This window comes from Centroberyx affinis, unplaced genomic scaffold, assembly GCF_046629955.1.
Source record: "Centroberyx affinis isolate AG114_WGS23_722 - 3 ecotype Tasmania unplaced genomic scaffold, CSIRO-AGI_Caff_v1 ptg003428l_1, whole genome shotgun sequence".
In the NCBI taxonomy this organism is placed as follows: Eukaryota; Metazoa; Chordata; class Actinopteri; order Beryciformes; family Berycidae; genus Centroberyx; species Centroberyx affinis.
Genome location: NW_027281401.1, coordinates 143,660 through 284,917, shown reverse-complemented (window position 1 = coordinate 284,917; position 141,258 = coordinate 143,660). Strand labels below are relative to the sequence as shown.

Here is a 141,258-nt window from a genome sequence, read left to right as displayed (position 1 = left end):
AATAAGTTACCCAGAATTCCCCTCATTAGCCAGTATTACACCCACATCACTTCGCCTAACAAAATCCAAAAATGGTCCCCAAAACTTTTCGAAAGTATTGTGTTTACCCTTCAGCATATAAGTTATCTTTTCCATTGCAAGACAAGACGACATTTCCCTGAGCCATTGGCCAATGCTAGGCCTGTTCACGCTTTTCCAGGCGAGAGCTATCAGGCGCTTTGCTTGCAATAAGCACATATCTATAAGTGCCTGTACATTGTTCTTTAGGCAAGGAATGGATGGATATAACCCCAGGATATACACTTTGGGATGGAGAGGTAGATTTACTGACACTATTTGGGATATCATATGGGATACCTCCTTCCAGAAGTCTTTAATTTTTTCACAGTCCCACAGACAATGAAACAGAGTCCCTTTAGAGTGATTGCACTTATAGCACATATCTGAATTCATACTATTAAACTTATTTAACTTAACAGGGGTTACATATGTTCGCATTAGCCGAGTGTTCACAGTCTGTGTCTGAGCTTTGGTGCAAATGCTACTCCACTCGTCCAGTGGTATATCCTCCTGGGTATCTTCCCTCCAAGAATTCAGTTTGTACACAGATGATTCAGTTGAGGCAGACACTAGCATATTGTAAAGAGCTGAAATTCTGCCCTTATCATTACAATGGGTTGAGATCTTATTTTCTAAAGTAGACAGAGGAGGTTCTAACAGATTTTGGTTATGAGCAGCTGTGAGGAAGCTCCTTAGCTGTAAATATTTAAAAAAATGATTTTTAGGAATATCACAAAAATCACAAATTGCTTCATTATAAAGCTACTTAAGTCTTGCTTGCCTGGGTGCGTGGCTCTCCAATACAGTCCTTTAGGGCCAAGGGACTCTATTTTAATCTCTTTTTCAATATATTGACACTTACTCTGTAATGAGATGTATGTATTTGTTTTCCAGTTTTTCCATGACCTGACAACTTTCACTATTTTGCACTACTGCACTATGTAGACAGGCAGCTGCAGCCGGCCGGCAAATTGTATATTATGAAGTGCTAAAGCATTGATCAAGGTAGCATTGAAACTGTATGAGGAAGGCATGACTTTAGATAAGTTACAGAGCAAGCAATTATGATGACATTTTTGTCAGCATCGATCGGCACGATGGAAAAAGATGGGGAAAAAAAGGGTTCAGGCCGTTCTTATTCTTGAATTCTCTCAACTATATTTAGGGAACGCAGAAGACAGAAAAGGGGGAGTGTGTGCCTCGGAGGATGGCTGTCAGGCTTTTCTACACAATGTGTTTAATGGCCTGGGAGGCCACACTAACTATGTTAGAAAACAGCTACTCCACCGATGCAGCAGACCATTAGCGAGCCATTTCCCCTTTCCAAACGGCACTTCCTGTTGACTTTGAGACATCAAAGTGCACTAAGGCAGGAGGATTTCTGCCTGAACAAACTCTGAGCACATCCTCTCTCTCTCTCTCTCTCTCTCTCTCTCTCAGTTCTACAGGTGTTTCCTGATTCTGTTCCACTGTAATCAGCGGCCGCTTGAGAACGGCCACTCCTCCATGCCCTCCAAGACCACGGTAATCCAGCTGAACCGCAGAGTCTACAGCAACACGGTGGCCTGCACCGCCCAGATCTCCACCAGCGCCCTCAACAAGTACAGCAGCACCCCAACCACCGAGCGCACCAACCCTCCTGAGGTCAACTCCTGAGCACAGAGAGCCTCGACAGGAAAAACATGACCGCGGCCGGAACGAAGTACACATGGCGCAGCTCGCTAGATACTTTACTTGTTACTCAATTATGCTCCACATGGCAATGTTCAACATGTCTGACAAACTGATGCCCTCCCTCCCTCAGTCTGTGACTGTGTGAGCAATATTGAGGAAAAATGTGAAATGAAGCATGATGCATTTAGAAAGCATTTGTGTCCTGTATGTGTGAAATGGTGTTTGTATGAAAAAAGACAGTGTTCTCCATTTCTGTGTGCTTCTTAATTTTTTTCCTGGATTTGGATTTTTATATTTGTTCAGTGTTTTTACACTTCCAAGACACAAAACGATACAAAATGCCTGTAAAATACATATTGTCTTAGTATATCTATGTGTACAGGGAGGTATGATATGCTTATCTTTCAATATTTGTTGTTTGGTCAATTATTTATTGATGATTGTGATAACTGATATCTTGTGGCTTGTACTGCTGACAATTATTTTTATGAACTTGCCTGTGAATTCTATTATCTAGGTAACCAAGCCCACCAGCAACAGCTGTACCATCTCTCATAATTACATTGCAATCAGAACAAATGAGAGGAAATGATGGACAGTGGGATGAAAATGTTTGGGGAAAAAAAAACTCACACCTAAGCACACATAAGCACAACTTCCCATACCCAGGCCAGCTTACTGTCCACATTGGCTATAAGGTTTAAATTCGTTTTTTTTTTTTAAATGTTAACATTTATTTGTTATGATTATGTGACCAATCACTAAAATACTGAATATTTTAAGAACGCCAGTACCTTTCAGTTTTATATTTTGTGTTTGAATTCTATTTTTAAACCTAGATACTATTTTTGCCCTTAGCGTGTGCATGTGTGTGTGTGTGCATGTTTAAGCTCAGATTTCCCACTTCTCCAGTGCCTGTTCTCTGTTGCTGCTCAGCCTGCTTGTCATTGTGTTGCTGTAAATACCGTGGCTAGCAACTCACAGACTCGGTGCTTCTCCACTCAGTGTCCAAGTGGACTGACGTGTTCATCTATCAACTTTTCCCCTTCACCGACCCCAGCCTCTGTCCTGGTCTGACTGAACATGGGAATGGTCTAGTGGACTAATGTCCAATGAGCTCTGAAAACACAGAGAAGTCTGAGTGACTCGGAGAACAAAGGCAATTTTCTAAGGATGATGTGAGGCTCTGATGTTGTGCCACAGTACTGTCGATGGATTTTGGGCTAAGGTCCGTTTCTAATGCTCAACTGCATGAACACTGCTTGCCTGCCTCTCAATGACTATAAATGGACTGGCGGGTGTGATAGTATTTTGCGAATGAAATTTGTACCTATGAATTCATGTGATGTTTGAAAACCTTCCCTCTCCTGCCATCCCACATGCAAAGAAAGTGCTATGAAGCCGTGTGCGTCTGTGTCCGTTGTGTTCATATTGAAATGGCTGCATTGCAACGACGATGAGTGAATTACTACACCTGCGAAGCAGGACTCATTTTCTGAATACAGCACGTCAACATAAACTGCACAGCTACATTAACTGACCACAACAGACTTGAAATTGAGGTTTCAGTCTGCAAGTAACAAGATCATGATGAGTCTTGGCCGACAAGATAAAGCTCAAGTTGTGACAACACCACATTATGCCTTGTTCTCTAACTCTATGTTTCAATCTAATCTAATATTTCAACACCTACACCAGCTACAGTACAAATCCTGATCAAATATTACATATATGATTCAGGCATTCTGAAATCCCAACCAAGAGCTGGACAGCAGCATTGCTTTACCTCACTGCCTTTATCTATATAGCTTAAACTTTGCTTGTGCCAAGCAAGCTATAATTCTTCATTATCACAACACTAAAAATGACCATCTGATACGTGAGGGGGGAGGTTTTTATTCAGCAGCACAGTAACCTCAGTCCAACACTGCAGTCGCTGAAGAGGTGTGTGTAGCTCCCCAGATAAACACTACCTTCTACTCCCTTCTGGACGGGTTCCAGCGTGGGAGACGGAGACAGAGGAGAATGTGTCAACTTCCCGTGGCTTGAAATCCCACCATAGCATCCACATTAATAGCACACGGCGCCTCTCCTTCCCTCCCTCCCGTGGTCATAATGGCTATATTTATTCAAAAGGACAGAAAATTGCACAGCAGGGGCCGGTGCTTGCACCACTACCATTTGCCACGTAGCCATGGCAACTGGCCCTAGACATACATAAGTGAGGTGTAATGACAGCAGATGATGTAACAACAAGCTATGAATGAGAACATGTTGATATACCGGAAGATTTCCAATAAAGACAAGAGGCTCAAATAGTGATCGTGAACAACAGCCAGGAGAGTTGTGTGTGTAAATGAAGGCCGGTCCCCAATAACAGCCAGGTGAACGAAATATGGCAGAATTATCAAAAAGGAGTCAAAAATATCATTATATTACCAAAAATTTACTTTGCATATAGTGGAACACGCTGACATGTGTATCATGTTGCCATGGATACAGATAGTTGTGCGAAAGCCTTGAAATTTATTAAGCCACTGGTTATCAATCCTGGTCCTTAGGATCCAGAAACCTGCTGGTTTTCATTGTAGCATCTAATCAGGTACTGACTCACACCTGGGACATGAGGTAAAGGCAATTATCTAGCTGGTAGGATAGAAAAGCAGACCAGGATTGAAAACCACTGCATGGGCAAACATAACTCTGCTGCTTGGGTCAGTATGCAGCAGTGCTCCTGTTTGTTAGTCAATACCTGACAGAGAGCTTGTTTTAATTCACAATTATTAATTAATAAATATAATAAAATTACATTTTTTTTATAAAGTAGTTACTTGTTCTGATGTTGTTGTTGTAGTAGTTATAGTTGTAGTAGTAGTAGTAGTAGTAGTAGTAGTATCTGACATCAGTTATCTATACCAGTAATATTTTTAGGCTATAGACCTGAACAGGTATAGTTGTATAAATTTGAGCAGCACCGTTCTTTAAAGAATATGGTAAATTCCATCACATGTTCGTATACCAGTACTGTGGACCTGCCAAAAGAAATAATGACTTGTCTCTAATAATAGCCTGTCTCTAATAAAAGGTTCTTTTGTTGAGGTAAAAAAAGGCCCCAGCCATTATTGTCAGTTTTATGGTGTGCAGCTGTGTGAGGGCACACATTGTGACTTCTGAGCATCGCAGTGGAAGAGACAAACATGCGAGGTGGACACTGACATGCTGGACAGGCTGAGAGACGGGGCTACAGCGGCCACATGTCCGCATGTCCACCACCCCATGTGCAGATCCGCTGCTTTGGAATGCATTGCAGAGTCAAGCTGCCTGCTGACAATATCACAATGCACACAGCATCAGAGGAAGACCAAGACAATTTCATCATCTCTGTCAGTACACAAGGGTGTGTGTGTGTGTGTGTGTGTGTGTGTGTGTGTGTGTGTGTGTCTGCCTGTTCCAGAAGGCATAAGCAAGCAAAACAAAGATATAAAAGTACATCAGAGACTGAAGGAGAACAGACATGTATTGCATGTACAGCGCGTGTGTTTGTGTGTGTGTGTGTGTGTGTGTGTATTCACCTATGAAGCCAGATGAGGGTGGATTGGGCTGGATGGTCTCCTGAGTGTTGCCCTGAATCACATCCCAGAGTTGCCACACATAGCTGGGGTGAAGGACGTAGAAGGGCTGGGCGGGATGGAGCCTCCGGCGCTCCATATACGGACCAAACAGGTTATAGTCTGGACTAGCATACCACTGAGGAAGAATGAGGAAGGGGGGGGGGGCAACAAAAACAAGACATTACAGTTCAGTCCACTCAGAAGAATGGACACATTTTGCCATGAGCAGAATGTCTCGACTTTCCACTGACTCCCATCTGTCCACGCTTTGTTTCACTCTACACACTCATCCCCCCATTTTTTTGGGCAATAAACATGTTTCCTATTGTTTTATAGGACAGATGGTAGTGCAGGGTAAGCTGTCGTGATCAGGTAGATGAGACAAAGAGACTCTGAGGCAGGTGAGAGCTGCAGGATAAGGCTTCTCACTGGTATTTGTTGAGAAATAGCTCTATAAAGGAAAAACATATGCAGAGTTGCAAGATGTATACAAGCCATTATGTCCTTTATGGAAAATCTCCTTTTCCCTTGTCTTGTTTCTTTCCCTTTCTCATTTTCTCCTATGCTGTTCATTCTTGTGCCTTTTCTCCAATTCATCTGTCTCCGTCATGTCTTCCTTCACAGGAAGATTGAAAAGGCTGAAAGAAGACTGATGCTGTGTAACAGAAAAGGCTGAGGTGTGACTGCCTGCTCAGATATTATCAAATACAGACGATGAATGGAATACTTATTTTCAGCTACTTTCTCCTTTTTGACTCAACCCTGAGGAAAAACTAGCACCATACACACGTATTATCACCCGATGTCGCATGCACTCAATCTTACTTCTTAAGGATAGGACTGAGACAACATATACACATATATGCATGGATTTGGTACATGTATGTAATATGAGGTTAAAAGGTTACAGTAACAGCAAAGCTTAATTGCTTGAAGTTGCCCCTTCATGTAGTCTGTTCAGTGGCACTAAATTGGGTTTGTAATGAACAAGAGACAAGCAGGTTGGACGCATACATTAACAGTCTTATGCTGGCCATTTGCTGGCTATATTTCAACTCATGTTTTTCTTGAAAGGCCAATTTAATCTGCTGAAATACATAATAAAAAACATAAGCTTACTGTTGATTGTTGATTTAATAACTAATCAACCCCTTTTCTGATAATCTTCGTTTAAATGAGCCGTTTTACATTATGTGTCTACAGGGCTTCAATTCCCAACTGGCAGCGTTACGACTTGGAGGAAGCCTGGAAAATGCCAGAGTTCACAGCGATGACCTCGCTCCTACAGAAAACAAAAGGTTAAGCACACTCAGACCTGACTTGGCTGGCTTTGGAAGGACGAGTGGTTTTGTTATTGGCCACTAAGCACTCAGACAGGAAAATAGACAATTTATAGGGACAGAGAAAGTCATAATAATAATAATTAATATTGCCAGATAACAACACAAATTGAGTAAATAATTGAAATCATTAAAAGAGCAGGGAAACTGAGAAGTGCAATCCAATTTCAATTGCCAAGTGCGATTCCCTGGGAATTAACCCGATGGCTTCAGCCCAGTCGGCGGTCTGTTCCCTCACTGATTGTGATAACAGACCATTATCTGAATATGAATAATTGGGTACAAAGAAGAGTCAAAAACAAATGGAGAAGAGGGAAAAGGGAAGAGAATGGAGGAGGTAGAGAAGTGGGAAGTTGATCTCGCTGGTCCTTGGATGACGCAGAAGTCAGAAAATAAGGGGCTGCAGGCTTCAGTGGAGGGAATTTATCGGGAAACTGACAGATATAAACAGCAATGGGATCCCAACTAATCACCATGAACACATACATGGTCAGTACGTGTGGACACAAGCGTGGTGTACATTTGTGGTAAAGCGAAGGGTGAAATCAGATTGCTATTTCAAGGACAGGTGGAGGCCGGGTCTAGGGGGCAGAGATGGATAAGAGTAGAAGGAAAGTAAAAAGAATAATAACTGAGGATACGAGGGAGAGGGAGGAGGGGAATAAAGTCAAGGTGTGATGAGCAGTGATGATGTGTTTGTGTGTATGACATGGCCCGCTATATGGGTCACTATCTTACAATGACAAACTAGTGTAACCTTTCCATGCACGGCCTCGCCTACATGCAACTCATTAGAATTGCAAACAGCCCGATTTCTATTCATTCACCATGACCTTGGTGTCAGGATCCCACAACCCACGATCTTTAGATGATGCCATTTAAACGCTTTCATTGTCTTTCAAAGTCAACTAGGGTGGAGTGCTGTGCTAGATTTAGCATAATGGGCTCTCTGAGACTCCTATGGTTCTGTGTGTGTGTGTGTGTGTGTGTGTGTGTGTGTGTGTGTGTGTGTGTGTGTGTATGTGTGTGTGTGAGTGAGTAAAACAAAATGATAACAAAAACATACCTTGTGTAAGTTGACAGCGTAAGGTGCAGGGTCCCAGGCCACCAGAGTCACATTTTTGTAGAGGGAGCTTGTGTTGAATCGATGCTTAGGATTGGCCAAAATCTACAAGACGGAAATGCAGTTTAAATGTAAAGCAAAATGTACACACTCCAGTATTTTCTATGTAGTAGCTTTTTCAACAAAAGCACCTTGCGGTTGTTTGCGTTCATACATAGGTGCTTCCATCAGGACCAGGGCTTGACATTAACTTTTTTGCTCACCAGCCACCGTAGCTAGTGGTTTTCCAAAGTTACTAGCCACTCAGCATTTTCACTAGCCACAATTTTGTTGTTGGAAAATTACATTTTATTTGATTAAAGCTGACTATGGTGTGTGGGCATCATACTCAGTGTTTCCCACACATAGACTTTACTTGGGCGGGCCGCCCAGGTATATTAACGGCCGCCAAAGTATATTTGGCGACCCATTTTAGCATTTTTTTATGTTTATATCCGTCCAAGAGAACGACACCATCCACGATCGATTAACTAGTGGACGATCTCCCCTCACTCTAAGTTACCCCTCCCGTACCTGTTCGTTCTACCAGGGTCTACCACGGTTTCCCACACATAGAAAACTTTGTGGCGGCCCGCCACAATATCAGCACTGACCGCCACAATATATTATTTTTCCACTATTTAATTGTAGAACTGCGTGTAGCGCATTGATTCGCTCAGCCCCTAATTGCTCTTGCATTAAGAAATATATTTCTTAATGCAAGAAATATATTTCTTCAGATAAGAATTTACTTTTTTTTAATGAAGAAATAATTTCTTGAGTGAAGAATAATATGGCTCCGTTTGTCTGTTAGAATTTTCAAGAAAGTCCATTCTTAACCTACTCATTTTCATATGAAGAATTTTTTTCTTCATACAAGATTTTTTTTCTTACTTTAAGAATTGCTTTTTTGTAATGAGAATTCAGTTTTTAGAATTTTCAAGAAAGTCCATTCTTAACCTACTCATTTTCATATGAAGAATGGCATTTCTTCATACAAGATTTTTATGCCTCTGTGCCGCGGACAGCCGTGACCGGAGGCATTATGTTTTCGTGTTGTCCGTCCGTCCGTCCGTCCGATTCTCGTGAACGCGATATTTCAGGAACTCAAGGTCAAGGATGAACTAATTAGATTTTGGTGGTCAAAGGTCAAAGGTCAAGGTCACTGTAACCTCACAAAAGACGTTTTTGGCCATAACTCAAGAATTCATACGCTAATTATGACAAAATTTCACACAAATGTCTAATAGGATAAAATGATGAAGTGATGACATTTTATATCCAAAAGTTCAAAGGTCAACTTCACTGTGACATCATAATGTTTTGCTTACCACTGTAGCTGAGAAAACGATCTTGGGTCATTCTACAAAAACGGTGGAAGTGCTGTCACTTACTTTTGCAGACACCAAAATCCTTTAAGTTGACCTAATAATCACATTAATTATCTATGTTCAATAATCAATCAATTGCAACTGTCCTTGCAATGATAAAACAAAGTTTATTGGCGGAGGCATACAACCGCAAGGCGGTTATTTCTAGTTTTTCTTACTTTAAGAATTGCTTTTTTTGTAATGAGAATTCAGTTTTCAGTGTGAGAATATACTGTATCTTCTCCATATAAGAATTCAGTTTCTTAATGCAAGAATATCTTTCTCTATGAATTTATTTTCTCAATCTAAGAACTATTTTTCAATGTAAAAATTAATTTTCTCTACATAAGAATACTGTTTCTAAACACAAGAGTTTTTTCCTTATATATAGGAAGTTAGTTTTTCCAATGTGAAAATGTATTTCTTCACATAAGAATTCAATTTTTTAATGAGAGAATTAATTTTCTCCATATAGGAATGGAGTTTATCAATGCAAGAATTCGTATTCTCTACATAAGAATACTGTTTCCAATGTGAGAATTCATCTTCTCCATATAAGAATTCAATTTCTTAAAATAAGAACACCTTTCTCCATGAAGAAATACATTTTCTCGATCTAAGAACTATTTTTCGCAATATAAGAATTAATTTTCTCAATTTAAGAATTTGTTTTCTTGGTATGAGAACTGGTCTTCTTGGATGAAGAAATGGATGTCTTCACAGGAGAATTGCTTCCCAAAAAAAGGATTCTTGATGGAAGAATATATTTCTTGCATTAAGAAATATATTTTTTGAGTGAAGAAAAATGTGGCTCCTTCAGCCTAGAAAAGGGATTCTTGTTATAAGAATATGGTTGTTAGAATTTTCAAAAAAGTCAATTCTTAACCTACTCATTTTCATATGAAGATTTTTTTTTCTTCATACAATTTTTTTTTCTTATTTTAAGAATTTAATTTTTGGAGTGTGGCCTTGGTTGTTCTGTGACTTTATAAACCAATTTGATTTGACAGCAGTGGGATACTTCAGCTTTAGGCAGGCAGATCAGGCTCTTTGATAGTTTTGCTTGTTGCCAGAATAGAAGAGCATTCACAGTCCTGAGGCTGGAGAGATGGGAGTGGGAGTGAAACACTGAGAGCAGATGTTCTCTGCACATCACACTGAGGTTGGGCACTTTGCCTCCTCGCCCATTAAAGGCTTTCTTCAAAGGGATCACTCAGCACCCCAACATGGAGGAGGTCAGCTGCACCATAAGGCAACCAGCCCTCGCCCTTGTGTGTGTGTGTGTGTGTGTGTGTGTGTGTGTGTGTGTGTGTGTGTGTGTGTGCAAGTCATCATTGATTCATATTCAAATCACTGTTTATGTGCCAGCCAGGCCATATGAGTTATGCATGTTTTAGTGAGTCAGAGCCAATCAGAGCCACATACATTAATCATTCATCATACAAAGCTGTACATGAACTCACCTGTGAGTTGATGATGCGAATAGTGGTTTTGTTCCCCACGTCTTTCTCATATCCCTCTGTAGGAGCAGCATTGAACCGCAAAACTGCATCATGGGTATCTGAAGGGCACATCAAAGAGCACATCACCTGAAGCTGTTAATGAACTGTACGTTAAGCATAGACAATGTTATAATAAGACAATCTGAAAATATCAAATTGACTTAGTTTACACAGTTAGTTTGCATTCACCACTATCTTTGAGAACTACCAACTATGTTTTAAGCATTTTTGCTGTTAAAAATTGAAGGCAACTTCAAAAGCTAAAAAACATAAATAATTGAAATGTGAAAGGGCACAGTGGTAAAACACCCTGATCGCTGAAACCAACATTATGACTGAAACATGTACAAGGCATGTAGTCTGGTACATGAACTGTCATTTGCATATGAACTGACTCACACACACACACACACACACACTTAGAAACCCTCTCTGTTGAATGACTTGGATCCCCCTCTATGTTTTTGTAGATATTCTGATGGTGACAATGTACTGGTCTAAGTGCTTGTGGCAGAAGTGACCGGTCACTATGACAACACTATGACCACGATGACCATTCAACAGCGATAAGTGGCAGTCTCATAGGAACAGCCAGGCTGCTGTTAACGCAGGTAATTGAAGAGGCACCACTAACAAGAGCCATACTGTAACTTGCAAATGCTACTGTTTTACCAAGAATCATGGTAATGCATGTCAACAGGTCCACAGAGGAGCTGTATTCTTCTCATAATGTCCTTCACACACAAACATGACAACCTCTCTTTGATGGATGGTTATAGTAATAATTACAAACTTGTGATCTGTGCCTGTCCAGTGATCGATCACTCTCCTCCACTTCATCAGCAGTATGAAACATGAAGGAACGATCCTCCTGGGTTGATCTGACACTAGAATGGATGATCTCCCAGCTTTGGGTCTGATCCCCCTTCATCACTGCCACCAGTCAACTGCTAGAACACAGATTGGCATTCAGCATGACACCTCCTCTCCAAATACCCGGGGAATACATGTTCACTGGCTTGACATTGACAGCGTACATTCCCATCGTCTAATAATACTCTCTCATATAGACATGTCTGTTCCCTGCAGGGCTACGCTGGACCGGTGGATTCTCTCAGCACCGCTTTCGCAAAGCAGCCGCTTTTCTAAATCTAGATCCTGCGAAAGAAGACAACATATTGCTGATAAAGCCAAAATTAAATAGCCTGTGTTCTCTTTTGAGGAAAATACTCTGAGGCTGATTTTGGAAGGAGGGCGGCTACGACTACAGAGTGCCTACTCTTTGGATTTCCCTCCTGAGGAAATAAGGCGGGCAGGACCAGTGTTGTCTTTTTAAATCACAGGCTTTCACAGTATTTAATAATATTTGTCTTTCCACTATATTGGTTTGTTGGTTTAACCTTACCCTAACCAGTACCACCCTCATGGCCATGTCTCCTTCCTCTCCTCTGACTCTGTACTCTACTGTAACTACTTCTTTCTGTGTCTGTTGTTTGTCTTGATAGAGAAGCACTTACTGTAGTCAGTCTTGTTCTTTAATCGTTAATTAAATTATGTTGGCACAGAAGTACATAAAAAGCTACTGCCTTAGAATGATCTATATTCATGTATTAATATTATGCAGTAATGATGCCATCATTCACAAGTGGGTGGGGCTTGACCATTTTGAGAGAGGTGTGTGTATGTGTGTGTGTGTGTGTGTGTGTGGTGTGTGTGTGTGTGTGTGTGTGTGTGTGTGTGTGTGTGTGTGTGTGTGTGTGTGTGTGAATTGAGAGCAGGGCAAATAAAATAAGGGACAAGGAGAAGGTGTGTGTGCTGAACCGTGCAACTCACAGGGTCTGTGTTTATTTTTGTTTTGATGACAGTTGATATGTAAAAAAATAAAAAATAAAAAGCTAAAAGGGTCAGCTCTATAATCCCCTACTTATTGACTGATCAATCCTTGCAATTTAAAATGATGACTAATTTTGGCTACGTTTTAAATGTTACCTATGTTTCCAAGACAGTGTTTTCTGATCTCATTGGTCAGCTACTGGCTCCCCAAGCTCAAAGCTTCCAAGCAATGGACTGGCAGCGCCCTCTACTGACGGATCATGGCTGAGCAGAGGAAGTGCTGGTGCTTATGGGCAGACACCTAACAATACATGAATATCAAGCAACTAATAAGGTGCAGAGTCACCCTTTGCCTTGAGAACATCTTCAGCCCTCACTGTACTGCTCTCATATGAGTCCCTAACCCTGTGTAGTTCTTTAAGAAGGAAAGCCTTCGGTTCTTTGAGGGATGAAGGAGGTGGAAAACTATTTCACGCTCTGCGCTCCCATAAAGGTTCAGTGATGTTTAGATCTGGTGACTGAGGCCATGGAAGGTGTTGGACTTCATCCTGGTACTTATCAAACCACTCTGCAGTGTTTATGGGGGCAATATCATCTTGGAACATGGGAAAATCATGAGGGAACAGTGTTTTACTCCACAGGGTCACCTGGTCCTGGAAAATGGTTTCATATTCCTTGACTGTTATATATCATAACAGATCCACCACCATGTTTAACAGCTGGCAGTAGACATTGTGGGCTAAGGAAGGCTGTAGGAAAATGGGTGAAAGGTGACTCATCAGACCATATTTCTTCCAGGTTCTGTGCTCCTTACACCAGTAATGTGTCTGTTTGCATTGGCCTTGGATATAAGTGGTTTCTGAATGCCAGCACTGCCATAAATAACCAAGTTTATGAAGCTCACAACACAACATATAGTTTTGCTGAGAGTGAATCCTGTCTTGCATCTACTGTTCCTCTTTGCTGATGCAGTTTGACCATGTTTGTCACATGTTGTCATGATTTGTGAGACTGTTCCTCTTGCCACATTAAATACTAGTACAGTTTTTGTGGCCGATGGTCCTGCAATTCAAGCGGCAACAGCTTGGCCTCTTTGGAACTCTGTTAGTTGCCTCATGGTACTTTGGAAACATACAGAAGTGGTGATTGTCAGACTTAGGGTTAGGGTTAGGGTTAGCTGACACATACTGCTGATTGGCATTCAACTTAATATGCCTCGCCTGCAAAATAAAATCTGAGAGAGGCAGAGTTATTAGTTCTGGATATCAAGACAAGGTGATGATCAGTGTTGGGAATAACATGTTACTTTGTAACTTTGAACTTTTACTTTGTACAATTACTGAAATTTAAATGGGCTCGTTACTCGTTACTTTACGTGAAAATAGCGGACAACTTCAGAGGATTATCCGGTTTATGATCATCTGACTTTACGGTGGCGCAAGTGAATCAAAAGACTACCGGTCTGGTGACTTGGCCCACACAATGGCCGACAGTTCAGGCGCAAGCTTACTGTCCTGGAAAAACGGACATTATTTTTCCCTCCTCGAGATAAAGGACAAAGATATAGTGGTGAGCTGTAGTCTATGTGCAGGTGTGAAAACTTTATTCACATTTAGTCTTTTTTCATTCACAAAGACTAGCAATTCTAATCTTCTGAAGCACCTAGCAAAACAACACAACAAATGTCAGAGAAACAGTTGTTATTTCATTTTACACTGCCAAAAGAGTGTACTAATGCTTGATTTGAAGGCCTGTCGAGGCTACAATAAATACGCCTATCAAAACATATCTATTGTGTTTTATTGTTCCACTACTTAATTTTCATCATAGTGATAATGGGTACAATGATAGATAAAATTTGACAGTTGTCTTGTCCCACACTGTGCCACAGCAACATTAAAATAATATAGCTATGTTTGCATTAATAAGAGAATTGAAGCAGACATTTAAAAGTAACGCAAAAGTTACTTTCCCTAGTAACTAATTACTTTTATTATGCAGTAATTGGTAAAGTAATTCAATTACTTTTTGAGAGAAGTAACTAGTAACTGTAACTAATTACGAATTTTCAGTAACTTGCCCAACACTGGTGATGATACCGTAGATCTGGTAAAGTGCTCCTACGCTCATCCTTCTTTTGACATTATAATACTGCTGTGATATAACACATTGAGCCAGTATTATTGAAGCTATTTTTTGTTTTGTTTGTTTGTTCATTCAGAGAGTATGGAGAGTACAGGAGGGCAGCTAGAGAACACACTGGACACATACTGGTGATGCTAATGCAGTTGGGGATGCTGTTTAGTCCATTCGCCACATGATGGCAGCCACACATCACGCTGCATGTGTCTCGACTGAAACCACAGACATAAAGCTCTCATCTGATTAACACAGTGCAGCAGCCACTGAGAAACCTGACAATCTAACAAAACTGCGGGCGGCATAAAAAATGGTTTTGATCTTCACATGCATCATAAACTTATTCAGAATCAGGTAGCCTTCCCTTCCTGGATGCAGCCATCCAGGAAGGGAAGGCACAAGGGTAAGATCAAGTAGACAGAGAGGGATCAATGCAGTTTGATTTCCTGCTGAAGCTAATCTGGAGAATGAATGTAACAAAGTTAGGCTTGCCTAACATTGTGAGGCAGTTCAATAATTAATGAGCTTATGACATTTATCGCATTCATCAAGTCACTAAGTCTGCTGTCAGGAAAAAATATTTTTTTCTGAGATATTTAATACCATGATGATGAGACGGTGAACCAATACTCTGCTGCTGTTTGACATAAGGATGTATGTGATAAACTCAGAGTGGGATCTACTGTAGGCTGCAAAACCTAGTATAACATCATCATCTAGCTGTACCCATGGGCATCAATGAGGTTTCATATTATTAGTATTATTAGAATTATTAGTATTATTAGTATCATCATCATCTCCACACACCCTGGCCCCATCACTTGGAGTTTTTTTTATGCATTTGATTTCATTAGCCTTCATTTTATCATCTCTTGTTTTTAGTCTGGATTTCTGTTGTGTTTTCTGTAAAGCGACTTTGTGGCAAACCTGTTTGCAAAAACAGCTTTATAAATAAACCTGACCTGACAATGCTCAGATTTCAGATTTATCTTGCAGCAGGGGAAGTTTCCAGCAGTGGGGGAGGCATCGCTGTTGGAAGACTGTAGGTAGGTGCAACACTGGTGTTTTTCACTGACACAATTGTAAGCACTACTGTAAAACCAACTGTGGGCATTGGGTCAAGTGCAGATATAGGTTTCTATCGCTTGTGTGCATCAGATTACCAGCAAACACTGTCTGGTCTGCTGGTCTTTCGATAAGCAGAGCAGTCCAAGACAGCAGGAGCCTATATAGGCCTGTACAGTACAGAGAAAGAATGTTATAAAGCCCTAGGCCTCCATATCAAGGCCAGAGCTTGCTCTAGGCAGCCGAGCTCACGAGGAAATGCAATTTCTGAAGATGAAGCTATATGTGATGTGAAGGAGCCTGATTGGTTACCAGAGGGGGTTCTTCGTTTTTTCAAGTGAGCCATCTGTCCCCGAGTTCACACTCTCCCCACTCCCCTACGAGCTGCCAAAGTCTCTGAACGAAGAGCACACACATATTCACGCTAAGACATATAGCTTATGAGGCACACGCTCAGCACGGCTCAAAATCAGCTTGACATGTGAATTAGGCGACATCGTGCAAAAACCTGGGCACAAAAAAAATATTCACTGAGATTTAACACTTCACCTATATACACTACTGCTGCACCATCCCACAGTGTTACATTTACAAGTGCTCAAGCAAAATGATGATGTTGAGGGCGATGGTTTAGCTGCTGGCCTACATGATAAATTGAGTTTTAGATCAATGCTCTGCATGTTACACCATAACAAACCCATCATTCTGCCTTCACAGTCCTTGCCAGAGATCAAGAGACGTCACAAAGGCTCCCAAGGATCAATGCTGTATTTCACACTGACAGCACACAAGCCCAGCAACCACCTAAACCTGCCTTTCCCTCCCCCAAGAAATATTACCTTGTAAGAAATTCAATGCAATTCATGTAGATGGGCAAGGAACATTAAAGGACACACAGTTAGGCTGTCCATTTACCACATCACATGAGAGGTACAGACTTTCTTGATTACATTCATCTTCTAGTCCAAGACACTTTTTAGAAAATCATGTGTCTAAACACAAATAACATGTTCGAGAATGCTGACTCAACTTCTACAATGTGTCTCCCCTCAGTTCTGCCTTTTCTTCTGCCATCTGCCTTCTTCCTCTGGTTCTCACCATTTCCCGTATTTAGAAACCTCTGTCCTCTCTACTCACCGATCTCTTTGCCCAGTCCCGAGTGCAGGATGGCCCCAGCTGAGGTCACCACAGCACAAGTCTTGAAGGCGCTCTGGTCTTGCCGCCTGTAGAGTTGGTCCAGGGGGAGGGGCGGCACCAGACGGGCCCAGCCCAGCGAGGAGAAGGGCTGTTCTGATCCATCCACTGTCCTCAACCTGGCCTGCGCCTTCAGTTGACACAGCAGCTCCTTGGCGCTCTGGGCGGCCCTGCGGTGGCCCTTGTAGGCCACGTGATGCTTGTTGGCGCTCAAGTAGTCCTTCATGGCACGCTGCAGCCGAGGACTCAGCATACCGGCAGACACGCGGCCCCGCCACAGGCGCTGCACCACAGAGGCCGACTTGGAGAAGTAATACTCCTCCAGATCGGAGGAGTCACCGCCAGCTCTCCCGCCCGCTGTGGTCCTCCTACTGTTCCCCGTTTCTCCTTCTTCCTCTTCCTCCTCATCGTCCTCTTCCTCCCCGCCGCGGCGGCGTGCGGATCGGTTCTGGTACTCCACGGTCTGGAGCGTTCTCTCTCGACTCTGGGTCACAGGGTCCGAGTGAGAACCCACGTTCTCTGTGCCGAAGGAGGACCAGGCAGCCAGGCTCTGGGGGTCCAGGTAGTCCTGGCGGCTGGCCTCCTGGCTGCCGTAGACGGCGTAGGGAGCGCTGTTGGGGCTCCGGCTCACCTCCAGGCTGGACTCTGGGGTGGTGGAACTGACGGAAGGCTCCGGCTCCGCTCCGGGGTAGGTGGTGGTGGTTAAGGCGGAGGCCAGTTCGGGTCGCGAACCCATGATGGCACGCTGCTGATGGGAGGCCTGGATAGAGGCCAGGCGTCGCGTGTCTGGGTGCTGGGAGAGCGAGGAGCCAGCGGAGGTCAGGGGCTCATCCACACGAGCATCCAGGAAGTAAGAAAGGAGGGCCAGAAAGAGCAGAACCCAGGCCAGCATTCCCACCAGCACCAGCCTCCGCCACTGCCTCATACTGGACTTCATTACCTCTCACTCACATACACGCCTGTTCGACTGGCCCGCCAACAACACAGCTCCACGGCCAGAGGTCAGCTGGAGGGCCTGGAGAGAGAGCAGAGGTCAGAAATAAAACTCATGAAACTGCATGGGGGAGCAAGCACAAAGAAGGAGAAAGTAGATATTTCAAGACAAGACTCACCTCAACTGATGATTCTATTTGTTCACGTCCATGTGCCTTCCAGGATATAACAGCACCCTGAGAAGAGAAGTGGGACAAATTAGTAGATGCACATAAGTACATGTGAGCCCACTGTATGTGTGAACGCACAGACACACAGACACACACAACTCACACACACACACACACCATACTGTAGGAAAACACCTCCTGCAGGGGCAGAACTTGGCTGCTTTCCACTCACAATAAATAAGTGGAAAAGAATTTTTAAACCATTTAGAAAGTAGTCCTACTTCTACAGCCAACCATTGGGATGATCACACCAAAAACGACTAAAAAAATGAACTACTGCCTTTACTGGAACAATGAATACAAGTTGGCCTATTGTCTTTCAGAAAGGTGAGGTTGAAACAGAGAAGCTTCCTTCCTCACTGTGAAATGCTCTCTGAATTAGGATGCTACTCCAAAAACTCACTGAAATAATCCCTAGTCTCATTAAATGAGCAAAAGAAAAGATAAAGCTATGGATTTACAGTATGTGCAGTTTTTGTCTATTTCGTCATCCTCAGTGTTCCTTCTTCCTGTTGTACTTTTTGGTTCCTATTTCATTTGGATTCATTATAGATTCACATTTACATACCATTTTTGTAATTATTACCATATTACCATTTTGCTATTAGCAATATCACAATTATTAATAATTTAGATTATTATTGCTACAGCTTCATGGTAATACTCTGCTACATGTTAAATTTACTGATAGCTTACTGAGAGACGGAGACAGAAAAAGTAATGAAGGTGAACAAATGAACCATTAAATTGCTCGACACCAGAGGACTACAACCCTCTCTGCCATGCATTTTGGTCTCTTAATGTCGGAGCGTGTCTCTCGAGAGTGGCGAGGTACGGCAGGAGTAGAAAGCTCCCGAGTGTTAAGCCTCCTCTAGTCCTAATTACAGCTTCCTGTCTCTGTGGTCGCCCGGCCCAGCAGCGCAGCGCCGAGTCTGGCAGGAGTGATCTCTGGGGCCCCTGCGGTCCTCCATACATCCAGGCCTCCCAGCCCGGGCCACACAAGGAGGCCAGAGCTCATCCACTGACCCTGGGCGAGCCCGAGCAAAACAGCAGGGAGCAACGGGGCCAGAGGGAGCGCAAACAGCAAGGGGGCGAAAACAAGCGAACAGCAACTGAAGCATGTAAGCACACACGGAGCAATCCGATACCAGGCTTTCTCAAAAGCTTCAGCATGTTCTGCGTTACCAGCCTTAAAGGCCCTAGGCAGGAGAGACGAGCGTTAGGCTGTAAACCTCTGTAGCAGTTTGGACATGTCCACACCACTGGGGTCAAAGGTCACTCAGTGGAAAATGTGCCATTTAACACCTGGAAGTAACAACAACAGGCCCAACGCATTAAAACAAAGAAACACAAGTGAGCAAACACACAAAGCAGCGCCATGACAGTGTTATCAACAAGTAAATGCCATCTATACGCACCACTGCTCCACTGAAGCCCACTGCGTGCGTGTCTGTGTGTATGTGTGTGTGTGGTGGTGTGCCTCACCTGGCAGCAATCAGGATGTGTGCTTCAGTAACTGTGGTAAAACAACATAAATGCGTGGCGCAGATGGAGAGGCGGGGGTGGAGAACAGAGCTAGTCTTGTGAGAGCTAGACAAAGAAATAGAACAAAATGAGAGACATGGAAACGAGATACAGCCAGACAGCAAAGGATGATTAAATGAGTTAAGGGAGCAGGAGACGGTGATGAACAAATGGATTAAATGTAAAAAGAAAAACAAAAATCCAAGGTAAATGGTGTGTGTGTGTGTAGGGGGGGGCAGTCTTTTGTAAAAGAAAAGGGGAAAGAGGAGATTGGTTAAATGTTAGCAGGCCCTTTGCCCCGAGGAGGATAATTATGTGGTCTATGATTTGCATGGGAGAAAAATGAGAGTGAGTGAGTGGGTGAAGAGAGAGAAACCATGGATGCAGAGAGAAACAGATGCTTTATTAGCAGATACATCAGCTAATACTATTCTCTCACCACCAAGCTTATTTATCTTTGGAGAAATAAGTCTCTCCAAAATGGGTATTTATTGTTGGAGCACAACGGTAACACTTTAAATGATCAACTTCAATCATATTCTCTGAAAGAATGAATTCTAGCAGTGATATTATGCAAGAAATTACAGATAGCAATTGGGTTGGATGGTTTCAGTACTCTTCCACTCTTTGAAAATTATTTGATAAAATGGCCTGCTACGTGAATGCAATGTGAATTTCTGTATGTCTAGGAGTCAATAATAATCCCATTTTCCAGCAGAAGTAAAGATAGAAAATTGAGGCAGAGAAACTGTCAGAAACAGGGAAGTAGCCTATTGGAGAAGTGAAAGCCTGGTGCTAAAACTATGTAATAAACTGCAGTCATTCCATAATTCATCAGCTTTAGAAAGCAACTGTCTACTTCTCTCTCCCTCACACACACACACACACACATAAATAGACAGATACACTCACTCTCTGCATCTCTACTGAACTCTGACCTGGAAATTTCACCTTATTATCTAATAGTCAACACACTCCTGCCCCCACTCACCGTCTACAGTGAAACATTTCGCTCCCCCCCCCCCCAATTTTAAGATTTCTTGATTTTAGTTTTTTCCTTTTAACACATTTGCTCTTAATCATGCATATAATCGCATATTGTAACTATAATATGTCTTTCCTTACAGTATGTACATATTTACAGTGATATTGTGTAGTTTGGAGTGCGTATTTTTTGTGAGCTACCTCCTTAATCCTATTAGGCTTTTTAGGCAGCCAACCCCTGCAAAAAAAGACAACGGACCCAGATGAGAGTAAAAACACGTGTAGCAAGTACTGAGCAGGCTTTAATGTTTAATGTCTTGTTCAATCCAAAACAAGGCCAAAGCATTAAGCTATCTGAAAGGCCATTAAGCATTTTACACAAAACCTTTTTAGAGCTGTAATGGAATAGTTTTAATTCACGCAGGATGATCCGACCCATTCTTTAATTAAATGATGTGCAAAAGAAAAAAAAGTTTATGTAACCACATTCCTTGAGTCCCAACATGCCCTCCCTGACTTCTGCAATATTCTCAGTGTGTCTACAGTACAGGCATTGCCAGAGGTGAGTGTACTGAACCCCAGCCACTATTTGACTGCCAGGTAAGTGCTTAGGCTGCCCTTGAGGGAATATGGCAGTACAGCATCGCACTGAAATTGTTCAGTCCACTTTAATACGCCCTGCTGAGGAACCAGGGTGGAGAGACCATGCTATGAATGCATCAATCGCAGCCAGCTAGGAAAATATCTTAAATCAGCTAGCAGAGTCTTCTGTAGGAAGGGGAAGTTGTGGCATTGGTGGAAAAAATATCTAGGCGAGACTAACTTTGCAGAAAATAGAGTCTACGGTAAAAGCTGCGTTGGGCTGATAGAAACATCCTCTAACAACCAATATTCCCTCTACACCCGACTAGCAGTCTGCCTTGCTGTGTTTAAGGGGAAAATACATGTTGATTAACAGTGAGTGGGTAGAGTCTAATAAGGCTAATAAGGATTAATCTATGTTGTTTAAATCTGGCATCGAAAGACAGACAAGAGACAATAAAGATAACAAAAAGAGTTTTACAAAGAATGCAGCGGGATGACTGCTGTATTTAGGCCGGATAAATCCATTACGGAACATGCTGTCCTTTTCTATTGTGCTCACTGCATGGCAATGGGATTTAAACTGTGCGCATTCTCTCAAATAAAGCACAGGCCAACTGGTTTGTTCCTCATAAAATATTGAGCCCTCAAGAGTGGAGGTGTTCTCTGTCTAAAAAAAAAAAAAGCCATTTTCCTTTAATATTCACCTCTCAGCAGTTCATGTCAGTACACAGTTGCAGCCCCTGCACTACAAACAATTCCCTTCGACGGCAAGCGGCTACAAACCAATACATCACCGAGAAAAACAAAAAACAAAAAACAAGACTAGCTCTGTTGAGTGTTTGTGGGTCCAAAGCCCCAAGGTTTGGATGTGAACCACTGTATATGGTAAAGGACAGACAAAGGAGGATGGGCAAAAGAGGTGTGGTCATATACGAACTGAATGGTGACTTTGTCTGAAATTTCCAGCCTGGTCTTTGGGAATTTCATGAAGTGAGCATATCCTTGAAATGCAAATACATGCTCCATGCCAGAAAAGTTACCCCATCATGAATGGATTGCATGAATGAGACAAAACAAGCAGTAGTTTGACACTGAAATAATGCGGTGGATAGGCGGATTTATTTACCTTCACCTGCAACGACCTGGGTTTGATTCCCAGCTCAAGCCAAGAAGTTTTCTGGTGTGACTTTTAGTGAAAGTTTTTCCAATTTCACCATGATTAAAATCTCACCCTAACCTTAACCATTTTTACTTGCCTAAACAGGTACAAAAGCACTGAAGGTAGTGAAGGTGAAAATGGCCAATGTGTCCAATTTGTGCTATGGTCACATAATCACATAGTCCACAACATGCACTCTGCATTTCAGAGTTTGTGCTCCATTCACAACAGTTAATGAGATTGTATTGTAAAGTCCAACTCAGTTAGGCAACTTCAAATTTACTTAACTGAATTTGAATATATTCACCTGGTTGGTAAGTTGTCCCTCGACAAGGCGTCAAAGTTTAACATTGTGCAGCAGCTAAGGCAGGGCCTTGTGCAATCTCACCACTGGAACTGCTAAGCATGAGAGAGAGGATCACACTGATGGATGATAAGCACCTGATCAACACACTCACACTCTCTTTGTATCTGGAAAGTCCCTATCAAATGAATGAAAAGCTCATCGTAGGAAAGAGTTCATATAGAAACAGTTTGACACCGTCTATCCTCACACCAGAGGCATTTATACAGCTGTTGATCTTGTACCATGTTTATGACTGCTGTAACTGCTGAGCCATTCAAACACAGCAAATATAGCATAGTATCTCAATGTACAACACACACTCCTGTACCTTTGTTTATCATCTGGAGAGGGAAAGTTGTATGGTTGTGGACAGATTTGTGCAGACAAGAGAAAATGAGATGCTGAAAATGAGGACAGAGGAAGTGGTGCACCAAAGAACACAGACACCAAAAGTCACTTTAGTCCTATACTGAAGTGAGAAAATTAAACTCAAGGAAACAGCATATTCACCCAGGCTAAATGAAGCATGGCTCTCTCTCCTCACTTAATGAACCTCCTTCTACAGGTTCACCCTGCTTTAGCCTCCGGGGGCAATGAGGTTATTACTGCCTAGGACATCAGACATCGGCTTCTGTAATTATCCTGCCACTGTCTGAGTTCTCTAAAGGGTCCACTGGACTCATATCACTGTTTTTTTGCAGTGGAACCACAAAGTGCAGCTGTGAAGAATAGCTGGTACACTAAATGGCTGGCTACCTAAGCCGCTATAGATGCGTGACTAATGACAACTTAAGACTGGACTGTGTCAAAGCAGCTTCATCCAACATTCTCTTTGTCCTTCTGTCTGCCACTGCCCAATACTTCTGTAGCATAGTTTCTAGGCCAGTGTATCTGTGAGTAGGAGAGAATGTGTGCAGGATGGTAATGAGTGGGAGAGAGAGAGGAAGAGAGAGAGGAAAAGAGGAGGAAGATGAAGGCAGAGGGCTGATGATGGGAGAGAGCCAGGAAAGAGATGCAGCGGCACCGTCTCCGTGATGGATGGAGGGATTATCTCTCCTTACTTCTCAGCCAAAGAGCTCAACATTCAGGGGTTAAACCCTTCCCACATATCCTGCCAAGCCCTAATCCCGCCGCAGCTCCAACAGTAATATTATGTCATAATCAAAACCTTCCTACCTTCCCTTCCACTTCCACGCTCACCTTCTTTTCCTTCCTCCCACATCTGCCTCTCACTGTGACCTACATTCAACTGTGGTACTGTACATGCAGATGTAAGTGCAGACACCGCTCTGTTAAACGCGCGTGTGTGTGTGTGTGTTCATTTTCGGGTTATGCTGTACCCACGCAAAGAAGCTAATCAACATTACATCTACAATTACATCTGTGTGTGTGCATGCAGTTACTGAACTCGGCCTCTGCCTGCCAGGCTGTGTGTTGACATGTGACTTCCTACCAGCAGTAGATCAACTATCTCCTCACCACTGGCACCTAGCATGTGGAGCTGAGAACACACTGCAGGCGATACAGCTCATTCCAGCCATCCGACTGCCTGCCAATCAAACACACTAGCGCGTGCATACGCATGGCTGCACACACAAGTGCACACGCACACACACCCACACACACTGCTAAGCATAGACCAGCACTGAAGCACAAAGCAGCAGAACACAAACCGTAGCACACAAATACAATGGAACACAAATTCTGTCTCTCTTCCTTATAAATATACAGTAGTTTAGAGTGCATGAAGACAAATATAGAGTAGGCGACATATTTAATAAAAAAAACCCTCTCCAATTCTCTGCTCTCATCTATTGCACACATATACACACACGCAAACAAGGAAAGAGGGGAAGGTGTTCATCTTAATCTCATCAAAATGATCAAAAGACAGAGAAGTAAGTAAGTCTTTCATCATGATGCAACGTTACTCTCTTGGTGGGAGCAGATTAGGCTAATGAAGGTGGGCTGTAATGCAGGGTCTAGCAAGGTCAGACCAGAAAATACTAACTCCATAAAGACTGATCCTGTTGAGCAGATTAGGTCCTTCTAGTCCCCTGCTATCCCTCTTCAGCCACAGCTCCGATTATATCAGCAGAGCAAAAATGTCTATTTTCAAAGACACGCTTATAAACTCATTAGTCTTGCTCTAAAATAGAGACTATTCCCAATAACAGCCAGGAGGCGTAGGGAGGCGGAAGTCTATCTCACACACACACCTGCGCTCCTGTCAGCGTCCATCTGCTCTACAAGATTCACACCTGATCCACAGCGCAGAGCCGAGACGACAGCGCTCAGGCCTACAGGCTCCATAATGCACTACCTGTGTACATGAATGCACACGCACGTGCACACACATATTTCACTCTCCGCCTGTACAGACAGTTACTCCACCCACCCATAATACCCGGTTGACACCTGGACACACACATACACAAACATACACACCTGGACAAGGGCATTACAGTACCAATTTCGCCCCCCCTCTTCCCATCGGAGCACCATGTGAAGTGTGCATGTGCCTTGTAATTATGAGAGCAGTGGACATGTTTCATTTAAAGCCAGCACAACCAACACAGCCCCTCTGAGAGAAAACAAGCCACTGAGTCAGAGTGAGTAACGGGCTGGAGAAAGTAAGTGAGGAGAAATATAAGAGAGGAGATTGAGGGGAAAACAAAGAACAAAAAGGAACCCAAGGTAAAAAAAAAAAAAAAAAAAAACCTCAAGGACAAGAGAAAGAAGAGGACAGACGGATGAGAAATCCTTGACTTATGCATTGGGCATCTGCACTGTAAGCGGCATGCAGCCTGTGAAACGCTGGTGACCGTAGGTCAGATAGTGAAGGGCCAGGCAAAGTGCTGACCACTGCCGTCCATCCTGTATCATATAAAACGCTGCATGGATGTAGAAGGACTGACTGAGAATGAATCATTTTTAAATCAACCAAGCCTTTCCCAACAGCCGTTTTTCACTTGAGTGATAACACAGACCAACTTCTACACTTTTATAGGATTTTTTTTTTTTTTTAAAAAGGAGAGGGCAGTCCTCTCACCTTTACTATTTTTTTATTCATTCATACAGTTGAAAGCAAAGAGGTAGATAGAGTATGATAGGCACTGGAGAGAACATTACTTCTGTAGGTGTTAAGACAGTACAGTACACCCTTCACTTTAGAGCCCACTGTCACAGCGGCACGCTTAGATGAAAACATTGTTCAAGATTGAATGCAAGTCTACATCTCCATCTGGTAAGAAAGTGACGGCATCAGTCATCCGGTGGCTGCCCAATGTGTAAACAGGAGGCAGACTTTAAAGTTTAATCTAACAACAGTGTGCAAAAAAACACCTTACGAGTCACAGTCACAAAAAAATAAAAATAAATGGCAGTAATGTCTAATGTGAAAACTAACCACTACTTTCAGAGACAGGAAAGCTGACGGAAACTCTTGGCTGGGTAGAGTTGAATCATCCTGACCTTCTAAGCACATCCCACTCTGATAAATCACACAGGGCAGTGGTTCTTAATGACAGCCTTTCACGGTGCACAGAGCACTCTCGAATACACCCTGCCAACAGCAAGGTCCTATGAAGGAAATGCAGTTCTACATCTCACATTATGGCCCATAAATACAACTGGGAGTGCTGATGCCCCACGGCGGAGTGGCACTTCATGTGAGAAAGTAGACAGAGTCCACTTAAAGGACACTTGGCTGCCCATTCCCCCTCCTTGTAGAGGTAGTTTGAAGATGATGACAGCATGATTGTACAATCAGATTTTATGACCAGTCTGTCTCTCACAACGACAGTGATCTCACTCCATCGGTCTCTGGATCCAGAATAAATACAGATTCCCAGAATTAGAAGTGCTTGCTTACACATGACTATGAATACTTTTTTTTCCCATTGTGTGGGATGGAGGAAATGGGTCAGAATCTTAAGGCAATGTCAAAGAGTAAAGGTTTAAGAAGCCACTGATACTCTAAAAGCTAAGAACAACACTTTCTCTGGGGTAGACCTAAAATAAATGCAAATGTTCAGCCATACAGCCACACAGGTTAACACATATGCCAAATTATAACACCTAATGTTTCAAAAAAGATGTTAATATCACAGGATTGAATGCACCGTCCATAACAGATTATTGTGTTTGTAAAAGCATCATGTTTGTCTGTCTGCCCAGACAACAGGACCTCTAATCTAAGCTCTACAGCCATTTTCAGACGGCTTAACCTCTCTATAATCTGTCTGAACTCTTGACACTTACTTCTAAACATGGGCTGAGATTTGAAGCCTATCAGAAACATATAGTACTACAACAAAAGCTACACCACTTAAGGCTGCTCAAACATCCCACGTCCCGTTTCAAAGGCCCAGCATAAGAAGCATGGCGCCTTAAATCAACACAACAGCATCCCACACTCCAGTGCCTGAGCGGCATTTCTCAGGAAGTTTATAACCTGGCGAAACAGGCTAATTACCTCCGACGTCCATGTGTTTCTCATGAAGCGTCCTGTCCTCCGAGCGCTCGCGCACACAGCCAGGAGTGAGGGGCACAGCTGGTCCTGATGACTCCAGCGCTCCTCCTTTTGAAGGCTGAGCTCATATAACTGCCGCTCTGCTCGGTTAGCCCACATCTGAAATTACACCTCCACCTTCCCAGAGTGCCCTGCCCATGCGATTCTCCGCTCCTCTCTATCTGGACATACAGTCTGGAACAGATAAAAATGAAACTCTATCTCCAGCCGCAACCGACAGTAAATTTATATGGGCATTTTAGGATTAACTAAAAAGGAGCTAAAGTATCGACTCAAAAGTTCAGCCTTGCCATTTCATGAAGGTTATGTCTGGGAAGACTGCAGCTCTGAGATATTGAGCAGAACATTGTCAAAGATTTGACATCCCATCTGGCAAAACTCTTAGTTACTTTCTATCTTTTTATATATTTAAACCCCAAAAGTAACATTCAAAGATCATGAAGATGTGGATAACTTAATTTTGATTAAAAAGTCAGTTACTAATTCCAAGCTCACAATTTCTAGCCTCGTTCTAAAGATTGCCCAAGAATTCTTAAATTGAAATCAGCGTGACTGTGCAGAGACTTGTTATCGCTCAAAGGCAGTAGTGGCAGGATATTAAAAAGGTCCTGCACAATGCGCAACTTGACCATTACTTCACATCTGTCTTTCACAAGACATGAGCTCAGCATGACAGACACTTAACCCTGATATGCCAGTGCATCAGATTGAATCACAGTACCTGAGAATTTCCTTTGGTATATTGAGTGGTATTTAAGAACATAGTTATGAATTGTCACACAACCTTACTGGATTTTTTGTCAAACTCCCACAATCCTTCCTTGTATTCAACAAGATGATCATCTGATTGGCTAGCTCCCCTTCCTGCACACTCCCTACATTTATGTGCAGCCTTGCCTTCTCCCAGATTCCAGTTGGCAGTGTTGATGATGATGAGAGCAGTCAGTCTTTGACTAATTAGTTCAACAGTGTGATGAAGCGATCACCAATCTGATCACTTATTGAAATTACGCATTTTATGTGTCCCTCCTCACTGCTGGTCAGTGTTGGTTTGTCCCTTCATAGTTTGATCTGAGGTAAAACCAATCAGTGCTTTCTCACCTCATCCTGAGTGATACTCGCTCAATGCTGCTTCTGCAGTGGCTAAACATTTTTTTTTTATGCCGAATATTTAGTTACAATTAGATTGAGCTAGCAAAGGCGTTTTAAGTAACAGATATGGGATTTATTAAGTTTGGGAAATGCTAAAAACATTTTGGCCAACAGGCTAGTGTGATACTGAATGACATGATGTGGTTCTGATTATTCCAGGACTGTAGCAACTTCAAGTACAGCAACAGTTGATGCTGCACACCTAGCTAGGCGCCATGGGACTGGACAGCATCTGGACTTGTTTTCCATCGGTATGATGGAAAACAAGTATAGTGTATAGCTGATGAGATATATATTCATATATTCATATATATATATATATATATACTCATATATTCATTTGATGAGATTTTCGTCAGACTCCATCGGTATGATGGAGTCTGACGAAAATCTCATCAAATGAATCACTATACAGCTATTTACATCTCTAATACAGTCCTATAAGGCCAACCCAAAAGCACCCAAAGCATGTTGAGACATGCTTTGGGTGCTTGCTTGTTTTGTAATGAGACCAGCTGGTAAACAGATGTAAATGAAAATTGTCTTAAGTCATGCCCTCCTCGTATAGTTTTGATGCTACCTTGACATTGCTTTAGTAGTTCCTAGTTTACTCTTTGCTGGCCAGCTGTGGTGGCCGGTCTACATGCACCACTGTGTGTAAAGTAGTGCAAAATAAATGGTGAAAGTTGTCAGGTCATGGATTAACTGAAACTTAAATATATACATCATGTCTCATTACAGTGTGAGCATCACTATGTTGAAAAAGTCATGCTTTGCTTGCTTTGCTGTTGATTATTGGAGAGTCCATCGGCCCTATAGGAATGAACTGGAGAGCTGCACCCACACAAGCAAGACCCAAGTAGATCTATAGTGAAGCAATCGACGAGATTTTGGTCAGAATCGATTGGTATGATGGAAAATACGAGAAAATGATCTGAGTTATGCTTTAGAGTGGGGATTGGCCAAGGTAGGACTGACCGGGATACTGTGTGTGCATACAAAGAGAGCAGCTCTCCTGCACACCTGTGGGCTCTGCACACCCAGAGGGAGCGTGCCACATTCAAGCCAATAAATACCCAGCTGCAGAGACACAGAGGTGCCAGCCTGTGTGCAGAGGTAATTAGGTAAGAATACGTGTAAAAGCAATAATGCAGATGTTATATGAGGATCACAACCCTCCCATGGGCTGGCGGTGTGTGTATGTGTGTGTGTATGTGTGTGTGCATGTGTTTTGCCTGGGATCCATTAGCACATTGGTAATGTTTGTGTGGATAGCAACAACTACAGTTCACCTTCCATGGAAGAAATTTTCAAGGCAAAGAAAGGCAAACACAAATACAGACAAATAATTTACCTTTAGTTATTTATAAAATGTGCATGCACTATCTCCTTTTCAGCTATCCCCCAGCTCTACTGTATGATACATAGAACTATTACTGCGGCTCTGAACACTGTCCACTAAAAAGGCTTTTGTCCGTTTTCCACAATGCAAGAAAAATAGTCAAAAATATCTCTGTATCGGCTCAAAAATATGTACTACCCTCAACTTAGCTACATCCTTCAATTGAAAACCTCTTCAAAAGCTATAACACACTACCGTTGAAAACCAGACAGCACAGAAGCATTCGGCAGTTGCACACACCAATATATGCACACACACACACAGCAGCTAAACAACACTTTTCCAATATATTGCCATCATAACCTGGTGAGGAGCTTTGCATTTTTTCTTCCCTGTGCTGCATAAACATGCAAAAGAGCAGAGTGCCTTGTTTTGGCAAGCGGACTTTGATTCCAGTGGACTGACAATGAAGTGCGTGTGTACATGTATGTGTATACTTATTAATGAGTTTCAGTGTGTATCCCCCTCCAGCTCTATTCTTGAAGGTTTAAGTGATGTGAGCATGTGTTTTGGTGACAGCCTAATGAGTCTTGACTGCTCAGAGTGATAAATCCAGACTTGGGCCTGTCCATGATATCACACCACTCAGAAGACTTCAAAAGGCATGGCACCGCTTTGCCTTCCCCCCCAAAAGAAAAGAAAACACACACTTTATTTTCCTTGACACTTGTATCTTTTCCTTCGCTTTAAAATGCTTTCATCGGCCTCAATTGTGCAATGCAAAGGCGATTAGGACCATAACACTTCTGTGTTTAATTTAGGCACTTGTTCAGAACACTGTGACGGTATCTGATTGTTTCTAATTAAATGGCTCCAAACAAAAACTTGCTTCAGTTCTAAAAGCAAACAGTGCAATTGAGATATGAAAATGTGCCGATACATTTCTCCACAATATGCAGACTCTGTTTCAACACAGCTGCTGTAGGCTCCTTCCACATGAACTTTAGCAGGTCATTGCCATCACTGCTGGGTGACAACAGAGTACCACTGACCTCTCTATGGATTTGCCCTTATGAAAAATCACTATAATATTCCTATATGGATTTACAGTGCGTCTAAGGTACTCAATAGCAGGTCTATAGTGACCTTTCCATGCTTTATGGTATCACTATACTCCTATGGGGATTTATGGTTTTGTACCATTTGTACAGTTTTCCTCTAAAATGTATTACAGGATTACTGTAGGTCTTGTTTGTTAGGCTGAGCTTCGTAGTGAAACTCTTGCCTGTGATTGTGGTTTACAGTGTATCTGCATGGAGCTGAATGGGAAAACAGAACAATAGATCTTAATACATCTTCTCCCCAAGTTGTAGAGCTGCAGCGGAGGCCTGGCCTCATCATGCACTGGGAATGAACTGTTTGAATGGAAGACACTTCTGTGAGGAGAAAATACGCTGTTTTAACACACCGCAGGCTCTGAACGTAGGGGACCTGTGTGGCTTCACCCTACAGGAGGCGTCATTAACTGAGACGCTGCTAAACGGTAAACTCTGCTGAATGTGTTCCAATAGTCAAACACTCATCTTGTTTACTAAACGTGGTGGGTTGAGAATACCTTGAAGAGGCTCCGTAACAAGATGTGCTGCCGATGCTGAATGAGCTTTCTTTGATACTGATCCGCGACATGATGGAAAAGTCATGAAGAAACAGATTATTTTGCTAAACTATAGGCTACTTGCATTCACAGGTTTAAATCTATAATTCATTTGAATCCTATTCACAAAACACATCGTCGGCACGCCATGCCATACGCATCCTCTCCCTTCGCTCCATGTTCTGCACAAAGCGCTCTGAAGCGACAGGAGCGAATGCAGATCTGTATGGAAATCCTGCGGAAAGCGAACAAAGCCTTACCTAAAAGATGTGTCCGTCTTCACTTGATGCTATCCGGTAGTCCATTCTGCAGCGATTCGCCTTGTTGCACAGACGGCGTGCGGGCTTGGTTCGCACGCCTCAGTTTTCAGTTCAATGCGAGATCCACTACTACGCTGAGCGGCGGGGCTGTGTTGTCTGTCACATTGTTGCTGGCCTTTTCTTGCATCCACATCTGAGTTGAAGGGGCGGAGCCAGCGAGGGCTGTTTGTGCCAGTAAGACACCGAGGTGGCTTCTTGGGTTGGACTGAGAGTGATTGAAGGAAGGAAAAGGAAGGAAGGAAGGAAGCAATAAAGGAAGCAAGGAAGGAAGGACATACTGTATATTCACATTGATTTCAATACCTTTAAGGCAAGCCTGTCCATTTCAGATGGTGATGGTGGTGAAAAGTTAGTCACATGATGAGTTATAAGGTAAGAGTCTAAGAGTGTGTGTGTGTGTGTGTGTGTGTGAGTGTGTGAGAGAGAGAGAGAGAGAGAGAGAGAGAAAGAGAGAGAGTGGCAGTGGCGAGAAATGGCAGTAGACAGGTTAGCCACCCATCACTTTATGAATACTGTATATGTGAAGAGAGAACTATGCGTATTTGGTTCATAATGTGTGTATGTGTGAGTGTGTGTGAGAGAGAGAGAGAGAGAGAGAGAGAGGGAGGGAGAGAGAGATTGTGTTGCGCCTATTTGTTTTAGCTTACTAATATAAAACTGTTAGCCTCTGCTCTCCCTCCCGCATGTCTTATTTTGCCGTACAGGGATCAGTCAGTGCGATGCAGATTGTGTGTTTGTGTGCTGCTCTCTTAATTGCCTCATCAGTAAATGTCAAACGTTCAAATGGCTCTGCCATCCAGATTTATTTATTCATTTGTGCTCCATCAGATGCAGGCGCTGCTGCTGCATGGTGCAATTACAGCTGCACAGCCAAATATGCCAATGAATAATAAATCACGACACAAAGAGAGCTAACCGGCTGTCTGTGGGCCATAAGAACAACTGGAAGGTAAAGTTTACAGTAACAAAATCCACACTAACCTCTTCAACACTGAAGGGTGGTCAGATCGCCTCAAAGAGAGCAGTGGAACAACATTTACAGCGGTGGATTTTGCCATGAATGACTACACATACACACACACACACACACACACACATACACAGATGCTCACACATATGGATCAGGGGGTCAGCACAGACATACAGAGCCGAAGGTTGCCTCCAAACACTCTGACCAGAGGCGTTCACTCAGATGCACACATGCAGCGCTCTTCAGAGTGAGAGCTCTTGGAGGCAGATGACTCACACCAACTCACTGGTGGGCTCTCAGTGTGTGTGTGTGTGTGAATTCATTCCTTCCCAGATGATCGCGAGATGGAGAGTGTGAGTGGGCTGAGGGAAGTGGGTTTCTGGCCCACAGCAGTATGTTATGACTTCTGTAGTGAAGCGTCTCCTGCAGCCCTCCCTGCAGGTCAACGGCCGCTCGCTCAACTCCTGACACACAGGTGCTGCTTATCGTCTCATCCGGGGGAGCATCAGTCAGCGGCACTTCATACCGCCGCTGCCTTTGTACCGGCTCTGGATGAAAGTGTGACCGGGAAGGAATCTCACAATGAGGAGTGTGTGAGTGATTGTGAGAAAGTGCGTACAAGTGTGTTCTGTGCACGCGTGTGTATGCGAGAACAAGAGAGTACATGTGTGCCTGCTGTAAGTGTGTGTGTGTGTGTGTGTGTGTGTATGAAAGTGTATCTTAGCTACTCTATAAAGGTGAGCAATTTGCCTCCAGGTTTTCTTTTGCCTCTCCATGGTAAAAGTCAGTTTGATTCCACGCTGCTCCTCTCTCACCATCAAAGATATAATTCTCCACATTTTTCCTGCTGTGCACACTTTGCTGAATTCTCCACTCTGGAGTATAAACTTCTTCACTGTCAGTCTGGCAGGTTATGATATTTTGGCTAGCTGACTTTTGAAAATAGAGGGTCAAGCTAACATTGAGAGGCCTCCGCTGTTTTCAGTACACATATTTTTGATGTTTGTACTTAAAGAGTGAATCAGCACAAAATCACGTTTTTTGTGATGTAAACATGCTTATATGGCTTCTATAGAATGAATAACGTTAATCCTGTACTTGATTTTTACATTTTTAGAATTAAATCTTGAATCTGATTCTAGGGGCAGAAAGTCGTTGCACTGCTCTCTATGGGCTCTCTTCTGGCCACACCTGAAGGCAGGTATTTCGCCTGTGGCAGTGTCAAATGCTTGACAATCAGAAAATTGTTAACCATCCCCAAGTGGAGCCGGGTGATCCATTAACACAGACACACACCTCTATTCACTCTCGCTCCTGACCCCACTTTTTCACCTCTTTCAACATGTGCCAGATGGAGACTGGCTGAAATCAGTGTGGTTACACACTCTTTAACGTCAAGAAATTATCCTCTTCTATCCACCCCATGACCTGACCACCACCAGCACCACCCTCATCATTGCTACCTTCATAATCATCACTGTCTGTCGAGACTCGTAACTGTGTGATTGAGATGAATCAGGGGGGGCGTCAAAGCGCTCCACCGCAGTTAAAATGTTATCTGAACATCTGGCCGTCTCTCTGATCTACCCCGGTTTGCTGTTCCTCACGACTAATCGTGGCCATTAGAAACCCACAAGAGCGTGGCGGTTTCCATGGCGATACAGTGATCCACTCGGGCGTATCGAGCCTTAAATATCCTGGTCATTTCATCCCATCTGTTTCTGCTGATTACAATGCCTCAACTGATTGGAAATTATACGAGTCAACACATCATAAAAGCCCCGCTGACATAATGGCCTCGTTCAAGTTAGCAAAGCGCTGGTGAAGGTGTCTAATGAAAGACTGAGAGGAAGGATGATGCATGGGTAAACTCTGAAAGCAATTTATTAGGTTTATAATCCAGACCACGTACTTTGGAGAAAGATGAGTAAACAGTATTTGATGTATTGCAAGCGAGAAGATGGGATGTGGGAAACTTTCTGCAAGTATTGAGGTGGCAGTAAATGAGTTTTCACTGTGACCAAAGACAATTACATCCTGTGACTGTAGACTTGAAGCCATTTGGTGGGTCTGATTACTGTATATTTGTGCTGTTCTTACATTGGAAAGTAGAGGCAAATGATCTACTGGTAATGGCTATGAACTGTCTGAGGAAATATGATTAGCAAACTCTGTATCTCCTTTTGAGACACTGCTGAAAAGCTATTTTCACAAACTTGCATTTAACTGATAACCTTCCTCATTATGCGGTAGCATTATTGTTAATGTGTGCACTGGGAGTCTAATAAGGTTTCTGAATTTTGCTAAATTGGCTCTAATGATCTTTGGGATGTTTCTAATTATGAATGGAAGCACAGCTAATATCTATATCTTGGGAATAGGGAAATTTGCCTATGTGTGATGAAAGGGCAAGCTGCCACCTATATCAGAAGCGATGTAAAGTCAATTTGTTATGTGTCAATCGCCAATCAAATAATTGTTCTGTCCTTTGGCCTTTGATCTTACCAGGCCTTCAGTACAGTGTCAAGGCAATGTCCGAAAGACTTCTGTCAGGCTTCTGAAAGAAAAGGAGAGGCGACCTTCTCCTTTTCTTTCCGTCTCTATCCACTTCCATTTCTTTTCCTTTCTTCTTGCCCTGCTTTCTCACTCTGCATCGTTGTCACTATGTTGGTGTTTTTGCTCCACTGGTGTGGATCCTATGGGGTGTCTCCAGGATTTCTTCACACTCTACCTTGTCACTCTCTGGGAGATGGCAGTCCCACTTCTGCAATCCCACCATACTGCAGCGACAGCCTCTATCACTTCTCCTTTTGTCACTTTTCACTATCACAGAGCTCTCTCTCTCTCTCTCTCTCTCTCTCTCCTCCTATTCTATCCTGACACCTTGTTTATTTTCTCTTTACTTAAGCACATACAGTAGTTTCTCCTGCACAAACTTCACACTGGTCCAAACAGCAATTAGTCTCCTTTTTTTAAACGCCTGACAGTGTAAGGAAGCAATCGGTCCCCATCCTGATAAGATTTCAGTTCGGTAACACATGCCTTAGAAACTGCATGTGCTGTCATCCCATGACAACTATGCTAAGTCTCTCTGTATCCCTTTGATGTTCTGTCTTTAACAACAGCCTAGTAAGATCTCTCTCTCTCTCTCTCTCTCTACTCCTTTCTCTCTTTTTCTCCCGCTCGCCCTGTCTCTCTTATTCTCTCTGGCTTCTCGTAATCTGCTTGTTATCTGAGTGATGTAAGCTGGATGTAATACCTTTAATGATTACATATTGTTGATAAGATAAGCCTTGTTGAGCTCATTGAAACTCTTGTGTAAATCTCTCTAAACGGCTACAATGTGATCTCAGGGGAACCGGTGGAACGAGTAGTGTACATATAGCTTTTGCCTGGGCATTCATTTCCACAAAAACAACCACTCACAAGGTTCTGCGTGCTCATCACTGAAGCACACATCGGCCCCTCTGCTAGTCATGTGTCTTTGGGGTCGCTCAGTAGCCAGACATATGTCACATTCCCTCTTCCTCCCTCTCGTTTTGTCTAACTGGGAAAGACAGGGATGAGGGTGGGCGCTTTAAAAGCAACACATCCCCGGGCAGGCAGGGCTCTTTCTGGTCCTCCGTTAGCAGCAGCGCTGTACCCGCCCGGCGCTAGCTTGGAACTAGGTTGTTTCCATGGTGACCGAATATTTGATGGACAGGTCTGTGTATGATCACTGGCCCTCTGTGAGAACTGCCTCCCTCGCCTGTTATCCAAACGGGATGCCAAGCAATTAGCATCTCTGCCTCTCCAAGAAAGATGCATTCATATATATAGGTACATACATACAAACACAGACATACGTATATACAAAAATACACATATACACATATATACACACATGCATGCATGCTGCGGTGCTGTGTGCCTTGACACTTTTAGATGCCATATGCTGTCATAGGATATGATATGCATGCGCTGTGTTCCCAATCTGTGCTCTGCATGCTGTTCATGTGCATCCCAGGTGACTGCAGAGAGGAAACAATTCTATACACGCTGACAAAGCCTTCACACTCCACAGATAACACTGCTACGTTTGGGCACAACACAAGTTTATTTCAAGCACATGTGCACACCCGCATTCAAACAAAGGAATATGTTACTCTCACATATGAAATTAGCTTTGCATAGTAAATGTTTCATACTCTATTATGGGGCACAGAAAAAAGCAAACACCAAGCTTTCAGATTTACATATAATGAACTGTCATGCCTCTGAGTCTTCATGTAGTTTTGCAGTATGCTTATGCATCAAGTTGTAATTTGTGTGCAGTGGGACGTTATCACTGAGCAAGACCTAACACACTCCCCTCTGGCTATACCTGGATAGGGACAATCAGTAGTCTGATGTGTAGTAGTGATTAGGAGCAGGGAGAGCTGCAGCACAGCTTGCAGAGGATAATGTGTAAATAACTGGTCTACTGACATGGAGAAACTGAGAGATGCAAATGACCGCCATTGTTGTGTGACCAGTTTCTTTTTCATGCTGAAAATAGTGATTACAGTTGTAATCACGTTTTTATGATTTTGATATCAGCGAAATTCTTTTTGAATTCTCCATGCTGAAAAGGGTTGTGAAATAAGCTCAAATCTCTCTCTCTCTCTCTCTCTCTCTCTCTCTCTCTCTCTCTCTCTCTCTCTCTCTCTCCCTCTTTCTGGATCCCCTCAAAATCATTCTGTTTCATCCTTTTTTCCGGTCATTTTCAAAAGGATGTATCAAAGTGTTTGGCACTGAGAGGCAGCACAGCTCTCTTTAAAGGATTACTGTTTAAGTAAAATGAGATTTTTCAAGGCAAGGCAAACTTTATTTATATAGCACATTTCATACACAAGGCAAATACAATGTGCTTCACATAAAGCAGAAAAAAAAATACATAAAATGACATTAAAAACGAAAGAAAGAAAGATATTGAGCAGTCACTCTCACACTGGTGACACCTCTGGTCAGCCAGTATAACTTCTCTGACTCAACACTCAATGTTTCCTCTCAAAAGGAAATCAATTTAGGTGAGATCTTGAAGGATTCTTCGAAGGAGCCTAGAGTCTTTCCAGTGGTCTTACCCCACCCTATAGGCAGGCCCCACAGCCCCTATAGGACTTGTAAATGTTCCTGTAGAACAATACACAGATCATCTAAACGATTACAATTCTAAACTTCAAGAAATCCTTCAATTCTCAATACAGTTTTGAGGATCCCGTCAGACCAGATAAACTACTCACCAGAGTTCCTCTAGACTCCTGTTGGGATCCTGTTCGTGATGCCAATTGATGAATAATTTTGTATAAAATAGGTAAAACATAAATAAAAGAAATAAACAAAATAAATAAAGATAACACCTGTTACATCTATATACAGATGATTTAGCAGAAGGCCACAGAGAAAAGGAATGTTTTGAGCCGACTTTTAAAAGAGCTGACAGTGGGAGCATATCTCAGAATCTACAGGACCAAAGTCACTTGAAGAAAGAAATATATAGAGCTGAGTGTCATCTGCATAATTGTGGTAGTGAATGCTATTTTTCTGTATGATATGTCCTAGTGGAAGCATGTAGAATGGTGAAAAAGTTTGAAAATAGGTGATCACACGTTTAATCCTGTAGAATTAGTAGTTAACAGGAAATCCCACTCATAGTTTTGTGCATTGCAGCCGGAAAAACAGGAAAATATTGCCGAAAAATAGATAAGCAGGCAGGAGCAAAGCAGAGAGCGTCTGTAGTGTTGGAGAGCCCAATATCTTTCCTCTCTAGCTGCACAGCACACAAAGACCATCCATTACTTCACCTTCTGCTTAAGTTATTAAAGAATAGTTAATAACTATTCAACTTATTAAACAACAACAGCAGCAACAACAAAGACTATAACTACCCCATCACAATTATCCGGTGTCAGAGCCAATGTATGATTTGTGTGACAGTGGGATTCAGTCCCTGTTGGGCACTGTGCCACTCAGCATGCCTGCTCCTCAACACCTGCAGGTCACACACACCATATGCCTCGGATAGCAATACACAAGGAGAGCAGGACTCCCACACTCACACATAGATGAGAACTCAGGTTTAATGCCACATGATCACAATCACCTACTCCTACATACTTGTTAGATCCAAATTAAACATTTAAGATGAAATGCACCCAGTAATTTCTCCAGCACAACTTCCTCACCATCCTGAGGTCAAAGTATTCTTATCTTGGGCACACAAGGTGAAATACCTTTCTCCACAATGCACTTATGCAGTGGGTTGAACACCGTCTCATAGGCTTAGCCTTATTATAATACAGGTAGCCTACTCAGAATAATGTGGCTGTGTGCTGTAAGCCTAGGTGACAAAGAACCTGTCTAATCCAACGGGAGATTCAGGCAATGCGGATTTGCATGACAAAACAAATATTGTGAAATGCTATTAGGATGAAGTGGAGAGCTGAATGAAATTGCCTTGGCCCTCTGAATAATTTCACAGCATGAGATCATCTTGTTATACTGAAGTATGAAGGATACAGGTACAGCATGCAGACGTGTGCAAAATGATTGGTAGTCGAGGAGAATGCAGTATTGTTACTAATACATAATTCATTCTCAGTTATATGACTGATGCTAGCTGACTATTGCAAGCATTGTAATTCTTTTGCCTTCTGATAGCTTGTTCACTCACAAAATCAGCTAAGATTAATGCCATGCCCAACATTTACCTTTCACTTCCCGCTGGAAGAAGACATACTTCCGTTACATTGTGCATATAGATGTATGCAATGTATAAACACAAAACAGAGAAACGCACTCACACCACCAAAGCCACCATTGTTTACGAGAATGTGGTTTCGAACGCCACTGTGTAATTTCACTTTAGCTCTGAGGGCTTTAGATGGCTGCTTCCTTCTCCCCAACTGCCCGGCCTCTCCGTCAGACATAATGAGGGAACACAGCAGCCAAACTAGAGGTTTGAAATGGTAATGAGTAAGGCTCCCCTGTACTAAGAGGCAGAAGGACTGATTTAGCATAGCAGAATTAGAGAGTGGGGACAGGAACAGACAAGGACACATTTAGATGGAGGTAATATATTTAACTATGGCGCCCAAGAGGAGGAATGGAGTGAATTCATATTTAAACTAAACATCCATAACTTCTATTTATACCAGAGCGCAGTACTTCCCTGGCATAAACCACATTCATCATTACACAAAATTAGAACCTTGTTACTCTCTTGGGAAAATGATTACTCTGCGGAATAGGACATGTTTTATCCACTTCTGTTTTTTTCCAACCATATGCCACATCGTCAGGATTGTTCATTGAGCCAATAATGACAGACCAGTGAAAGAACACAGAAACTGCTTCTTTTTTTTTTTTTCAAGCAATGACAAATAACTAACGTTATTAACACAGAGACACATCTCTTAACAGAATAACTCTTTCTATATTTCTTCCACGGTCTGTCATCTTTAGCACAAAGAACATCCTGACCCTGTGCTTGTATGTCAGCGCCTCACGAAACGCTTTAAAGCTCATGTGAATTTACAGTTTTCACCAGCTAATCATCTCCCCTGCTCCCACCCCAGCCTAATTAGCGGGGTATGTAGGGTAACTGCTCGCTGCTTCCTGCTGTCTGCATGCATCGAACACGCGCACGCTAGATGCATGAAAAATGCATGTCCACACCATTTGCCACACCACGCTGTCCTCATGACTGTCTGACAGCTGAGAGGTGCGTTCATGCTCATTCAAATACACCGACAGGCATACTCAGCTCACACACCTTCATGACTGTGGTATTTGACTCAATAATGGAATACTTATAAGGCTGTAATGTATTCTAAATTAAAAAAACATGTATTGTATTCCATTACACTATCTAAAAAAATAGCAGATTACAGGTATGTGTGAAAAATAAGAGGATTACTTCTGGAAATACTTTTAAAGTAGAGGTGAGAAACTTTTAGGCCATTAAAACAGTGGCAGGTGTTCTATGTCTTTATAAAATGTGGCACAGAAGAAAATTTGTGTTTGTATGCAAACGTGAAATACATTTCCTGAACTTTGTAATTATTCACTCTTCGCACCTTTATACCTCAAATATGGCAAAGTAACTGAAAGTAATCAGGATACATTACTGAGTTTGTATACATTGGATTACATTACTGATTACAATTTCGATGAGGTAACCAGTAACTATAATGGAACACATTTTTAAAGTGACCTACCTAACCTTGACTGTATATTTTTCGACTCAGAGATTTGACTTTCCCAGCCCTTTAAGATCTTTAAGTATTTTACCAAGCCGCGTTATTTTCCCTCCTGAATAAAGTGTTCCATTTAACAAATTCCAGTTCCATACCTACAATAAATGGGATTGATTGCCAAACATTGATTTTTTTTATCCCTGCCTTGTGGCTGTGGAAGCAAGCTCTGGAATGAAAATAAGAATCACTTATGCTACAAATGCTCCAAGAACAACCGGGTGATTGAACTCACCATTTCTGAATTTAACACGGCTCCACAGCCTGCGGGCGCTCCTGACCAAGACCATGTCACCAATAGCAGGATTAAGTTTCTGAAACATGGCCTATTTCTCACTTCCTTTCTCTAGATTGATTTTTGGCTTTTATAGGTGACACATACGGAACAGTCACATATAGAAATGTATTCCCAAAATCACAGCTACACCGCTCCAGCTTGCTTTCACCCATCCAGTATCTGTGTGACGTCCTGCTTGAGGCTGCCCACAGGCGGCCATTAGCAAGCTGGAATGAGAAGGTCTTTTCTGCGCACTCATCCAAGTGTGACGGGGGGGGTTGGGGGGGGGCACACATGGGTCATCCCAGAGCCATTCAGGGTTTTCAGCCAGAGTGTTTGCTTGGCATGATGCCCCTAAAAGGCTACCAGTCGTTGAGATAACATTTATACAAGCATCTCATGGTCTGCTGGGCTAGTTTGGGTGCGAGGAGAAGGCCGTAACAAAGGAGGAGCTGGTTAAGAGAGTCTCAAGGGTCTGGTGCTGAGACTGTAAGGGCCGGTGAAATGACAGGCTGAGGCATATTTTAAGACACGGTCATTGTTAGTATGAGTTATTGCGCCCGTCACTACTGTAGGGTGTTGTCTGCCTCGATTATAATATGTTTGTATGGATGGCTCTGGAGATGAATGTGTGGATATTATATTGAAGATGGTTTATGGCCAGGATTAGACCTTCTTAGAGATTCATCTCTTCATGCATTATTGTCACCTCTTGAGTGGAGGCAGGCGCATCGCAAATACAAATTAAGGGCTCAGCATTAAACAGAGAAATACATTAAACTGAGAAATACATTAAACAGAGAAATAAGTGATGAGAAATGTCCATTCTGTTTAAAATGGCATTTTAACTTCACTGTGACACCACTCATCCTTGTCTTGACCATGGCTTGCGTTCATTAGATAAAGTCTGATGTGACAAAGAAATTTAAAAGCAATTAAGCAAAAGTCACAAAGCTATTAACAGTGTTATAAATGATTCACTTGTGCACACACAGTATGTCCGCTGAAATGAGAGCTCAAAGCCAAGGGGACAACTGGCTGGTGAGCGTTGGTGCTTCCCTCCTTACTTACGCGTATCACGCTGGAGATAACAGTGAGAAAACCAATTACATATGCGGGGGACTGGCTTGATGATTTAACATTAACAAAAACAGAAGCCTGAAATGAACTGCACTTAAATGACTCCTCGCCAAAGTGTCCTCAAGTGACGCTGCTTCATTTAAGCAACAGGACAGGAAACCATCAGTGAGACGATGCAGCTTTGAAACCTTGTTTGACACTAATGTTGGTTAAACTGGTGGTATGCATCTTCCTCTGAGCATCCTCACTCACTTCCTCTTTTTGCTGTATTTAGAAAATATGTGAGAAGCCTGAGGTTGCCTTGAAGTGTCGTTGATGTGAGCGCGGGTGTAAGTTGGCACACTATGCCTCTGGTTAACTCTAAGTAACTTCTCTTCAGCTACACAGACAAAAATACACATACAGACTATACAGACAGCCATACAGTGGCTACAATTTGAACCTTTACTGGTTGTGATGCAGTAGAAACGTGTTAAGCATGTGTTATAGCATGCTGTCAGCGTACTTCAGATGACGTTCAGTCATCTCACACACACAGACTCACTCCTGTCCTCCATAAATACTCTCTGGGGTTTCCTCGAGCCGATACCCATTTCAAGCCTTGAGGATCTGGATACACAGCTACATTATATGTCTACTTTCTCTGACCTTGATAACAACAGTAGCTATCTGTAGGGATTCGGAGGCTGCGCTGAGAGGAGGCAGTCACTTGAAAGAGCAGCTGGATGGAATGAATGTCCCCTCGAGGCCTGGCTGCTGCTTCTGATACTCCAACCACAGGGAGAAGGCTGAATAAGCATTATAGCATAGTGAAAAACATGACCTTAAGGGCCAACTCATCTGCAGCACTGACCCCACCCAACCACAAGTCAGTACTGCCTGTGTGTGTGTGTGTGTGTGTGTGTGTGTGTGTGTGTGTGTGTGTGTGGCACATAAGCTCCTGAATATTTCCCTCTCCCTCCATGTTTTTTTTTTCCTCCCTTTGCCTGTATGCATGATTTACTCCATGAACTTCCCCATCACACACTCTCGGTCAGAAAAGTGGAAGAATGTTTTTCATAACCAAAGATATGAAACTTCCTGCTGGGAATAGGATGCTGGTCAGCAGAAAGTGTGCATATCTTACCGTAAACTGCTAGTGTGTGTGTGTGTACTGCAGAACAATCTGAACCTCAGAGTTTCAAACCAACCAATTTACCCAACAGGCATAATGACTGAAAGATGATAAATGCCAAACATCGATTGTGCATAATCATTGGAATTTCCTGACGCATAAAACTACCGGCATCTAAACTGAAACTTTGGCGTGGCAGTTGAGATCGATTGTGTATGAACAGTTTGTTTCATTCTGTGTCAATAGTTTCGACCTAACTGGCCTCTGCTCTACATGTTGCCCGCCTCACTATCTCCTGCCTCTGTCATATGTGGGAGAGCTTGCATGTGTAGGATTCCGTGTGGCATTTCTGCCAACCAAAACACCAGTTTCCTCCACGGGCTCCTTCCTGTTTGAGGCATCTGTAAACGCACTTCCTCTGTGACTTCCTGGCTGTCTGGAGATCCATTGACAAGGGTCATAAATCTGCCTGACTTCAAGCCCTGAAGGGAGGCGGGGGAGTGTGTGTGTCTGTGTGTGGGGGGGCTACCCGTTAGGGCTACGATTAGAGAGCAGATGGGGAGAGAGAAAGTGGTTGATCAAGTCGGGACGTATGGCCGAGTTTAACAACCAAGTTCTGTCTGTTCAAAGATCTGAATGGTGTTATGGAGTGATGGGCCAGAGGAGCGGGGGTGGAGCGGACACAAAAGGAGATGTGGGATAGGGGAGAAAGAGGGGGTCAGAGCCCCCACACAGAGACACAACAAAAGGCTGAAAGTTGGGGTGGTTTAAGGAGGGAGGAGGAGGGGGGTGGGGGGTGCTATCAGTCAGGGTTATAGATGGGGGCGGGGGGGGTCATAACACAGGCTTATCCTGTGATTAAGCCCAAACTGCACGTCTGTTTTCCAAATCTTGTGTCACAAGGGAGAGAAGTCAGAGCTCAGGGAAGAAACAGATTCATATTATCCATAAATACTCTTTGCAATGCATGGAAACCATGTGTGGTGTGTGTGTGTGTGTGTGTGCGTGTGCATGTGTGTGTGTGGGCGCGCGCCTATCCGTTCAAGATCAAAACATCTCTGAAGAGCAAGTAAACAACACAAACATAAAGGAAGAGATTAAATAAATACAGAGAGATACATATAGAAAGAGAGAAAGTGCTTGAAAAGGCAGCGCACACTAAAACACACAAGGCAGACTTGTGGAATGAGAGAGGCAGGCGGTGACAGTGATTGAAGGGTGCAGGGAGATGGATATGATGGATGGAGGGAGGGAGAAAAGGAGAAAGTTTGATAACGTACGTCCATCCCCGCTGAAAGCATGATAAATGATTTCCATTTACGGGGGGAGAGTGACTTCCTTTTGAACGGCCTCCCTGTGGGTCTGCACCTCTCTTGTCCTCTCATGGTCACTTCCCTTTTCTCTATCCATCCCTCATATTCTTTGTCTTTGTTTTTTTTTTCCCCAGCAAGATGAAAACAGTAAGAAAGCACAGACATATGTAAAAGAGATGTGTCTCTCTCTGCACCCCGCAGAAATTGAGGGAGGACAAAAAGTGTGCTAAGATTGATGTTGTCTGTACCCATCATGGCCTGCATAGTAATCCTGCTTTGATTGAACCTGCAGAAACAAGCACACACTGAGAAAGCAAGACATGCATCACTGCCTGGAGACATACAGCATACAATCTCTGCACAATCTCTCTTTCTCGCGGTCGCTTTTTTGGTTTTTTGAATCCGGTATTCTTTGAATGACACATGCAGCAGTTTGCAGTTCATCTGCAGTCTGCATCTGCATAACCAATTAGCCAAGTCATGCACCACGATGAAAGCAGTGGATCTCATCACACATGCAGCCATATACTGTGCGCTGTGCAGATAGTTATTCAGTGCCTTATTCATTACTTTTCTTCTCTGGATGAATAGCAGGTACGGGAAGAGGAGGTAAAGTAATCCCTCTGGGCAAACATTAATTTTCTACGCTCTCATTCTCTCTTGTGACACGGTTTGTAGACATAACACACAGTTCTGGTGTTGTCCTTGATGCGATGGATTTCTGCCTGCGCTGCGGTGGAATCATAAGTCTGGAAGTGCAATCAGCAGGAGAGGCAGCTGAGAGAGAAGGAGAGAGACAGAGGAAGAGAGAGAGAGAGAGAGGGAGAGAGAGAGGAGGGGGAGGCTGTGTGCTCACATTCCTAGGCCCTGTTTCCAAAAGATGCATTCATAAGCTATATTTAATTACTTCCGTACACTGACTTCTTCGCTAGCTTGATGCTGTAGGCTGATAGTAGCAGTTAATAGGCTGATGAGACTATTCAGTGAATAAAAACAGGCAGACAAGAAAATGCCGCCTGTTCAAGGGATATCATCTATTTTCTACTGTGCATCCAATTCTAGGACCCACATGCCTTTATATCATGCAGGGTGTTTAGGTCTGCAACCATTCAAAACCTACAAATTATATTAAATACCATGCATGTCCCAATACTCCAATTAGGCAAAACGTCACTATACCATTTACATAATTTCCCGGTTTCATATCCTTTCTCTGTAGTCAATTGCTTTTTAATAACTTGACATGAAACAAGACTTTGCTCATTGATGTTTAAAAATAATTTTGATACATTGGCTCGGATTTGAAAATACAACATTCCTGCCTTAATGAAATACATTTCTTTCCACCAGTAGTTCATTTTGCCGCTTTTGTTGGAGTGTTTCGCATTTGGAACGAGATATATTTTGACGTACTCGGTCGCCAAGGTCACTCTGACTGATGGGGAGGGAGAGGAGAGCACCGGGAAGACGACACTGCACACAAAGACAAGAGGTAGTAATCAGAGAGAGAGAAACTATAATCACACGTAGACTTCTGGCAGAGAATAGTCAAAGTGTGACAAAAGAAAGAAAAACACATCACAATCATGGCAAGGCAGGGAGGAATTTGATAAAAATACATCTGAAGTAGAGGCTGCGAGCACAGCGGGAGAGGGGGAGAAAGGAGAGGGGAAAGCGACACGGACAAGGAGTTAGAGGAATAAAGCAGAGTGGGTGAGATGGACAGAGAGAGGAGAGAGTAGAGAGAGAGAGTAGACAGGGTGGATGGAGCGGGGTAGAGTGGTGGTATTTTTATCTTGTAATCAGGGGGAGCACATCAAAGAGGGCCTGCAGTGAATACACCCTCTCAGTTAGTCAGAGAGAAACAGAGAGAGAAAGAAAGAAAGAAAGAAAGAAAGAAAGAAGCAGATAGATAGGTACTTAGGTATAGGCTGGTTGGTTGGTTACTGATCTCAGGGGAAAATTGGGAAAAGCCTGGGCTCTGAGATATACTGCATGAAGACAAGGATACAGAAATGAGGACAAAATTGAGGAAGCTGTCTGCCTCACCTAAATCTCTTCTGCATGAAATGCTCTTCCTGTAGACTCCGGGGTTTAATAAGTGTGGAGGTTGTTTTCCCCCCAGTCTGCCTTCAACCGGCTCAACGGTCTGAGGAGGGCTGAGCCAGGAGAAAGCGAGAGGAGATGAGCTGAGGCTGAAGGCAGGGTGAGGATGGGAGGTGTGTCTGTGTGTGTGTGTGTGTGTGTGTGTGTGTGTGTGTGTGTGTGTGTGTGTATATTGGGGGGGGGGGGGGGGGGGGAGGGGTTGCTGCTCACCTGTACCTTGGTTGAAAGCCACATTGGGATTTTCCGGGTCAGGGATTTTCCGGGTCAGGGTTGAGTTGTGAGATGAAGTCCCCTAAAGACGCTGCAATCCCTATAGTCATAAATCTGGGATTGATTTAAAACATATTTTCGTTACCAGGTCATGTCAGCATGTGCATGATACACAAGTTGTCCTTCATTACATTTTCTCAATAACCCCCTCCATAATGTAATCATTGATTAGCTATACCATAACACTGAATAAAATCAGACTGTCTCTAATACTTGCTTGCATTCTAATGTTGTACTGCTCTCTCTTCACCTCACAATCCTCGCTGCCGGGACAGTCGGGGCTCTCTTATCAGACCTTTCTAAATAATCCCAGCGGATTAGCAGAGACAATTATTCTAATCCACTGGATGCTCACCCCAATTTGGTGCTCTTTTCATTCACTTCGCAAATCAACTGCAACATCTGATAAAGTACCGGCGAATGTGCAAACTACATCAGTGAGAATGAATGATCTCATATTTAAAATTCCCTGGAAGGCCTCGTGTTTGAATTATAGCATTGTTTTCAAAATGTAGCGAGGAGAGTTTTGGCCTCTGCCTGTTTGTGTGACTAATGAATTGTTTCTGGTGCCTTTTTATGCCTTTGATAAATATTCATCTTGGTGGAGCCTGTGCGCCGCTGCAGTGCAGCGTGTTGCAGTGCTGAGCAGTGAGGGATATTGATGAGCTGTGGGTCTGAGGATGCTCAAATCACACAGCAATCAGGCCTCATCATGGCTCTTGTGGCCAGATGATCAGTCCGGGCGAACGCTCAGGTACGGCTCCCCTCCTCTCCTCCTGGGATCTAACGGGTCGTGAATTTGTGTACCCAGCTAGTGGATGCTCAAAATGGCTGCCGCTCAGCGTATCACAGATTGATGGGATGAATTGTGGTGTTTTCTCCTCTCTGCTCCAGGGATGGCAAGCCTACTTTGGGACTATTCCAATACAGACATTCAGTAGTACCCGGCAAGTGGTAGGACTCTACAGTGGCTACTTTGCAGTAACACACTCCCTGCCAATGAAATCACATGGGAGAGGGGTTTTGCAAGCATTTAAATGTGTCTAGGGGCCGGCATAGCGGAGGTTATTATCCAAAGGATCATGACAGGAATTCAATAACTGGCTTTTGTCTTGTGAAATTTCACTCTTCCCATAAGGATTCCTCTCTTTCTGCCTCCCTTTCGACTCTCTCCTCTCTCTATCCCTCCGCTCCTCTGGGGGAATGAGTTAAAAGCATATTACTGGGAGTACTTGAGTGCTGAGGGTTCCTCTTGAATGCTAAACAGTCTTATCAAATAGCACTGCAGCACTGGATCTGAGGTACTGATGGGCAGTGAGAAGCCGAGCAGACATCTGCCGAATCTGCATAGATAAATGTATAGATGCTCCATCGAAACACACCATACAGTAGGAATAGGCTTTGTTATCATTTCAGTGCGGGGTTACAAACGATGTATTAGTTAGAAAATTAAGTCTGTTAATTGTGTTCAAAGAAACATCACAGACATCAGAAAGACCACTTTGTTCATAAATTCTTCTTGTTTTCAAACTTAATACAAATGATGGTTGAACCTGGTGAAACCTTGGGCTTTTTTTCAAAATGGAAAAATTCTTTACATCTTTGCCTATATTTTTCACAATAAAAAAAATAGAATCATTAAAGATAAACTATTCATTATAAAAAAAAACAACTTTACAGCAAACTCTTTGAAAACACAAGACAAATATATTGAATTACATACTTTCAAATTGACAAAATGCACATCCTGCATGTATACATTCTGCATGAGTAAATGGGTAAATTGGTTTGTTGGCCACAATCCAGAGTTTTGTGTCAACATGTTAGTCAATCAATTTGATGGTGAAAAAAACATTTCATCTGATCACGGCACTCTGGCATTTTCAAAATTACAATGATTGTCCCAAGGGGGCATTATATTTACGTCACCATTACAAATTTTAATAACCAGTCCTATCTACCACACCGCAAGTTCGACTGACATGAAATAAGGTGCACATACCCAGATATACTTGCTCTACAAACTTGCCATTAAAACCATTACAGCGTATACCATTAATGTACACTGTATTGGATTTTCCTCCATTTTGAGCCCTTTTATAGGCTTTTTCATTTATTTACTGACTGGCCCAAAGGATGACTGCATCATTTGCACAACCAACCAATGTGGGACACCACAAGATAAAACACTATCAGACAATGCAAACGATCCAACCAAATCTATTTGCATTGTTGCATATCAGACTGGAAACTTTGACGTTCGCATTTGTATAACTTGTTACTCATTGACCCATAGGGTTACTGCATCATTTGTGGGTACGGCATTTTTATGTTTTGCCTTGTCTACATTGGCATTAATTACTACTAGTCTAGTAACTGCACTTATCTGTGGTCTGTTTATTATGCAGTGTGGAGTGTGTCACCATAAACAGTGACCAGTTATGCTCTGATGCAGAAGAAAGTGCTGTAGGAACTGCAAAATGACCAATGCAATGGGCAACAAACCTTCAGATCCTCATATAACCTTCCACTTCACTGATGACCTGACATATACAGTGGATTCCTGCACTAAACCCTGTCATGTTTCACCAGCTTCTCCCCAAGACCTTGAGAAACCAAGAATATTCTATTGCAAGTCATTTTTTCAGTCAAAAAAGTCAGTCATTTTTCATTCAGACTTCTAAAACTTAGAGGAGCGGATCTCTCTTGAGTGGCTGTGTTAACCAATTCATTAATTTTGCCATGTATTTTGAATGCATCTTCCATCAGCAAGCCTGCTTAGTATTCAGTGCTCAGATATTGTGGAATGTCTTCAAATTACAGTCTCCCACACTCGTGGTTCAGACACATACGCGCACACACACAAAGACATTTCATACACACCAATCTACCTACACACACTGTCCCTGTTTGCACTCAGATATGTTGAATAGCGCTGCTGTGGTAGTTTAACACCTGACTTATTGCCTGTGCTGGAGGACAGGATGCTGTGTGTGTAGTGGCAAAACCATTCTAATGAATACTCCTCCAATTCTGCTGTAGCCTAATTATAAACAAAGTTATTGTCTGTGGATGTTGCACAGAATTCAGACTGTGGACAGAGAAGAAAACAGAGAGATCATACTTTCTGTCTACTCTCCCTCTCTGTGCCTCACACACACACACACACACACACACACACACACACACACACACATACAGTACATGCCCACACAGAAGGACTGTTGGCATTGTGAGAGAACCTGAGTATAAAGATTTAATAGGACTGTAGGGGATGTCGTCTGGTAGGGTTTAAATGTTTAAATGTTGCTATTTCTCACTGCTAGACTGGGAAGAGAGAATTTCCTGTGCAAATCCCTGTGTCAGTGGTCGTCTTCCTGTGCCCTTTGCCATAATGCTTTCCCCCGCAGCACAAACGCATCACTGCTTGTGTGATTTAAGTTTAACTCAGGAGCTATTGAAGTGGAGGACTGAGAGGAGTGAAGGGTAACTAGGCAGAGAAAGACATTGGAGCAACAACGGAAAAACAGAAACAAAAATAACAAATAAGTGCTTGCAGAAATAACTGTTCTGGGCGGAAAGGAGTTGTGAAAATGAGAACGGCAACTCATCCCTGAGGTTTGTGCTATGAGCCGTGAGCATCGTGCCACCTGTTCACAGATAAGAAGGAGTGAAGCTGAAGGTTTCTGGGGAGCTCAGCTCACGGCGTGCATTGTGGGTAAGGCATTGCTTAGCACGGCCTGTTTAGTAGGAGCAGAGGAAGGACATGTCTTGGAGGAAACCTGGTTTGAGGCTTAATTTAACATCTAAGAAACAGTGGTACTGACACAGATTCTATTTGACAGCCGCCGCCACCCACACACACACTCAACCACTCTCTCTCTCTCTCTCACTTATTTTCACACTCAACCTCTCTCTCTTGCCTGTCTCTCTCTGACAGACACACACTCACAGACACATTTACAGGATGTGATATAACAGTCCCTTGGGACATGATCCGGGGCGAGCGTACAGAAGCTGAATTCAGATGTTCAATGAATGATGCACTAATCTACAAACGGTGACTATAGAGAACATCAGACTCCACGGTCATAAATATACAGGTGCATCAGACAGGCAGCACCATTCAGCCACCTAAATGTTACAGGGTTCAGTGTGTGAGTGTGGGTCTGTCACTGGGGTTATCAAGTGGGCTCATCCCATCACAGATTAAATTAAATTAAATTAGACCCATGACACCCACAGAAGGCTCAACGGTGATTTCTGGCATCCCAGAACCCCCTCCACACTAAATACAGCTAAAAGCACTTCCACCACCCTGGACTTACACCTAGGCTGATCTTAGGTTCCCAACATTACACTCAAAAATTTAATTATAGGTCTCAAAAACAATAGGCTCTACAACAATGGGCTAATGGGATGGCTGACCCTGCTGGCTTGAAACAGCCCGCTCAGCAGTTCAGAAATTGAACTGTATCAGCATACAGTATAGCTTAGTTATGCATGACAATTCTACCAAGAGCTGAGAAAAGAGTATGATGACTCACTGCAGCTACCATATCTATACTGGCATATCACTGTTGTCACTGCATTCCAATTTTGGTGATTTTCATGTTTCATTTTAATTTCAGTTGAAAGAATCAGATGGTTCTCTATGGATTGAGAAAATTCTTCAAACCTCTTGCGTTTATTGAAACCTTTCAAAACCCCATTGGATAAACACTATAACGCATTGTAATTAAGCAAAAAACAAGGCTGTTATTCTTCGTTCCTGTCATTTTGAAGATACAAGGTTTTCACATAGCAATGATATAACTACTTAGTCATAAAATAGATTTGCATATTTTGGACTCCAGCTGACATCCTTTTTTTTCCCAGCCAAAGCGGCTAAGGTACGAAGAAGGGTTAGGAATGTTACTAAGCCACCATACTGCAGACCAGTAACCCAGCAAAAATCCACCTGTCAACAGAGACAAGTAAAGAATACGGTTGTGCTACCAAACCAATATGCTACTACACCGTTTCCCTCATTGAGTCCTCACACTATCAGCATTGTGTTATTTCCAAGCTACACAGCCAAAGACACACAAGCCAGGTGCAGAAACGTGCAAATTATGTGTTATCTCTTAAAATACTGTACATGCAAACACACACACACAGACACAGACACAATAACAGCTCCTTTCAGAATGGCATCGAAATGAAGCTCAGAAAAACAGTGCATTTCAAGACCTTTAATTTATGGGCACCAGAATGAGGAGAACAACGAGAACAAAAGGAAAAGAACAATAGTGCCACTGTTCATAGAAAAATAATGGATAGAGGCTGGCATCCTGTAGCTATGGTCTTGTGCCCAATTGGTATCAAAAGATAGGAGCCAGTAATATGGTGCCATCTAGTGGTCAGTGAGCCAACTTCATTGTTGTCTGGTCAAGAGATATAGACTCAAGAAAAAAATTCATCAGTATCAACCTTTAAAAAGCTTCTGAAGTAACATACAGTGTGTATAGACACCTGTTCATTTGCTGCTCAATTCACATAATTTGTACACACACGTTTGTACAACCAAAGACAAAACATAAATGACTACATGATATCAATATAGAAAAAAGATAAAAGAATACATGGAAAACGATAGCAAAAACAAAATTCAATATAAAACAGTAATTCACATCTCTGCTTCTAAATATCAATACAAGGCAATAAGGAAAATAAATTCATTTTGTGGCCCAATCTATGCAGTGTTTGCCATAAGCAATGTAGACATAATGGTGGTTGGCCTGTAGGCGGCGTAATAGAGCTAAAATTAATGTTTACTGTCACCCTGAACTTAGCCCCTAAAGCCTGGCAAGACTTGGAGAATGGCTTGACAGACTCCACTAAAATAAAAAAAACAACATAATGAGATATGTTTATTTCATAGCATCTTTCATAGTATTCATAGCATTTGTAGTAAAGTTGGTAATAGGAGCCTCTTCCAAAGGCAATACATGAATGCCAGTGTCTAGGAAACAGACATGTGGGACTCCTGTTGGGACGTTTTTGCAGCGTCTTTTTTGCTTTCCTATCTGAATTTCAGTCCTCCTGTGTGTCCATCCGGGATACAGTGGGCAGGCGTCCAAAAGCAAAGCTGACAGTCTTGACTGAGTAATGTTCCAGTGCTTTTTAAGTCGACATCTTAGTGTGTGGATGCTCAGACTTGGGGGTTGAGGAGTGCTTCGCCCTCAAATCATGAAGGACTGAGTTTGTTTATAGTTCTTGAGCTGTGGAGAGTGGAAAGACACACAATGAATCATTTCCTTTAATTAGCTAGAGACCGTTGTTATCAGCTACTTATCAACAACAGTTAGTAGCAACCCAAATTCATGGCAGCAACCAAAACAAGCATTGACACGATAGCGATCACTTTGATCACTCACATTACGAGTGGGAGGAGGAGGAGGAGGAGGAGAACTGAAGGACTTGCTGCTGAAAGACAAAGAGTTCCAGTTTAGTTTAAGCTCACTGCCAGTCAATAACACACATAGAGGCAGACAAGAGTGATCATTAAACTGAAAAGTGAAACACTAACCTTTTTGCTTTCTTTTCCTCTGTTCAAAGAAACGACAAAAGGGAAATAGGCTATTAAAAACAGCAGAGGTAACAGTTTTCTATATTTTGGAAATTTGCCCCACTATCAGGAGGTTAGCACACATACTGTAGCCTATGCACAGACCAGCCTCTCGCTCACATACACAGAGACACACACACACAAACAGATGGCAGCAGCAGCCTACTTACTCCTGCAGCAGCCCCGGCGTCGGCAGAGACACACACCAAGGCAGCACATGAAGATGAGCAGGAAAAGACCTGCAGCGCCTGCTATCAGAGTCGTCAAACTCAACTGATCTGGGAGGGAGACAGAGAGTATTTGCACAGTATATTATGTAAGCACCAATGAGCACTCTCTTACCCCAGGCCTTTGCCTTATAGCTAACAGAAATACTTACATTCAATGACTTTCAGGTGTTGGGCCACACAGCTCTTGGGCGCCCCCACGCTGTTGGAGGACTCACAGCGGTACATTCCTGAGTCCGCCTTGGACACACTCTTAAACTTCTGCTCCAGAGAGACGGACACGACGTCAGAGTGAAGAGAGTGTGTGTATATATGTGTGTGTGTGTGTGTGTGTCTGTGTGTGGCTAGAATAAGGAATGTGTCCATGAAACAGAAACTGTTTGTCTACTGTGTCTGGATGTTGTACACCTGTATTTGCACACATACATGCATGCATACTGTGCGTTAGTGTGTACTCACCAGTGTGCCCTTGTGTGTGTCGATGCTGTAGGGAGTGTCTGCTGAGGCGGTCAGGGCCTTGTTGTCTTTGTACCAGCGGTAGGTGGCAGGAGGCACACTGAGCTTGTCCTTACAGAGAAGCTCCAGGCCCGACCCCGCAAACACAGAGCCAGGCACCTCGCAGGACGGGACATGGGGAGGCACTGGGGGGGGGGGGGGACAGAGAGGAGGGACATCAGGTTTTGGTGTCAGTCACTCAGAATCAGAGACCAAGGACTTCTTTCTAGATTCACCACCATTCAACAATCATACAGGGAGAAATCCACTGTAGAAGAGGGAGAGAGACCAATTTCTCCACCCACAGTAGCCTCGATAGACCAGAATGCAATGCAGCCAAAAGGTATAGTTAAGGAGCGCGACTCTCACTTTTTTCTAGACTTGAAGTCTCCTGTTTACTTGTCTCACACAAACACACATGCATCCACACTCATATATGCATATTTGCACACAAACACCACAAGCACACACACACACATACACACACAAATACATACACACACACACACATACATACGCACACCCTTGCTGTCTTACCAAGTACATTGAGGGACACACTAGTCTCTCCCAGGTTGACGTGGTCCTCGCTGGCAGTGACCTCACAGCGGTATTCCCCTGAGTCTTTCTGGGTAACGGAGTGTATCGTCAGCGTCGCCCCCTCTATCTTGGCCCGTCCCGCATAGGATCCTAGAGGGGAGGGAACAAGGGTCATAGAAAGGTGATAGGTGTCGAGGGCTTAATTAAGTGGTGGAATGCTGGGAAAAATGGAAAGAATCAAAGAGGATAAGGAAGAAGGAACGATGCAAAGAAAGGCAGCAAAATATCAGCAAGGCGGTGTTGGAATAAAAGGGGAGGAAGGATGCAGGAAGGATCTGTCGCTCACCACTAAATTTGCGATCAAAGTAAACAAATGTGACCCCCTTTCCTTTCTTCTTCCACTCGATACGAGGGTTCTGGTCCTTCTCCGTCTTGAACTCACAGGCCAGGACGGCATCTGGGAGGGCAGGAAACAGAGCGGGAGAAAGGTGTTTGTAAAAAAAGGAGAGAAAAAGAACAAACACAATGCACAGCAGATATACACCCTGGTGTCATTGCTGTTCAATTATTCCCCCCCATCAACTGTTGCACAAAATTTGCTGTTTGTGTACACATGAGTCAAAGTGATGTTGGCAGTGATGTGTTGATGTGGCTTAAAGTCGTAGTTTAAGGTAAAGGTATCAATCCAGAAATGCTGCTGATGCTCTGAGAGATAAAAAAGCGCAATCCAGCTCTAATGCTGCAAAACACCTTTTATCCCTGATCTCACCTGTGTGCTCATGGACTTCCACTTTGGGCTTACTGCTGCTTACTGTCACCGACAGGCAGGCCGGACCTGGGGTAAGAGGATCAGTTGTGTTAGGCCTTTGAGTAGTTTTGACTACTATCGCACGGTCAGGTCAACACATAGCCTAGTGCAATCTTGACAAATCTTTCTGGTCGAGTTCTTGAAGACAAACAGAATTAACAGAATCTGTACATGTTAAATATATCTTAAATTTTCAAAGAAAATACACTACCAGTCAAAAGTTTAGACACACATATTATGTTTTTCATTATCTTAAAGCCATTTTGATCTAAAGGCTTATGCTTAAATGCTTGAAATGTGTTTCTTAGACAAATATAAATAGTGAAGCCTTTGCCTTTCCATCAAGGCAAAGGGCGGCTACTTTAAAGAATCTAAAATATAAGATGGTTTTGATTTGTTTAACACTTTTTTGGTCACTGCATAATTCCATTTGAGTTATTTCATAGTTTTGATGTCTTCACTATTATTCTAAAATGTGTAAAATTGTAAAAATAAAGAAAAATGTGGTGCGACCAAACTGGTGTACGTGCTGTGAATTTACAGATTTGGGGCATGCTAGAGGTTTGTAGATTCCCTTGCAATGAGAGAGACCAGACGCACAAACAGACATGCAGACGGGGATAAAGGAGGGCATGGGAGTGAGTATGGAATGACATAACGACCTACACAGACAAGACATGGATGTTCCCACATCGAAATCCACTCACTCCCCCACATCACCGACATAAATAAAGTCACGCCTACATTTAATTCCTACAGCAGAATATGTGCATGTGCATCATTTTTGTGTGGATGCACACAGACAGACGCACACTGGGAAAGCCACAGAATGTGAACGTCCTGGTGGTGCCAGGAGCGGTGGAGCGGAGGAATGCAGGTGATGAATGGCTCTCTGACAAGCTGCTGCAGAGCGGGGCTATCCTGACCTGATAACCCCCTCTTGTGATCTGTCCCTTAAACAAGCACGCACACACACTTGCAGCACACACTCTCAGGCACACACACACACGAGACACACACGTGCACGTTTGCTCACACAAATAGATATATGCATATATACGCATAGGCCTATGTACAAATTAAATTAAATATATTGTGACAAAATACATGAAACACCCCTAAAGTAAATTTAAAGTGAATGGAAATGAGCTTTCACTGACAACTGAGAACACTTGCATACCATCTGGTTCGTCTTTGGTAGTATGAAGAGAGCGTTAGGCAGGAGAAAACTTCAAGGATACTGTGTGTGTGTGTGTGCGTGCGTGCGTGCGTGCGTGCGTGCGTGTGTGCGTGTGTGTGTGGGTGGGTGCGTGCGTGTGGCACACACATGCATCGAAAGCATGGTTTTCCACACACAAAGCCCCTCTTTATCACAGTAACCTTACCCAGCTCAGCTGGCCCAACAGAGGGTATCAACACAATCACACTTGTACATATCTCTCTCTTCGATACCCCCCACTCCCTCAGGAAACACACACACACACACGCACGCACACACAGGTTTTTAGTAGGACCTTCATTGACTCCATTCATTCCCTAACACCGAACACTACACATACATTATAACCTTCTCCACTAACTCTAAACACCCCTTAAAGAAGTGAGGAGCAGCAAAATGTCTGCACTTTGGAGGGTTTTCCTCATCTTTCTATACTTGTAAAGACATTTGCTCCTCATGAGTAGGGAATACAAGAACACACACGCACGCGCGCACACACACACGCACGTCTATGCTGCAATTATCAGCTGCATAAAACATGTTGTTGGAACATAGCCTCTGCCTCTTAAGATTCCCTCAGCAACTTCAAATGCATTTTCCAGATAGTAAACGGTTGGTTTCATCTCTGTCCAATTAACAACAGGGTCAATCAGAGGCTATCTTCAAACTGAAACGGTGGGATCTCCTCCAGAGGGCCATGCGATCCACCTCATCAGTCTCTGGATCTCGGGTTCAAACAGTATCAGAGAGGGTCCAATGTAAACATGAAACCCCACCACTCCCTGCACCAGCCCAGCCCAGTCCCAAACATCACACATCAAAGTCCTCACATCACACCTCCCCTATAGGCTACATGTGTTTACTAAAATACATGATGAACCTTATTATTAATTATGAGATCAAATTCAATCAGTCAGCATCAAATACATAAGGAGTTATCAATACCATCCATTTTTACAGAATATCAATCAAGTCTGCCTTCCAAGATTCACTCTGCCTTTTTCAGAACCACTCCAAAGTCAAAATCTATGTTCATTTTGGAAAACTGCACAAGGCCACTTAGAAAAACATTTTTAAAAATCAGTTTAATCAAAATTGTTACTTTATTAGGATTTTTCAAAAGTCTTTTAATTCTCCTGCATCTTCAATGGTATCTAATCATCTTGTCTTGCTCTAGGAGAGTTTTCACAATTTTTTGTTTCATCGCCTTCGCTTAGGCTACTCTTTTTGAAACTTTTTCTCTTTTTTTAAAATCTGAAATCCAATGTACATCCCTTACGAAAAATGAACAAGAATAATAGCGATAGCATGAGAGATTAAGAGATCAGAAGTACCAGCAGGTAATAAAGTGACTAGAAACTCAGTAGCATATTGAATAACAGACACACTAAGTTTACACTTTATACATTACACACTCTAATATCCCTATAATATTCCTATAGGACTTAGAAGTATATCACAGTGTGATAGGCTATTAGGCTATAGTAATTTCCCGACGGGGATAACGGCAACTAATAGTCAAGTTTGCAAAATCAGAGAATATCTCACTGTGCAGCACGGTGATGAGAAGAGGTAGAGCCAAAATCTTCATGGTCTTCATGTTCTGTCGACCTTCACGGAGATTTCAGTCTGTTTGGGGAGCAGTGTCCGGTGACCCTGACCGCCGGGATGCAACTGGTTTTATTCCAGACTCTGTTGAGCTATACTTCAAGTTTCAGCAACAGCACGCGCGTTCTCGTTAAGTTGTACAAAATGATAGGGGAAGCGCGCACACGTGGGAGTGCTGATATCCCGTGAGAGGGGTTCAAGGAGGCATTTGAGGTTTGTAGACCACTTTCTTCTAAGCAAGGCCAGACAGAGAAAACAAATGCGGTCGTTTTATTTTGACGTGAAACAGTGGTTTGTTTTAATATTATGCAGGAGCATTAGAACTTTGTGAAACACCTCTAATACATGATAATGACAAAAATCGATCAGCTGTTTCATTCCTGCTTGGTGGTAATTAACTAAACAGCTGTAAACTAAACTTTCAAACTGTAAAATATGGAAGATTTTAAAATAATTCTGGACAAAATCATATCTAACAATAAAAATATTCACAGATTTGGGTCTGAGAGACAAAATCTCATCAAATGGGGGTCCATGTCCCCAATGTGGACTAAAGTAGGGGTCCTTAATATGAAAAAGGTTGAGAATCACTGGTTTAGGTGACACACTGCTGGTGTAGCCTATATCATGTCTGGTGAAAACATTGTATCTCGAGAATGTCGGCTTTTCAGGAACTACAGTAAGAAGCAGTTTTGAGTTTATTCAGGGGGTTTTGAAAGGTCAAGGGTGGTAGAATTTTAGCATGTACGGTAATCCTTTAACTGAAGCTAAATCATGACAATCACCAAGATTTGGAGTTATGAGGTTGTCACATGTTGTATGTTGTAATAAGAGGTGGTGTTGGAGGGACCACAGAGAGTCAGGGGGGGACAGCTGGGTGAGCTACTGTGTCCTTGCTCCTCAATATCATGGCTATTAAGTTTCTCACCAGCAGCAGCCACACAACAGCACATTGTCACTCACTGAGGTTCATGTGCGCACATGCTTACATTTGTGGCCATATGCGCACACATGCACACATGCACACACACACACACAAACACACACACACACACAGGGCCCATATGCAGGCATGAACACACAGAGACAGAGAGACACAAACTCTCACAAAATCTCTGCTGCAGCACCTGTTCAAAAGTAACAATCCCAGCTGCTATACCATGAGCTGGACCCACTGCTGTCAAGTACCACACACACACACACACACACACACACACACACACACTCTCTCTCTCTCAAACATACACAAGCACATGTACCACTCAGTGCCCACTTTATTAGACATGTTCCCTTTTACAATGAGTCCTCTATAAATATAATATAACGCGTGCAGACCGGGTCAAGAGGTTCAGTTACTGTTCGACTAAACATTAGAATAGACAAGACACATGATCTAAGCGACTTTGATCATATTATGATCTTTGATGCTGGATACACGGGTTCCAGCATCTCAGAAACAGCTGCCCTCCTGGGATTTTCATGCACTACAGTGTCCAAGTTGATAAAAACTGGTGATAAACAAAAATCTCCAGTCAGCAGCAGTCCTGTGGGTGAACACAGCTTGTTAAAGAGAGAGGTCAGAGGAGAAAGGTGAGACTCCTTCAAGCTAACAGGCGGGCCACAGCTCAGTACAACAGTGATGTGCAGAGTGCCATGTCAGGATGTACAACATGTCAACATGTCAACCCTTGAAGTGGATTGGTTACAGCAGCACAGGACCAAAATGAGGCCACAGATCACCAAAACTGGATGACTGAAGAGTGGGAAAACATTGCCTAGTCTGGTGAATCCTGGACTCTGTTGTGACCTGCTGATGGATTCCTCCTGTCTGGTGTCTGCGGTGCAGGCTGCTGGTGGTGTAATGGTGTGGGGAATGTTTTCTTCACACATTAGACCTCTCAGTGCCAGTGAATCATCATTTGAGCGCTGCAGCAAATATAAACATTGTTGCTGACAAGGTCCATCCCTTCAACGCCACAGTCCAACCTTGTTTTTGGGGGATATTTCTAGCAGGATAATGTGCCATCGTCTCATGATCATTCCATGAACACTGACAGTGACAGTTAACAGTAGTTTTCTGAAAGTGGCCTGCAAGAAAGAAAGAAAGAAAGAAAAAATCAAAGCAAAACAAAACATAATTTCTGGACTTTAACCATCGAGTCAGGTGATTAATGTATTACTAATTACCGCTGAAAAGGGGCGGATATCCTCTGTAATTTAGCAGGTCAAAGTTCACATCCAATGGGGCTAGATAAATGTGTGAGTAAGCTGATCACATGGCAGGTTGTTGTAAGAAATACACATTTCTTCAGTACTGAACTTTCTCTTCTGAAAGCAAGCCCCTGTCTGGTATTAGTATGTGTGGTAGACATAGTATGACCTATCTATAAATATATATTTTATTTCTATCCTTCATTTCCTTGTAAATCATTATTTGCCTTCCTACTCTTTGTTCTCCAATCTACAGCCCTATTCTTTGCTGCTACAATAACCCAATGTCACTGAACTTTATCTTATCTTACATGTCTTGTTTTCTAAGACCGTTAAACATTTGTAAAATATAGGCGAAGGCTGAGACTGAATCATCTCACTTAGCACCTAAAACAGATCAATTTGAAAATTACATCATATTGGTCAATTAACAGTGAAACAGAATTATTACTAACACTATACTGAGAATCTACATGGATGTACTGTATTGATCTGTCATGAGGAATGCCTAGCAGTCTGATTATTATGTATTTTTTAATGAAGTTGTTTCCTTATTTGAAAAGACTTTGGTATTGTGGACTTTCTACCTGCTTAATTATGATGGAGCATTCGCCAACAGGAAACAAAAGGGAAAATATGAGGCTTTTGACTAGATAAGGTTGCTGGGAAGGGCCACAGACAAGGACTACTTTATAACTTACTGAAAGAGAGAGGAAATAAAGGGGGGAAGGCTAGAGCTGTTTATAAAGATCAGGAGGATCATAACCATGCAGAGAGAAACAGCGGTCACCAAGAGAAGAGGGTCATAGAGCCACATACAGGTAAGGCAATGACAACAGGCACAATCAACAGAAACAGTAATGATAGATAGTGATAGACTGTTAATGAATTCCAACAAAGACTCTCATTATTCATTATCAGTCATTATTAATTTGCTTTCATTGCAAATTAAGTGTTTTTAATTATATTCTGATTATTCTCCCAACTCTTTGCCTAGATCAAAATGAAGACATTAGCATTGCTCTCACTGAGCCTCGCAGGTAAGGGATTTCACTGGAGTCTTTTGAAGGGTGATCTTCAAAAGACTGATTTCTAATTCTAATTTTAGTTTGTGTTGCTAATTTGTTCTGTTAAAATGTAAATGTATGAAGTTGTCTTTTCCTTTAAACACTACTCTATCATTATAGACTTTGAGTATAGTCTCAGCAAGAATAATTTCTCAGCAAAAGTCAAGTGTGATCTTCCAGAGCTAAGTCACTTGCTGTAGTGGCTGAGAAAGACAAAGCATTAACATTTGCCAGTTAGTTGGTCTATGTGCCTTTGCACGCCACTTTGTAGGTTTATGACAGATTGTGTTTTGTTTACTATCAGTGTCACGTTTCTCTTATCATATCACATGCTAAATTTTATTGTTGTGATAGTGTTGCAAGATTCAACCTAAGACTGCACACTTCACATTAACTTATTCAAAGTAAATTTTCTCTAACAATAAACAATAGAGAATGATTAGACAAATGTAAGCAAAGCATGTTTGTTTTTTTGCATCTCAGAAAGTAAAGGTAAGCACACAAGGGTTTAGAAACTCATCTGTCAGATTCAGTCTGAATGAATGGACTAAAAACAATGCATAAATTAGCCAAAATAAATGCACAATTAAAAAACACAACAATTTCCTCTAAACATTTCCTCTATTGCTGTCTATGGATGCTAATACTTCGATCCTCAAAAGGGTTTATTCAGGTCTAAATCTCATATTCATGTTCTACTCCAAGTCAAGTATGCCAACATGATGTAGTTTTCTGCATTATCAAAAGAGGGGGCTAGGTAGGAGAATCCACTTATATCAATTCAACCAGTGTTTGTTTGTTTGTTTTTTTCTGTATCTTGCAGTGGCTCTAGGGATGCCACCGTTTGAGCGTGATGCAGCCCAAAATCCTGTTTTACCCAAGGAAGACAGGAGCCCTCTGCTGGGAGATTGGGTCCCAGTGCAGGGCCATGTGGTGGTGGAGGAACCTGCACCACAGGCCAGACTAGACTCCAAGGAGCATGAAAAGGCATCTGTGGTCCCAGTGAAAGTAGAGCAGAGTCCTCTGGTAGAGGCCAAGGTGGAGCCAGAGGTTAAGGTGGAGCCAGAGGTTCAGGTGGAGCAAGAAGTTCAGATGAAGCAAGAGGTTAAGGTGGAGCCAGAGGTTCACATGGAACAAGAGGCCCAGGTGGAGCCAGAAGTCAAGGTGGAGCCAGAAATTAAGGTGGAGCCAGAGGTTCACATGGAGAAAGAGGTCAAGGTGGAGCCAGAGGTTCACATGGAGAAAGAGGTCAAAGTGGAGCCAGAGGTTAAGGTGGAGCCAGAGGTTCACATGGAACAAGAGGCTCAGGTGGAGCCAGAAATTAAGGTGGAGCCAGAGGTTAAGGGGGAGCCAGAGGTTCACATGGAGCAAGAGGTTCAGGTGGAGCCAGAAGTCAAGGTGGAGCCAGAGGTTCACATGGAGAAAGAGGTTAAAGTAGAGCCAGAGGTTCAAGTAAACCAAGAGGTTGAAATGCAGGACTACGAGGTAGAGACTGACTCAGGCCTGGAGGGCGCAGAAAGGAATCTTGACATGGAGGGGGAATACAGCATGATAGAGGAGCCAATCATGGAGTTGGAGCCACTGGATCAGGACATCCTGACTGGAGAGGAACTGAGTGAGGATGAGTTGTCACCAGAGGAAAAGGCTTTGAGGGCACAATTTCTTGGTCAAGAAGAGCCTATCATTGCACTGGAACCACTGCCAGAAGAGGAGGAGCTTGTGGGTGAGAGAGACTATGTCATAGCTGAAGAACCAGTCATGGTACTGGAGCCTGAGATGAGGGAAGAGCCCTTTGTAAATCAACCAGTCATGCCAGATGCTGCCATGCTGGAGGAGGAGCTGGCGGTGGGAGATATGGAGGAACAGAGCCTACCTCTGGACACCTACTTCCCTGGTGAAGAACCAATCATGGGGCTGGAGCCTGAAATACAGCAAGACTATTACACAGTGGAGGACTTTGGCTCTCTGGGGATTGAGGAGCCAGGGAACGGGTTTCTTGGGGAGGAAGAGCTGGCTTCAGTGGTTGACATGCCTCTATTTGAGGAGCCAGTGATGGAAGAGGACCCAGTGCTTGATGGAGGTGCTCAGATTGGTTTGGTGCATGAAAGAGAAAACAGGGTTTTGGTGGAGGAGGGAGAAGAGAAACCCATAGAGCAGTGATTCCCAAAGTGTGGGCCGCAGCCCCCTGGTGGGCCGTGAAGGTACTGCAGGTGGGCTGCGAGAGGTCATTTACAATAAATAAATAAAAAGTTTTTAATTTTCAATTTTGTAATTAAGTTTGAAATTAATTTGAAATGTATGATTAAATATTTGCATTAAAAAAAGTAATCAGAACTAATAAAACAAAGCCATGGGATTTAAATTACGTGTTATTCTTCATTTATCTGACCTATTTTTGATCAACCTCCACAAGCGAATCATCAGAAGATCAAAATGAATCCGTGAACAGAGCCGGCCCCAGGCATAAACAGTTTATGCGCTCGTTTAGGGCCACACACGTCTATGCTCCATCATGGGGCCTCATAATTCAAGGATTTGAATCCTCTGAGTGTATAGATCTACTATTCCAGTGAAATCATACAGGAAGGCAAGGTCTTTAGTTATCAATAAATTCAATATGGAATGTAATAATGAACAGGCATAGAAAGTAGGCTATAATATTGTTGCTGAATGATACTTATGAAACTGAATTACATTTAGGTTACCCAGGTTTGAGTTCTATACACACACATCTGTGCACACAGGCTTACAATTAACTAGCTAACCTTGCATGATATTTTTTTTTCTCTTGATAGATTACACTGTACTGCACAAGACAGTTGACAGACAAGAGTATGCTTGGAATAGTTTTCAGACTATAACAACTTTTTGAATGCCTAATAAAAAGTCTATTCCTGGGTTGCATTACTGAGATCACCTGGTTAGACCCTTTCTCACCACCAGTTCTACCTTTTACCCAGCTCATTGCTTTGGTATGAAATGGGCTGTACAGTTTCATTCCATATGTGATGACTGCTAAGCAAGGAAATTTGTTTATCCGGTCAGCTGCAAGTGTGTAATTTTTAGTGTTATAGGGCCACAAATGTCTTGTTTAGGGCCACCAAAACCCTAGGGCCAGCCCTGTCCGTCCTGTCTGTTTTTTCTTCATGTCGATATTGGGTTGGATATTGTGAGATTTTATGTATAAGCGTTTTATTATCCAGTGTCAAACAGCCAGGATACGGGCTTAACAATTTACTATTTGCACTTTATTTCTTACATTTGTTGCTTTGCAAATTGTTACGTGTATGTGGATGGATTATTAATTTGCACTGCATTGCCGTATGCCCACGTTCACACGTTCTGTTTATGAAATAAAAAATATATAGGGAAATACAGAGTTGTGATTAAAGAGTCGGGTGGGCCACGGAAGATTTTCAGATTTCAAATTGGGCCAAAGTTTGGGCATGGCTGCCATAGAGAATAATCCCCTACCAGAACAAGTTCACAAAGGTAAAGCCTGAAGGAAAGATTATATGCACACACACTCACACATGGTCAGCAATTTTGTGAAGTGATTAGGTACACTTATAAAAGAGCATTAAGATGTAAACTGTTGTAATGTCATCTGTTAGCCACAGAAAGGAGCTCTTGCACTGGTGTTGTCCTTGAGGGGAAGTGTTAGCAATTCTTCCAAGGACCAAAACGGGCTGCAGAGGCTGAGGTGTGTGACTTTCACATTTTCCACGATCCTGAACATTCACTATCAAATCTTTGTAAAAGTTAGATTTATCTAAGAAAACACTAACAGTACTGTGCAATAATCATAATCATGACTGTCTTCTCTGTTCCCTTACAGTTCTTCTGCCAGGCCCACTTCCCTAATGGCCACCTGGCCTCCATCACAAGCCAACACATCCACAGACAGGTGATGAACATGATGCAGGAGAAAAACGGAGCATATACACGCGCCTGGGTTGGAGGACTACGCTACCCGGAGGTGTGTGTGTGTGTGTGTGTGTGTGTGTGATGTAGACTTTTGTCATATATCATACATTATACTGCAAACCTTGACACCAACTTATGGTTCTTATTTCCATGTCAATATCATGTTTGTACCCGGAGAATGACTAGAATGAATGACTCCTGCATCTCAGTGTACCTCATTCATCTCCTCTTATCTATCAGACCAGTCACTTTATCTGGTTGGACGGATCCAGCTGGGGCTATGCTGATTGGTTGCCAGGGGAACCCAACAGCCCAGCAGGTGTGGAGGACTGTGTGGAACTGCTGGCAGTTGGTATGAGACACACAGGATACAGTTTTCTGTTCAAATCTGTCCTGTATACACACATACACTGATGTTTTATAACAAATCTGATTAGTCAACACTGTGTCGCTGGATTTCTGATTTGTAGTTTCTTCTTCTTATCTTTCAGATAATGGGAAGTTCAATGACTACCGGTGCTCGAACACTCTGCCGTTCATCTGCTCCTATCCTTATTAGTGAGTGTACAGTGAGCTCCCAATCCGCTTCTATGTCTGATTTGATGTTAGATGTACAGAATGTTTTTCTTGCTTTTTTAAGTTAACAATCTTGGAAAATGTAATAGTACCTACATAAAGGTTTAGAAACTCATCTCTCAGGTCCAGTATGAATTAATGGACTGAACGCAATGCACGAAAATCAGCAGTCCTAAGAATATTCTACATCATATTAAACTATAGTAACTCCTCAGTGGAAATTTGCTTTTAAGTAAAATATGAGAACAGTGTTTTCTTCTTTTGACAACAAGCTGTTGTGTGTAATGTGGCATTCTGTAAATAAAGACAACATCACTTTGATATTTTGTTCTTGGGCTTGTTGTGATTGTGACAAAATGTTCTTGTTTCACCGTGACATGGCTCCACTTTTTCACCCTCAGTAAGAGCAACACTTTTGGTCGAGAGCAGAGGGCTCTGATGGGCTTTAGATGTTGAGTGTTTACCAGACAACAGTGATACAACCATCAGTGTATGCTCCATATCTGGCCCCAAACCCATCCAGGACCCATATACGGTCTCCTATCCTCATTCGACCCATGGAGTCCAGGCATTCTGACTCATTTCGCAGGATCAGGGAAGAGTCCCTCTGTCCAAGAGAATGATCTGTTCCCGTGCCAATAATCTCTCATGGCGGCAAGGGCTGCTCACACCCAGATTTTATATTTCGCGTTCACTGTCTGCCAGTGTGTGTTTAATTGTGTTTGGGTTCTTCTGTCAACATGGCATTCAGAGCCATTGAATTCCAGTCCTCACCTACCCTTCAAAATTAGAGGAGCTTATCACCCATTAACTGACGTATTCTCACACTCACGCTGCACATGCTGCTACTGTAAAGCCTGCAGGGACTCACATGTTGCTCTGTGTGGGTATGACTCACTTTCCACTGGCCTACACAGCCTTTTTATGACCTCTGTAGGTGGAGGTGAGGATTATCAACTCTCAGCCGACGACTGTCAGCTCTTTATCCTTCTATTTTAATTGCTAACTGTTCCCACCATACATACACCCCCCCCACCCCCACCCCCACCCCCACCCCACACCACCATCACCACCACCACATACACACACACACACACTTCCAGGTAGTGTAGTCCTCCAACCCAGGTATGTGCTCTGTTCTGCTACTCATTACTCATTCTCTAATATGAATGCTTAAAGAATACAGTCCTACATAAGTCAACACACTACATTCTTCACACAATCCAGACACACACTCATAGCAGCGGCCATTGCCGGAGAAAAAAACACTCTTTAACCCTGACACAAGTGAGCCTGAGAGACTCTCATTGTTCCCGTACCAGGAAATGTGACTTTTGCTGGATTTAAGAGATCACAGTTGGAAGTGCATCCCCAGTCTATTACTGGAGCGATATCTCCAACAGCTTCACTGTGCACCCTGTGGCTACATTACAAAATCATATTTTTAGACTGAGCACATAATCAGATCTGGTAAGTCATGGTCACTAAGAGGATATCTGTGTCCGACATTAAAACTGATGCTCTGCCAAACCATTCGCACAAGAGATTTACAAAACGAGATTGATATTGGCAAAACAAGACCGTCTGTGCTGCGCGTCCTCGATCACAGCGGGATTGAGGAATGAAATATAGGAGGGGAGGATTGCCAAGGGCCAGGCCGTGCTGTTCTGTTGCAATGGAAATCCCCTAATACCTTGACTGAGGTGGCATGGTTATTAGAGTTGCTGTTCTGATGAGAGTGACTCAGTGGTGCTGCTTGCTGTCTGTCAGTTCAAGTCATTTTCTAGCTTCATGGGGCACAGACAGCTGTTTGCTTGCTTCTCTGTGTGCGTGTGTGTGTGTGTGTGTGTGTGTGTGTGTGTGCGTGTGTATGTGTGTGTGTGTGTGTGTGTGTGTGTGCGTGTGTGTGTGTGTGTGTGCGTGTGTGTGTGTGTGTGTGTGTGTGTGTGTGTGTCCAAGCACTGAGGCTCTGAATCCAGACACACCTGTTCCTCAGTGAGCCCTACAGCCAGGCTTACCAACAATACTCAGTAGATTGAATACCACACCATCCATACGGAGTCATAAACTTTTCATTAAAAGCTTGACTCTGCCGATGGTTCAAAAACAGACTCTAAACTGTGGTTACACCACAGCCTTGTATAGTGTGGAGACATCAGTGTTAATCTGTGTGCTTTTCAGCATGTAGGTGTAGAGATATACAGGGGATAAATAACAGAAAAACCTAACAATACATAAATGTCAGGTAACTAATAAGAAATAGAGCCACCCTTTTGCCTCCAGAACAGCTTCAGTCCAAGGAAATGCTTTCATCCAAATCCCTAACTGTGTGTAGTGGGATAATGGGCCGTTTTCCCATAAAGGTTCAACGATGTTTAGATCTGGTGATCAGGGCCATGGAAGGTGTTTGACTTCATCCTGGTACTTATCAAACCACTGTTGCATTTGTTTAGCTGTGTTTATGGGAACAATATCATCTTGGAACATGGGGACATCATGAGAGAACAGTGTTTACCCCACAGGGTCACCTGGTCCTGGAAAATGGCCTCATATTCTTTGTCTGGTATTCGAGCATGCAGGGAAATCATTGCACCTACTGACTCCTACAATATGGCTACTGAAACCATTACAGATTCACTACCATTTTCAACATCTGGCAAAAGTTCTCTGCTCCTTACACTATTTATGCATTTGTATGCACTGACTTTGGATGCAAATGGCAGCTCTGCTAAAAAAAAAAAATAACCAACTTTATGAAACTCATGGCACACAATTTTTGTTGAGACTGAATCACAGAGGTGTTGATTCAATTCTGTGGTCATTTTTGAAGCCATAGTTTTGTAATCAACAACTATCTTGTTGCTGTCTGTCTATCCCAGTCAGTGAGATTTGACTTGTGTCTACTGTTCCTCTTTGATGATGCATTGCATGTTTGACATATGTTGTCATGATTTTCAAGACTGTTGCCACATTAAAATTGTTTTGCAGTTTTTGTGACCGATCCTCCTGCAATTCACAGATACAGACTGAAAAAAATCAGTCCAGTGTGTTTAAGTGCAACACAGTATGTAAGGGAAGGAGAGAGAAAGCAAGGTGCACAGGATGAGAGACAGCACATGTCAGGGGGATGGAGAGGAGCAGGATAACTGCTACTGAAGTGAGTGAAGCTGGGGAGTGGACCAGAGGTATTGCTGAAAAGGTGTAAGTGTCAGGTCCAGGTCAGGCCTGGGTCAGCAATACCTGAAGTATTACCTGATCACACACACTCATTTCCTCGTCCCCTGCTGATTACGTAGTACCTACTTAAGAAATGGACAGTAGCCACCTTGGGAATGCAGGTGGCTTGCACATCAGCTTTAGTGACGACAAACCTCATACCAGTTAGATCCCTGATAGCTTGGTTAGTTTGGTGAATGACAATGATAAACATCTTTACTGTATGTTTCATAAATCTGGAAAGATATTGGCATCATATCCAGTATGCATACATTTTGTTCTCAAATGTGTGCTTGTCCCCTGTGTCTGACCCCTCCTGCTGAAAAGCAGATGTCGGGTTAGATGGGGATGAGAGGAGGGAATTCTGGGATGCTGACCTCAGAGGCTGTAAAAAACTTTCGGAGAAACAAAATGCTGTTGGATTTGATTTTATGGCCACATTAATCCTACCGACCTATGAACTACAATAATACACTCTGAACATTTTTTGTTCAAAAGAACACATCACTTTGACAGCAAACACTTGACATTATTGGGAGGGGCCATGTGTGAAGAGATTGGCAGGGAGGGGTCCAGTTTAACTTCACATGTGTCTGCATTCATGCATCTCTCTCTCTGCCATTATAAATCTGTTTCTCTGCCTCAGTCTCTCAGTCTCTCTCTCATTTCTGGCTGCCAGTGGCCCCCATCCTCCCCAGCCTCTTCAGGGGTGTGTCAGAAATCATTCTATAAACAAAAGACCGCAACAGAGAGGCGCAGACACAACGAGTGAGAGAAATAAGGACGAGAGACCACTTCATACAGGTATGTATCGCTGAAGAGCAACATGTTGTGAGTGCATTGTCCGTAAAACTAAAGATGGAGAGGAAAATCAGTATGAGTATTGATTTAATAATGTTTTTCAGAACACAGCTATGTTTTGAATTACTAGCCATTTGAAGCCATTTGAGTTACATCAAACTGTGACCTGCATGTATGCATGGAGATATGGATGCAATATGGATGTGAGGTGTGGAGTGAATTTATGTATCCCCTGTATGTAGCTTGTTGGCCGGAGGTTTTAAGCAGCTGTGTCTCTGGGCTCCAACCCAGAGTCCAATGACAGCCAAAGGGACTAGCAGACTAAATCTAGCCCATTCTGAATCCATTCCAACTCCTGCTGGGCTTTAAGCCGTCACACACACAAATCATTTTAACCGTTTAACAAGCTCACCAAGAAATACATTTATGATACATTTAAAAAAAGAAAAATGTTAGACCTTGTGATAATGTAAATATTGGAATGTATCTCATCCACACAGTTAAGAAGTCTGATTTAAGTAAATCCCCATTTTGTAATGATGTGAAATATATTAAGTCATTCATAATTGGCTATTATGGCATGTATTCACTGCTTCATAAATTCATGTTTAAAATGTAATATGGACAGACCTGGAGAGTTTTATAGAAAGCTTTTATATATTAATATAAAATGAAAATACATAATGCCCTTTCATCTGTTTACAGTTCATAGGCTTTTATTATTGCTTCAAGAGTTGGACAAACTAAACTTTTAGAATATACCAATGATAAATGTGAATAAGCATATATAACTGTGCTTTTGCTGTAATAAATTATTTATTGGTCTGCTCTGAGTTTTCCCTAAACATGCAACTCAGCATGTTTTTTAACAGCCTGCTGTACAGTGGGGGGGGGGGTTTAACACGAATTACATTTAAAATAGGACTATTTTAAACTGTTTTAAGATGTCGTAAACTTAATAGCTATAAATAGTTTGTTGTTGTAATTTATCAGTTTTCTTTTTCCTAAAATGTTGTGGTTTTTGTCTCTCTTTGGGTATAGATGAGTTAAAACCACTCCAATACTGAAAACACATGATCAGTTCAGTAAAAACCTTTGGTAGATATGGTAAAAATCATGCAAAAGGCCATATTTATCTCCACCATGCAGCTGACCTACACTGCAGCTGCACTGTAAAGGGCTGATCAGTTACTCAGTTCAGTATCCCAATGAATGAAAATGAAAACAAGCTGTGTTAATTTCCACAGTAATTTGTGCTCATGGAGAGATCGTCCACAGACAGCCAACCCGTCCAGCAGAAGCACCCCAGACAGAAGAGGGTGGGGGACGAGGCTGAGAGGGACAAGACTCAGGATGGGAAGCTACATGTGGAGAAGGGAACCACAGATGAAGGTAACTAATAGCAACATGAACATCATTCTAATACAGTCTGATATATTTTGACAGTAAGATTGTTATGATGATCAGTGCTGTAGGGATATTAATCCTCTCCTCCGCAGCAGCGACTGACCGTAAAGCGATGGCAGGAGAGGCATTGGACAGGAGGAACGTCTGGGAACCTGGTGTTTACTACTCACTGGGAAAGGAGTCCTTCTTCTTTGCTGGTCATGACATCAGCATCCGCGAGTCTCTGGACACTTATGGCGCTCTCATCTGGCCTGGGGTAAGTCCTGCCATGACTGTATAGGAACATATCTCTAGATTCAGTAACATGGGTATGGTAGTTGTGATAAAGAGAATTTGTTTTGCAGGCAGTAGCTTTGTGCCAGTTCTTGGAGAATAACCAGCAACAAGTGAACATGATGGATAAAGCAGTACTAGAGATTGGAGCTGGAACAGGCTTGCTGTCCATTGTGGCCAGTCTGCTCGGTGAGTCTATTAAAGGACTGTGCCGAGTTTTGGGGAGTTTGGCCAATTGGTCACCTTACCCAATACCAATATCTGATCAGAGGATTGGCACCAAAATCATCTCTGTGTCTCTGGTGGAAAGCTCTGTCTGGTGAGCATGCTAACACTTTACACTTTACACTTTACACACTATACAGTATGTTAAGTAAACAAAGGCGACTAGCATTATCCATCATATGAAGAAAGACCTTTTAATAATCCAAAATTGGTATTGGTTTTCATTCTATGACCTGTAGATTCAAACAAAATCTCAAGCTTCATCATCAGTGAAGTCCATTACGAATCAACAGTGTAAACAGGTCTGGCTAACTGCTTACACTCAATGTCTTGCAGGAAGAGAAAGCAGTTTCAAAGGGATCATTTTTTGGCAAATTTAATGTCTATTTTACCAACCCCTCAACAAGCCTGGTAGGTTTAGACTTGTGTCATCAGAATTAACACACATAATTACACCCCTGTGCTCTAAAACCCAGTATTTCCACTGGCTTGCGCTACGTATGAACAATGTGTGGTGTTGCGTTCAGTTTTGCACCCTTGTTCAACCTGTTTGAGCTTTTGCACTGCGCATTGTGATTAAACTCTCATGTGTCCAATAGAAACAAGGCCAGGAAGGAAAAGAACATGGAGAAAAATGTATAGCGACAGTATCAGAATTTACACAACTAATTCTGAAGTTGTACAGGGACCATGACAGAAAAGCTCTCTCCTGAAAGCATGTTTCCTTTTTACCAAGTGGGTATATTGGTGTGTTTAAAATCACACTGGAAATTAGTCATCTCTGACCACTGGATGTGATATTTTAGATGTTATATCGGATGTTATACACACATACAACACTAACAAGACAACGAGCTGGGAGTGGCTCCTCTCCCTGCTTCTCCAATTTTTTTCACACCACTTCAACTTCCGTAAGCATCGAGTCAAAAGTTGCGCTGTACCAATAAGCAGCAAGGGCCGAGCAAACTGCGTCCTATATGAAAGACCCATTAGAGTCGCAACAAGTCGCAACATTTTCTCACTTATAGGATAACGCTAGCTGCCTATGAGATTACTTAACATACTTTATGCTAAAGCATTAGCATGCACACCAGACAGAACTATCTACTGGACTCAAAGAGATGTTGGTGCCAATCCTCTCGTTAGATATTGGGTGGTGACCAATGGGCAAAACGCACAAAAAGTCTGTGTGGTCCTTTAAGAGTCTGTCCATGGCTCTTCCTCTGTCTTTCAGTTGCCTTATTGTTGTCCTGTACCCTTTTCCAGGTGCTTGGGTAACAGCCACTGACCTGCCAGACATCCTGTCTAATCTGACCTTTAACCTTTTGCGGAACACCAAGGGCCGCTGCCGCTACACGCCTCAGGTGGCTGCCCTTACCTGGGGTCAAGACCTGGAGCGAGACTTCCCCTATACATCCTGTCACTATGACTACGTGCTAGCGGCGGACGTGGTCTATCACCATGACTACCTGGAGGAACTGCTGGCAACTATGCGTCACTTCTGCCGACCGGGAAGTAGAACAACGCTGCTGTGGGCCAACAAGGTTCGGTTCCAGTCAGACCTGAGGTTCACAGAGAGCTTTAAGAGCAGCTTTAACACCACGCTGCTGTCTGAGCTGCCACAGGAGGAGGTGAGGATATACAAGGCCACAGCAAAGGAGTGACGGAGAGAGAAGAGGAGGGATGTGAGAGGTGATAGAGAAACAACGAAGGGGATAAATCGATATTGTACATTTGACACAGGAAAGAGTCCTGAAAAGTAAAAGGGAAAAAATTTTTGCTAAAATGTATAAATTTAGAGGACCACTTATGATTCAAGAATGAAGGAAAACAGGGAAATCAATTTCCCTCTTGCTGATTTGACTGAATAGAGAAAAGTCCAGGTTTTGAGTTAATGCTTAAATGACATTCCCGAGCAGTGCTATAACCTTTGTTAAGCAGAAAGCAGAAGAAGTTCTAGACTCACATTTCCAGTTCAAAAAGCTATTTTATTTGCCAGTACTTTTTCATACATTTGATACTTTTGACATTTCATTTCCACAATTTATTTTTTAAAATAAATTGCTTTTGCTTTAAACGTGTGGAACAAATTTCTCCTATATTCATGTTTCTCCTATATTAACTAACCTTTAAATAAACACTTAAAGGGTCTATGTGTAATTTCTGGTCTCTATCGTTCAGCGTTGTCATGACAACGACATTCTGCCCCCCTCCCCCATAGAGCGAGACCACGGTGGCGCCGGTTGGACTGTTTCAGAATCAAACAATAAATCATCATGTTTTAGTGCAGTTTTTTGTTCGATGGACGCTTGCTGTTATTAAGATATGGACATTACCGGGATTCCTGTTGTCTGTGGATTTTTTGAATATATCGAAGGTTAAGGAGTCGACTATTTTGACTATTTTGTGTATTAAGTAACACCACTTCCCCACAGCATAAATGGGCTGGTCCATTAAAATTGGAGCTGTTTGGAGGATTATATACATGCCGAATTTACCAGAACACCCTACTGATTAGTAATAAAGTCTCAAATTATATTTTCAGATGTGTGTATTTGTTGATAAGCAAATTGGCAGATTTTTGAATGGACCTTGGCGTGGTAGGAGGGCCTTCAAACAACAACAGAGGCACAGGCTTGGCCTGCTCCTGTGTTTTTGAATACAGAAATCTCTGCAGCACGAGCGTCGTGGCTGTTCACTTTGTTTTACTCACTACTATTCAGGGACCTCTGCTGATATTTACTAGTCATACTATGCTTCAGTAAACCATAAATATTACACATTTACCCTTTAAGAAAATGTATTTCTGTTTCACAGAAATATGAAACTGCAGTTCTTGTCTCTTAGCTTTTGGTAATAGTATCCAGGAGTTATTGGGTAATAGTACATATATTGACAGCAGCGTTTAATTTATCTAAATATAGTAAAAACTAAGGGACATTAAACTCAATTTAAAGAAACAAAAGTATTTTCCATTAAATGGCATACACTACATAGCAGCTGACATGAGGTGAGGGGAATAAACACTTTAAATTACATGTTAAACATGTTAAAATATGTGTTGGTCACTTAGCACCAAAGTTACCACATAACTAAAAACCTGCTTAAAATGTACATGTTGTATTTTGAGTCTAAAAGCATTACAATGATTAGACATTCCTACACATGCACACATACACCCATACACACGCACACACACACACACACACACACACACACACACACACACACACACACAGAAAGGGAGAGCGAGAGAGAGAGAGAGAGAGACAGAGAGAGACAAAGAGAGAGAGACAGACAGAGAGAGAGAGAGAGAGAGAGAGAGAGAGAGAGAGAGATAGTATGATCACAGAATTCAAAGATGTAAAGAATATTCATTTTTTCATCTCTTAAACCTATCCGCTAAAGTCTTCTCCAGGTTGTTCTTGTCATGTCCGGTTCCCACTGATCAAAGAAAGTGTGTCTCTGTTTCCAGTATCAAATTGTTGTAATTCTATAATTAAAAGTTCAGAGGAGACTTCTGTCTGTCCTGAGTGTTGGACTCTTCCATCCTGTGTGTTCTAAAGACCTGAGAGTCTGTACACTGTGGAGGGCTACACTTGGTGTGTGTTGGACGGGTCTCAATGACACGATTCTACGATACGCAGCAGGTTGATGACTTGGGCTGCTCTAGTATGGACTCCCTCCGCAGGTCGTTAGGAATGGTGCCTTCGGGACCCCACACGTTGAGCTCCCCATAGATGCCCATATCGATCATCTCCTCCTGCCAGGGGATGGCGATGTTGCCTGAGGAAAACTCATCAAAGAAGACCTTGTCGGGATCGTCCAAGGCCACCCCCTTCACTGAGGAGAAGGCCCCGACGTCATCCAGACTTTTAGCGTACACCACTTTGGGGTCGGGAACAAATGGAGGAGATAGGATACCTGGACAGGTGAGACGCACGGGTTAGAAACTACATCAAACTCTGTTGGAGGGTTGAAATCATCACCAGGGCCAGATGCCTTAATTTAACAAATTTATGAAGGCCATGCAGAAAATGCAATAAAGGAATTATAACTGGGTTTATTTATTTGGGACACAGCACTAAATCGTGACTATGTAAATCTCAAGTTCATAGATAAAGTACCTGCATTCAGTTTCCTCCAGTTGATGTCACTGAAGAAGGGGTGCGCTCTGATCTCATCACAGGTGTCATTCTTAAAACCCATTCGCTTATCAACTTCTTTGGCTAGCAGCCCAGCACAGAGGGACTTTGCATTCTCACTGAAATTCTCTGGATAAACCACTACCCGATTCACGATTCGCTCTTTCATCTCGTCACGTTCAACCTGAACAGAAGACAAAGAGCAAAGTGAGCTCAAATGTGACTCTTAGACTCAATTCCACTCACTGATTTCACTAAGTTACCCATTCTGAGCCCATGATTGGATAAAAGACAAATAACCTTCTCCCCTCGATCCCTGAAGGGGTTCTTGGCAGCAATGAACTCGAACAGCGTCACTCCCAGGGTGAAGTAGTCCACTGAGGTGTCATACTTCTCCCCTTTCACCATCTCTGGTGGCATGTAGCCTGCAAGGAGTAAAGTCAAATAGTGACAAAAAATCGAATTAACTCTGATATGGGTGACGTTACACCTATAAATGTGATAGTATTTGGTACAGTTGAGACACACCTGGGGTTCCAGCGTACCCTTTGGTCATCGTTTTGCCTTCTTTTAACTCCACAGCAAGACCCAGGTCAGATATACGCACATTCCCTGTTCGAAGACATAAAGATATCTTCATCAGCCAGTATTTATGGATGGACAGATATATATGTGCCTGTATTTGCCTCAAAATTGGTACCTTCATTATCTAGCAGCACATTCTCTGGTTTGAGATCTCTGTAGATGATTCTTTTCTGGTGGAGGTGCTCCAAGCCCTGGATGATCTGAGCGGCGTAGAAACAGGCTCTGGGCTCGTCGAACCCCGGGTTGTTCTCATCCACCAGGTAGATGTGGTACCTTAGGCAGAGCAGGAGAGAGAGAGCAGGCGTGTTACGTCTGCACTCATGTTTAAAATGATTTGTAATCTACATACATGTGCGATACCATACATATGCATCTTGCCAATATGTAGGAGAGACAGTTGTAACATGGGTTTCTGTTATAATATGCTAATTTCTCCAGGCTGGAGCGAACTAGAATCATGTAATTAGTTGTGTATATGCCTAGTGTCCTGGCTATGCAAACATTACTTTTTTTTTTCATTTTTTGCTGAATGTGCATGTGCTTTTTCAACTATATTAACTAACTAATAACTAACCCTAACCCTAACACTAACTATATTGGGTTAAATTTGGAAAGTTGCCTCATCAAAATGAATTTCTAACCCGCAGAGAGTTCAAAGTGGTCAATGTGAATAAATGTTTGTTTAAAGCCTGTAGTCCCGTGTATATCCTCAGCAACTGTGATTCTGAATGAACATCTGCACTCATGAATGTTATTGGAAGATACTGAATATGACTGGTGACTCGCTGTTTCCTCCACATGTGTAGCCATGCCCATGTGCTTGCTTACAGAGACACGCAGCATGGTTCAGCTGCTGAAAACACCCAAATGAGCATATTATTATGTCTAATTCATTCCATTGTAATTATACTGTAATTAGGAATTATCAGTGCGGGCTCCATTTTAGCACATTTGGGTGATTGACATATTTAGCTCCAGCTGGCGTCACAGCTCATTATGGGAGAAATGCAACATGCCTCTTACATCAGTCTTTGAGACCACGGCACACCTTCTGTTGGCATTGGAGATGTTGAAAAGATAATTTGTGATCGGTATTGTGTGCCAAGTTTTGAAGGTTGTAGATAAAACAACCAGAATAGCAGGGGGAAGAGGTGTTACAACTGTCTCCTCTGGGAGCTCGTCTGTGTATGTTTGTGTATGTTTGAGACGTGAGCATGTTTCAGACTGTGAAGTTACTTGAGATCCCCTCCGTTCATGATGGTCATGACCAGGCAAAGTTCGTCCTTTGTCTGGAAGGCGTACGCCAGTGACACAATGAAGCGGCTGTGGACCCTGGCAAGAATCCTCTTCTCCACCATTGCCCCCTGCAGGAGAAAATCATGAGAGACACAATTTTGAACACTACATTTCTAATAAGGCCATCTTGAAAAGAAAAATTTAAAGGTTAGTTGAAGGAGGAACTCATACACGCTCCATTCTACCACTGGGTTAATGAAAAATGGATGTAATAGTGTTAAATTGCTTATTTCTCCTCTCCATTTTGAAAAACTATTAAGAGGTGAGAGTAGTTTTCAAACAATGACCCCAAACAAGTCAAGGGCAAGATATAACCATGCCAAGCAGTTCCATTCAGAACGGCTTTTCACTAAAGCTCCCAGTAATCACTCTATCCCTGTCTCAGTGTTTAATACCAGGGGCTAAGGCCAGAAGAGACAGAGGCAGGGACAAAGATGATTAGCACCATCGCAGCCTGCTCGTTGCAGGGCACCAGGGCACCTGCTCTGGAACAACTTTATTAATCAAGATGATTGAATGTCACCTAAAAAACATTTTCATCCAGGGAAACACAACAATGTCCAATACTATACTTGTGTTGTAGCAAGCTATGTAAACCAAGGCCAGGGACAAATGTCAAATTTTGACCATCCAAACAATTCCAGAGAGTAAAAAAAAAAAATCTCTCATTTGGCCTATTTTGATCCGATTTAATCCTATTTAAGTGATTTTGAGATAACTTGCTCATAGTTGGCTCAGGCATATTAACAAAGACCAAGGGTGGAGGTAACTAATTACATTTACTCCAGTTACTGTAATTGAGTAGCTGTCTTGTGTACTTGTACTTTTTAAAGTCAGTAATTTTCCTTTTTTTACTGTATCTACATTTTAAATCACATCCATTACAGAGTACAAATTCTGTGGCTCTCCATAAGCAACACAAACTGGACAGTTGTAAATTGGCCAATCGTGAAGCTATTCACAGTCAACGCCAGTCAACAAAGAAGAGTAATGTTACTTTGCTTTGTTTGTGCACTCTATTTTGTAATTTCTAACTTTTACATTGAGTACATTTTAAATGAGCTACTTTTTACTTTTACTTAAGTAGATTTTTAGCAAGGTAACAGTACCTCTACTTGAGTAGAATGTTTTAGTACTCTCTCCACCCCTGACAAAGACCATCTTAATATAAGACACCAGAAACCAATTGCAACATACTACATTTCTAAATCAATGCCCAGTGCCTGTGGAACACCATCCACGTTTCATTTTGGTCCTTGGCTTGTCAAAAGGTTTGGGCACACCTGCTATAAACCGTAACAACCTCAGTGTCAGCAGTCTCCCTTAAAACCATAATGTCATCATTCAAACTACCCACTTCGGTGGCCTAATGGTCCAAGGAGCAACGCTTGTAGAGACTTAAAGTTTAAGGCTAAAGGCACATAGGACTCATCAGTGGAGGCATGACGACTGAGTAATGATGGAGCATAGTTAAGTGAAAATTACTGCCATTTATTCTCTCACCTCAAAGCCTTTCCTCTTCTTCAGCCGCTTCTTGTTGAGTTTCTTACAAGCATATAGTTTTCCTGTGGCTTTCATTTGACAGGCGGACACTTCCCCGAACCCTCCTTTCCCTAGCACACGGAAGTCTAGGAACCAGTCTGCATCCATGGGCTGCATCTCAAGCCACTTCCACTGCAGGAACCTCTTCAGGTACATGCTCTCCAGGAAGAAAGTATAGGGGGCCTCTCGGAGGAAATTCAGAGTTTGGGCCAATGCCGCGGCAAACAGTCCGTCCCCGGCTGCCTCCTGGCCTTCCTTCACCTTAGCTATGATGTCCTCAGGCAGGTGGGGGCAGTAGTGCTTGGCAGCGGGGTCCATGTAGCGCTGGACAATCTTTGAGGCCTTCTTCGCCCTGTCAGAGTCCTCCGCCAGGTCATAGACCTCGATGTCCTTCCAAAGACGGCAAGCCCCATTATAGTCCGGAGTTGCATCCAAGAATTCCCTGAAGAGGCGCTTGCCGATAGGCTGATCCACACAGACTTCGTCAAAGGCCAAGTCCAGGGTTTCCCTCAGGTCCTCGCACACGGTGATGTGGGGTAGTTTGAGGCGAGAGTGGTACTTCTTGTCCCGTGCAGCTGCTGGATTGGAGCCATCAATGCTCCCTCGAGCGTTAATGTAAGCAGAATTGGCTACCACTGTGGTCAGGCCTCCAATATCCATGTTGAGGGCAGGTTACTGCTGGGCAGCTCAAAGGGAAAACATTGTAAAGAGAAAAATAGAGGGAGACAATAAATACTGCTAACTAATGTGCAGGGGCGAGGAGGTAAAAGGAGAAAGCAAGGGTGAAAGACCAGAAGATGCAACAGAGATTACAGAGGAGTGACGGAGCATACAGAGCGAGCATGCGAGAGAAATGGGAGACCTGAGACTGGTGTCTGGACTAGATCTCAGCACACTCTGATGAGAGCTTTACCTCCCTTCACACAGACATATACATACACACACACACACACACACACAGAGACACACACGCCTGAGTCAACACCTTTCACTAATCCATTAACACCCTAATGCCCCAGACAAAGTGTGAGAGCACAAGCAGGGACAGAACAATACAGACAGCACATGCAGCTGCACCTCAAAAGCAAAACCACAGTTGGCAGTCAAACACTACTTAATGTAGACTGTGATAAATCAGTTTTAAAGGGACAGCTCAGGAAGCTTATATGATTTATCATTACCTGGGAGGCCTTTCAGACCATCCAATCATTACAATGAGTTGCTTTCACCATTTATATACACATAAATTAGCATTTCTTGCCATTTCTTGCTGGCTTGAGTCAATGGGGCTGAAAATCATTGCTTTGAAAAATCGTATTTTAAGTATACATATTAAATTATGCTGTGAAATTGGAAAAACTCTAGAATGTAGTGCATGTGATTTTAAAAATGGTTCTCAGCTTCAGGAACTTTGGTCTTGCTGCCTGAGGAACATGGGCAAGCAAATTCAGCAAGCAAATTTTACTTGTTTACTGCATCTTTTGAATGTATTTCCTAATTTTTATTTTTTTTTTAGTCTTTATAAATTGACTATTCGTGTGTTGTAATCAATGTTTTATCATTATTAATAGCTGTCAGCAACTCTTGATATCTCAAAAACCCAAATACTTAGGCCAAGGCTTTTTTGATGGACTAAAGCAGTACTCAGGACCCAGAGTACTGCTGGTTTTCTACCCTACCAGATAGTTTACTGCATTAACGCAGCTTCATAGGTTAAATTGGTCCATATTAAACTGCTAGAATAAAAAGCAGTTGGGGACCACTGGAATGAGTAGGAGTCTAGTTCAGTTAGGCTCTTAAAGATCTGAGCTATTCCTTCTTCAGATCGTTCAGCGCCTTGGCCAGATGAGGGACCGGGTACGGATCTGGGCCTGCCAGCAGCTCCAATTAGCTCCACGTTATTACACCCAATATATAAACCTTTATTTAATCAGGTAAGTCACCTTGAGATCGAGATCTCATTTTCAAGAGAGACCTGAGTACATAAGTGTATGTATAACACATAAAACAATTTAAAATACAATATCAATCAGATAATTAACAATAATACCATACCAATATACATGATATTGCCCCTTGTAATTTGAAAAAACTCATAAATAATGTCAAAGATGACAATGAGAGATGGAAATTTCTCCCTCTAACTATTCAGGGTAAAATAAATAGTTTTTAAAGAGGTTGATACAATATTCAGAGAATTCATATGGAATAACAAGACACCTAGGGTTAGCCATAATAACTTACATGTAGACAGGGAAAAGGGGGGCCTTGGCCTTCTGGATGTGTATAAGTATTATATTGCATTTAACTCTAGATATCCTTTGAAATGGCTTTAATTCAAGAGACACAAGGTGGGAAAGCATAGAACAGGAAGCTTTATACATGTTAAAAGATAAGGTCTCATTGCAAGGGCTGTGGTATGGTCCCTTATGTAAGAACACTGATAACCCTTTGATTCAGTTTTCTTGCTCAATTGTGAAATATTCCAGAACCTGATCAATTTTAAGGTTAATAACTCTCCCAGTGTTCCATTATGGAACAACTACAGGTTAATGTTGAATGGCAGGCCACTTAGAAACGATGACTGGGAATCCAAGGGCATTAGAACTTTAGATGATATGAGAAATCTACATGACAGTAAATTGAGAACTTTTGTTCAGCTTAAAGCTGCATATGGTATTGAAAATAAAGACTTTTTAAAATATATGCAAATAAGATCACAATTGACCAGAAATTTATGGGAAGCTGTAATCATACCCAGGTTGACATAAACTGAGTTTAAACTAGAATTAATTGTCAAACAGAAGGACAAAATTGCATCGAAATTATACAAATTGATGAACAAAACATCAGGAAAAAATTGGAATGCAGAAGAAATTGGGAAACCGACTTAGGTATATCCTTGGAAACTGAAGACTGGGATCATGTCTGGAAAACACTTCACAAAGTATCCAAATCGGTGAAGAACAAAATGATCAATTATAACTTTGTACATAGTACATATTTCACCCCTGTTCGATTGCATAGGATTGGTGTATCCGACTCTGATCTTTGTTGGCACTGCAAACAAGATAAAAGCACTTTTTATCATATGGTATGGGCTTGCACTAAAGTAAAAACCTTCTGGGAAAATGTTATGCAATCTCTGGGAAAGATCATTGGCTATACTGTTCATTGTGATCCAGTAATGTGCCTTTTGAATTACACTGTTGAAGGAACCTGGTCCAAATGCAACAAACAAATTTTAACAACCGGATGCATGACAGCTAAAAAACTGATAGCAACGAACTGGAAGGACGTAGATCAGCTGAAAGAGGGACTGTGGCTTCAAACATTCCTAGAGACGATTTCCATGGAGGGAGCTGCATCTAATCTTTCTGAAAATTATAATGAGGAACAGCAATTGTGGAAGGTCATAATGGACATCGTTCGTAAAATATCTACCTTTACCAGAATATTGAGACATACTCCCGTAGCAACATAAACGGTCCATGTTTCCTTTGTTTACTACTCTATTGGATAGATGGCTTGAACTATACTTTATTTTTTGTTTATCCGCTAGACCCTCATCTCACTAAGCTACACATAATCCCTCTAATTTATTTATTTTTATTTTGTTATTTTAATTTTTACTTTTTTTTTATTGTTTCTTATATTTTGTTTCACCTTGTACAGGTATCTGTGTTGATATGTAAGTGAAATATGCCGTTTCCTTTTTTTTTTATTTGTTGGAAAAACCAATAAAAGTTAAAGTAAAAAAAAAGAAACAAGTTATTACAAAATAAATATAAAATTTGGATGAGGTCCAAAATCCAAATCATGACAATAGTCGATCCTCTAATTGTAAAATTTTGCAACAAACTCACAAAATTTGTGGATACAAACTTATTAAAACAATCTATATTTAATTTGCAAACTTATATTAGATTACAGAAAAAGGTATTTGTAAGAGTCAGTACATGTGTTGCTCAGTTTTAAAAAGGAGATCTTTGAAGGGAGTACATAAAGACCTATACAACCACATATTTCATACATCAATAATTTTCAGGTCTACCTTTACCACTGGCCTCTACAGGATACTATAAGCTACAATCATCATAGGATCCATATACGTAATTAACAAACAAAGCTTATTTTCCTATAGGGAGCCTGGGTTATGGAGGTCTTTACCTTGCTGGTGCCATTCTTATGTAAACACTACCAAGGTGTGACAGGGCGGTGACAGAGAAGTCCTCAACTCCAGAATAGAAAACAAAAATAAACAAGCAAACAAGATCAGGAAAGCAGCTGCCTACAGAACAGAAGGAAGCCAGCCCAACACAGTGGGGGATAAGAAAATGTTTCAAATTATAGTCCAAAACACAAAACAAAAAGCATCAACACATTTGATGGAGCCCCATCCTGGGATGCCATGGTCATTCTGGATCCATGGAGTTGCACTGACACAGCATGTCAAAGCAGACACTTTGGCCATCTTGGAACATCGGATCATCATAAGGTCAGCCAAATGTAATCGTAACATAATAGGGATAACTATTTCACACGCAGTACACTATACATTCTCCAACAGCAGTGGGTTGTACAGAGGGTTTTTGCTTTATTTTTCAGTGGGATGGCTTATTGAGAAGTGGATTAGACATACAAAGACTTCAGCATGGTGCCCAGGCCATAGACTACAGTTCCCCCAGAGCTGTGGTGCAGATGCACATGTGATTCAGGAGCGGAAAAGGCGAGGGTGCGACACACACCTCTGTCACTCTCCATTCATCTACACCCCTGAGAAAGCCAGACTGAGAGAAGTACAGGGAGGGGGAAGAGAGGGGACAGGGTTGAAGGAGCACACACGAAAGGGGACTAAAATCCCATGGTGACGGTGGTTTGAAGGACTGTGCTTGTTGGAGAGGCGAGGCGGAGAGAGGCAGGTTAGTCTTCGTCGTCATTTTCATCGTAGTCATCCTCATCGTCGTCGTCCCCCATGTAAGACACTGGAGTCTCCACACGAGACCCACTGTAGTGAGAGTCGTTGGAGCTGGAGGCCATGGTACCATCAGCGCCACTATCACTGCAAGGAGAGGAATGGTGATTTTTTAAATTTAGTTACAGAGGATGGTAAATGGAGGGGAGAAAGTGATATTGAGGGAAAGGGTGAGCATAATGAGATAAAATTAAATGAGAATTTCATGTCCTGCTTCCTCTCACATTTCATAGGTTGCATTACATTCAAGGCCTCTCACCTGCTCGCAGGATAACGCGCTCCATTAGCAGACGATCCTCCAGTGATGTAGACATTACTGATGGGACCCTTTGCCATCTCTGAATAAAGAGAAACAAGCATTCACATAAAGTTATAGACCTGCGATTCCTGAATTCATCATTCTTGTTGTTTGTGCAGACCTATCAAAATTCAGCCACATCAGCAAAACAGGAAATTTTCCAGCTTGTTTTCACATGGAAGCCAAGTGAAAATGAGTTTCAATTATCAATTCTACATGCTAAATGACAAGCCCGTGAAGACAGTGTGGCACAATCATGCCACGATTCAGAAGACAGTAAATCCACGATGGTATAACCTGGCCCTGGCTCTGACCTGTGACGTAGGGCTCCAGGGCTTTGGGCACCAGGCTGCGCGCCATCTTCAGATCCTCTGGAGAACATTTTCCAACCTCCAAACCACAGGCCATGCCCATACGTTTCAGCACCTCAATATCATCGTGGATCTCAAACATGCTGTCAAAGTTGAACAAGTACTCAAACCTGCGGATGGGAGGAAGAAAGAGATAAAGGGGTGGATTATCAGTAATTTAACGCAACAGAGTAATTTTTTGTCTCCAATACATTAAAGCTCAAATTAATCCAGTGTGCGGTCAAACTCAGCAGTGACATGGGACAGACATCTGAACTCCAAATGTCTAGTGAAACTGTATGCGGTTATATCTTTCTAGATATCCAAGAAGTGTTCTGATACCTTGTTATTATCTGAAGAATAGTGTCGATTGGGTATAACGTGTCTCCAAATGCTCCTTGCATTTCTTTTTAGCTTTTTTGCTGTTGAGGTAATTTATCTCATTTACTCAGTGCATCGTTTGCAGACTTTTTCTAAGCTACTACCTGTGAGAATTCATTGTACTCCTTCGAATGGTGTTTCTTCAAGTGCCTGATTAAATTAGGAGTATTGTAATTAGCTCTGCTGCAGCAACCCCTCAAAAACTTGCATTGCAAACATTACAATTAGCTTTTTTCAGTCCTCAGTTTAAAGCAATTCGAGACTGCAGACATGACTGCTGCCCCGCTGCTTTCAAACCAATGCGTAGCACTGCTAAGTGGTGGACAACACTTGTTATGGCAAATACTTTTTTATGTTAATATGCATAAACGGATGGGGGTGTGTGTGTAAATAATTACATGGATCTGAAGCTGTTACACCAAAATTTGCAGACTCACATAACTAGGCAAATACAAACACGTACTTGTCATTGGAGATGCTACAGTCGATGACCGTCTTCTTGCTGGTGTTGACAATAATGAAGGGAAGGTGGATGACAGAGTTGGGAGGTGGAGGTCTGTTTGTCTGCTGCTCTGTCTGTCTGTTCCGCTGCACCAGGTTCTTAAAGGCTATTTGCTGTAAAATAGCATTGAAGGTAGAGAACCATTAGCATTATTACAAACTGGGCAAAACTAGATATATTTTAAGAAGCAGATTAAGCATGGCAGCAGGATGTAATGTGGTCATGTGCTTCATAAGGAAAAATCTCTTTAAAAGTTACACAGGAAAATATCCCTTGTGGGACAGTGAGAGTTCATGTATATATTTTCACTGTTAACTGGGTAATCCATTCTGAAATAAACTTCAGCTTTTAAGCAGACAGCGACACAGAAAAGCTCTTTGAGTAAATCTGCATCCTGATGGACATGTGGCACATTTGATTTATTCCCACCTGCAATATGAGCTCCTGAAGCTGTGACTGTTTCTGCTTAATTCTCTCCAGCCGCCTTTGTCTCTCCACCTGCAGTTGATATAGGACAGAATAGAAGACTCATGTGTGATTAAGAGTCATAAAATAGAAAAGAGGCAGAGGGAAGACAGACCTAGGGCAGGCTGATGTGAGAATGATTTTCACTTATTAGTTCGATGTGCCGTGTCCGTACCTCTAGGTTTTGGCACTCCTGTGCGGAGTTGGTGGGCAGGCCAATCCATTTGATTTCTTTCTTCTCTTTAGAGATAATGTTCATGGCCATGAGCACATTAAGTGCATCGTACACACGCCTCCGAATGTTCTTCTGGTCATACACATGCTAAAATGGAATGACATGAGCAGGTGAGAAATTTTAGTCAACACAAATTTCTACGTGGCAAGAAGATGCTTGTGCAACTAAGTGCAATGTAATGCAATCCATAAGTAGAGATAAAAAAAACCTTTGAAACGTTTTATTAAAAAGTGTGTATAAATAAAATGAGGGAGGAAGCTTATGTGCCAAGCTATAATCTACACTAATTACTTCCAATTACTTAAAGAAACAAGAGCCATTTGAGCTGCCTAATGTCCCGATATAATCACCATGATATATTAAACATAACCAGTTAGACTAATGAGGTCATTAAGTGAATTAAAGCATGAATTAGCAAATGTGTATGTCAACATGTTTTTCTTGATACAGGTGGTATTAATATGAACTCCGTATCCTAAAGTAGTAAAAGAGAAATGACACCCATTTTAAGAACTCATGTTATTTATGTGTCGCAGGACAGTTAGTGTTTGTGATCTTGCACCACTCTTTCCTACAGCTAAAAATCTGAGACATTTGATTTGGGTTTTTTAAGATTATTTTTTATGGCTTTTCTGCTTGTTTTATTATTGGACAGCACAGTTGAGAGAGGGACAGGACATGCGACAAATGTCCCAGGCCAGATTCGGACCCAGGACGTCATAGCATTTGTGACGGTTACATGGTATGTGCCTTAGACCACTGAGCCACCAGGACGTCCCCAGAACACTTGAATTTGTGATGTCACTGAGATGTAAAATCAGTGGCTGCTCCATAGACAATGAATGGGACACTGACTCTGTGCAGCCGCAAGATGGTGAGTTCAGTTGTCACACCAAAATGAAGTTTAAATTCTAGCATTGCTAACAGGTATGGATCAGAATTTAAAATTCATTTGGGTGCAAGAACTTCTTATGGGTCAACAGAGACTGTGCCCCATTCACTGTCTATGAAGCAGTGCCAGATTTTACACCCCAGTGACATCACAAATTCAAGGGTGAGTTCTCCAGTTTCTAGCTTTAGGGAAGAGTAGAGTATATTCACTAGTATTAACTGTCCTGAGCACAGGAAAAACAAATATGAATTCTTAAAATGGGTGGAATTCCCCTTTCAAGAAATCTTCAATGTGCAAAATCATGCAGCACAGTACAGCAAAATCTAATCAGATCCTCTACACTGTAGGGGGTTCCTGTGGTGTAAATATGAAGTTTCTATCATGTATTGTTCTTGAGTTATTGTGTTCAGAAGAATGCGTCTGCACACATGCAGACAGATGCCACCATGACATAATGTCCGGTACCATGCACGTCTTAGCTTCAATATCAGGGATTAGCCCTCAAATCCAGTCACTGTAGCCTTTGATACTTTGGCCTGCAACTCTTCTCATCAACACAAAATTAAAGGATATTTTGTGTATATTTTCATTTTTATGTCCAAAGACCAGTTGAGTCTCTGATTGTTTACATCTACTTCAGTCTTGTGGATGGTGTTTCCCCACCCAAGTATGAGGTAAAGAAAATAATGACGCCACAGTGTGAATACAAGGAATTCTGACAATTTTTCAAACAATCCTGTTCTTTGGTATGTAGGTTTGCATCATCCTGAGAAAATGTCATGTTCAAGTTCTTTTGTTTGGCTGCAGCACTCACTGAGTCATTGGGTGACATGTGGTTGTCTGTAGAGCTGAATTCTGCCACCAGTTCATCTGCCACTTCATTGTAGGTGGTGACTCCTTTCTTCTGCACTTTTTCGCACACCTTCATGGAGAAATGCCTCAAGCCCTTCCCGTTCTTTTCCCCTTTCTTACCACGCTTCCTGTAGACAGAGGAGATCCCTCACACCATTGGGTTCTCACATCAACTACAATGATCATTCTTATCAAAATCTCCAAATATAACAAAACATGACACTTTAACCGCATTTCCACAGAACACTAAAATGATGTTCCAAGCATATAAGGGTTAGGACCTTTTGAAGACTCACCCTGATGACCATGGAGAGGCATCTGGTGGTTGGCTCTGAGTTAGGAACTGGGAACTGGGTGTATGTGGACTGTTTACCAGTATGGTATTGGAAACAGTAGGTCTCTGAGGTGTCCCAATCACCTATACAGGAGGGAGCAAGAGGAGAGAAAAGAAAAACCCAAACACTTAAATCATACTCAACATTGCCTCTATTATTGAGAGGCTCCATGCATAACAAAATGAGCATCCCACCTGGTTCTCAACCAAAAATAGGTGCTGGTCTGTGATATAGCAACTTGGGTTTATTTTTTCCTGGAACTACGCACTGAGCTAGCAGGTGGAATTTAGATGGTAATGTAAGAGTATTCCTGGTATTCCTTCACTCAGGTGATACCTAAGCTGATTTCCGTTATGTATATATTCCATGTATATAATTGGATGATGGGAGTAATCCTGCTGACTCTAGAGTTGATAAGCTTAGGATCAACTGCTCCCACCCACCCTCCACCCGGTCACCTCACAATGATAATTGGGGGCTTACACAACACTAAGGCACACAGAGGAGAAACTCAGCAAGCAGATGTATACTTCTTTCCAGTCGTGTAGCTGTGAATAACAGATGTTCAGACAGCCAGACAGGGAGGTTCTAAACTATCTGACTAAATGTGCTTGTGACAGCAGAGAAATTCTGACATTTGAATGCTGTACTGGTTTGGTAGCTGTGTGGAACATCACTCACCATGTGTGGCACGTGTTGCATGTGTGGAGCGATGTTCACGTTGGACGGCCCAAGGGTTTTGGGCAGTAGCTGTTTGGCCACAGGAACAGCCGTAGGCTGAACAGTAACCAAAGACAGGACACCTGATAGAAGGCATAAGAGAAGACCAGATAATGAGACTAGAGCTCTTGACTGAAGCTCCATTGCCCCCTGTTGTCCAGCTGCAACCACATAGGCCTACACTTTAAGATTAGAGCTAGAACAAAATAATATTGTCTTTGTGATTGGTACTAAATTAAAGTATGTGAAAAAGTTAAGTGAATCTAGGAGCCCTGTGCACATAGCTGCAGATAGATAAATGTTTAGTAATAACTTTTACCTTTACTAGGGCTCAGATTCTGATCGATGAAAACCTTCAGCTCTCCATTAGTTTCAATCAGACCAGCCTGTGGAGGAAGAAACACAATAGGTGCTCTACCAAAGTCACACCATCTTGCTCTTGAACTTAAAATGCACTGACTTTTAACAAAACAAAAAGAGCGCAGAAGAGGAAAGCTGAGGTTACAGGGTGTCCTCTGTTGTCTTCAAGTTTTAGGAACAAAATGCAGATATCCCCACATGACCATTTGCTACACTGCCTCTAGGATAGCATATAAACCAAACAATGCATTTTGGTGAAAACATTGGCCTCAAGTTGTCCAAGTGTCTGTAGTTACTTACATCTTTAGCCATGATCCCAAAGGACCGGGGAAGTAAAGCTTCAGGCTGAAAAGAAAATCTTCCTCTATTTGTCACTAATCAGACCCCTGAAAGAAAAAAGAGGGAACAACATTAAATAGTGACAGTATTTCTCACAGTTGCACCCAAACAGAATGTTAGACTACTTTTTTTTTAATTTTAAAGAATTTTCAGACAAAAAGTATTATTCTACTAAGAGTAAATTAACATTAACACAATTTTAATACGAAATTATGTTAAACACTGAACAACTTATTTCTGAAGTAAGGCCCATCTGATCTGGTTGCAGCCAACACATTGTACAAAGCTACACCACTAACGCTAGCCTGACTAGCCGGCTATTCTCCAAACAAGACCAAAATGACGGGAAAATGTGTACATTGAAGACCAATCGCGATTGTATTAAACTTTGAGTTCATTTCAATGGGCTTTGTGTACATCGAAAACAAGTTAAATCCTCCCAAGATGCTCACAACTTTTACTATGCTAACTGTGCATAAGGCCTACTTCAGGTATTGACCACGTCCGGAGGAGAGGCATCGTCGAACTTCTGCTACAGGTCAACGCTAACATGCTAACTTTAGCATACCATCACAAAAAATATTGTTGTGATTAAAATGATAGTATAATATCTGTAAAGGCATTAAGGTTGCATGTGGTAGTAACGGCATCCGTATCGCAAGCCGATGGCAATGAACAAGCTTTTGTTGAATTCAGCTTGCTACTGCTAACAGTTAGGTTAAGGTTGCTGACGTTAGCTAGCTAGTTAGCTAGCTTCTACACGTTTTGAAAGGATTCGGATATAATTTAGCAAGTATTGATTCCCTATTCCATATTCCAGCCAAACTTTGAATTTGAGTTGACGTTTCAAAAGCATGCGTGCATTTGCACGAAAAGTAAAGTTAATATTCTGTTTCTGTGCACTTACGAGTGCACTCTCTTGCTTCTTCGACGGCTGTTTTTGTTGGCATTTGAGAATGGAGGAAGAGGAGGTCTAAATCCCTACCGCCAAACAGGAAACAAAACTAGGCAATGTCGAACTACTTTCTAATCAATTCACTAAATCCAGGGTAATAGTCAAATACTCTGTCAATGTTAAGTGATTAACCAACTTTCTGCCTTAGTGTTAAGTTTCTGCTCGTTGGCGTTCACCATCAAGCCATGTTTTGCCTGCTGGTTTAGTATGGTATGTAAAGAGGGATCCTTTTCAAACCAAGAAAGACGAATCGCTCAATTAGTAAATAGGTTAAGTAAAATTACCAACCAATTAGTAACTACCCATTTCTTTTAATCAGATTATACGGGCCCCGATTCGTTTAAAATTGACACTTAAAATAATTCACCACAACATGTGAACTACTGCCTTCTGATACAGAGATTATGTTTTATTCTGCTTAATTAGCAATTACGGACCTCTAATTTACAGATACTAGTTGTCCCAATGTTAATGAATGCCACATATTCGCAGTCATATTAGTGGCAGTCAGCTGGATATCCATACTTTGCCAGAAACCCTTAAAAAGGTAAATTACGTTATTACGTTATTCTTCTGTACGGTTCAGCTACCTACCCAATTGGTTTATTTGACAACCAACATTAGTAAAATATTACATTCGCTAACTTGGCTAGGTTAAAGTTGGGATTACGATAGGTTAGTTAAAAACTTTGCTTCATTTGTATTACCCAAGTTACCCGACATTAACGTTTGAAAAAGCACTGTAAAGAGCATACATAGTAGGCTAGCTACGTTAACGTAATGTATTTAACGTTAACGTTAGTAGGTACTGCACTGAAAGCCTGCAAACGACTCCGTTAACGTTATATGGCTAAAAGCAATTTGCCAGAAACTACGCTAACTCATAATGTACAGGCGACGACTATTTCATTGCTACTTAGCTATGATAACTGGCTATTTAGCAACGAGCTAACGCACTATTATGGCTAAAAAATGTACTAGGTAACGGATGAGAAAGCACTAACGGCGCGGTGTTAGCCAAGTGACGTTAGCTAGCTAGCTAGCTAGCTAGCTGGCTGGCTAATCCACAGCTGTCATCGACAACACTGCCAGGACCTAGCGGTAACATTAGCGCGGTTAGCTGCTTGTCAGCTAACCATATATTTTAAAAAGCTTCAAAACATTTTTTTTTACAAAAGTGAAGTCTCTGTTTTGAATATGTTAACTAAGGTCAATAACTTTCTGTTTTATAGTGCAGCTATTTTGCTACAGCTCGGTGAAGGCGGCTTACCGGTGCGGTTCACAAGTTAGCTAATTGTTTGTTAGCCTTTTCAATCCACTCTCTGCTAGCCTGGCTGTAGTGGTGCTTCTCACAATCTGATCTTGGCGGTGTCTAGCATTAGCGACATGCGATTGGACAGCATCGACGTGACGAAGGCAAACCGGTCAGAAAAGACCACGCCCAGAGCTCGGTCTGGTTGGCTGGAGCGTTCAGAGCTTCTGGGCCAAGGTCTGCCATTGGTTAGTAATATTTAGGACCTTGCTGAAAAATTAAAACAAAATAATAATAAATATAATATACATGTAAAATAGAATAATGATAGATAGAAAGAAAGTAAAGAAAGAAAATGATGAAATTAGTGACAAACTTGTTCCTGACCAGACTTGTTAATACACTGACATGCCACCTGTCATGTTACTGGACCTTTCTCTGACTGGTTGCAAAGCTAGGTATCAACCTCTGAAAAGACAAGGAGTTTGCTCTGTTGTACTCTGACACACACACACACACACACACACACACACACACACACAAAACTAATGTCCAAGAAGACATTTTTGTCCAAAGATGATAAGCTTATTCTTTCAAAACTATTTGCCTTTAGGTGGTCCACTTTAATTGGTAAACTTATGTTTTCTTCTACTGTGAGCACATCTGATATCTATAGGTCAACCAAGGTTATTATACTAAACTAAAACTAAGAAAAAGTAGGTGTTAAAAAACAGTCATAAACTGAAATAAAAATAACTAGACTTTCTGAAACTTCTTTCTGAACTAAAACTGAACTAAAACTATCTTGTCTACTTGTAAAATTAACTAAAATAAAATAAGAATATAGAAATGTTTTTAGTTTTCCTCTTTTTGTTTATCTGCAGAGTGAAAAAAAGAATGAATTGTGGGTGTTTTTGGCTATTTCTACTGAACACTGAGTAGGCCATGAGATGGTGGTATCCTGTAGACCTACTTGCCCTCATGAGCACCTGTTGCCCTCACCAGTTGCCAGTGTTGCCAGTGCCATCACCATTTGCAGAACTCATGTCGAAAATACTTGGGAGAAAAAGTCTTAGTTAAATTACTTTTAAACATCTTCTTAAATTATTATATTACTATTGTAACCCTGAGTCCAACTGGGCACTTTTGACCATAGCACCATTAGTTAGTACAAGACAAACTTACCCATGAGTGTGCACCTGAAGGTTTGACATGTTACTGACCTTTGACATTTCCAGATCAACAAATTCTAAACAGAATTTTGTTTACGCAAGAAATGTCACAAACATCAGTAGTAATATACTATAATATGGGCCTTTGATGTGTTTCCAAAATAGTTATAAAATCACGTTAAGAAAAAAACTGCTGAATTACATAGTTTGATTCAATACTTTAGATCACCTTCTAGGTCCCTACTTTTCCAACCCAACCCAAACACTATCACTTTGTAAATACGAGTTTCATCAGGTCAGTGGATCATCGGTTTACTAGGTGACACAGTCCAGCTGAATGTGCAATCATACAATTCCCTCCAAACCGATTTTTTTTAAAAGCCATCAGAAAACAAATCTTATCTAATATACATTGCGTATGTAAATCATAAAGCGCAGGGTCAGTTACACAGCAGCAACCTTTAACAGCAGGGCAGATGCTTGCTGTCACAGGGGCTTGAACCCTAATCACTATGCAGCATTTGTTAACTGAAATTCAAGGTGGCAAATTGAACAATATAGTCAACCATTGTTTTCTTGATGCATGTAGTTTGATCATGTACCACAGTATTCCAGTAGCCCGTGAATGGTGATATAACACAGTGTTTCATATGCAACATTGCTTTGAATGACGGCAGTTTTCCGTCTACAAAAGTTTAAAGATCACTTCACCTACATGTTACACCTGACAAAAGGGAGTGTCAGTGAACTAGCCTGAGTGCACCACTCAACTCGGCTTGCCATTCAAGTCTTTACACAGCACAACAAAAAAGAAAGGCTGACATCCACAGATACTGTATCAGCAACAGTGCTGTGTGCCATTCATAGCCTACTTGTTAAAGGGTGGATTCATTTTCACGAGATAAAACTCTTCTCAGCTGAGCCTCCCATCTGTCCATATGCTCCCTCCTCTCCCAACAGACATTATTTTATTTTTGCTGTAACGTGAGCACTTATGATGACTTCTGGTTTTGCTCATGTTATATGGGGGCTCAAATTTCTTCACTGTTATGAATGAATTTCACAGAATAGTGAAAACAAAATATTATGAAAGACATATTTGATTTCAGGGTTTTTTAAGGCTAGGAAGAATGTGAGAAAGAACACCTGCCTATACTCGTAGGCTAGGCTATGCCATAGGATAAAGTTAGGGCTATGCACAACTCTCTCTCACACACGCACGCACGCACGCACGCACGCACACACACACACACACACACACAAATAAAGTTAGTTGTCTAGCACAATAGTGCATTTTATGTAGCTTCAATTATTTGTATTTCCTACCACAATTGACCACCAAGGCGGCATGCCAAATACAGACATATTTTTGTAGAGATGCTTGATGATCTATCCCAGAGTGAAACTCAAATACAAAGGGATGGTCGCAAAGCTAGTCATCTAGCGACAAAGAGCGAGCTAGCGCTCCGACTACTTCCGCGCAGGCGCACTATGGAACGACAGTCAGGCTATCAAACTGGTCAAACAGCGGGTGTGAAAATGGTAGGTAACCAAAATAAACACAAACCCAACCATTGGTTCTGGTACTTGTAAGGCTTAACTTCACGACTATAGCAGTGTTATAAAGGTCGAAACTGTGTCGCGTTTTCGCAAGTCTGTATTCATATTGTATTCCAATATTAAGCTGCCATTAAAAGGAAGGTCAGTTGCTGATATTTTGAGACCAGCTAGCTAGCTACATCTCCCTTTTTGGTAGCCTGGTAAGTTTGGCTGTGAGCAGGTCAGCCGCTGAACCTGAAAGAGAGCCACACGTAATGGTGTTGGAGGGAAATCCAGCAGCACTGACAATGTGTTTTTTTCCATGTTATGCCAAACGTTACTGTCAGTGACACTTAGCTAACTTAGCTAACGTTAGCCTTGATACTAGCTGGCGTTATGTAGATAATGCTAACTTAACGTTATCCATCCGTACGATTATCCGTTCTGTATTAACGTTAGCTAATGCTACCTTATTTAACCTGACGAGTTCGTTATTGAGAGAAATAATTAAAGTTGGCATGACACTTGGGAGTTTAATAACACTACTGAATGTTGGTGGTATGGTAGGGGAACTTATCACAACTCTTAGGTTTCAGGAAATTCTGTAGCTTAGTGAAATGTAAGATCCCCATTCTAACTCAGGTAGTGTGAGGAGATTGGGTGGTGGATATTGAAATGATTTCTTTATACTGGTAGGGTGCTTGTGTTACACTCCAGACTTGTTGCACCTCAAGGTCCTGTTGATGGCATCTCCCTGCTCATGTTACATCCCTGACTCTACTCATTTGAGGGGCCCTCTGGGGTGCAGCACGTGCTTCGAGAATACACAACGTCCACCCTCAAAATAGTCGGTGTTGCTTTTGGACAGGACATAATTACAACAGCTTTTTTGCTCACCTTCACTGATGTCTGCTTCTTGGTGTGACTGACTAACCTTGTGAAATATGTGTCTGAGTGTCCCGCTGTCTGCCAGTTTTTCCTGTCCTCATTACTGTTGTCTGAATGCCTGTGGATGTGTGTGTCTCACTGTGCGTTCTTGTCTGCGTCTCAATCTGTGTGTGTGTGTTGCTCTCTGTACTCCCTGGCCTGTGTGCACCGGTGCCTGATAGCCCGTGTCCTGTATTTGTTCAGCATAAGTTGAAGTCTTCGCAGAGGGACAAGGTTCGGCAGTTCATGTCCTTCACACAGGCAGGGGAGAAGACGGCTGTGTACTGCCTCACGCAGAATGACTGGAAACTAGAAGTGGCTACAGACAACTACTTTCAGAACCCAGATCTCTATTGTAAGGAATCCATGAAAACTTCAGTAGACCGGAAAAAATTGGAGCAGCTCTACAATCGCTACAAAGGCAAGTGCAATAGCTAACAGTTTGAGTTGTTAAGGAAATATTTACTGAGCTAGAGTTGTGTGCCAAAAGCCCCTGACATGATGAAAGATGAAAGATAAGTACAATGTCTCATTATATTAATGCTAAAGCTTGTATTTTTATGGTGGCAGCTGCATAATGTGATACAAGGACAATGTGTGTTGTTTCTGTAGATCCCCAGGATGAGAATAAGATTGGTATTGATGGGATCCAGCAGTTTTGCGATGACCTCTCACTGGACCCAGCCAGCATCACTGTCTTGGTTGTTGCATGGAAGTTTCGTGCTGCCACTCAGTGTGAGTTCAGCAAAAAGGAGTTTCTGGATGGAATGACAGAGTTGGGGTGAGTGATGACATCAGTGTCTTGTGAAATGCCCTGCAGTGGGACATAAACACCGCACTATCTTAGCATAGTGTTTGTTTCTTGGTGTTGCTCCATGAAGGGGAGGGTTTCTATATATAGACTCACTCAGCCACAGCTTGAGTATTTTATGTCTTGGTGGAAGAGCTATGCAGTGTTTTGACTTTTGAGGTTCATGTGTCAGAGTTAATTTAAGCCAGTTTGTATGTCACCAACATTAACAATGTTTGGGAGCCATATGTACAACTGATGGGGTGTTTTAAGTGTAGTCATGTGGAGGTTTATTTTTTACCTATGGCTGAAATTGTTCCTCTCCAGGTGTGACGGCCCAGAGAAACTGAAAGCTCTTTTGCCAAGATTAGAACAGGAGCTCAAAGATAGTGGCAAGTTCAAGGACTTCTACCAGTTCACCTTTAACTTTGCTAAAAATCCTGGACAGAAGGGTCTAGGTAAGCAGGGTGACACTAAAGTGTCCAAATCAATTTCTCAATCAAACGGCTTGCAGAATGGTACCATTCAAGTGCATTGCAACCTGTTTATCTTAGTCTTCTGCTTTTTTGTCTTTGTCTTCAGATTTAGAGATGGCTGTAGCCTACTGGAACCTGGTTCTGATAGGCAGATTTAAGTTCCTGGATCTTTGGAATAGATTCCTATTGGTAAGTCAAGAAAGTGAACTCCATTTAGACTAGGGATGCGCCTATATACTGTATCTGCAGAATATTGGTATTGGCCGATATCAGCTTTAAAAAGCAATATCGTTATCGGTCCAGTATTACTTTTACTGCCGATATTTGGCCAATTGTGGAATTGGACTCTTGTTTAAAAACCACTTAATTATCTTAAGGTAGGTACGTCTGAAAAGCTTAGCCTGTTTGGCAGCTGCATTTGTACTAAGATCCTTACAGTCCGATATGGGTGGGAAAATATTGGATATCTGTATCGGCCTAAAAAAAAATATCGGTTCATCCCTAATTTAGACCAGTGGTGGGCAACCATATCCCATGCAAGGCAAAGGGTGTGCCGGTTTTCATTCTAACGAAACACTACAGCAGCTGATTTTATTGAGTAGCACAACTTCAACCAGAGAGGGGGACTAACTAGTGAAATCAGCTGGTGTATTGTTTGGTTGGAATGAAAATGTGCATACTCCTGGCCCTGCATGGCACATGGAGGCCCACCACTGATTAAAGGGTTAGAAAACAATGATAAGTTCTGGGTAATAGAGGTGAAGAATCTGAAATCAAGATGCTTGAAACCTTGTGTATATACTTACGTTTACTTGTCCATTACAGGAACACCATAAACGATCAATTCCTAAAGATACATGGAACCTATTGTTGGACTTTGGCAACATGATTGCAGACGACATGTCAAACTATGATGAGGAAGGTGAGTTTGTTATGACAGAGTGATTGAGAATTCCTTTGGGTTTAACATTGGTCCATTTGCTTTTGAGGTAATGCAAAGAAAAATGGATTTTGATATTTTAATCACTGTCACACTAATGATATCTCTGGTATTTTTTTTCTCAGGTGCATGGCCAGTCCTCATAGATGATTTTGTGGAATTTGCTCGACCAATTGTGACAGGATCAAAACGTAAAACACTCTAAATCAATTCTAACTCCGGAGAACCAGAACTTTGTTTCCCTTACAGTGACTTCATAGTTTTTTTTAAAGACTTGTACAAAAAAGTGAAAATTGTAGACTTCAGAGGAAAAAAAAACCAGAAGCACTTGAAACTATCAGGAAACCACCTATCAGGGAGCTGAGTAAAAACAATGAGAACAACTGGCTGTGTTTCTGTCCTCATGAGATTGAGGTGTCACATGGACATTGCCAGGTTTCCCTCCATCAGTCCTGTTGGAGTCTCAATATCCTGGACACCCTCTCTTCTGCTCCAGGAGGAGCGCTACCTGTCAGGCAGAGCCACAGCCTTTCAAGTGGGGATGGACAGAGCACTGAGAGCAGGGCACTGGCTTTGTGTACGCGGAAGGGACTGGAGAGGAGGAATCTGTGTGTTTTACAGTTGATTCCTCTTAGTCAGTTTTGTTTTGTTATATGGAGCTCTTGGACTGTGGACAGATCCCGTGTCTTACTCTGACTTTGGGACAGAGTGCTCACTACACCAGCACCAACAGAACTGTTGCAGTTGTTACTGTACATAATGTATCTATTGAGACAGTTTACAAAGAGAGCTATATGAAGAATAATATAAATATGTTACATTTATAAATGCAAAAGATTCTTTTATGTACAGTAAGTGTTACGATCGCTTACAGGATGCCTCAATATCATTTGAATGATATGCTGTAGGTGTAGATGTCAGGTGGATCTATCAAGTCATTGAATTGTTCTGCTACTGATTGAAAGCATGTTAGCCACATTTCTGTTCACCTCTGTCCGGTTTAACAAATAAATTTGTCATTTAAGTAAAGACCGTGATTCAATTTAGGTAAGTGTTCCTGCTTTGTGGGATTCGTGTCTTGTCATTTGCTGACCTGTCAGGGTTCTGTCAGTTGTTAACGCTGAATGTTTAATTGTCATGTATATGTAGAACAAAACCAAGGGTTAGGGTTTAGGGTTGTCAAGGTGACATCAATACCTGATACCTATAAACTCTTAACACCAAAATTTGTGGGGTTGGCCTTGAATTTTAAATGTAATGTTCTCGGACCTACAGTACCTTGACTTTGCTTCAGAAAAGTCCTGTCTTTCTCGGAATGTGCAGCTGTTAAGGAAAGACTATTTTTTCTATCTGTTCTATATCTAGGTAAGCTGGTAGATCTCTCCGAACAATCAATGATACCACACTGACTCATCAGGAGCATTTGTGAGAAATTGGAAGCAGTGATGTACATGGCACACATCTGTATGTTAATGCAGAGTGAAGCTGTCAGTCCAGAAGCCAGGACACAGAATGACAAATATGCCTTAGGATAAAACACTAATCTGTTAAATATTTGTTTATCCTTAGACTCTTCATCTGTTCAGTATTACTGTAGGTAGTGCAAATGAGAATATATTGTTGATACATCATGTAAGTATGTTGTTCATTTAAAAGAGACTTGAATAAAGCATGATGTTTTCCATGATCATACATGTATTTAGCCCTTTCATTATTGATAAGACAGATACTGGGCACAGTGGAAATTACACCACACATACAGATAGACCAGATCATGAGTGTAAGTTACATATTCTGAATAATATGTATATACTGTTAGTGCTCTATTCAGTCTAACCCATAGGAGCTACTGGAGGCCGATGTGCTCATTCCATGGGTTTAGGCCTGCACATTCACAAAGTTTCAAATTCACCTCAGAGTGGTTTTATCATCATGAAGCCTGGTCCTGCTGTTGGTTTATTCTGCCAACAGCACCAGCCCCTCCACCTCTTTTGAAATGAGATTAGTGTCTACTGCCTGTTGTGTCTTCCTTTTGTGAAATGTTTACTTTGCACATCAAAGGTTTTCTCTCTTATTCACAGATGATTTTAAAACATTTCTGCTTATTATATAGCCTAACATACAATTGAGAATGACAGGAAAGAGAGACCAAGCGAGGTGGCGATGACATGGGAGAAAGGCCAAGAGAGAGTATCTGGTGCAGTTTAATGTATGGACCTTTATTTGGAGTAGCCAGTAAAATATGAAAATTAAATATAATAATATTATATTATAATAATATAATTATAATATAATTTGAAAACTACACATTATTTTCCAATATGCAGTCCTATGGATGAATTGATATGGTCAGTACAACTATTATTACTACTGCTACTACTACTACTATTACAACGACTACTACTACCACCACCACCACCACTACTACTACTACTACTACTACTACCGCTGCTGCTACTGCTGCTACTATGACTACTACTACTAGGCTACTAATAACGACGGACTGGACTTGCAAAAAGGGAGGTGACAGCAAACATTGTTCTTTCACCTCCTCAAAATGTTTTGCATGCAAACTAACGCATACCTGGATGTACCTGGATCTGCATGGATGTACCTGGGCGTCTCTTACAGCAGCTCCGCCCCCGAGTGATGGCAGTAAGATGAGGAGGCGTGTGAAACTCAGACCGCTACGTTTCCTTTATTATTTAAGCACCGACTTATTTTCCAAGGACTGTAAAAATACCGTCTACGGTGCACGTTGTTTATAGCCGAAGCTTTGGTGTACTACCTGCATGACGTCACACACAATGGAAAAGGAGATGAAAGGAAATGTTTCTCAGCCTCTTGCATGCAGCAATGCCAGTGACAGGTAAGCTTGATGTTGACATATGTTCTGTCTGAACTGCGTCTTTCACCTGTCATATACTGAAAACTTGTGTGTTTTATAGAGATACTTTGACACTATCTTCCAAGAGGGTTGTTAGTTCATTATTGGTTTCTACCTGAACCTGATTACCTATTATTTACACTGCCATATCCTTATTGGAGAATTTTTAATTTGTTTGTTTTGAGGAGGAGGAGGGGGGTACTATAAATTTAGTCACCTAATTACACACAAAGATGATGGGATCACACTGAATATCCACCTCATCAACCACAACAACACCTCTAGTGTCCAAATTTTACATTTTATATTTTACAATATAAATTTCTAAAGCAGCCATTGAGCTTGCTGAAATGTAGCAACCAAGTGTGAAAATACATGTAATTTCTCAGAAGCATATGTCTTGAATTTTGCTCCTTGCACCTAGTCCCACTTGAAAGTAATGTAATACTTAGTGATTCAGCTTCGTCATTTGATCTCACAGCTGCAGAAACCCTACCCGCTGAGTGGAGGTTATTGTAGTGTCAGTCATTGGGTAATAGGAGAGAGAGATGGGTGGGGAGAAGAGATATCCTGCTCTGTCAGTCTTTTCTTCGCAGTACTCATTAGTGCTTTGTGCATGGGACTGGACTGACTTGATTTGCCCCTGCCTGCAGGATTGACCCCTATGGATTTGAGAGGCCTAAGGATTTTGAATCCTACAAGGAGATGATGAACGAGTATGTAGTTGTCCTCAACAGAAGGTCCATGAGATGGTCCAAGCTCCTTCAAGGGAAAGCTGATGTGGAGAAGAATTTGACAGGTAGAAGAGACACACACACACACGCTCAAACATGCTCTGTTTTGCTTGTATGCGTTCTGGTTGTCTGTGGTTATGTGATGTAACTATCACGGTTGGGGCCATTCATGAATTGAATTGAGAATGCGTGGTAAATTGCAATTCAATTCCTGGAGCTAGAACTGGAATTGCACCAAGCTCTAAGGAAATGGAATTGAATTGGAATGACAGGAAACACTACTTCTAACAGAGGTTGTCTTGACTTGCTAAACACAAACATTGGAGCTGATGAGTTCATTCATGATATGACCCCAATCCTAGTAATGATACAATCTGTTTTGGAAGTGAAGAGGTATGTGCGTAAAGGCGTGCCCAATGAGCATCGTGCTAGAATCTGGATGGCAGCCAGCGGCGCCCAGGAGCAGCTGCAGAGGAACCCAGGTTACTACCACTCTCTGTTGGCCGCCGAGCATGACACCAAGCTGGAGGAAACCATCCACACAGGTCAGTTCTCTGTGCACTTTACATTGTGACAATCCTTGTAATATCTCAGCTTGGTGTTCACTACAGACCAGCCCACACATGTAACACAGGCGTAACATGATAGAATGATTCCTCTGTGTTAATTGGCAGACATGCACAGGACCTTCCCTGACAACGTGCTCTTCCAAAACAACACAGAGCCGTGCCTACAGGGGGCGCTGTACAAAGTGCTGCTGGCCTATGGACACCACAATAAGGCAGTGGGGTACTGCCAGGTAAAGAATAACCTGTCTCAGAAAGAGTATACTCCCCTCGCATTTTACATAACCTCTGTTTACCTAAAGAACAGGACTGGTTGCTTATTCTACTAGGATCCCCTTTCTGGAAATATGATGTTCTTGGTGTTGGCATGTCCAGCATCAATTCCATCATGTGTTTGTTTCTGTCTTTCACATCACAACAGTGATGTGACAACAGTCAGCTTAAAAATTGCATGTGCAGCTAGATCTTCTCTGTCTCTATTTATTCTAGGGCATGAACTTCATTGCAGGCTACCTTATCATCATCACCAAAGATGAAGAGAAATCCTTCTGGCTCATGGATGCACTGATAGGCAGAATACTCCCAGGTAGACATTATGTGGCTTCTATTTCTTTCTAGTTTTACAATTTCCTCTCATACACACATACACAGACACACACAGGTGCATTTCTTTAATTGTGGGATGTTGTAGACTACTACAGCCCGGCCATGCTGGGGCTGAAGACTGACCAGGAGGTTCTTGGAGAGCTGGTGAAGGCCAAAGCCCCTGCGGTGGGCCAACTCATGGACCTGTACCCCGGCATATGGACCCTGGTGGTGTCCCGCTGGTTCATCTGCCTCTACATCGACATACTCCCAGTAGAGGTGAGGAGAAGTGAGGCTTTGTGGCAGGGACATATTAGACTATTCCTTCCTGATGCTCAGTAAATTGTTTTTTAAACTTTTGTCTTGTCCCCCGTGCTTCCAGACAGTTCTGCGGATCTGGGACTGTCTTTTCTACGAGGGTTCGAAGGTACTTTTCCGTGTGGCTCTGACTCTCATCCGTCACCACCAGCCTGATATCCTGAGGGCCCGCTCTCTGCCCGATGTGTGCGAGTGCTTCAAACAGATCACCCGCGGGGCCTTCACCCTGGACTGCCACACCTTTATGCAGGTGCGATGGAATGGGGCGAGTACAGTCAGAGAAACAAATAAGGAAACAGTGTGTGCGCATACATCTGTCATGGAATAATGTTGAACCTTGATCCGTTTGGTGACTATCTCTCAAACCTTCCATTTACAGAAAATCTTTGCAGAACCTGGAAGTCTGTCTATGGCAACCATCAATAAGCTGAGAGAGACATGCAGACAGCAAATCATGGCGGAGGAGGCTAGACAACCATGAGGTCTTGGATTGCTGTTTTTTTTTTTGTCCTACCGTACTGTATTGGACTTCTAAAACTAACGGCTTTTCATCCTTATGGGAAAGTTGCATAATACTACCAGCGACATTGAACTCTCCCATAACAAAATGGGCATACCGGTAGCTTTCTGGATACTTCCATGATGAACATGCTGTTTTTCTCTGGATAGCTGAATATTGGAAGTGCTGAAACTTGGCAACTAATTCAGAAGTTACTTTTCCATGTTTTCTATCTTTTGAGGTCCTGTGCGCCTCAGAATGTCTGTGTTGTTATGGATTAGCACTTTAATCTCAAACTCCATACTGTAGGACCATACACCTCACCTTGCTATGCTTTGTAAAAAAAAAAACCCAAAAAACAAATATTTAAATCATTCATGTTTGTACTATTTGCACTTTTGCTATAGTAGTATGGAGGTAATATGTTTTGTTAAAGCAGAGAAGTAAATGTGAATGTAAATTTTAGTGTACTCCCAAGACTGCTGTCAGACCTCAGGGATGTCCTATGGGAAAAAAATTGAAATCAATGTCTCTTTCACTAGAAATAAGCTTGCACTGTTGTTAAACTTTTTAAACTAAAATTCAATCTTCAGAATTTGGAATGGTGATTGCTGTCTAGATTCACTGATCCCACTTTCCTTAACTTTTAAACAAAGTATTTTACTTAAAATTTCTAGTGGTGTCTATGCCCAAATGTGATGAAGATACAGTATACTAACAGTGTTCCCAATCCTGTTCTCAGGACCCAGAGCCCTGCTGGTTTCACTCTAGCCATCTAATCAGGGGTTTACACCTGGGATGCAAGATGAATTCAATTCACTAGCTGGAAGGATAGAAAGCCAGGCAAGTAAGACCAACTATGGAACAGGTTTGACTGCTGATGACTTGTTTGAAGACAAAACAAATAGTCCAACACAGCCTGGTTCTTTCACTTTTATTGACCTCTCCTTTAGAAAACAGTTCAAACATTCCATTAAAACCTTATTAAATCGCTACATGGATATTAACACTTTAGGTGAGGGAGAAAAATTCAACATATTTTTACCTTCCCCTTTCACTTCAAACAAAGCATATTTATGATAATAACAGTACAAGTAGGCTAAGTGAGACAAAGAAAATGTCCCAAACATGGCAGCACGCACTGTGTCAATGGGCAAGCGAGTGAGTACCTCTGTGGTATTGGCATTTTCTACATCCCATCCATGTCACAGCTGGGAAGGCACTGATGAAAATTGGCCAGGGCATTCTGGCCATTTTAAGTTTAAATTGGGCTGTCTTTCAGGACTTCAGTGCAACTCCTTTTCCCTTCAGTGATAAAAATCCCAATTGGATGCCTTACTTGGTAAAAATCAACAAAACCACCCAGTGGATTGGAACAAATCATCAAATATTAATTGTGTTTCTACTGATCGCAGTGATGTCCTGAGCATTTTCATCCACCTCAGCCAACAGTAATGTGTTTTTTAGTTTGTATCAGCAACTCCTATTGTGCGTATATTGTAACAGCAGTATCCGAGAGAGTGCATAACAGCCATAGAAAGGTCAGTTCAACTGATCAACAAGGATGCCTCATCTGAATCACATTTACCTTGTAAAACCAACTGCATCCACAGTCTGTCCATACAAAATGTGTAGGGTATTTCTGAGGGGAAAGCATTGCATGTTATCACTAATCCCACTGCAAAAAACAACTAAATGAGTCTTAACTATAGGGGGACTGCTCACATTTCCTTGTTAGTAGCGTAAGGTTACTGCTGGGCGACAGTGGACTTCTTCGTAAATCCCTATGGTCTGCATACTTGGGCTATATGTAGGATTGCAATATAAATTGTCAGAAGGTTTGACATCTTCGCTGTCTGAAGTGGATTAAATAAAGCAGCCAATTAAGTATATTCCCTTTACAAAAACATAACAGCTCCTTTATGACAAGACCGCTAAAATGGCCACCAAAAACAACACATAAGCAAACAATAAAAACAGCTACAGTAGCAATTATTGAACAGACAATCCCTCAAAATACCTTTCTCAGAAATCAATAAATAGTACATATGATTTGAGGCCTTAAACTACACGCTGCAAAGCAAGTCAACATTGTGGAATATCTGACCTATAATTTCATGGGTGCTCCAATCAACATCCATCCCCTGCTTTACATGGTACCGGTAAAGAGCATTTCCTTATTCCATTACAATCTCTCAACAAAGTCCCATTTTATACAAAGTCCGGAAAGCGCATATCAACCTCCAACAAAACCCACAAGGTGGTAACGACTCTTGCTAGTGTTAATGATACGGGCAAAGGAGGGGCAGCAAGAAGGAATCTAGGACATACAGAAGGAGAGTGAGCTGAAGGTTGGAGGGACTGGGAGGAATGTGGGAGGGTGTCAGTCTTGTAAAATAGTGGTTAACTGCAAGGGTGGGATAGCGCTCTCTGGCCTCTGGGGGCAAGTGACAAACCACCTCAGATGGTCTGGTAGCCAGCATGGCTCCTCTTCCTGCCGATGAGGTAGGCCACGAGGACGATGAGGACAAGGCCGGCCAAAGCTGCTCCAACTATGATAGGGATCAACATGTCATCTTCATCCAGCTGGCACTCCTCAGCTGGACACATTGAAGTGGGATTGCAGGAGATAAGAGGAGAGAATAAGTTGATGTTTTCGTCACATTGTACTATAAAATGAGAAAACTGGCTTTTAGTTCATGACTTAAAGGATGGTGTTTTTTAATGCAATGTCAACAAATCATATGAAAATAACAAAATCAGCAATGATTTTGTTTTGCCAACAAGTCTCATCCATGTAGCCGGTGCCCAATGAAGCCATGTCCCAGCAGCCATAGAAGCCACATTAAAAACACGTCAAAGAGCCATGCCGTTGCTCTGGGCAGCATATTTCATCATCACGATGCACCGGGCTGGCCGACTTTTTTCCTCAAACAACTTAATAAGCCGGCTGTAAACACGTTTGCGATCTCAGGAAAGTAGTTCCGTAGCACCAAAAATAGTCCCCGGCGTAATGAAGAATTTGTTCCCATTTGAATTTGATTTGGTAATAACTACAACAGCCTGACTTTTCGTGGTAACAGTTAGCGATTTTTAAAATTGAAACTATGTCTTTGTGAGCTTTATTTCAAGGTTTTTAGCTTACAATTGGAGCCAATGACTTCCGGGTTGACGGCTAAAAACGGTACGTGGGAAGTCAGAAAGTAACGGGAGTAGAGCAAACGCATTGTTGATTTTGTTATTTTTATAGGATTTGTTGAAGGTAAGCAATGCATTAAAAAACACCAGCGTTATCCTTTAAGTGCGTACCTGCTCCAAACTGATCTCCGGTGAGGCCGAAGGGCTGCACCTGCAGCTGGAAGGTGTTGATGGAGAAGTCCTGGGCCACATCCAGAGTTTGCTCCTCACGACACATGTATGAGCGCCCTAGGGTGCCCCGCAAGTAGTCCAGGCTGCGGTTACCGGCTGCGAAGGGCCCTGGGAAAGAGGAGTGAAAAGAGGGGGAGAGACGTGTCAGGGATTGAATGAGATGGAACAAAGGAGCGAGTTCAAGAGAGGCAGCACACAAAAAAAGAAAAGTGAAGAAGAATAGGGAAAATAGGTGTATTTATAGAAAATGAGCAAAACTGACTGATTAAGATCGTACAATAGGTTGGACACATCATCATGCTTACTACTTATCTGATTACAGGTAGCTAACATGACATATTCAGAGGGTCAGGATGTGCACTCACCACTCATGTCAGGCCAGACTGCTGACAGCGATACTCCACTCAAGTGGTATTTACTGGATGTGACATTCTGGAGAGAAACAATAAGTAACACAAATATAACTCAGTCACACTGCAGTCAAGCAAGCAAGTCAGTTGTTTACTTCATGTTCTTTAGCTGCCATCTAGTGGCTGTTTCAGTAAGTACAACATGAAAAGGAGACTGCCTGCAAAAATGGCAAATGGAATAGAGAAGAGGATAAAAAGCACTGCACAGAGGCCACATTTTCTTTACATTTTTAATGGCCAGGGTAATTAATTACAAGACAGAGGGGCGAGAGAGAAGGCAACTTACCAGGGAGAAGATAAAGGTAAGGTTGGTTTTATCCCCATCTGCTGTTAGCAGCAAGGTGGCACTGTCTGCGTCACATGACCCAGAGCTCTTTGTCACATTGGGCTGAAGGTTCACAACATCCAGCACAGTCTGTAAATACATAATGGACCATTAAGCACGTCAGACATGTGTGCATATGTCTACATAGACAGCTCTACAGGTATTTAGACAATGGACTAGGATACATTCTTTGATATTATGGCTCCTAACTTAATACTTTGGAGCTTAAATAACAAAGGCTATGAGGTTCAGCTGTGGTGTTTTTGTGAAAGCCCACTATTTCGGTATGTCAAAAGTATTAGGACAGATTACGCGGTTGTGTATGTGAATACGAGTTTAAAAAAAGGGCTGTGGTTGTCAAGCCATCATCAAGCTATTACTGTCCTGCTACAGTGCTTCAAGAAACATGAAAACTTTAGCAGTCGTTTCTCCTGAGCTTCAGATGACATAAAATGCCTGACGTTCCAAAGAATTGCCCTGTCTCAGTTGCTTGCAGTACCTCCTGGGCAGCAGAACATTTTAGTATACTGAACTTAAAAAATGGTAAAATCTGTCCTCAAGTGTTAGATGTTAAACCAGTTATTTCCAGGTTTGTTTAAGAAAACATGGCAAAATGCAAGCAAAAATAAGTAAAATACAATCCAAAACGATATGCAACATGGATCACAGAAAAACAAAACAAAAAAATCATCCAAGAGGCATTAAACATGCATCAGCCTTTGAGTTTCACTATGATTTAAGGTGCAGTATGTTGAAATTGCCAGGTGGCATCTTAAAAATGTTCTTATGCGACAGCATAAGAATATTTGGTATGTCTTGTTCCAGGCATGTAGGTCTATGTATTGGAAAGTATTTGGACATAGCAGATATTCAAGGCTTAGGCTGGCCTCATCAGCCATCCATGTATTCATTTAAATTCCAAGGCTAATGAGACAACATGCTTATCATCCTCTGATGGATGACCAAGTCCTAAGTGTGTATGTGGGTGTATGTACAGTATGTAGAGGTTGTCTAGTTCTGTTGGTTTCCAGTGAAGGAGCCCCACAACAAGACCATTGGCAGATTTCTAGCAGTATGAACACAGATGAAGGAGCTATATTTTACTGCAACACCAATAACTGAAAAGCAGATTTGAAAAATTTACTATATAAACAGGGGAGCCCATTTCTCATAGAGATAGCAAGCCATCCCAAGCCATGTTAGTAAAGCTAGGTGGAAGGGCAGATTAGCGCAGGTGTCCCACATGTTCTGGGATACACTGGAGGAAACCCTGGCTCACCTGCCCAGTCAAAACCACCTGCCTACTGTGCGTGTCTGTGTGTAAGCACCTTGTTCTGGGAGGCAGAGCTGAAGGAGATGTTGAGCTGGAGGCCCATGCGTGCCATTAAACAGGCAGTTCCATTGCTGCTGAGGACAGTGTAGTTTCCCCGTTCTGGTCTGCCTGGGTCCTTGTGTGGTGGAGCAGTGGTTTGGGGAGCAATGGGTGGGGCATCAGTGGCAAAACTCTGGTGCAGGATGGCAGCTGCTTTGACAGTAGAAAAGGTATTGAGTTGGTGAGATTTATGCTCCTGTCTTTGTACCAAATTCAGTTGTCTCAGGTGACTTAATCCATCTTGTACCAAACCTGAAGAGTAAAACCTTATGAGTAAAATATTTTCTGACAGATTTCTCTTCAGTTCCTGGCACCTCTTTAGCAGGCAGGCATCAATGCACCTTCTAACTTGTACTAGTCCTACTTTGTCTTAGTCAAATTCTTGCCATGTTGGAGGCTAAAACTGGATTTAGAATGTGAAACACTGGTTTGGTTTGTGAGAGGGTCACAAGTCAAACCATGAAGGGTCACATGAAAATTCCTCTGGTCCCCACATATCACTAAAAAGGAATTTAAAAACCATAATCAATGGTGAGGGTAACATAATGTGGACATCACACCCACAGACACATGCAGCATTTGTTTTCTATTGTTTCAGACGGTGACAAGCACTCCTAACAAGTGTTGAGAGTTTTTGGAGTATTGTGGTCTATCGACTGTAAAGCCTCCTTGGTTGCCATGCATGACACACAAGGTAGCCTCAAAATAGCAGGAAGTAACAAAAAACTCAACTTTCATCGCTGGTTTATGGGATAGCAAATTGTAAACAAAAAGTCCATCCAAATCTCCAAACAGTATATTAAAATATTTGTACTATCCGTTTTCATAACTAAAGTTTGTTGTTACCATATTGGTTGATAGTGACAGTGTTTGTTTGTTTTTTATTTCTTCATTTACATTTTTAATAACAAAAATGTAGGAATAAAACACTTTTCCTCTGGAATGAAGGGTGACTTCCCGCAGATTCTGACAAAGACTTAACTCGAGGGGAACGTTAAGTTTTAAATCAACATGAAAGCTATAAAACAAATTCGACATGGTGAGTACAAAGCTGTCTTCCATGTTTGTTTGAGCTCCGTATCTCCCGTCAGAGCGAGCTATGATATTATAATACTTCCACTGAGCGAGCGTGCTGGTACGTTGTTCAGGAAGCGGAGATTGTGTTGAGAATGACGCTACGCTAAAACAACGAAGCGGTTGAGAGCCAGCTAATGCAGAGTGTCTGCCAGTTTTATTAGGTTAAACTGACTTTTTCCAGGCCCTTTTGCTCCAAATAGGATGACATGCAAGACCAATTTCAACTGAAGCTGAAAGAAGTGAAAAAGAAACCATAAGTAGACCTAGCTAACAGAATATCTCTAACGTTACTGCGTGACTGGGCTGATGTTTCAACGGAAAACAGCACGCCAAGAAATCACAACATTTCAAAGACCACTGAAACTTAATTTAAGACTTACGTTAAATATTATAGTTCGCTGTATCCAGGGCCATTTAAAGCCTTGAGTTTAGACTATAAAAAATAAGGCATTTTGAGACTTTTTCAGGAACCGACCCTGCTAACGTCAGCTTGTCTGTGACCGCTGACTTGGCATCGTTTAGCTCGCTGGCTAACGTTGGATAAATTACACATAACGTTACTCACCTAAAAGCAACATCATTCCCATGGACCACCATGACTTGCTAGTGCCGAGCTGTGCCATGTTTCTCTCCGTCTGCTTCAGCGCTTGTCAAGGCAAATCACAGCAACACAACAGCCACGACGGAACTAGCTAGGAGCTGTTTTGCTAGGCTAACGTTACAACAACAAGTCAAGCGCACTAGTTGGCTAGATTACAACGAGCGAGTCTTTGTAACGAGAACCGCTAACGTTTCAGGTAACAATTTTAACCTCTCTAAATACTTGTTTTTCAGCGATAAAAGCTGTTTAACATGCTATGCGATGAGTTTTGCTCGTCGTTGACACTACCACCGCCACCACTGCAAAGAATGACTTCAGGGTCATGTGATTGAGGGTTTAAGAAACGCCCAGCCAAGTCACATGATTACATACAGTAGCTAGTTATTTTACATAACCTTTTTCTCCATAACATATATTTATATAATAGATGTATCAGCCTTGTGATTATTACTAAAGAAAAGAAAGCAAAAAGGCTACATGTCAACTGTTTTGATAGTATTAAGTCAATGTATCCTAATCCAAATTATAATTTAATGTGACAATGTCTCTTTTATCCTTTTTAATGTTACATTTCCATTCCCCAGGGTTGTAGTACACTTGTTTGCATATGCTCTGTTCTGCAAAAAATAATAAATAGCCCTAAAGTCAAATACAAATATCCCTCTCTTGTTGCAGCACAGGGTCCATAAGCTTGGATCTGGGCATGTAATTAAAGGTCCCTAAGGTCAGGCTGCCAACCAGCTTCAGTCAGATGACACTGAGCATTTCACGTGCCATTGTCAAAATGTATTCTCCTGTCTGTGCAACTTAGCCCCTCTTCACCTCAATTATTGACCCCTCTGCTGCTATTTCAATAGCCAGCTCAGTCTCACAAATCAGTGTGACTAGGCAAGTCATGACAAAGATGAAGCTTGGACCACACCAGATAACCTGAAGAAGCTTCATGCCGAGGCCAAAATTAGGGCTGCAACTAACGATTATTTTCATCGTCGATTAATCTGTCGATTATTTCCTCGATTAATCGATTAGTTGTTTGGTCTATAAAATGTGAGAAAATGGTGAAAAATGTGGATCAGTGTTTCCCAAAGCCCAAGATGACGTCCTCAAATGTCTTGTTTTGTCCACAACCCAAAGATATTCAGTTTACTGTCATAGAGGAGGAAAGAAACCAGAAAATATTCACATTTAAGAATCTGGAAGCAGAGAATTTTGACTTAAAAAATTACTCAAACCGATTAATCGATTATCAAAATAGTTGGCGATTAATTTAATAGTTGACAACTAATCGATTAATCGATTAATCGTTGCAGCTCTAGCCAAAATGTTATGTCTGTCTGCACCCCCCCCTCTCTCTCTCATACACACACAAGCACAAACAAAAAACACTCGTGTTATTAGAACAGCCTATCTTGAACACAAGGTAGATACTTTAGATAGGCTGTCATTGGATACAAATGTCAAATCAATTGTAATGTACCCTTTTGATAGATTATTCAAATTGAGTGATTGAGTGTTAGCAAACAAATGACCACAACACTTTTACCTTTCACCCTCATGTAATCTGTAGCATTGTTTTTTTACCGTCTGCTTATCCTGTTCACGTCTTCAAATGACATAGACTGTATTTTTAATGTATTCTTTTGCTATAACCATGGAACCATTTCACCCAAACTCTGATTACCTAAACCCACTTTTTTAAGATGATAAACCCATAAATTCATTATATGCAATATAGTGAATACTATCAGCCTCCTGTAAATTGTATGAAATATGGTCTGTTCAAGAAAACATAAGTTATAACATTATTCAATAAATCGTGATTGAAGATTATAATAGTTTACCAACCTTTTATTTTACCACCACATTACAGTGTAGATCTATTTAAAGAAGTCAAACATCCAGTCAAAAAAACAGCCATTCTGTTCTCTAATCTATATGATCAGAAAGAACATATGAGGCAAAGGACCCCATCAGCACTGCTGAAATGAGCCAAGAGGAACAAACAGAGACAGGTTTCGGGGAAACAGAGTGGAAAATGACACAGAAAACTACTGCGGGTCTTGAAGGTTGTAAGATGCTTTGAAGGACAGACAGAGAGGAACTCAGAGCGTCAGTCCATTGACAGGTAGTGTGTATCGGTGTCAGTTCAGCCACTTCCTGTGAACAGAGTGAGGAGAAACGGAAAAAAGTGAGTTAGGCAACATTAACTAGAGCCCAGCAGCAACGCAGGAGAGAGAGAAAAGCCTTAGTTCTCGAGAAGGAGAGAGACGAAGAGGGAGTGCGATGGACACACTGAGGACTAGTGTGTTTGTGCTCTTTGTGCTCTCATTGCTTGTGTCTTCTACAGGTAAGTGCTGCACATCCAAACAAGCTATTTTCCAATTGGCAATACTGAGTTTGGCAAAAGAGACGATGTGTTTGTATTTCTGCAAAAAAGACAACTATGTAAGCTGACTGACTCATGGTTAAGGATGCAGGTGTTTGCCATATTTTATAGGCCTTTGTTGAATTTATTTAGATTACTTACTTCCAGTGCGTGCCATCCAACACCCCATTATGACCTCATTTCCATGGGTTTCTCTACAGAGGCCTTCTGCTGGTTAGATGCAATAGACAACCCAGGGATTTGCGGCTCTGCAGTATATCCCCCCCCCTAGGCCTTTCAATTGATTTTTCATTTGTACAGTGTCTTGATGGAAAGATCTAAAGGCAGCATGGTATATGTGGTCGCCTTGCTGATTTTTTTTATTACCAAAGAGCGAGAGAGTCAAAGAAGAGATGAGAGCAGATATTTTCTCTACACAGCATTTTGTTGTGGAAAATTACAACAGCTTGAGGTTACGTCACTAGGAAAAGAAAATCTAAGACATGATGGAACAATTGAATTTTCCATTTAATGTAATAAACATAGATGTCTATTTTTTGGAATATATAAAGTGACAGAAAATGATAAGCATGCTTACTATCAGTTGACAAATCACATGTTAAATCTACAAGAAACAAACTAAATATACTGTTTAAAACTCTAAAACTTTATGTACAGCAGGGATACAGCAGCATTTGCCTATTTTATTGTTCTTACTCTGCCTTCTTGTGCCTTTATGCAAACAGTCATGTTGTCTCCTAGAATCACTTGTTGGCCTGTATGTTGTCACCTAGAATAACTGAATCTATATGCGGCCGGCTGAAATTCAACGTACAGCATCCTGCTGCAATAGTATTCACATATTTTAATTTCCCACCCCAGATTTCATGTAAATTTACATGCATTCACAGAAAAAGTAATCACCCCCCTCCTTGACAATTGCATTTACACTGCAAAATAATTTCAAAAAACATTTATTTGGGTTGTTTTGTCTTGGGTCAATACAAACTATTCTATGAAAAATTAAATGGAAATTCTTGAATTTCCTGTGAAAATATAAAATTCAGCAAATAGAAAACATGATTTGTAAAATAATTTAGTCTGTTTATTTCATTAACTAGCTCAAGAGTAGAAACTTGTGAACATTTGATGTTACCCACTTAATCGTTCATGCTGTAGTTAGGCATTTAGAAACAAAACCACTTTCATTCCTTATTATATCTCAATCAGATTCATTATGATTTTCTTTTAAATACATTAATAAATTACCTCCCTCCAGACGCTATATATAAAAACACTGCAGGTGAGTTTTTCCTGTTAATTTTAAGTGACTTTCATTGTAAAATTAGGAAAATAAAATATCCCTCAAAGTACGCAGATTACATTGCTCAGTTGAAATAATGTAGTAATGTATAAAGAATTATTATTTGAAGTAGATAATCAGTAATCCGTATCTGGTTACACGGAAGGTTAACCTTCCCAGCCCCGATGTGGCCCTATGCAGGATTGTTGTTTTCATCTGACATTATGAGCCGATTGATGTTATTCTGTCTTGATTTCACCAGGTAATGTCCAACTGGCTGAGTTAGGAACAATCAGTAGGGACCAGGGAACCGGCAGCTATAGCAACAACACCCAAGAGGCCATTCATTACTGTGATATTGGCCATCACCAAACTACAGTATAGAAAAATAATGACAGTAAACACATGTGCACTGACTGAAAGTTTCCTTCAAAGTAGTTTACATACATAAGAATGAAAAATAAGAGAAAAAAAAGAAAGATCCTTGGTTATCACAAGGGTTGGCATGCCAACCATTATGGGAGTTAGAATGTGTCTTTGACCAATCAGACTGCTTGCTTAAAATCTACCAGTTCTGTAATACTAATTACAAATGTGAACTTTTGAATTATAATATATATAACACCACCAATATATATAACACCACAATAAACATTTTGCCAACTATGATACACATTTGGAACATGTTTCACATGTAGGTCAAGAACAGCTTCTTGAAGCAGTTTTAAATCTATTTGAGATCAGGAAGTTATAGCATCAGTGAATCACCACCGCTGGCCATGTTCTCACAACATGGCTTCTTTTCCAACCACAGAGAGATAAACTGAGCCTCTCCTAAACCACAGCGTACCCCGACTCACTGACAGGAAGACACTTAATGTATTGAACTGCAGATAGTGGGTTTTTTTATTTCCTATTTCAGGGGACTTGCGTAATTCTCTGATGTATCTCTGTAACATTGCTGTTTTTCATTCCATGTATACTACTTTGATATATCTTATATATACATATTTGATATATATATATATATAGGTGCGCACGGGCACACACACACACACACACACACACACACACACACACACATACATGCACACACACACACACACACACACACACTCTGAAGTCCCTATGTCTCAGTCTCAGTCTCAATGTCTCAATAATTCTTCTCTGTTGTGTGTGTCCTGTAGAGGCTTATTTGACTGAGCCGGTCATCTGCTACATTCTGGATGGCTTCCTGGTCCTTTACTGCATTATTGCCACGGCGTTGCTCCTCAGAGAGAAGGTGAGTTACAGTACAAGCACAGGTTTCAGTGTTTTCAAGACTGGGGCTGAGAAAAGGTAACTATAAAGTGCAGCCATATACAGGAAGTTATAGTGTGCTTGTTAAAAAACTGAAACAACAGTACAGGAAATGCCATTCCTTCCTTGTCTGTTCTTTCATCTCTTCCTCTCTGTGCAGTTTTCCAATCTTCAATCTGAAGCTGTGGGAGATTCAGCATGTGTAAGTCTCCATGTCTAATCCCAAATCACAACTGGGTTTGAGTTTGATATTATTGACATGCACTTGCATGATCTTCTCAATGTATTTGCTTGCCAATGGCTGCTGTTGATATAAAGAGTTTTACACTGATACAAATTTGGGGGCCACAATATAGGTCAATGTGTATATTTGTGTGTGCATGTACGCATTTCAGTTTATGTTTGTGTATTTCTCACAGAAGCAAAAACAGGAAGCTAATGATGCCATTTATCAGGTAAGGAGGACTGTCTTAGTGACGGCAGTAGTTATGCAAATTGGGTCACCTCCTCTAGTCTTTAGAGATAAAGTTGAACTACCTCCTGTGTGGTATTCTGTTTTTTTTTATTTTCCTCTCTAGGATCTTCAGATACCTGAGGGCACCGATGCTTACCAGGTGATTGAAACAAAAGGAAGGGTAAGTAACTTGTGTTGATAAAGAAAAAAAAATCAAAAAATCACCTTCCCATTCTGCCTTGGCTCCTACACTATCAGTTATCATGTTGTATTTTGTCTCTAGATACAAGCTCGCAAGAAAAAGAACACCCAGGTGAATGAGGTAAGAAGCTGGAGTTAGCCTACTCTCTTACAAAGATCTCAAACAAACAAAAAATTTGAAACAAAGCTATAGGGTATGGTCAAAACAAAGGGAACACAAAAATAAGTAGGCACCACAGTCTCTCCATTAAAATGTTTATGAGCTGCAAAAGTTAAAATGGTATTGTTCCAGCCATTGGGATCTTAATCCAACAAGCAACCAATGTTACATTTCTGAAAACATTTCCTCTAAGGACAATAAAGAAAACACCAGCATGAATATTCTCCAGAATTCCTCATTCTGTAATGGTGTGGCACACATTATCTAACATGTTTTCTGTCCATTCATCTCCTAAATACTAATAAATTCAGACATTGTGAATTTGGTCTCAGATGTCATTTCAGAATCCCCTATTAATGCCCATTTTGGATCATATCTCATCACTATTACAAAGGTTTGGCAAATGGCTGGCATCACTGCTGTGCTCTTCAAACCACCGTATAACAGCTTATGCCTTGTTGATAAGGGATAACCCAGAACACAAATAAATGGATGACAACATCACTGAGAATTATTATAGTATTTACTAGAAATTGCCATCTTAGAGAAGACTTGATTGATTCCAGGCCAGGAAATGCACCCTTTTCCTAATACAGAACTGCTACTGGAATGGTTTACTATTGCATGTTTCCTTGTTATCTTGACCATACCCATTGTCTCCAAGCATGTGACGTCAAGGTCCAAAGGTCTGCAGGTTTTCATTCCCACCAAACACTACACCAGCTGATTTCACTGATTAACACACCTTCAACCGAAGAGGGGGAACTAGTGAAGTCAGCTGCTGTAGTGTTTGGTGGGAACCTGCAGACTCTCGACCCTCGATGGCACATGATCAGTGAGCACTGGTCTAGCCATTACAGAACTTCTATCTTAACTCTTTCCCCCTCCATCCATAGTCTCTCCCAGCAGAAGGCAGGGATAAGGACGCCTATGAAAGTTTGATGCCCCGTGCCTCAGCCCCACCTCTGCCTGCCCAGTGATGTCCCCCATGGTCAGCTGTGTCAGGAGACAACACTGTTAATTCCATCATAAGCTCCTCAACTCTGACCCAAAGCCATCAATAAACAGCTCTGTCTGGCGTTTTTAATCTATCTCTGATCTTGATGCCCTGCCATGTAGTAAAACAGATGTAGTAGTAGTAGCAGATGTAGTAGTCTTAGTGTCACTTCTACATTCTTAGCAAGTGGCTGTTTATGCTGTAAATTATTATACCAGTATGCCACATCATGTACACTGTATTCCAATAAAAGACAGGCTACATGTCAAAACACTTGGAAAATGGTTTAATGATGTTTACAACAAAAGAGAACTGTACAGTTTACAGTAAAAGATTATCTTTTATATGTGTATAAAAACAAAACAAACAAAAATACAGCAGACAAATGCATCAAAATCTACTATGTATCCTGATTCACATACTTAAAATTTCTACACAATCTTTCAGTTCTACGCCGCCATGATTGGAGGCTTTTTTTCTGTAGTCAGATCAGAGGAGTGTCCCTCAATGTCAGGTGAGCAGTGTTCTAGTCCATAGTGGAACCCAGGACTCTTACGTCACAATGACAGTGCGAGTTCTAGAGTTCTAGAGAGTCGATTCAGAATTGACTGCAGAATCAGAAAACAGGAAAACGGGGACACATTCCTTTAGTTTAGCCCAAGCCTCCAAGTGAGAGTAATAAATGTTTTACAGAATGCATTTCTTGAGTTACACAAACAGAAGTAATATGTACATGGTTAGCGTTTATTTTTATTTTTTTTGCGTTATTTTTCCTATTATTCTCTTGTTTTAAATCATGGTCACTTGGGCCGTGAACTGATATCACACACATGACACACCCAAAACATACAAAAATACTATATCTTTAACCTACCAAGAGTAAGACAGTTCTGCAATTAGTTCCATGCTGTGACAGAAAAAAGAGATACAACAAACAAACAAGAAGTTAAACAGACTTTTTCACTTAGTTTTCTCAGAAATATACCAAAATATACATCTAAGCTTTGGAATTACTGAGGCTAGGACTAAAGCCAGTGCTGGGTTTGTCTCTTAATACACATGCTGCGGGGTGAAAGAGAGAGAGAGAGAGGCAGAGAAAGAGAGACACAGGACAGAGAGTTATCTTTGGTATCTGCATTTGTCAAAAGTTAAATATTTGGATTTTTGCTTTGGGATAGCGCTTGTGAGATCCTACAACCTCACTTGGAATAAAGCATTAAACAAAGTGTCACTGAAGCCCATTGGCCAGAGTTCTGAGCCAGAGGGACACAGTCCATGCAGAGTGAAGGACCATGATGCATAGTGTCACAGCTGATCAGAGTCTGTAGAGAGACAATGTCAAAAGATAGAGCAAAGACAGAGGAGAGAGGGAGAGAAAAAACGAAAAGCAAACAACAAACAGCGGTGAGACAGTGAATTGTAGAAACCACAGAATGTGTATTCCTGGAGACAACGCGGTATGTCCTGGGACTACAGTGTACAGATGAGGAGAGACGGACGCACTGTGAGAGGCAGGAACAGAGCATTTTCACGACAGTCCTTGAGAAGGGAAAAAAAAAAAAAAAAGTAGATCCTGGCAACAGCGCTGAAGACAGACAGACATCGAGTCCTGAGCATTTACAGGGTGCACAGGATTAACCCTCAGTGTGTATTAACAAACATCACCCAGCTACCACCAGATCGGTTCATTTACGCGTCCGTCAGAGAAGCCCGCTTAGCCCTGAACAAACTCTACCGATCCCCACCCACAGGCACTGATACCACTGCATTGACAGGTCAAGTGTTTCCACAGAGTATACAGACGCATGCAAACAAACACCTCTGCCATACAGGCGTATCGAGAAAGTCGCGGTGCTCGGGTGAAGAGTGTGTGGCTGTTTGGATGCTGAGCAGTGAGGCAGGGATGGGTGAGAGATGGTGTAGTCCGTATACAATCACTAGAAGTCTTTGGTTAATGTTGTTACCACAGGAAAGAGAGCGAGTGAGAGCTGTGACAGCACACCAACATGTGAAAAGACACTAACATACCCACTCAAGAGTCAAATGAGGCAGGATTGTCAAATCAAAGAGATGCTCAAACGGGGGACCCTTAAAATGTCCATCTATGTTAATGTACATCAATCAATCAAAAAATCTTTTCAGAAGGGTGTATCTTTAAACTCAAAGTAAAAAAGTAAATGAAAAAAATCAAATACACTAAATAAATTATACATCTTTAAACAGTTACAACAAAACATTACTAAATAATGCTGAAACATCAGTGTGTGCCATGAGAGCACTGACTGGTGAAACATTAACATTAATGGGGGGGAAGAAAAAAAGAAAAAGCAGACATTCATGAGTACTGGTATGTATCCTGTCTCCCCCTTGTGGTGGCATTTTCCACAACCCTTCACTACATACAGGTAAGCGGGCTTCTCCAACGAGACCTTTTGTGTGTTTTGCTTTTTTGTGATATTTTTTAATTTTTTTTTTTTTTTAATTATTATTTCTAAAGTAGATTAAAGCAAGTTCCACTCAGTCTTGAGTTAGAAATGAGGTATACAACAGCTCCTTTGCCTTACTGGTGCTCCACGCTCCCTTTACCAACGCTAAACCAGCAAACCATGTGGTGGGTCGACGTACTAAACAGATGCATGACTGATCCACAAGAGCATCTTAGAAACCGGGGATCCTCTACTGAACCGAAAGCATTAAAGCTAAGACAATGCCACGGAGATCCTCAGGCGATGGCTAGTAGAGATCAAAAGGTTCTGTAAATTCTCTGAGGAAAAACTCTGACAGGAGTAGAGATGGATCAACTCAACACAGTTGCACCATCGTCTACCAAAAGCTTTCTTGGCAATGGATTGCTTAAAGGCTTCAGTTAATCCATAGAGGAACCCCCTCTGGCCAAAAAGACAAAAACAAAACAAAAAAACCCCCAGAGTATTCTCATTTCTCACTTCTGTTTTAAATCACTCAAACATCCTCTGGAAGATGGGACAAAAAAATGCACCATAATGGTTTGCAGACTGCCCTCCCTATTCTCTCTCTTTAAGACACTCCAACATACACGCGCGCACGCACACACACCTGCTGGAGTTATTAGTAAAGCTTTTCTCACAGGTATCCTCAACCTGTCTGGGTCGCACCTAAAAACATAGGTAGCGACGTCATCATGCCAGGACAGCACACGCCAAAATGCCCAAAGTACATTGTATTGTTTCAGTGAAAACAATGCACCAGGTGAGCTCAACCCCAAGCCAGAGAGGAGTTGCCCTCTCGCTTGCTCTCACACACACGCACATCAACAACAATGCTACAATGCTCATGTCTTCTACGTAACAATAAGGCATAAATGATAATGTTAATCTTCTTTGTCAAACTAAGAAAGCCAGTGATCTTGCCCTCTCACACTATACAAAACAATTAAAGGCATAAAGTAATATATAAAAAAATCAAATGATTGTTAAAGACAGCACAGCAAATCAAGTCCACAATGACTCAAACAAACAAATAAAAACTATTAAAGATTAAGATCAGATGCTTCAGAGTCTCCTTTTTCCTAACAACCACAGGACCTGTCCATCAGGAGAGCCTGAACAACCCCCTCCTATTGAAAAGACCACGCCTATACACAACAGACACAGGTGTCAGCGACACAGGTGTCAGCGGCGTGGTCCAAGATTTTTTTGGTCTTGAGTTTTCAAAAATTGCTATTTTGCAATAATAAAAGGAAGTATTCGGGGAGGGTGGGAGATTTTGAGTATAAGCATGATAAACACTACATTCAGTCTTGATAACATACTGGTTCAAATATAAAATATGAATATCTTACATGTGTTGTATATATATATATATATTTATATGTATAGAATTAAGAAAAGATCATTTCTCTAATTCTTAAGCCTTTCCTCAGATAAATATTTCAGTAACATCCCATGGTGCCGATGGCTACTGGTTCACCTTGCTAGCACACTTTCAACTCTTAAGTAACTACAAACAGCACTAAAACAGGACTGAGTCCTTAGGCCTTTCATGGCCTGAAAGACAGGGAAACCAGCAAAATGAGCAGCGAGACACCTGCCTAGCTGCAAAGAGAAAGGCTATTACTTTGGCAAGAAGGATCTCAAAATAATATTTAAACCTGGAAATACCCCATAAATAGTAGTACTAGAAAATAGCAGTAGTAGGTTGTCCTATTATCATGTATGGTTCATCATTATAAATTTTGAAATGGCAAGCCAGACAGTACTTGTACATTCTACACTGTTCAGTACACAGAAATTCCTAATAGTGAACCTTGTGTTTAAGTGCTGCTGAGGTATATTCAGTCAAAAGTAATTCATCAAGAGAAAGAAGTACATAAAAGGATAACATGGACAATTTTCACTGCTTACAGTCTCAGTGATTTAACAACCACTGTGGTTATTAATTTTGTTACTTTGGAAGTTGTAGAACAATGCTACTTTTGTGTGGGGTTGCTTAGTGCAGGCCAGTTGAATGGGTACCACATGGTCTACATCACTTAGCCTAACACGTTAGGTAAGGTCATTTGGCAGGTCCAAAACTAGCTCACATCCAGAATTGAGCAACAGCATTTTGTTACATGCTGGTTTAAATGGGTGGCACTAAACTTAAATGACAGAAGGAGGAGGGTGGTGGTACGTTATCTGATGACCAGATCTACGTATTTAAATAGTTGAACCCTCCAGAGGAGAGGGGGTAAACCACAAAACCTGAATTTTACACAATGTAGTCATAAAGCTATAGGAAAGCATGCAGGCCTCTCAACAGCTCAACTCTATCAGGAGCTTACAGCAGCAAGTTGTTAAAGCTAAGTTTGTGTGATCCTTATCCAGCAGCACCAAATCAGGAATGAATAAGGTATTGACAGAGGTGGGAGTAGAAGAAAATAATTTGTCAGCAGTGTGGAGAGTGGTGATCATGTGAACGGCAACTTGTGTGCTCGCACAGGCACAGCAACTAGTGAGAAAAACCACTTTGGTTCAAGCTTTTGTTTTATGGCTGAATATTAGTAGAAAACCAAAAAACGGACATCTCTCCCATATAGACAACAGTCCAAAACTGCTACCAAACTGGCCAAAACTATTTGAAAGGATCAAAACAAACCATCAAATGGCTTGGAGAAAAACCTTGCAGGAAAACAGGATAAAGCCTTAAGGGCAAGGCCCCAGTGATATAACCAATTCAAACACAGCTAAATTGTATTAACTATAGGAAAGGAAACTACCTTCTCATGCCCCAACCTGCCAATCCCTTTCTTTTTGGTCACTTGTGCTGCCAATTAAAAGCTGACTTAGGAGACACTTTATCAAATTAAAAAAAAGTTTCTTTGGAAAATGATCATCAAAATATTGCATTTCTATATTCTTGTTGACTATGAAGAGAGATTCTGTACTCATAAATATATTGACTAGGCTAAGCTACACTGACTATACACAGCAATTGTTTTAACAAATATTTTTGGTATATCTTGAAGTAAGCCAGTCAAATGACTGCAGACAGATTAAAAAAATAAAATAAAATAAAAACAAGACAGAATTTCATTCCTCCCAAAACAGGCAGACTGCAGCTCATCAATCCAGTTTTTTTTTTGGTACAGATACTGTGCACAAGTAGATACGACGGTACTTCAAAAAGAATAGACAATAACTCCATCAAGCCAATGCCATCATACAGTTGGTATGACGACCGTGGCCCCAAAATAACACAAACAAAAAGAGAGACCAGTCAGCCGCAGAGCTGAGTAGATCCTAAGGTTACTGAACTCTCAGCATCTGCCTGAGCTGTAGAGAACACCTATTCAGACACATGCCGACTTTCTGACCCCTGAATCCGAACATACTGTACATCTTTCCATTGAATATCACCATCCAGACAAAAAATAACAAAAAACACTCTTAATCGGACACAGGACTGCACGTCTGCAGCTCCTTTTAAAGCTCTCAACGTAATGATTTCAGTCATTTCCTATCAGTGTCTATGGTCCGCGCCTAGACTTTTACAAAAGCTCCGTGGCCACTTTGCCACTGCTGCAAAATGTAAAACTCAGTGTTTCCAGACAGAGAGACCCTCTGGCCCTTAAAGCAATGATAACCTTTATATCGGCCACTTATTACTTGTTTTTAAAGCCTTATAACCACGATTAAAAATTGATATAGGAGTTAAATCTTAACTTAATATTAGACTTACAAAGTTCTGAAAATGTCAAAAAGTACAGACAGTAAAGAAAATAAAACAAAAAAATGTCTCTAAAATATAACTTTGATATGACTTATGTCAAGGCCCGTCCAACAGAACCCAAAAGAGATAATTATAGATAGGGGTGACACACAAATCCCCATTAGTGATGATGAATATTGTGAAATTAGTAGTAAATTAGTTTGGTTTGAACGTTATAAAAGCAAAATCCTAAACTTTTTTGGTTAGAAGTATTTCAGAGGAAATTCTGACCTGGAAATAGGAGGATATATACACAAAATGTGAAGTGGGAAAAACAAACGGCTTGATGGTACCATGGTTATTTTCTTCCTGGACACTTGTCAAGGTTCATGAGGAGCGGCAGGCCAACAACAGAACCAGTCTGGCTACTGTTTGTGACACTGTAGCAAACAAAAAACATCCAAGAATCAGAAACTCTTTTAGTAGAGAGAAAAAGACGGGAAACAAACTACAAAAGAAAAGTCAAACCCAGCCTCATTAGAGGAGGATTTCTTTTTGGTGGCAGCAAAAGGATTAAATAATGATAGATAAAGGGGAAAAAAAGTGGGGTGGGGGGTAGGGGTGGGGGGTGAGTGAAGCACATAGCCTATATCAAACAACCTCCCTATTCCCTATATGGTGTGATAACAGTAGTGCACGATATAAGAAATAGGGCGTCATTTGGGCTTTGGCCTGATCAGCTTCACTGAGCCTTGGAGGCAGTGGTAATGGTGGAGGCCGACACAGGCACAGCAGCTGTGGTGACTTGATGATGGGCGTCAGCAGTGACCTGCAGCGCCCCCGCCGCCGCCGCCGCGCCCGCCGCCACCAGACTGACGGGGTTGCTGGTGAGCAGCGACAGGTTCTGGGGGTTCAGGAAGAGGGGAGCAGTCACCAGGTTGGGCGTGTTGCCAGCAGACGTGTTCGCAAACAGCAGGTTACCGCCGTCCAGAGAAGTGATGGGGAGCGTGCCGCCAGACGCGAGAGCTGGTGAAGAAAGAAGATAAACAGAAGTAGTTGATGAAGGGCAACTAGATGGCTGACAGTGAGGATCAGCTCAATGTAACTATGTAACTGGATTTGTATATTATCGAGGACTACAAAAAGTGTTAAATCTACAGTCGTGACATAGATGCACTAGCCATCCTACACACCTTGGATGGTGGCCAGGGTGCTGTTGCTCATGAGGGCAGGACTCAGCGCACTGCCTAGGCCGCCGGGTGTCAGACTCAGTAGGGCCCCGCTGGACACACACATACAGTCAAACATGAAGAGTCAGATCAACAGAGAAGGAACCTGAACACTTGAGTGAAATCCGTAAAAGAGATAATTAATGGCCCAGTTTAGAGGCGGCCAATACTAACCCTGGAGCGAACTGGGAGGAGGCCATCAATCCTGGGTTGAGCCCGGCAGCAGCAGCCATCGCGGCAAAGCTGGTGCTGGTGGGCAACTGGGCAGCACTCTGCAGCGCTGCGGACAGCCCCGGCGCCGCCACCATCACCTGACCCGTCCCTAAAGTGGTGGCTAGAGATGTCGGGGCCTGGGTGACAATGGCTTGCATATGGGTGGCACCTTTGCTAGTCTCTGCGGCTGTGGACTGAATAGTCGTCGGCGACGGGCTTAAAGATGGAGAGCTTGTTGCTGCGGTAACCATAGGCGTAGTGGAGATGACGGATGCCGTGTTTGACACTGCAACAGTTGTGCCTTTGTGGGGTGGGGGGGGAACATATGTTAACCTCAAATTCTACCAGTAAATGTGATACACATACACTCATTGAGGCAGATATACATGTGCACAGACAAGCAAACACACACCTGTGAAAGACAAGCTGGAGACGCTGGTGCTGGTGAGAGGCATCACTGGGTTTACAGTCAGAGTGGTGGGTGTGATGGTTGGACTGCTCACAAGGCTTGCTGTGCTGGCCACCTGGACAATGGAAGAAGAGGGAGGATTGAATGGGATATAAACAAAAATACAATTTACAGTCATATATCTTGACATAAATATCCAATTTGGAGATATTGTTAAACTGCAACACCTACTGGAACTGTTCCTGCTCTCACAATCAAAATTATCCCCACATCTACAAAAAAAGATTCTACAGGTGCACCGTTTGAGTGTGTGTGTGTGTGTGTGTGTGTGTGTGTCCATCCTTACCAGAGGGCTACTGGGGGTGAAGATGGTTTTGATGGGGGTGCTGCCTCCAGTGTTGCCACTGCTGGGGGGGTTAATCCTCTTCTCTTTCTGCCGGCGATTGCAGAACCAGACCCGAATCACCTCCTTCTCCATGTTGAGCTGGTCGGCGATCATGGTGATCTCTTCAGAGGTAGGTTTTTGGTTCTGCTTAAAGAGGGCAAAGAAGCCAGAGATTCCCTTTCAGCACCGCGTAGTCAACTTCATTCGCTGGATAACATATATCACCCCAACACAACACACTGTAGACAAAAGAGACACCTGAGACGCAGCTAAAATATATCATTGGGCCACTGGAATAAAATGTAATAAAAGTATTCTAAAGCCAAATATACTTTGTTTTTGAATTTCAATATCAGACTGGCCATTTTGATCAAATATAGATTTCTTAATAAGTAAATATATGGCGTAGTAGAATTTTCTGCTAGCACAAGACAGAATGGGACTGGAAGATAACAGATTATGCAAGCAGCCCAAATTTGCTTATTTACAAAATCAAATTGGCCTATCATAGGAGGCCTATTCCCAATCTCATTTAGAGTGAATATCTGCACTATTACTACGGCTATTGCGCTGTGATGTAGCTTCTATCAAAAGATGCGGCAGGTTGGCCTACTGGTCGGACCACTCAGAGGACCCGGGTTCACCCCTGTGTCGGTAAGCATCCGCCCTACTAAAGTGTCCTTGAGCAAGACAATGAATCCACACCAGCTCCAAGGGTGCTGCTCTGTAGCTGACCCTGCACCCTGACCTCCATGTGGAGATGGGCAAGCAAAAAGACAATTTACCTAATAGGCATGGGACGATAAATCAAAAGTCAATATATTGCAATACGTAAATGTGACAATACGCATTGTGGGGCAGAAAAATGAATCGTGACATTTTATTCTGCTGTAGTAATTACAAATGAGGCAGCTTGCCCATCACAATGTCACAATGCTCTCCATCCAAATTATATAATTTGTACTAGTTGTTTACATTCTAGCAAGCCAAAGCCATTGCTAGAAAGATTTGTGTCTCAGAAATAAACATAATTCTGCACAGTCATACTTTATTTATTACATCGTATCGTGGTTTTATCGAATTGTGAACCCCGTATCATGTATCAAATCGTACCCATCCCTACTACTTAATATTATTACTTCCAGAAAGTGAGTCTCTCACCTCCAGAAAGCTCTTTTCTAAGGCCACTCGGATGTTGGTCTCAATACTGGTCCTCTTCTTGCGTCGGCGGTTGAGCCCCTCTATGCCCATGGGGGATCCCAGGGCACTGGGGCTGGACAGGGCCTGGTCAGACGTCAGGTTCTCTGCACAAACAGCACCGACACAAGAGAAGGGGAGAGAGGTAAAGACACACAACGCCTGCCCACGCCACCATTGCCCATAACACAAGACAAGTAAAGACGTGACAAAAGCTGCCTCTCAGCTCAGGGACAAACCTGCATCATTGAGCCACTTCTCCAGCAATGGCTTGAGTTTGCACATGTTCTTAAAGCTCAGATTCAAGGCCTCAAAGCGAGAGATGGTAGTCTGGCTGAAGTCGTTCCCATACAGCTTCCCCATGGCCAGGCCAACGTCACCCTGGAGAGAGGGAGGGAGAAAGAATGGAGAGGTAGAGAAATATGAGTAAGTAAGCAGCAGCTCTGCCATCATGACATTCAATTAATTGTTATCCGGTTCTGGATATGAAAGTGTTGCAGGCAAAAACTTAAACAAGCCCTTTTTTTAAGCTCCATTTCACCACACACAAACACACACTTTATAATACAAGTAGCTAATGATGAATATTTGCACTTCTGGGCACATTTGTGTACATATGTTACTTTTATCTATAAATCTGTTAATGTGACTTGTTAACAATGCATATTTGCACATATTTGTAAATCTGACTATGTAAATATCCGTCGATGCACATCTGCAAACATTTTTTACAGATTTACAAATTTGACGATCAACCTGAGGATCAATGAAGTTTATCCTATCTTACACACACCTGTGTGAAGCCCAGTTTGATACGTCTCTGTTTGAAGGTCTTTGCAAACTGCTCCAGCTCCTCCAGATCACTGGGCTCCTCCAAAGTGGGGGTATCCAGCCGCTTGGGTGGTGTCTGACTGTGGGGCAGGGACTGGATGGGTGTGGCTGCTATCGTGCGGGTTGGGGTTGCAGGCTGCAGAGGAAGGCAAGATATACAATTGATTATTATTATTATTATTATTATTAGCAGCAGCAGAGTTTGCAAAGTGCTTTACAAAAAGGCATAAAAACAAAAATAACAAAAATGGAGAAATTCGTTCAAAAGAAGTGGGTGAAAAAATAAATACAAACAGAAAACCAAACAAGATTAAAAAGTGGGAAACAAAAAATGAATAAAGCAAGTCTATAAAAATGTGTCTTGCAAAGTGATTTAAAAGATGATACTGATGTAAAAAAAAAACCATTAAAAGATGATTTATGCTAACTTATTCAAACAGCCTGCCTTAGATGACACAGTTTCAAAGAAGAATTGCGTGCATCATTACTGACCTGAGTTGCAAGGGTGATGCTTGGTTGAGTCGGCAGGAGGTTGGCTTGGCTTTGAGGTAGTTGAGTTAGAAGACTCGGGGCTTGCAAAAGGCCTGGAAACGGGGGAAAGAAGAGGAGGGAAAGAGAAAAGTCACGTAACAGTTCAACACTTCTTCTCTTAACTGTGCATGCAAAGGAAACACTGCACCCCCTGCATGGGCAGTACGTACTCTGTTGGCCCTGCGGCGTCTGTGAGATGATGAACTGAGCGGACTGCAGTGGCGTGGCGATGTGGTGGCCGGGCTGCACCAGAACAAATTGGGGCAGACTCAGATTCTGCTGCTGTAGCTGCTGCAGCTGCTGGATGAAGAAAAACATTTGTAACTATAACTGTTTCATTTGTAACAGCATCAGCTACTCAGAAACCTAACTAGAGTCATTTATCACATTTCCATATCAATTAGTGAACAGCTGCCTCATATTTCCTGCAGGAACACAGTCAGCAGCTGAGTCAAGCAGCCAGTTAGAAAGGATAAGACCGAGGACAGGCAATTTCACCTTCAGAATAAAGGCACTTTTAGAAAAAATGTTTTGTTGTGCATAAAACATTTTGGAAAGTAACAAATTGTTGTCTTAATTTACTACAGACTCCTCACCAAATGTTTATTTTCACTTTGGCACTTTGTATTACTCACAAAATGATGTACATCCATCAATAAGAGTTTTATTTTGAAAAGTGTGACTCCTATTTCTTTTATTCTGGCTTGACACTCGAACAAGTTAGTTCACTTAACACTGAATCTAACCCTGCCCTGGAAGGCTACTACAATGCAAAAATATTCACAATACTAACAATACTGGGTCAATTGCCCTGTCTTAATCTGCATCTTCATCTACAGTAGGTAGGTTCAATCAAAGGAGGAAATTAAGGATATACCAGGAAATTATTACTACTATACCAAGTGTTGTGTAGCTTTGGTATTCTCATAGGGTTTGTTCATAATTTGAAGTTAACCTGAACACCTAGCCTATGTCGCCAGATGGCAATTTGATGACCAACAGGTAAAGTTAGGTATGTACCATCAGAGCACATAACTACAACGTTGTGGGTTGGTAAGTCTGAAATGGGAGTGGAGGTGATAAAATTACCACCATAAGACGTAGCCACAAAGTTGTCATTTGTTAAGTCATTAAGTTACCAAAAAGGCCCGATAAGCCCATTACATATGCGTTGGCTGGGTATGTGTATGTTTATCATTGTGCCTGCAAATTTCATCAAGTTAACTTTTTAAGACATTTTTAATGCCAGTTAGAATGAAATATAAGGCCAATTTCACTACTGAAATGAACATGAAAACAACTGTGGACCGATGATAAATGATAAATAGGTCTGCATGACTGGGCTGATTTCTCACCAGGAAACAGAGTACCAAGAGCCTGAAAGATTTTCCCCTATAACTGAAATTAATACTCAAAAAGTCATCTGTATTCAAAACTTGTTAACGTTTGGCATTTAGATAATATATAGTTTAAGAATTTTTTCAATTTTTTCAGGACCTGCAGAAACCCTGGTGTATGCGTGAGTGTGAGTGTGTGTATGTGTGAGTGGGTCTTACAGAGGTGATCTGGATGGGCTGTGACAGGGGCAGCTGGGTGATGGGGGTGGCTGCAGAGGCTGAGATGCTGGCCCCAGTGGTGCTGTTCTGCTGGCTGGCTGAGTGCTGCACGGCCGCAGCCAGGAGCTGAGCCTGGGCCTGCTGGATCAACAGCTGCTGCTGCGCTGGGGTCAGGGTCAGCTGAAGAGGCAAAAGGGAGGGACGGAGGAAGACAGTACGCACAGGAGGTGGCAGAGAGACAGCGAGAGAGGCAGGAGTGAGGAAGAGGATAAAAATTATTTCTACAACTCAGTGTTGTTTTAAGGTGTCATCACACAGATTGTATGACTCAGTGTTGTCACGATACCAGGCTTTTGCCTTCGATACCAATACCAAGTTTAATATCTAAAACTTGATCCTACTGTAATACACATCACACCAGAAAAACATCAAGTAACAAGTTTGCAGATTTGACTAGGAACGCTTAGTAGCAACTTTTTCACAGAGGTTTTGATATGTTGGTTGGGTGTCTGTCTTTATCGGCTCTGTAGGCTAGATAGTTTCATTGTCTCCTCCTGAAACCAGTTTTGTCAACAAGTTTAGGTGGACTTGGATTCAGTTTTAGGACGTGGTGGACTGTATAACTATTGCCATCAGTTGTTTGACTGCTGCAGTCCACTGTCAAAGCCAGACTGCAGCTCTGTCTTTTCCAGTTCCTCTTATTTTTCTTCTAATTATTCCAGTCCGCCTGTATACACCCTCTGAGATGACGTTGAAGTGGAATTTCATCTTGCAGAACACATTTGGTCCTAGTATTGAATGTTTATGAATTTTTATATCGAATTCAATCTTTAGCAACAGTATCGAAGTAGTATTGACATTTTGGTTATCGTGGCAACACTAGTATGAGTCCAGACAGGCAAATGTAGGGAAGACACATGCGACTGAGCCAGGCACAAGTCCAAATGAGCATGTTGATGTCATGTACAAACTCAAGTCCACATGCATGACAAACATTCACACCCGCGTAGCACAAGTGCAGCCAAAGACATTCAACCTCGTCTTTACGACTTCAATATGAGCCCAGCTGTAGATGGAAGAATACAGATATGAAATCCGGGCAATGTGTCATGTGGTTGGCCTGACTGCGAGCGTGCAGCGACACACTGAGGCCATGCCCAAACACACCGCTTTCTGCTATGGAAGAATTTGGACATAGCCTGACAACCACTGGGATAAACAGGCAGACAGGCAGAGGAGAAAAGAGCCTTAGCCAATGAATCAGGGCGAGAGATCATTTCATCACCCATATTTTCACCCAGGATGGATGAGGTCAAGATGTCATCCCAGATTTGTGGCTAGGGCCAAGTTCTAACTCAAAGCAGAGAGGCAACATGCCACTTACTCCAGCAATCTGTCCCCCGGCCAACATTAGCTGGGTTTGAGGCAATACACTCTGCTGGACGGAGGTCGGAAGAGCACTCGAGTCTTCCAACTTAGACTAGTGGGGGTGAAGCAAAGAGTGGGGCACTTAGAGAAAACCTTCCCAGAGGCATAAATTATCCAGATGGTATAAACTAGGCCCAATCAACTAAGGTACTTAATTGTGTATCATAGTCTTAAAAATGACAGCAAGCTGGGCATCCCAAAATCAAGTATCAATTAAAATTAAAATCAATTAAAAACAAAAGGGATAGAGCATTTAATTCAGACAAATAAAAAAGTACCAATCTAAACACAAACAAGCATAAGCCTGGAAATGCAAAGAAACACCAAATCTCTCTGACACCTGAGCAGGATTCACAGAATGAGGTTTTCGTCTTTGAGCAGGGAGACGATTTGAATTAAAAAGCAAGTGAGAAAGTGGGTGTTTAAAATGTACTGCAGCCTTCAGAGACAAGGAAAGTGGAGGGAAGGGAGGGGAGAGTTGAGATGCTAATTAAAATAACTGTTATGCAGTGCATGTAAATTCTGCATAGATTTGCATATTCTCTGCCATCTGTTTCCGAGCAACCGCAGAGCAGCTAATTAGCATACAGGGTTGATTAATCTGCCTTGTTGCCAGGCGACACCAAGAGAGCCTTGCTCATTTAAATGAACTCTTTCTGCTTGTGCTTGCGCGTGTGCGCGTCAGCATGCCTCTATTCAAACTTCATAGCCAATCTTCATTTTAACACAATCAAACTACAGCATACAATTAAACTGCACAAAGACGTAGGGCAAACGGACAGAGGGAATATCACAACACCAAAAAATTGTCTCTCCTGTTTGGCCACAGTTCTGGCCGTGGTTAGACCGCTGTTCCTTCCACGAAAACAGGAAAACAAAAACACAGGTGTCACTTAAGGTAGGTGTGTGTTGTGTGCGTCTTGTTACCTGTTGGAGGAGGGCTTGTGCGTGTGCGTTAGTGATTGCACTGGTTGACACCGTGTGCCTCTGAAAGTCCAATCCATTGGTTTGGACTCCTAAGGACAGAAAAACAGTCAGGTCATTAAAGATGCCGCCAGAGAAGCTGAAAGACACACCCGCCGTTCAGAGCCGGTGTGGTGTGTGGGTGTGGGTGTGGGTGTGTGTGTGTGTGTGTGTGTGTGTGTGTGTGTGTGTGCATTTGGAGGAAGGGGGGTCCCTGACTTCTAGTGCGGCTTAGGTGGTAACATCTCCAGGGTGGTTGGTTTGACACAGAAATGGGGAACTCAAGACTAAGGAAAACAAAAAAGATAAATGGCTCAACAATTCACATTATATGGTATAATTCACACCATCTAAGAGGTGCGAGGAAAACCTTGAGTATGAGTAAAAACATATTTTCTTTAAAATGACAGCATATGTAATGGTGATCACAATTCATTACACAGTTGCATAAATCTGTTCAAATGTTGGCTGGTGATTCATAACGCTATTAAATATTAACACGATATGCCTATGTGAATATTCACAACATACAACATCATTAATATTTACTTTATACATCATTACACAATACAAATGATCCACACTGTAAAAGTGTGCATTGAATCTACAATGTTCACTTTTAGTTCAATAATTTACATCACTGAAGAACCAAGACAGAGCAAATTAGTGTGATATTCAATAGGCACAAGCGAGAGAAATGGCTCAATGGGAATAACACTTCAATTGACAAAAAGGACTGCACACAAGGGTTTTGGAATGCTGCCATCTCTTTAATTTTCAAAATGAGTCAGTGATAAAGAGGTGGACAACACTAAGCTTCTTCAGATTTACTCTGCAAAAATGCTAATTTTGGCTTTGAATTTGAAACCTGTTGCATCAGTCAGTAAAACTTTGCATATCCTGATTTCGACCCTGGCTAAGGGAAAAGCAGAGAAAAGCTGGAGGTCACTCACCGGTGTTTCCGTCACCACTCTCCATTGCACATTTAGTAGTTTCTGACTGATTACTCATTTTAGAATCTGGAGGAGGCACACAGAGACAGACCAGTAAGAAACCCTCACACCCACTGACAAAATAAAAAAAAACAGCCCTTGATCAATTATTTGAGAAGTATTTTCACCTTAGTCACCAGAGTATCCCATATCCTGCATATCACTGCATGGTACTGAACAATTACATTTCAGTTACAGTCATAAGATGCTGTGTTCCAACAGACATTACCGAGTAAATTTCATCACCAACATTCACTAATTGCTTTTACAGCCAAAGGCATAAGGGCAGACCAAGACCAATGCCAAAAAGGAGCTATATGTGACACACCAACTGATGCTACATAAATATAATTAACACTTATTTATAGGTGATATTTTAATGTAACGTGTGTCACAACAGCCTCCCCTAATTAACACCAGGACACTAAGCGACAACAAAACCCAGCTAAGCTCCATCAAAACTCATAACTCACCCACTCCTGCTCCACCTGTGTTCTCCAGCATGGTTGCAAAAGCTATCAAGGAAAATTGCCTCTGCCGGCCAAACCCACAGACAGGGTGTCCGGCACTCCGTTCCTCCTCTCCCTCCTCCTACTCCTCCCTCTCTTCACTCTCCACTGGTCAGCGAGCAGAGTCCAATACAACTAGAGCTACACACAGACACAGTGGCACTGTCCACCACACGGTTCACTGAACAACACTGGGATACGCACACTGGGAAAGCCAACAGGGTTTAGGCAAACAGCTCTCCTTCCCTCACTCCCTCTCTTCTCTTTTCTTATACCTCTGTCCCTCTCTTTTACGCTGCCTACTTTGCACTCGCTCTCCCTTTCTCTCTCTCTCTCTCTCGTGTGCCAAGATTGTCACTACTTCTGAAAAAGTTCTCTCTCTCCCTCTCTTGCTGGAATGAAACAAACGACAAGTGCAGCTGGCAGCCTCCTCCAACTCTGCTCCCCCCTCCAACAATATAATGAAGCATAATCAGTATTCAGCTGATTAAAGCCGTATGCAAATCTGCCCCTGCCTCGTTAGCGATGCAAGGCTTTGAAGTCCTGCGAGCGACGCATTTCACACCGGGCTCTGAAAGCTTTCTGCATAATTTAAACCCCTATAAATATTTATCAGCTCATTAGCATATTAATTGGATGGCTTTTGGAGGACGATAAAAAACAGGGGAATAAGGACGACACAGAGGGAAAAAAAGTGCTCAAACCAGCACTCGGCACAGCGGAGGCAGGGGATGCAGCAGCACAAGACCAATTATTGTATGAGTGCATGGCAAAAAAGTAATTAGCTAAGAGCAGGTAAAGGGTTGAAGATATCCCAGAATGCAGTGTGAGGCCTGTCGGCGGTGGTCTGAGCATGTTTGCGAGGAGGAATGGCGCTAATAGAATGTCTTAGACTGCTCGTCCAGAGCACCTTCAGGAGTCATGGAAACCAGGCCTAACTACTAAGAGGGGGGGGGGGGGGGGGTCTGGGGTATGAGTGGGAGGGGGACTCGCTCAATCGGAAATAAATAACTCCACATTAATCCACCACAAGCCTGTCATTACTGCTAGACCCCCCGTGGCTAAAGCATTCCACAGTGAGCGCCTACAGAGAGTGGGCGGCGGGTTATTGCTGTCTATGTTTATGAAGTGTTTGGAGATTAGCATATTTAGATTAGCTTTAAATTCCATTAGTATTTCATTTCGGAGCCCTTTTTAATTCATTTTAAACATGCTCTGAGAGTTGATGTGGCAGGGAAACAACCCTGCTATGGTGAAGCACAGGTGTCAAGCGAATGTAGAGTAGAATGACTAGACTGGAATGCACAGCTTTATATACAAGTCTACAGGGGAAGAGGCTTACCCGCCGTTTCCAAAACCAAAAAACGGCACCTGGCTAAAACTCCAATCAGCCCCTTCACTTACTCCATGCCTGACGAATTTATAGACTAGTTGACCAAAACAAACAAGGCCAAGAGGGCACGGTGGGATTGACATGGGGCACGCAGAAAACCAAACACAGCCTTATCAGACCAGGAGACACACACAGTAAGGTGCAGTGTGGGGAAACGCTGGGCAAGTCCCCTATAAATCAGCAATGTTGGCAGAGATTTGTTAACAGTGGTGTATTTTATGATCACCCACAGGCCCACAACATGACACTGTAGGCTACTCAAAAGCGTTCTCCTCTCCGATACCCGGTTCCTCTAACCAGAACTGCATTTAGTTCATCAATGTAACTAAAGGATTGAACTCCAGCCTACTGTTGACCAAGACACCACATTAGTCTGAAACAAATCTGGAAGGGGTCAAGCCCAATGAAACATGACTGAGGAATCAAGAAAACAACCCCTCTTTTTAACCTCTTCAAAATCACAGCAGGCAGGGTCTGTTCTTCAACCAAATGAGAAAACAAAGGAGAGGACAGGGCAAAAGCAGTATCAGCGGTGCGCTCCAACACATGTACAGTTACTTGGTTGAATGGTTTGCAAAACCCTACTGTGGAACAATGCATTATACAAATATCCTGTGTTGAGAATTTTAAATAGGTAGCTCATTAGCACTGTAATATGGAAAGGCTGGCTGAATACTGCAGAGCCGTTAATGTGAGCTGAGAGATTCAACATGAGAGACAGAGCAAAAATTAATTAGCACATCCACATTCCGCTCAACTGCCCATATCCACAGTCTTAAACATGGGGCACAGGTTTTTCCCTCTCATTTCAGCCCAATTTGGTCATCTAGACAACTTTTCCAAATCTGGATCAGTCTGAGCAGGTCTGAGCACTAAGCAGATTTTGGAACAGTCAGAATGGTGTATGGTGGCGACTGGCGACAGATAGCCTAATCTTTCAGCGTGAGGGAGTTAACCAACCAATCTCAAGCCTCCTGATCCAACTGTAGAATCATCAGGGATGTCCAAATAATTGTAAACAGATGTAATATTTGGACTAGTCAATGCATCAAATCTGAACAGGCTAAAGCAATGTATAACGGTCACCAGTGGAAATAGCCAATGAGAACAGAGCCCACAAACAAACAAAGAATGTAGTATAATTTGATGAATAGTGATGGGGCAAACAACAATGTAAGCTACCGTGGAATTCAAGATTTTATAGGCTGAGTGGGAAATTTAAACTAAACACGTGTAACACGAGAGATGATGAGCAGGTTAATTGTTTTCCTTTACACACACTATATCCAATCCCCTTCCAAATCACCCCTTACAAAGGTCTGCTGTGAAAGGTGCCATATTTTGTGTGATTCCCCCACCTTTGCCTCATTATAAAGTGGACAGATTTTTTGTGACGGCAGAAAAAATGTTCTGATAAGACCGGAGAATTAGTACAAAAAGGCCTCTGTTCCCATAACCTGCTTTGGGTTATGAAAGTGTTCCACTGTGTTTACAACTTTAAAACCTTACATGAAATTCTGGCAAACGTGGCAATTGTAGCCTCATAAATCTCACCAGATCATCCAACAATCATAGGTTACTCAGTTATTGACTAGTTTCTCTAAGGACCCCCATATTTGTAGATTAGTTGCTTCCTGTATCTACATGGTACATAATTGTGTACCCTCACTTGTACCGGCCTTACAAAATTACACATATTCCAATTGTTCAAGATTCAGACTCTGATATATTTGACTTGACAGGATAGTCTGTTACGTTATTTAACATCCAACAAGTGTCTATGGTGTTTGTGACATATATCTTTGAGCTGGACATCTGCTTTACCTTACTGCATTCATAATAAGGCTTTATTGCTTTGCACTGCCTTTGTCCTGAATGCCTCTCACTTTACCACAATCCAGAGGAAACAAGTAGTTATCGTTTTTGTGCATCACACAGCGCCATTAGTTATGATTCTCTTCCTCCACTCTGAAACAGCTTGTCTGACTGGAGCCTTCATGTAGGCCTACTCAATACTTTGAGATGCCATGTCCTGAATCTATTACTGGGAAATGATGCATTATTCATGACAACTGTGTTTACATCAATGAATATTCATGTTGGAACTCCAAGGATGGAATGAGGGTGGAACTGTAAAACTGATTAAATGAGAAAAGTAGCCTAAGTGTGAAGATGACAGAATTATTTCTCATCTGTTCTTTAAGTAGCCTGGGTTAATAAATCAATCATATTGTGAGTAGGAGGCCATTTTCACACAGAGGATATAATTTCACACAATGTCTGTCAATACTGGGAAACAATGTATTAGGCTATTCATACTCCCACATGTTAACCAGATCAGCAACAACACTGAAATAATGCGTTAATATGGACTTTAAACAAAGTGCCTTAAGTATTAAATAAAACAAACATGGAATGAAATCTCTTCTCTCTTGGTTTGCCTCATAATTAAGGTCAGCATGTATTAACCTGTAACAACGCAATTTATGTATGAAATTAGTATCTTTATTGATTCAGAAAGAAAATGACCTAAATCATGAGCAGGCTCAAAGTTTTAAACTTAATTTCTTTAACAAGTCTAGTAGTGAATAAACTTACAAAACTGCTGTTCCACTCAATATGTTCTACTGTTTCAAATTGTGAATACAGGTATGTCTTTGTATATCTGTCTCATTCAAGAATATCAAACCTCAAAATAAACTGTCACCCTCTAACAACAAATAATCTTTTTTTGTGGTTACATGACCTGTGTCACACAAGGATTCTGACTGGCTATAAGGATATTTTCTCCACTTGCACTCTCCTTTTAACTTGACTTTTAGGCTTCAGGCTAGTGGAGTCAAAGGGCAAATATTTTTCTCCTGTAGCAAAGATTTTTTTTTTTAACTTCAAAAACAGTCTCTGTGGTGTACAACAGTAGAAAATCAAGCTTGTGTTTATCTAGGGTTGATTCCTTTAAAGCAACTGTGTAAAACTATAGCATGGGGGGAAAAACGTGCAATCATGCTGTGTCTTGCCCGATCATGAAACTGAATTAGAATGCCCTGCCTGTTATTGTGGCCTTCCGGAAGTGGGCCTCACTACCCCTCCCTAGGCCCGGGGCAGAATGCACAGGTAGAACCGTTGCATTGTCCAACTATACTCAACTCAGCCTACTTCAACAGCCCATAACAAAGAATGCCAGAACATGTATTGACAAAGTATTAACAGTTATTCATAACGTGGGATTGAGACGTTCCTAAACGTGAGTGAGTATTCTAATGAGAGGAATTAATATTTGGGCTGAGTAAACAAACGCCTCCCAAAGCGGCAGAAACCAATGCCTCACTCGCACTTCAAACTTCACTTGATGGATGCAAGTCAAGAAAGAGTCCAGGTTAACTTAAATCAAAACGTATTCTTAACTGAATAAAAACTGGCAGTTCGGAGAAGAGGCAATGATAAATCATCGAGAAAGTAACGTTACATTACTTTACATAGCTAACGTTAGCCGCTACAATAAAAAAGCCTTTTAGTTAATGCTAGCGTAAAAGCTAGCTATTTAACGTTAGCACGACCGGACTAAGTTCGACAAGGTAGCTAGTTAGCCACTCCAAAGAAAACTGTTTCAAAATGTAATAATGTTAGGCCAAAAGTAAAGGACGTTCTGAAGTCGTCACCAAAGTTTTTCGTTGACATCTATTTATTGTGCAGCGCGAGCCGAATTCCAACTAACAGTTGATGGAATATGCTGAACTCCGCATTCTGGTTCGGGCAGGCCGACATGAATAACACAACAGGCTGTACGCCTACATCGAGCACAAAAGGCTGAGGGAAAATGCAGGCTACAGCTATAAAATAACGTCGAGCTAAAGCGCACGGATGATCCTCTGTAGTGAGCTAACATCAGATATGGTACTTCTCAATTTATTCCCCCGTATATATGTTTGCAAAGAAACAAGCGCAGTCACTGCCCCGCTCACCAAAAATGAATATGCAAACCTCTTTCAAAAGGTTCATGCCACTGTGTGCATCAACACAAAGCCGACCTGCCCAGCGTTAGCAGGCGAGCTAACGTTAGCTTGCTAGCAACCTCATTTCAACCAAACTGCGTTAGTGAAATGTCTAAATATGTCATATATCAACCAGAGTCACGTCGGCGATTACTAATAAAATATGCTAAATTGTATTTGTCGACAGAGGTATGAATATGTAGCGGCGTACAGCCGTCTAATCACACAAAGGGAGGCATGTTTTCCCTGTAATTTGCCGTCGCACTGCAATAGCCCGTTTCCTCCTCTCTGTCAAATTACACCTGGCTATAAATAAACTAAAACAACGCCGAATAGCACCCCTTTTTGTCAGTTAATCTTCGATTCGCCTTTATTCTGTGCATTTTGGGTTGTGAGTAAGAGAGTTTGAATATGAGTATGAATATGTAAAATGCTGTAATGATTACCTGGTCCTGAACTCTCATCTTGACTCGCTGCTCCTCCGTCCGCCATTTTGAATATTTAACCCGAAATCCCAGCCCCGAGCTTGCTACACACACTACACAACACACTCACACACACTCACACACTCACACACACTCTCTCTCACACACACACACACACACACTACACGACACACAACAAACACAACACGGAGTCCCTAGGCCTGGGCGAAGTGGCGAGTTTGAAATGGGGTACTTAATGAATGTTATGCGCTCTATCTTATTTACATAGTTAAATAATCATCTAGCCTTTCTTAAACTATTAATTTGGACCCAAAACGGGATGCAGGCTTGTCTATGGTGGGTCCTACAAGATACGACCTATCAGTGGGCAATTATCAGGGAATAGAAGAATAACATGGATGGTGACTTATTTGCCAAAGTGTGCCTAAGCCAGTGATAAGTGTTCCCCAGTTTTCTAATGCGTTGTTTCCCCATGTTAACCTTAACGTGTTACATTTTCCTACTTAATGCATTACAAGCGCTTTCCCTCCTCCTATTATTTTGGACTACAGTCCAAAAATATGTGATTAGACGTTGATTATTTTGAAATATCACAACTACACATAGGCTGTATTGTTAGTATGCCTTTTAGTAAGCAAGTTCAAAATCACTGATCAAATATGATTAAGATGCATCAAAATGGACACAATATGAAATAACGTTAACCATAACCATATAGAAATCATTTTGTGGGAGCCATATTTAGCCTATGGACCCCATTTTGACCAGCCTTTTTACAAGATTTATCTCCAAAGAGTCTTCAACATATAAGAACTGAGCAGCTTGTAGCAAACTGCACTTACCTGACAAGGTTGGAGGAAAATAACATGCATACTGCTTATGGACGTCCAGAAACATGGTGGATCTTT

At 42.0% G+C, this 141,258-nt stretch overlaps 13 protein-coding genes across 18 annotated transcripts in view; 7 read left to right on the top strand and 6 right to left on the bottom strand.

The window, feature by feature from the left end:
• Nucleotides 1-1,716, top strand: part of tmtops2b (teleost multiple tissue opsin 2b) — a 21,395-nt gene extending 19,679 nt beyond the window's left edge. The window contains exon 4 of the mRNA XM_071539251.1: nt 1,501-1,716. Within this exon, the coding sequence (XP_071395352.1) occupies nt 1,501-1,716 (216 nt within the window). The remainder of the gene's footprint in view (nt 1-1,500) is intronic.
• The window catches only part of st6gal2a (ST6 beta-galactosamide alpha-2,6-sialyltranferase 2a), a 35,395-nt gene extending 3,674 nt beyond the window's left edge, over nt 1-31,721 (bottom strand). Inside the window, exons 1-6 of the mRNA XM_071539250.1 lie at nt 31,594-31,721; nt 18,003-18,059; nt 16,834-17,905; nt 10,621-10,718; nt 7,752-7,853; nt 5,307-5,481 (exon numbers count right to left, since the gene is read on the bottom strand). Coding sequence (XP_071395351.1) covers nt 5,307-5,481; nt 7,752-7,853; nt 10,621-10,718; nt 16,834-17,827 — 1,369 coding nt within the window. The 5' untranslated portion in view covers nt 17,828-17,905; nt 18,003-18,059; nt 31,594-31,721. The remainder of the gene's footprint in view (nt 1-5,306; nt 5,482-7,751; nt 7,854-10,620; nt 10,719-16,833; nt 17,906-18,002; nt 18,060-31,593) is intronic.
• A 20,554-nt stretch (nt 31,722-52,275) lies between these two features.
• Nucleotides 52,276-58,614, bottom strand: jam2b (junctional adhesion molecule 2b). Of its 2 annotated transcripts, none has more exons than XM_071539279.1 (10): nt 58,501-58,614; nt 55,695-55,760; nt 55,272-55,382; nt 54,926-55,075; nt 54,353-54,534; nt 54,046-54,154; nt 53,837-53,944; nt 53,628-53,646; nt 53,476-53,524; nt 52,276-53,319 (listed from the first exon to the last, which is right to left on the bottom strand). In XM_071539279.1, the coding sequence occupies exons 1-10, from the start codon at nt 58,550-58,552 to the stop codon at nt 53,281-53,283; spliced, it is 885 nt and encodes a 294-aa protein (XP_071395380.1). In that variant the 5' UTR covers nt 58,553-58,614; the 3' UTR covers nt 52,276-53,280. The 2 variants fall into 2 exon arrangements, with proteins under 2 accessions (XP_071395380.1, XP_071395381.1); XM_071539280.1 differs by having other exon boundaries at nt 53,476-53,521.
• Nucleotides 58,615-62,672: 4,058 nt separating this feature from the next.
• LOC139660950 (involucrin-like) lies at nt 62,673-63,998 on the top strand. The gene has a single exon (XM_071539239.1). It carries the CDS (start codon nt 62,673-62,675, stop codon nt 63,996-63,998), a length of 1,326 nt encoding a protein of 441 aa, XP_071395340.1.
• Nucleotides 63,999-65,649: 1,651 nt separating this feature from the next.
• Nucleotides 65,650-66,324, top strand: LOC139660949 (lectin-like). Its single transcript, XM_071539238.1, has 3 exons — nt 65,650-65,817; nt 66,006-66,117; nt 66,257-66,324. Exons 1-3 carry the CDS (start codon nt 65,650-65,652, stop codon nt 66,322-66,324), a joined length of 348 nt encoding a protein of 115 aa, XP_071395339.1.
• Nucleotides 66,325-70,261: 3,937 nt separating this feature from the next.
• On the top strand, nt 70,262-75,405 carry mettl21cb (methyltransferase 21C, AARS1 lysine b). The gene is made up of 5 exons (XM_071539298.1): nt 70,262-70,361; nt 71,606-71,750; nt 71,858-72,021; nt 72,110-72,227; nt 73,530-75,405. Exons 2-5 carry the CDS (start codon nt 71,618-71,620, stop codon nt 73,925-73,927), a joined length of 813 nt encoding a protein of 270 aa, XP_071395399.1. The 5' UTR covers nt 70,262-70,361; nt 71,606-71,617; the 3' UTR covers nt 73,928-75,405.
• Nucleotides 75,406-75,897: 492 nt separating this feature from the next.
• On the bottom strand, nt 75,898-80,491 carry LOC139660962 (rhodopsin kinase GRK1-like). The gene is made up of 7 exons (XM_071539260.1): nt 79,793-80,491; nt 78,230-78,357; nt 77,109-77,266; nt 76,937-77,020; nt 76,709-76,833; nt 76,391-76,592; nt 75,898-76,187 (listed from the first exon to the last, which is right to left on the bottom strand). Exons 1-7 carry the CDS (start codon nt 80,489-80,491, stop codon nt 75,898-75,900), a joined length of 1,686 nt encoding a protein of 561 aa, XP_071395361.1.
• A 3,146-nt stretch (nt 80,492-83,637) lies between these two features.
• Nucleotides 83,638-92,836, bottom strand: tfdp1a (transcription factor Dp-1, a). 2 transcript variants are annotated; one of them, XM_071539256.1, is made up of 12 exons: nt 92,761-92,836; nt 90,497-90,582; nt 90,156-90,222; nt 89,798-89,919; nt 89,078-89,199; nt 88,744-88,909; nt 86,978-87,124; nt 86,767-86,835; nt 86,299-86,450; nt 85,419-85,585; nt 85,066-85,144; nt 83,638-84,893 (listed from the first exon to the last, which is right to left on the bottom strand). In XM_071539256.1, exons 2-12 carry the CDS (start codon nt 90,506-90,508, stop codon nt 84,755-84,757), a joined length of 1,242 nt encoding a protein of 413 aa, XP_071395357.1. In that variant the 5' UTR covers nt 90,509-90,582; nt 92,761-92,836; the 3' UTR covers nt 83,638-84,754. The 2 variants fall into 2 exon arrangements, with proteins under 2 accessions (XP_071395357.1, XP_071395356.1); XM_071539255.1 differs by lacking the exon at nt 92,761-92,836 and adding an exon at nt 91,443-91,509.
• Nucleotides 92,837-95,418: 2,582 nt separating this feature from the next.
• On the top strand, nt 95,419-100,240 carry LOC139660961 (DCN1-like protein 1). Of its 2 annotated transcripts, XM_071539259.1 has the most exons (7): nt 95,419-95,456; nt 96,585-96,801; nt 96,993-97,161; nt 97,498-97,628; nt 97,753-97,835; nt 98,472-98,568; nt 98,712-100,240. In XM_071539259.1, the coding sequence occupies exons 1-7, from the start codon at nt 95,454-95,456 to the stop codon at nt 98,789-98,791; spliced, it is 780 nt and encodes a 259-aa protein (XP_071395360.1). In that variant the 5' UTR covers nt 95,419-95,453; the 3' UTR covers nt 98,792-100,240. The 2 variants fall into 2 exon arrangements, with proteins under 2 accessions (XP_071395360.1, XP_071395359.1); XM_071539258.1 differs by lacking the exon at nt 95,419-95,456 and having other exon boundaries at nt 96,456-96,801.
• Nucleotides 100,241-101,393: 1,153 nt separating this feature from the next.
• Nucleotides 101,394-104,157, top strand: grtp1b (growth hormone regulated TBC protein 1b). The gene is made up of 8 exons (XM_071539303.1): nt 101,394-101,455; nt 102,127-102,272; nt 102,594-102,752; nt 102,882-103,006; nt 103,263-103,359; nt 103,465-103,637; nt 103,741-103,926; nt 104,056-104,157. The coding sequence occupies exons 1-8, from the start codon at nt 101,394-101,396 to the stop codon at nt 104,155-104,157; spliced, it is 1,050 nt and encodes a 349-aa protein (XP_071395404.1).
• Nucleotides 104,158-105,099: 942 nt separating this feature from the next.
• On the bottom strand, nt 105,100-111,639 carry lamp1b (lysosomal associated membrane protein 1b). Of its 2 annotated transcripts, none has more exons than XM_071539277.1 (6): nt 111,294-111,639; nt 109,608-109,804; nt 108,241-108,369; nt 107,910-107,976; nt 107,485-107,652; nt 105,100-106,775 (listed from the first exon to the last, which is right to left on the bottom strand). In XM_071539277.1, the coding sequence occupies exons 1-6, from the start codon at nt 111,349-111,351 to the stop codon at nt 106,636-106,638; spliced, it is 759 nt and encodes a 252-aa protein (XP_071395378.1). In that variant the 5' UTR covers nt 111,352-111,639; the 3' UTR covers nt 105,100-106,635. The 2 variants fall into 2 exon arrangements, with proteins under 2 accessions (XP_071395378.1, XP_071395379.1); XM_071539278.1 differs by having other exon boundaries at nt 109,608-109,801.
• A 1,798-nt stretch (nt 111,640-113,437) lies between these two features.
• cd247l (CD247 antigen like) lies at nt 113,438-118,664 on the top strand. Of its 2 annotated transcripts, none has more exons than XM_071539254.1 (7): nt 113,438-113,676; nt 116,185-116,279; nt 116,457-116,498; nt 116,719-116,751; nt 116,875-116,931; nt 117,034-117,072; nt 118,008-118,664. In XM_071539254.1, the coding sequence occupies exons 1-7, from the start codon at nt 113,613-113,615 to the stop codon at nt 118,089-118,091; spliced, it is 414 nt and encodes a 137-aa protein (XP_071395355.1). In that variant the 5' UTR covers nt 113,438-113,612; the 3' UTR covers nt 118,092-118,664. The 2 variants fall into 2 exon arrangements, with proteins under 2 accessions (XP_071395355.1, XP_071395354.1); XM_071539253.1 differs by having other exon boundaries at nt 113,441-113,676; nt 116,716-116,751.
• Nucleotides 118,665-120,564: 1,900 nt separating this feature from the next.
• pou2f1b (POU class 2 homeobox 1b) lies at nt 120,565-140,396 on the bottom strand. Its single transcript, XM_071539252.1, has 14 exons — nt 140,351-140,396; nt 133,972-134,037; nt 132,983-133,071; nt 130,628-130,807; nt 129,242-129,371; nt 129,033-129,124; nt 128,503-128,676; nt 127,949-128,090; nt 127,674-127,816; nt 126,474-126,656; nt 126,131-126,242; nt 125,680-126,019; nt 125,470-125,558; nt 120,565-125,302 (listed from the first exon to the last, which is right to left on the bottom strand). Exons 1-14 carry the CDS (start codon nt 140,394-140,396, stop codon nt 125,019-125,021), a joined length of 2,070 nt encoding a protein of 689 aa, XP_071395353.1. The 3' UTR covers nt 120,565-125,018.
• Between the last annotated feature and the right edge of the window lie 862 nt (nt 140,397-141,258).

Bases quoted from the DNA above. Each gene is read 5' to 3' on its own strand.
- LOC139660961 (XM_071539258.1), top strand. From the start codon at position 96,456: ATGCCTGTGGATGTGTGTGTCTCACTGTGCGTTCTTGTCTGCGTCTCA. The intron at 96,802-96,992 runs GCAAGTGCAATA...TTGTTTCTGTAG, and splicing joins GCTCTACAATCGCTACAAAG to ATCCCCAGGATGAGAATAAG. The intron at 97,836-98,471 runs GTAAGTCAAGAA...TGTCCATTACAG, and splicing joins TTTGGAATAGATTCCTATTG to GAACACCATAAACGATCAAT.
- tfdp1a (XM_071539256.1), bottom strand. The intron at 89,200-89,797 runs GTGAGTGATGTT...CCTCCTGTATAG, and splicing joins TGCAACACGTGCCACACATG to GTGATTGGGACACCTCAGAG. The intron at 88,910-89,077 runs GTGAGTCTTCAA...CTCTGTCTACAG, and splicing joins GCCTCTCCATGGTCATCAGG to GAAGCGTGGTAAGAAAGGGG.
- cd247l (XM_071539253.1), top strand. From the start codon at position 113,613: ATGGACACACTGAGGACTAGTGTGTTTGTGCTCTTTGTGCTCTCATTG. The intron at 113,677-116,184 runs GTAAGTGCTGCA...TGTGTCCTGTAG, and splicing joins ATTGCTTGTGTCTTCTACAG to AGGCTTATTTGACTGAGCCG. The intron at 117,073-118,007 runs GTAAGAAGCTGG...CTCCATCCATAG, and splicing joins AGAACACCCAGGTGAATGAG to TCTCTCCCAGCAGAAGGCAG.
- LOC139660949 (XM_071539238.1), top strand. From the start codon at position 65,650: ATGACTGTCTTCTCTGTTCCCTTACAGTTCTTCTGCCAGGCCCACTTC. The intron at 65,818-66,005 runs GTGTGTGTGTGT...CTTATCTATCAG, and splicing joins GAGGACTACGCTACCCGGAG to ACCAGTCACTTTATCTGGTT. The intron at 66,118-66,256 runs GTATGAGACACA...CTTATCTTTCAG, and splicing joins TGTGGAACTGCTGGCAGTTG to ATAATGGGAAGTTCAATGAC.
- mettl21cb (XM_071539298.1), top strand. From the start codon at position 71,618: ATGGAGAGATCGTCCACAGACAGCCAACCCGTCCAGCAGAAGCACCCC. The intron at 71,751-71,857 runs GTAACTAATAGC...TCTCCTCCGCAG, and splicing joins GAAGGGAACCACAGATGAAG to CAGCGACTGACCGTAAAGCG. The intron at 72,022-72,109 runs GTAAGTCCTGCC...TTTGTTTTGCAG, and splicing joins GCGCTCTCATCTGGCCTGGG to GCAGTAGCTTTGTGCCAGTT.
- LOC139660962 (XM_071539260.1), bottom strand. From the start codon at position 80,491: ATGGATATTGGAGGCCTGACCACAGTGGTAGCCAATTCTGCTTACATT. The intron at 78,358-79,792 runs GTGAGAGAATAA...TTTCTCCTGCAG, and splicing joins AGAAGAGGAAAGGCTTTGAG to GGGGCAATGGTGGAGAAGAG. The intron at 77,021-77,108 runs GTACCAATTTTG...GTCTTCGAACAG, and splicing joins TGTGCTGCTAGATAATGAAG to GGAATGTGCGTATATCTGAC.
- jam2b (XM_071539279.1), bottom strand. From the start codon at position 58,552: ATGAAGACCATGAAGATTTTGGCTCTACCTCTTCTCATCACCGTGCTG. The intron at 55,761-58,500 runs GTGAGATATTCT...CTCTTACCCCAG, and splicing joins TCTCATCACCGTGCTGCACA to GTCCGGCCTGCCTGTCGGTG. The intron at 53,320-53,475 runs GTGAGTGATCAA...CACTCTCCACAG, and splicing joins CTCCTCCTCCCACTCGTAAT to CTCAAGAACTATAAACAAAC.
- grtp1b (XM_071539303.1), top strand. From the start codon at position 101,394: ATGGAAAAGGAGATGAAAGGAAATGTTTCTCAGCCTCTTGCATGCAGC. The intron at 102,273-102,593 runs GTAGAAGAGACA...CTGTTTTGGAAG, and splicing joins TGTGGAGAAGAATTTGACAG to TGAAGAGGTATGTGCGTAAA. The intron at 103,007-103,262 runs GTAAAGAATAAC...TATTTATTCTAG, and splicing joins AGGCAGTGGGGTACTGCCAG to GGCATGAACTTCATTGCAGG.
- LOC139660950 (XM_071539239.1), top strand. From the start codon at position 62,673: ATGCCACCGTTTGAGCGTGATGCAGCCCAAAATCCTGTTTTACCCAAG.
- lamp1b (XM_071539277.1), bottom strand. From the start codon at position 111,351: ATGGCACAGCTCGGCACTAGCAAGTCATGGTGGTCCATGGGAATGATG. The intron at 109,805-111,293 runs GTGAGTAACGTT...CTACTGTCAAAG, and splicing joins GGGAATGATGTTGCTTTTAG to CAGCTGCCATCCTGCACCAG. The intron at 108,370-109,607 runs GTGCTTACACAC...ATGTATTTACAG, and splicing joins GCTCTGCCTCCCAGAACAAG to ACTGTGCTGGATGTTGTGAA.
- pou2f1b (XM_071539252.1), bottom strand. From the start codon at position 140,396: ATGGCGGACGGAGGAGCAGCGAGTCAAGATGAGAGTTCAGGACCAG. The intron at 134,038-140,350 runs GTAATCATTACA...TGCCTCCTCCAG, and splicing joins AGATGAGAGTTCAGGACCAG to ATTCTAAAATGAGTAATCAG. The intron at 125,559-125,679 runs GTTAGTATTGGC...GTGTGTGTCCAG, and splicing joins TCCTCCCAGTTCGCTCCAGG to CGGGGCCCTACTGAGTCTGA.